Source organism: Ziziphus jujuba, chromosome 8 (assembly GCF_031755915.1).
Source record: "Ziziphus jujuba cultivar Dongzao chromosome 8, ASM3175591v1".
NCBI lineage: Eukaryota > Viridiplantae > Streptophyta > Magnoliopsida > Rosales > Rhamnaceae > Ziziphus > Ziziphus jujuba.
This window is the reverse complement of record NC_083386.1, coordinates 10,050,471-10,191,660: the sequence shown is the minus strand read 5'-3', so window position 1 is coordinate 10,191,660 and position 141,190 is coordinate 10,050,471. Positions and strand designations below refer to the sequence as shown.

The following is a 141,190-nucleotide window of genomic DNA, read 5'->3' as shown; positions in this document are numbered from 1 at the left end:
GGATTATGTGAACTGGATCCTGTGTGAGTAAAAGTAACTAAATTTTACACTTCTGTATTTGGTGCCCATATAGTTGAAATAGCAGTATATGGTTGCATTATTGTTATTCGTCATCATCAATTCATGTCCAAGTGAGGTTTCATTTTACTTCCCCACACACCCCCCCACCCCAAAAAAAAAAAAAAAAAAAGAAAAAAAAAAGTGGGGAAAAAAAAAATTGAGAGAGGTTTCATTTTCAACTTCTCCATTAAGAGCTAGCAAGAACTCCTCAGCGACACATCTCATAGGGAAATAGGCTTTTTATGTTATTTTGGATGACGTAAAATTGTTTGTATTGTAATAAGTTTGCTTTGGGCATGGAGTGACTTGCAATTAATTTAGTGTGAATTTCTATTTTACATAATTTTTAGTTTTCAAATGTAGTTGTCAAAATGTGTTCATCAAATTAAACAAGTAACTGTTTTTATGTCCTAAGATATATATATCCCTAGACAAGCAAATATTCATCTATGTAGTTACTGGTATTTATAATGTTCCATAACAAGTAGTGTATTCCTAGTCCATTGTATGATAGAAATCTTGAATAACATCCGATAAAAAAAATCTAAAACATAATTTATAGAAACATAGATTAATAAAAAATTATATATGAACATCAATCATTATTAAATCATTAATATAGATGTTAAAAAACTTTTTAAACAATCAAATTTTTCTAGTTCAAAAATTGGAGGTTTTTGGGATGAGCTATCAAGCCGGGGAAGGGAAACTTTCATAGGACATTTTATAACTCTATGTCGTTAAAACATATTTGTTTGCTTTGAACTATTCATTTGTACACATTTAGCAAGTAGTGATGGCTTTTTTTAATGTCAACTTGATCATGTAGTCAATAGTTAATTCTATATTTGAAACTTCGATGGGATGTTTCAGAATTTTAGTTCTAATGTGAGTTTTTTTATTTATTGTAAGTTCAATATATCTTGATATTAATAAATCAATGTATATAATTTTAAAATCAAACAAAACAGTTTTATATGCAGTTGAAAACTTGTGTTACTCCTAAATCAACCAACAAAAAAAAAAAACAAAAAAACAAAAAAACAAAACCGGCATATAATTTTTAACATTTAGAAAACTATGAAAATGATTGTTTTTTAAAAAACCTTGGTTAATCCAATTTCTTAAAAAATCGTATCCTCTTTATGGATGTTTGCACACATATGTGTATATTTTATTACAACTTCGGTAAGAGGAGTTTTCACCCATATCAACATTTAAATCTTGGGAAGTGAACTTGGTCTAAACCTACAATTACAAAATCCAGCATATCCAATGCAAAAAGGGCAAAAAAAAAAAAAAAAAAAAAAAAAAGAAAGAAACAACAACAACAACAACAAACGAAAAAAAGTCAGTTTTTTATGATTATTATTTTCTTTTGTGAGAAAAAAGAAAAAAGGAAAAAAAAAAAAAGTTTTGCAATAACCTCGGCTGCTGAAACTAGTCGAACGCTTGGCCCTGTGACCAAGAAACCATGAGGACGACGAGGTGGGTGAGAATTCTATTAGTCTCCCATTACTTCTTTTCCAGTAAATTACACAAATAATCTTTTATTAGTTTTTTTTTTCCCCCCTTTTTGTTTTTTCTTTGGTACATTTACAATTTGATTTTTTTTTTCCTACAATTTTTATTTACAAGATTATTCCCTTCATAACACAATATGATTTTGGATGTTGACCAGAAATTTAAAAAAAAGAAAAAATTTCTAGTAGCACGAACAGATCAATATGTATATATGGAAGTCCATTGAAGCGTATAGTGATTGGTTGCATGGCTGACTCTTTGGGATGAAGAAGGATATTTGTACTTATCGAAGTAGTCAGAGCCCATATGTCTTTACCGAAGGGTATCCTCTTGGCTAATTATGTTTAGTTAGGATTTATCTTCCTTCCTTTTCTCGTTCTTTGATCAACTTCTAAAATTTTCTTTCAAAACTAATAAAAAAAAAAATGCAAGAGAAAGCAGGTTTGCTCCTTTCATATAAAATTTTCATTTTCTTTATCCTCAACCCTCAAGTGGGTTATCATTTTATATATATGCTTTGTTTGCTTGCATATTTTGTTCCTAACTCCTATAATATTGCTAATACATTCCTGGAAAAAGCAGAGGCACCCAAGAAGCTTTGAATACTTGTCAATTAAAGTTTGAACTCTACATCAAACAATACTACTACTACATAAATCCCAATTTCCCTGGAAACTACTATGTTTTGTTACTAATTTCTGTTATCTGTCTAAGTAGATTATCAAAACTACCATTAAGATCAGTTTATGTAAGACATTTAACGAATGTTTCAACTTATTTTCAAACTTGTTTTCTGACCACGTCCTTTACTTTGCAGACTCCAACTGGAATTTCTTTGGATGAAAGATGCAGGATAAATCATATGGCAACAAGTACAACTGCATTGTCTCAGGTTTAACTTTCTGTGTCGGTACATGATGAAATCGCACCTTTCATTTTTCATTTTCTTTTTCTTTCTTTATGTTTTATATTCTTTTTGTGTTTGATCGCAGATGCTGCTCTGTTAGCATTTAAAGTAAATGTTATCCATAGCTATAGGGAGTGTACTGACATAGTAGATGGATTAGCAAATAGAGAAACTCTTATACATGATGGAATATGCTTCTGATGGAGTGTTATTTTATCTATTAGATATCTTTGATTTTGAATAGTCCTTTTGTACTAGCTCTTACATGTAAAATGGAAGAAACCTTTATGTAACCGCACACAAAGTGACGTAGTAGAATATTTTTGTAGCATTGGATTGGAAAAGTTCATCCTTAGGCCAACTAGCCTGTTAAATTATTTTAGCTTATCGATGACTCAAAAAAAGCAAAACCACAAAAAAAAAAAAAAAAAAAACAAGGTAATAGGAAACTTGCATCATTGGATAGACATTGCAGAATATCAAATTCTTATTCCATTTAGTATAAATTTTGTGTTCAAAATTATTTGCTTACCTATGTGTGAGTAAAATAACTTTCTGATTCCAGTAGCGTTCAACTGATTAGTATTGTTTGTGATCATCTTAAATTAGTATACTAATGTATAATTCATTTGTTGATTTTTTTTATATGCAAGTTTGGGTATGTATAATTCATTTGTTGACTTTTTATATGCGCATGTTTGGGTTTGTTGTGACTGTGCATGAGCTCTTGTGTCTGTGTACATGCATACGCACAAAGACACACAGTGAACCGGTATCTAAATAATTTCTGGCTCCATGGAAATAATTTCACTATACGTACACAGACACATACAAGTGTTCTTCAATAGACATGGTAACGAGCATTGAAAATGTGCAAAAAGTAGTTTTCTTCTTGACAGCTACTCACATGTTGTTGCTTTCATCAACCCAAGTCCAAATGAGGGTTTCATTTTTGTACCCTACATTGAGGGCTAAACTCTGCAACTACATCCATAAAGCTAAATAACCCTTTTATTTTTTCAAAAAAAATTTGCTGATGTAAAATTCTCCATCAAAAACAGAAATTTGCATGATATAGGTGACTTTGAGCCTTGTTGCAGTTCTTGAACCAAGAATTTGAGAGAAGACTAAGAAAACTCTAAGAACCCTAAGAGAAAAGAAGAGAAAGTTCGAGAGAAAATGAGAGAATTTGAGAGAAAATTCTTCTGTTGTACTAATTTCTGTAAAATTTCTTACATTACAAGCTTCTTAACTAACTATTTATACAAATCTGTTATAACTGCTTTATACAAGAAAACAAGAAATACGTGTAAGTAATAAAAACAAGAAGCTGTTGAGCTGAGCTGGCAACTTCTTCAGTTAAGCTGAGCTGTCATCTTCTCCATAGCTTCCATGTGAAGTCCAGCCGCACCAACCAACCTCACCAACCACAGCCGCACCAACCTCACCAACCACAGCCACCATTGTTGACAGCCACCATTGTTGACACCATTGCTGCACCGATCAACAATTGTGGGCTAAGATGTTGAAAATTGTGGCCTTGTAAGCCTATAAATAGGCTCCTTAACGTTCCATGATAACCAAGCCAAGAGAGCAATCTCAATCCTCCCAAGTGAGGAGAATTGAGAGAAAACTCCAAGAGAGAGAGTTGTTTAAGTTCCAGAGAGAACTTGAGAGAAGAGTGAGCAATTCCAGAGAGAATTGGAGAGTGCAGAGAGAGGTTCCACGAGAGAATCCTCCATGAGAGAAGTTTTTATTTTTTGTATTCTATTTTTTAAGAGATTAATAGAATTCTTTTATTTTCTTCTCATATTTCTTCTCTAAAGTGGTCAGAGAACCACAACAAGTGGTATCAGAGCTCCAGGTCGAGAGCTTGGGTTCCAAATTTGAAGAAACAGAGCCACTGTTCTTCAAGTTGGTGTTTCGGAAAGTTACTCAAATAATTAATTTGACAATCCCAGGTGAAAGTACCCGACGAGAGGAGAACAACGAAGTTCGCCGGAGAGAAAACGGACGTTCCACGCGCCCGCACGCGCCGACTGAAATTTTTCTGCAACTGTTCACGCGCGCACGCGTCGTCTGGAGGTTGAAGACGACCACGTCAGCAGCCACGTCAGCGAACCCCTGCCACGTCATCTGCCATGCCAGCCGACACGTCATCTGCCATGTGTCGCCACGTCATCTGCCATGTGTCGCCACGTCATCTGACACGTCATCTGCCACGTGGTGCCACGTCAGCACCATATGCCACGTCAGCAATATTTTCTGAAATTACGGAACAGCCCCTGAAGTTTCGGAAATTACGGAACAGCCCCTGAATTATTGGAAATTACAGATTGACCCCTGTAGTTTTCTGAAATTACGGTGCAGCCCCTGAACTATTGGAAATTACAGATTGACCCCTATAGTTTCTGTATTTGCAGGTTGACCCAGAAATTTTGTGAAATTACATTTTTTGCCCCAAAATTTCTGGTAATTATATTTTGACCCCGGAAGAGTCAAGTCCACCATTTTCGGCCGTTCCGGACGCAACGGTTAACTCCGTTTTGCCAAATTCAGCTCCAATTTTGGTCAAGCCATAATGTCAATGGAAGAATCATCTTCGGGAGCTATGGTTAAGCTCACTGCCACAAATTATACACTTTGGAGACCTCGGATGGAAGATCTCCTCAATTGTAAGGATCTGTTTGATCCTATAGAAGCTAAAGGTGAAAACCCCGATCCCAGCAAAGTAGCAGAATGGAAGAAATTAAACAAGAAAACGATCGGTCAGATCAGGCAATGGATCGACCACAGTGTCTTCTATCATGTAGCGAAGGAAACGGATGCATATGCCCTCTGGACAAAATTGGAGGACATGTACCAGGCCAAGACTGCTCGGAACAAAGCCCTGTTGCTTAAGCGATTGGTACATCTAACATTACAGAGTGGAACTTCTGTAGCCGAGCATACCAGTGAGTTCCAGAGCTTGGTAAATCAACTATCTGCTGTGGATTACCAACTAGGGGATGAGGATCAGGCCCTCCTACTTCTAAGCTCTCTTCCAGACAGTTGGGAGACATTGGTAGTCTCTCTCAGCAATTCGGCCCCGAATGGCAAACTTACTATGGCTATGGTTAAGGATGCCCTATTTAATGAAGAGGCCAGGAGAAAGGACATTGGCATGGATCAGTCACATGCCCTCGTCACAGAGAGAGGAAGACAGCAAAGAGGTGGTCGAGATAGGGGGAGAGGCAGGAGCAAGAGCAGAGGCAGATCTACAGACGGTAGAAAATCATCGTATAAGTGCTATCATTGTGGCCTGGAGGGTCACATGAAGAAGAACTGCAGAAAGTTGTTGAGAGAGCAGAGACTCCAAGGTAATCAGCCGAAGAAGGATGGAGAGACACTAGTCACTTGTACAGGAGAAGTGGCGCTCTGCTCCACCGAAGAAGAGACATGCCTTCATATATCAACCCAAGATGTTGAGTGGGTAGTCGATACTGCAGCATCCTACCATGTCACTCCACACAGAGATTTCTTTAAAACGTACAAAGCAGGAGACTTTGGTACGGTAAAGATGGGAAATTCCAGTTTCGCAAAGATTATGGGAACTGGTGATATTCAGATAAAAACGAATGTTGGTTGTACAATCACTTTGAAGGATGTCCGTCATGTTCCAGATCTTCGGCTTAATCTACTTTCGGGAGCAGCCTTAGACAAGCAAGGCTATGACAACTACTTCAGCAAAGGCACATGGAAAATGACGAAAGGTGCCATAGTTGTCGCCCGAGGACATATTTGTGGAACGTTGTACAAGACTCATGTGAAGATATGTGCAGACAGCCTCAATATTGCAGAAGGAGAGGCGTCTCAAAATCTGTGGCACCAGAGACTCGGTCACATGAGTGAAAAAGGATTGTCCACTTTGGCAAGGAAGAAGCTTATCACTGTTTGCAAGGATGCTGCGCTAGATCCTTGTAATCACTGCTTGTTTGGTAAGCAACATAGAGTCTCCTTCAGTTCCTCTGCATCGAGAAGATCAGAGTTGCTTAGTCTGGTGCACTCTGATGTTTGTGGTCCCATGGAGGTGGAATCATTAGGTGGCAACAAGTATTACCTGACCTTCATTGATGATGCTTCTCGGAAGGTGTGGGTATATTTCTTGAAGACAAAGGACCAGGTATTGGATTACTTCAAACTGTTTCATACCATGGTAGAGCGTGAAACAGGAAAGAAGCTGAAATGTCTCCGTTCAGATAATGGAGGCGAGTATACTTCCAAGGAGTTCGATGCCTACTGCAGAAGACACGGCATTCGACATGAGAAGACAGTCCCTCGTACCCCACAACATAATGGAATAGCCGAAAGAATGAACCGAACCATTATGGAAAAGGTCAGAAGTATGCTCAGTATGGCTAAGCTGCCAAAGCCATTCTGGGGAGAAGCTGTTCGTGCCGCCTGCTATTTAATCAACAGATCTCCGTCAGTACCGTTGAATTTTGAAATTCCGGAGAAAGTGTGGTCGGGTAAGATTCCCTCCTACTCTCATTTAAGAGTGTTTGGATGTATAGCTTATGTACATGTATCCAAGGAGCTCAGACAGAAGCTCGATGCAAGATCTACTCCATGCATCTTTATAGGATATGGAGACGAAGAATTCGGATACAGGTTATGGGACCCGAAAACAAAGAAGGTTATTAGAAGCAGGGATGTAGTATTCCATGAAAACCAGAAAATGGAAGACATTGAAAAGCCCAGAATGTCTCCTAATTGTAGTTCTAGTGCCGAGAATTTTTGTCCTAATCCAGCACCAGCACAAATAGCCACAGAAGATAATGAGGTGCATGAAGATATACCAGAAGCAGACCAGGAGGAAGAAGGGGATATTGAGCAGGGGGAGACTCAATCCTCTCAAGCAGCTGCAGGGCCATCACAGCGATCAGATGATGGTACACCTCCTGAAACCAGTAGTTTGCAAGTTCGGAGATCTGAGCGAGGCCGAATTCCATCAAAGAGATTTCCAGAATCTGAGTATATTCTGCTTACTGAAGAGGGGGAGCCAGAGAGTTTCCAGGAAGCTGTTTCTCATCAAGAGAAGGAAAAGTGGCTGCAAGCAATGCAAGATGAGATGGAATCCTTGCAGAAAAATCATACTTATGAGTTGGTTAAGCTTCCAACAGGAAAAAAGGCACTAAAGAATAAATGGGTGTTCAAGCTCAAGAAAGATGGCAGCGGAAGGGTGGTGAAACACAAAGCCCGATTGGTGGTCAAAGGATTTCTTCAGAAGAAAGGAATTGACTTTGATGAGATTTTTTCACCAGTGGTAAAAATGACTTCAATTCGAGTCATTTTTGGTTTAGTAGCAAGTCTAAACCTAGAGCTTGAGCAGATGGATGTGAAGACAGCATTTCTTCACGGTGATTTACATGAAGAAATCTACATGGAGCAGCCAGAAGGATTTGAGGTTTCAGGGAAAGAAAACCTCGTATGCAAGCTAAAGAAGAGCTTGTATGGCCTCAAGCAAGCACCAAGACAATGGTATAAGAAGTTTGACTCGTTTATGGTGAGTCAAGGCTATAAAAGGACTGCAGCAGACCAGTGTGTTTATATTAAAAAATTTTCAGGTGGAAACTTCATTGCACTTTTGCTATATGTGGACGACATGTTGATCGTTGGACAAGATGCAATGAAGATTAGTAAGCTGAAGAAAGAATTGTCTAAGTCTTTTGATATGAAAGACTTAGGACCAGCTCAACAAATTTTGGGAATGCAAATAATCCGAGACAGGAAGAATAGAAGGTTATGGCTATCTCAAGAGAAGTATGTTGAACGGGTGATAAAGAGATTCAACATGGATAAAGCCAAACCGGTCAGCATTCCACTTGCAAATCATTTCAAGTTGAGTAAGAGATTGTGCCCCTCATCCAAAGAAGAGATAGAGGAGATGGCTTCAGTACCATATTCTTCAGCGGTAGGAAGTCTGATGTATGCAATGGTGTGTACCAGACCAGACATTGCTCATGCAGTAGGTGTTGTGAGCAGATTTCTTTCAAATCCTGGAAAGAAATACTGGGAAGCAGTCAAATGGATTCTCAGGTATCTTAAAGGTACATCGAAGCTGTGCTTGTGCTACGGGGGAGGTGATCCAATCTTAGAAGGCTATACAGATGCAGATATGGCCGGAGACCCTGATAATAGAAAGTCTACATCAGGTTATCTCTACACTTTTGCAGGGGGAGCTGTGTCATGGCAGTCAAGATTGCAGAAGTGTGTTGCTTTATCCACTACTGAAGCAGAGTACATTGCCGCAGCGGAAGCGGGTAAGGAAATGTTGTGGTTAAAGCGTTTTCTCACAGAATTGGGCATCAAGCAAGAAGACTACAAGATACATTGTGATAACCAAAGTGCCATGGATTTGAGCAAAAACTCAATGTATCATTCCCGTACAAAGCACATTGACATCCGCTATCATTGGATACGCGAAGTAATAGATCAACAGTTGCTGAAACTGATAAAGATCCACACAAAAGAGAATCCAGCAGATATGCTAACAAAAGTTGTTGCTCAAGAGAAGCTGAAGCTATGCAGAGACATAGCTGGAATAGATGGCAGATGACCATCAGTTTTAAATGCGGCTGGAGGGGGAGAATTGTGAAGTCCAGCCGCACCAACCAACCTCACCAACCACAGCCGCACCAACCTCACCAACCACAGCCACCATTGTTGACAGCCACCATTGTTGACACCATTGCTGCACCGATCAACAATTGTGGGCTAAGATGTTGAAAATTGTGGCCTTGTAAGCCTATAAATAGGCTCCTTACCGTTCCATGATAACCAAGCCAAGAGAGCAATCTCAATCCTCCCAAGTGAGGAGAATTGAGAGAAAACTCCAAGAGAGAGAGTTGTTTAAGTTCCAGAGAGAACTTGAGAGAAGAGTGAGCAATTCCAGAGAGAATTGGAGAGTGCAGAGAGAGGTTCCACGAGAGAATCCTCCATGAGAGAAGTTTTTATTTTTTGTATTCTATTTTTTAAGAGATTAATAGAATTCTTTTATTTTCTTCTCATATTTCTTCTCTAAAGTGGTCAGAGAACCACAACAAGATTCCACACGTGTATGTAATGTATAAACAGCATGTTGTTGAGCTGTGCTGGCAAGCTCTTTAGTTGAGCTGAGCTGTCATCTTCCCCATAGCTTCAACAAGCCTTGCCCGAATAGACATGATTTGGTCTTGGATTCCATTGAGATAATAAGAAATTTGATGCAGCTAGCATGGAGAGGAAGTAACTTTGACAATGAAGGTGTCGATAACATCCTCCACATCATAATTAAGCTACATCTCTTACTTGTCTTCCCAAGTCTCGGAGACGATGCATCCTGTTCTTGCTTGCTCTCTGCATCTTTCAAGAAGCCGGAAATGCGCTGCAGTTCATCTTGCAACAGAACCACATCCTCCTTCACATTTTTCACTGGAGCTGCTTCATGGATGAGAATGTAGGAGAGTCTTTGGATTGCTAGGTATACGATGGACGTGCCATTGTTGTGAAAAGTACTAATTAACTTGGAGATTAGTTAGATGTGCCTGTGGAAGACAATACTGAACACCACATTGTACATATAAATACACATATATATAGAATCACCATTCACCAAACCTTTAGAAATTCATATCCCACATCGTCCAAGAAAATAAAAAATCCTCCATCCCACTACTACGTACTAGGATTAGTATAAGTCAACCCGACATTGCAACGTGCGAGAAATTATTAAGAAAGGCCTCGCAGCAGTTTCGGACATTCTTAGTGGAATAAATGCCCATTAAGTTGGTTCCTTTGAATACCCCAAAAAACAAGAAAAAAAACACCAAAAAAAAATGTTGGTTCTTTTACTGGCAGAGAAATGATTAATGGGAAATTTGAAATTATGCATGCATGGCACGTTTAATTATGAAATATAACGTTTCAAAAAAAAAAAAAAAAAAAGGTATGAAATACGAATACATTGAGAGCACGTTGTAGACTGTTTCTGAGTTAATTTCGATATCTTCTAATTAGGATGTCTTTTTAATTTTTTTTTAATTAAGATTTTATTGTTTTAATGTGAATACGTGTAATTTTTAACCTGTATAATAACTATTATTATTTTTATCAAAATCTTTACATCTGTAAAGTTACTCACATCTTCAGAGAAGGGAATGCTATTTACCTGATTTTTGTGATGCATCGCATTTGGATAATTTGTTGGTGGATTCTTCATTCTGTTTTTGTAATAAATAGTTTATGGAGTTTCTTATTGTCTTTTGTATGTGGATTATTTTTTATGTTTCCTTTTTTGTGGTTTTTTAATCTCGTAGTAGTTGTTGGAAGTTTTCCCTGCTGGAGTTTCTATTCTTTCTGGTTTTAATGAGGCTGAGGAATGTTGTTTCAGGACAAGGGAAGTTTGTATCAGGGTCTTTGTTGCCCCTGTTGAACATTTTTTCTATTTATTTTTCTTATTAACCTTATTTGTGCGTGCGTGCTTGAGGTGGGATCTTCAAGTATGTGCCAACAAAGTTGAAATGTATGTTTTTTTCCTTTTTTTTTCAAAGTAATTTATTCTGATTAAAGTCTTTACCCTATGTTATATAACAGTCAACCTCATCTTTTTTATTATTTTTATATCTTCGAAATAAAACAAAAACCATATCTTTTTATCTATAATTTTTAAAATTTTTAAATGAATTTATTTTTCTTAAACTTGTCAAGGCGAGATTAAATAAAATTTAAAAATTTAAACTGAACTATAATTTTAATTTTGAAATTAAAATATTGCCTATAACATTGAGAGTAAAATTAAAATTGAAAATCTCAAATTGGAAAAAAAAATAATAAAAATTAGATAGTCCAAATTGGGGCTCATTTATTTATTTATTTATTTTTTTGAAGAATGGCTCATTAAAATTGAAAGCAAAACAGATTTTTCATCATTACAAGAATTTATTTATTTATTTTAATTTAGCTAAACCATTGAAAAGAAACTAGCAAGGAAAAAGTGTAAAGAGAGTGCGAGAGTTGAGGGACTCTCAGTTGCCAAACACCCCAATGTGGTGGGCAATGTCTCTTGTCGGTTCCTCTGCACTCCACATTTCATCGTCAAATCGTTCTGCAACCTCCAACCTCCAACGGTCACTTTGCTCCTCCACCACGACTCACTCTCTTATATACTTCTTCTTCTTCTTCTTCTTCTTCTTCACAATGACGACGTTTTATCTCCAAAGTGAAACCCCTTCACTCTCTTGCTTTCCTAACGCATCCCATTCGCTGTTGCTCTCCCTCCTCCATGTCCTCCCACGCATCCCTTTCAATCTCTCAGGTTCTCCCATTCTTTTCTCCAATATCCTGTCTCAAAATTAATTTCCGAATTGATTAGCGTTTTATATGTATCAGTTCCAGGACGCCTAGTTGTATTCAAGAGCGTACTGGGTCTCCGAATCCATTATTGCAATGGAATGTGGATGTTGGAAATGATTGCTGCTATTTATTTGCTGGTAAAGGCGCTGCTTTGTCATTTTTAGATGATGGTATTGAAGGTTTGAACTGTGCCGAGTCTTTTTGTTCTAAACATGGTAGTTGAGCTCATTTAATTAAGTGTGGAATAACTGCTAACAGGTTAGGATGTGAAAGTTAAGCTTGAAGAAGATAATTACGGGCTTCCAGCAAAAGTGACACATGGTTTATTTGTAGGGATAATTTCTAATTTATTGGAGTTATGTCAGTTATGGTTATTATTTACTTGGGTTCTGTTGTACATGATTGACCTATTGATGTGTTTTGAATTAAATTTTTGTCAAGTTTACTCATTGGTTCAAAGTTAATGTTCCTAGGTGATAGAAAAGTTTCCTCATATTAGGGATTACCGAGCTTTCAGATTGCCTCCTGGTTTGGATTTCAAACCTCTGCTCAAGTTCCATTTAGCAGTTGCAATTTTCTGTCGTAAGCATATTTTGCAGCTGTTTCTTTATTATTCGTTTTTGAATAATGCTCTGTTGGAAGATATAAGGTTAATGCTGTGTTGAAATATACAAGGTCGTCTTTTATCACAAGTATGGTTCCTTTTTTCTCATTACAACCTTATAATTTTGAATTCCAGATGTCCTGGATGAACTTTTTGTGTCTTGTCTTTAGCAGGCAATGATTTATTCCTCTTTGCGTTACAGCTGATGGAAAATGCTGTAAAGTTACTGGTCTGCGGTTGCTTGGTATGTTGGATGAATTGTTCTCGTATAGTGGCCCCCTTGGTGCACTTTACTCAAACAAAGCTGCTCACTTTTCCTTTGGGCGCCTACTGCTCAAGTATATCATATCCACTAATAACATTTATTATTTATATATTGTAACCGGATCTTTCTTTTCCTACTTTAACAGTTTATATATCCTTGATATTCCTGTGCATTTGTTTGTCAACTTATTTATGCATTGAACAGGAAGTATGGGCTTGCATTTATAAAGATGGGTCGGCAGATAATCCCCAAGAAAATGTCTGGCTTGAGGAGTATAATGGCGTTTGGAGTACTAAAGGACCAAAAGGTTGGAGTACTAAATTGGCAGATAAGAAACCTGCTTTACTTTCTTTCTCAGACATAAGAATATATGAGTAGCAAATAATGGATTTCAGGTAATAACTCAGGCCTTACTCTGCTTTTAGATTTAATAATGACTTATCTTCAATTTATCAAAATAAATTGAAGAGTTGAGGTTAAAACATCGTAGGGAATTTGACGTAGTTGTTAAAGAGCTCTAGAGCCTTGGACTAGAAAGAGTTCCAGCACACATGTTCTTAGTTATCACTACCAAACCAGCTTAATTACATTTTATTTAAATTTGTTTTATTTTTATTTCTGTTCTTTCTTTTCTTTCTGATTTTGTTTATGTCATACTGCTGCGTTAAGACTCTGATGGAAAGGATTGATGTTAGTATCCAAGGAGATACAAAATGTCTCTTTTATACAAAATTGTCTTAAAATTAATTTCAGCCTATATTCTGAGAAGGGAAAGCAAGTTTCGAGTATTACTATGATTTTCTTGATTTGATTATTTGTTTTGGCTATATGTTGAGTTCTATGTGTTTTTGTTTTCTCTTGTATGCTACATTGCCTCTGCACTGCCGGTCACCACACTGTGGAGCCCAAATCTTGTGGTGGTTATCTGGCCTTCAATTTGCAGGTAATTTTTGTTCTTCTTGATCTGAGTGATGAATTTGTTTGCTATAGAATATGAACTTATTTCCTTCTTCCTATCTTATGAGTCTTCTTTGCATAGTTCTAGATGAATATGGTATTGATAAATACCTTGTCTTTGTTTCTTTCTTCATTGGTTAGCTTATTCTGCATTTTAGTCTGTGTTGTAAATCTTGGTACACAGTACCATGGCAATTTCCTAACTTAGCATCTGGGATAATTTGTAACATGGTATCAAAGCTTAATTATCTGATTGGTATCTTGTCAGATCGGACAAGAAATATGAATCACTAACAAATTAATGCATAATCAAGAAAAGCTTCTTTGATGTTTATGCTTAAGTTTATTATCCATCTTATGAATTATGATTTTATTATCTTGGGGATTTTTATTAGGTTGCACTTATTTATTTATTTATTTATTTTTTATTCTAGTTGGTTTAGCTTCCATATTGGTTTGGATCTGACAGTAATATAAGTGATCCTAATAATTGCATCAAGGAAGACAACTTGATTCGTTTATGACATTAAACAGGTTTTCTGCCTCTAGTTTTCTTTCCATTTCTCCCTCTCTTGTGTCTTTCTTTTCTCATTCTCATTTTCTTCTCTTTCTATTTCCTGCTCCGGCATGGCATGCACTAATAAACATGAGTTCTTCCCCTTGCGAATTGACTCAGATGTTGGCCTTGCATGTGCACTTTTAAACAGAACCAGAAAAATAGATTTCTAAGATTCAAGCACATGATAGCTTTTGACAATCCTGCTCCAATATGAATTCATGCTAACAATCATTCTAAAAGTGTAAGCTGATAGAAAACAAGGGTAACAATGCATATCATGCTTTGGAAGCTAAGACACATCTCAACAAGGTAGATATAGTGGATGCATGTTTGGTAGAGCCAAACCATTCTAATTTGGTTCTTCATGGTTGAATGGTTGTAATTCATGCATGTTTGTTTTGAGTATTATTTGCAAGAACACATGAGTTCTTGACTTGAATGCTTTGATTTGATTAATGTCTCAAATGAATAATATACATGCTATGAGTTAGATTGATAGAATTGCATAATTAAAATTGAACAAGTAATGCTTAATTGTGTTGAACGAGATTGGTAACAATGCAAGAAGCCTATAACCTTTCATGTGTGAGGTTTAAAAGTGGCTTACATGATTAATCACGCCCGGGCATAACTCTTAGGCTGAAGCATTTATTTAAACCACTTGTAAAGCAAAGTTGGATAAAGTATTGTGTACTTAGACCTGTATAATCAAAACCTAGGGAATTCTAATCCTACCAAGAGCCTAACTTATAAAAACCAACATAAGAAGGTTAGCACCGTTAGATATATTGAGGCTAAGGACTGGTGCAAATATTGGGTTAAAATTTTAGCAGGTCCTCTTCACCATGTGCAGGAAATTTTGAAATTATTTTATACTTCATACACAAATGCCATAGATTTTGCAAATTTATTTCCATTCTACTTACTTGAAACATGAATTAAAGGACTAATAATAACTTAGTGCACCGGGCTTCATTTGTGATCGTTTTCATGATTCAGTTGCATGGGGTGTTATAGAATAAATATGCTGAAAATATCCTTTGGAAGTATATATCTAAACAGTAAGCATGCACTGCTTGAAGGATTCAGCTGGTGTATGCCATCCAGAGAAATTAGCAAATGCTAGTATAACGCACATCCATCTGCTGCCAATCTTCCAAATTGGTGGTGTAGATGATAAGAAAAAGAACTGGAAGTGTGTAGATTAGAACATTTTGTTTCTCATGTTTGGTATTTAGTTCTCTCTCCTGATTCCCCCAGTGGCAGAAAAAAGAAAATAAAATAAAATGCTCTGTAGCTTTGAAAAGAGATTTCACCTATTGATATAATTACAAAAATTATTAAGTTGGAAGCTAAATTTGAGGGATGATCAGAAGCTAATTACGATTAACATGGACACTAATTTATCATATACATAAAATCAGGATGAAATGCATGCAGCTGATTTATGGAGAACACTATGCATTATTTCATATACCATTAGTCATATCTTCTTCAAAGAAAAATGCGAATTTTAAGAGCTGCTCTTTTAACTGCATATGCTTATAAATAATTTCGCTCTTAAGGAGAAAAAAGAAGAAGAAAGGAACATATTGAAGCTATTCTTGAGGAATAACTAAATGGATGTATTTTATAACACTGTAAATGTCATGGAATCAGTGTATCAAATAAAACTGGACATTTCACAATATATAAATTTTTTGTGTATATCATCTTAAATCTGGTGTTACACGCCATAGAATCAGCTTGTTAGATGGTGACTTAAAAGTAAAGAAGAGATATCACATATTCTTTTATGTGACTAACAAAGTCTAAAATCAGAAATCCAATCTTTATTGTGCAATTCATCTTCATCCCTGTCATAATTGATATTTCGGAATTAGGTTTTGAATATCCATCTCTGTCCTTGGATTGTGGATATAGCTTAAAAAGTATTTCTAGCTATATTCTATATTTCCCTATAAAATTAGCATTTATTATGTTTGCAAATCTAAATTTTGTTAGAACTTGGGCCTAAAATTTCAAATTAAATTTAGAGGATACTATGGAATTTTTGCTAACAATATTTTATAAGATATATATAGGTAGACACACACACACACCCACACAAATATGTTGATGCAAAGTGAAAAAATTTTCAATCTATTTACTTCTGTTTTTGATAGGTACCTCATGTTGTCTATAAACCAGAGCATCAAGAGGAACTAACCAAAAGAAGTTTATTATTATTATTATTATTTTTGTTACTTGGGTGTGAAATGAAACCACTACAATTATTAGTTGAAATACAAAAATTTGGGGATAGACAGTTGTATAATATAATTTTGTAATTTCTCTTTAATTTTTGTTAAATCATTTTAATTTCTTTGATGACCAGTAACTATGGTACTCATTATTGCTAGCTCTTCTCATGAAAGCATGTATATCATGTTGTGCCAACATTTTTATTTAAGTTCTCCTGTCAGGGTAGTATCAACATCATCAGCAGTGTTCAATATTATGTTAAATAACTATGATACTGGTTGTTTTTCATGTTGTCAAAAAAATAAATTATACATGATTGAAAACTGTGGTTTAATTTGTACTATCGTGGTAGTATTGATATTATGAGCAAGGTTCAAATAGTATATTAAATAACTATAATATTGGGTTGTTCTTCATTTTACATACTTGGTAGAAAATGAAGATAAGAGAACTACATTAACATCTCACCTAACTGGTGGGTTAGGTGATAAGTTTTTCAAATAATGAAATTAGTACTTTTACGAGGAAAAAGAAAAAAGAGTGCGGTGCATCATCTGGACTAACTTGTATTCATTGGTACTTTTCCAAAGATGTTGAGCTTTTTATTGACATTTTGGATCATCATGCTTAATGGAAATGAGGTTTTCTCCTAAAGATATTTATGGGATAAACCTTGGTCTATTCCAAGGTGCATGTCTCATGTCTCAAGAGTCAAGACTCATCTTGTGCACAGGGCATTCTTCTCATGCTCTAATCATAAATCATTTTGACAGAGGTGATCAATTGTCACTTTTTGTCAATAGCATCTAGAGTATATGTAAAGCTCATCTATATTGTTTTTGTTCTTTGTATTTTCATCTCTTAATGTATTCCAATGCCTACAAATTTAACTTTCATAAACATGTAATATGTGTTTGGTGGTAGTCACTAGCCTAGAAGTTTTTCTCCATTTTGTCGTTTTAAAATTGTCTTACTTAAGTCAAGTTTGCTTTTACTGAATTAATGAAAAAAATTAATTTGTTTCATCAATAAGAGCATAAAAATTCAATATCAATCTTAAACTCTGTTGACCAAAAAAAATAAATAAATAAAATAAAAAATAAATAAATCTGAAAATCTTTTATCTTTTCCTGAACTTTGTTTTGCTGTTATTTGTAGCAGAGGTTCAATTTCAATACTCTAGTACCTTTTTATTGAAAAACCAAAAGTGCCTACATTGCTCATATGTAAGATGTGGAAATTGCAGGAATTTGCAGATAGCAAGATGCTTAAACAGTTTCCTCCAGATTCAGCTCAACAATAAGCTCTAATTACAGCTATCCAAAATGATGACGGGGACAGCTGGGGTATGCTAAACCTTTCTGCCATTGGTAGCTATTTCAGTTTAATCTGTCTCTTATGATCTTTTTATCACTCTTATGAAGGTTCAATCCTGTTCTCCTGGGTGTCCCTAAAGGATGCTATGGCGGCATCCCAAATGGTTCCTGCTGTATAATTAGAAAGATGGTCCAGGTTTAATATTTTGTCTTTATTTAGTTATCAATTTTCCTAAAAGGCTTAAACTAATTGGAATGAAGCCCAATTATGCATATGAAGTTAACAATAGTAGTAGTAGTAGTAGTAGTAGACGTGTTAACACTCGATTTGAGTCCCAGCCGGTACTTTTAGATTACAACTTTTCCCATAAGCTTTAAGCTGCTGGGAGGTGGGTCATTTATATATTTATATTCTCTTAAAACTCCCCTTCAATGAGCGAGACAAAAAATGGCTCTTACATGTGCAGAACAATTAATTATTAGAAATGGGGTTAGGAGGACTGATCAAAAGACTAGACAGGTAGACTTTTCTTTGGTCATCAGACAAGAAGATTATGGTACCATTATTTACAAAAGCTTAATCTTTTAGTAAGTGAATCAAACTGTTGACAATTTGATAGCCTTTATTGCAAAGACAGTGCTAAAGAACTTGTGTCTAATCTTACGTTTCTTTCTTATTATTTGTTTAGCTTAGAATGTTAAACATAAAGAAAAATTAGTTTTGCTATGTCTTTTGAGTAGTGCTTCAGATTTTTTTCTTTTAGAGCGTTGCTTTCAATGTTTTACTTTCCTTTAAGAGATAATTTTCCATTTACCCATTTACCCATTTCCTGTTTTCATGTTTAAGGGCCCCTTGTCTATCCCCTGTCCCCCATCTTAGTTGCCTGCTTATAGTTTTATTTAATATAAAGATATATGTATTGGTTTCAGGCACTTAATCATATTGGCCTCCGTGTTGTATTGGATTTTGTCTATAGCCATTTGCATGGAAGTGCGCCCTTTGATGAAAATTCTGTTCTCAACAAGGTTATGATCTGTTATATTATTAATTTTGTGTGTCTACCTATTGTTAACTCATAATTTGTTATTCCTGAAAAGTTTGCCCACTCTTCTCTTGTCCTTGGCAGATTGTTCCAGGCTACTACTTGAGAACAAACACTGATGGTTTTATTGAGAATGGCACATGTGTGAATAACACTGCCACTGAGCATTTTATGGTCGAGCATTTAATTATTGATGATCTTTTGCACTGGACAGTTGACTATAAGGTAATTGTTTAGACTGTAAGATGGTGAAAACAGCTACGGCATACTTTAGCAAAAGCTTCTCTCTGCTTCCCCCCACACACCCCACACACCACACCCGCCCCCCCCCCCCCCCCCCCTCTTTCCTCTACTCAAGTTAGGGTTTACAGAAACCATTTTCAATCAGTTTTATGACTTTTTTATCAGGTTGATGGGTTCCGTTTTGATCTTGTGGGTCACATAATGAAAAGAGCAATGGTAAGAAACTCTGACCAAGTTAGCATGGTGTGATCATAAATACAAAACGGCTAAGCAGCTGATAATAATATGTCTATAGATGAGAGCAAAAGATGTGCTCGGTAGCCTAACAACAGAGTGGGATGGAGTTGATGGTTCAAATGTCTACATTTAAGTTGATGAATTATGCGATTTTCATTTTTATCCAGTAACAGTTTGGGTCTTTAGTTTTCTTTCTTTACATATAATTTTTAAATACATATAATTTTTGGAAGATATGGTGAAGGATGGGATTTTGGTGAAGTTGCAAAGAATGGATGCGGGGTGAATGCATCACAGTTCAGTCTTCCTGACTGGAATTGGGAGGTACTTCATTATTTCCATGACCATGTTAGAAAGCAAGTCTATGCCAATGAAATATAAACTGCATATATTTTATCACATTCAAGGTGTTAGTTGAAAGAACATTATTAATATCTGTTTGGAGTTTGTAATGGAAATTTTAGGCTATCTTTACCCTATAAAATAGATAGAAATAATGATGTACCTTGTATCATCAGTGCCCACAATCACGTCATGGTTATCTTTAAATAAAATCATCTTATCTTTTAAGTTAAATATGCTTCTGTTAAATGTTCTTGCAGAATCTGTTAAATGTTATTTTCCTACGGTTAAATGTTATTTTCCTATGATTAAATCTGTTAATATGTAGCTAACTGCCAACATGTTTTTCCTCTTAACAATTAATATGTAAACATATTATATTTTTTATGATGCTGTAATGAAGCTTATTACTATGGTGCTATTGAGGGAAATATTTTCTTTTCCTTTTTTACAATATCTTTGATCAAACTTAATGTTAGCTGATTGCCGACACCATTATGGGCTTATGAATAATGCATCCATAAATTAAAATTGAAATTGTAATGAGGTTCGTTACTAGAATTGAGCATCATTAGCATAAAATTTTGCTTTCTATGTGCATTTTCTTTTCCTTTTTGCTTTCTCTTCATGTCTTATATTCTTTTCCATTAGCATTTAAAGTAAGTGTAATTCAGAGCTATAGTATAGTGAGTGTAATTACATAGCAGATGAATGTCTTTTAATCTCATTGATTAGTAAGAAGAGAATCCTTATCTCAAGTGCATGATTGGGCAAACTTTGATTAAATATGCTTCTGATAAAACAGAAGAAACCTTAAGCAACTATGCACATAGTGAAGTATTTTGCAGCATCGGAGTAGGAAAATTACCTGGCATTACAAGTTCACCCTTTAAACTCGGCAGTTCAATTATCTTAGTTAATATAAGACCATAAAAAAAGGTAATACAACTAACTAGACTTAAATTATTGAATGAACACTGTAGAATATTTTGTTTCATCCAACTCCATACAAATGTGGTTCGAGACCTCAGGTTACTTCAATATGCATTCTTTGGGACTGCATAATGTCAAACTCTTATTCCATGTAGTATAAACTAGTAATATGTATTCAAAATTATTCGCTTACCTCTGTCCGGATAACATAATTTTCTGAGTCCAGTAACAATCAATTTGTTAGCATTATTTATAATTATCTTAAATTAGTATGGAAATAATTCATTTTTTGATATGTGTGCATGCGTGTTTGGGTTTGTGTGTAACTGTGCATAAGTTATAGGCTGACACAGAGTTAACCAGTATCTAAACAATTCTCGCTCCAGGGAATACTGTTTTTCTATTCCGGTGATGAGATGCTACGCTCAAAATCACTTGAATGTGATTTGTATAACTCTGGTGATTGGTTCAACAGGTAGACTAATATTTTTACTTTCGTTGTACGGCCTTAAATATTTAAGTTAGCTATAGGCTTATCGGTGTTCACTTGACTAAAATGGGTATTTCAATCCTATTTTATCTATTTCTTTTTTGTTTTCTAATTGAGGAATTACGACAACCTGTACATAATCCATCTACCTCGAATTTAATGCTATGTCTGAATTTACAAGGCTTGATCTTACTTACCATTCCAACAATTGGGGATTTGGACTTCCTCCAGGAGAGTGGATGAGAAGAACTGGCCGCTGTAACTGCTCTCTTTTATTTTCATAGTCATTATTTGAAGCTCGTTGGAATCTTTGTTTTGATTTTTCTCTTATAGGAAATTGCTAGTCTGATGTATATCATGTTGATTGATTATCTTGTGCTTTACTTCGTTAGAATTCAACCTAAATTTGCTGATCCATCATTCAAACCTCAGAAAAGTCACATCCTTGCCGCTGTGGAAAATTTCTCAAATTTGTTGCCTATTAGGTACTCTTCACCTCTTTTCAAGATCTTCAATACCAATGTTTCTCGAAGTGATAACAGTGTTTACATAATTATTTTACCATTTTCAAATTGAGTTCAACAAGGAAAGGGGTATTGTAGAAAGGAGCAGATTTTTATTTAATTAATTAGGAAGATTTACATTATTTTAGGATATTTACTTATTTAGTTTATCTCCTAATAAATAGGATCAGTCCATTAACTAATTCATTGGAATTTAATTTCCCTGATTTGCAGGGATTACTTTCCTAGATTTGTGGACTGGAAATTTCCCTGATTTGCAGGGATTACTTTCCTAGATTTGTAGACTGGAAATTTCCCTGATTTGCAAGGATTACTTTCCTAGATTTGTGGACTGGAAATTTCCCTGATTTGCAGGGATTACTTTTCTAGTTTTGTGGACTGGAATGCCAGCCACATCTATGTTAAATAGACTTGTAATTCTTTTTCAGATTAGAATGAGAATTTCTTCCCTCTCATCTCAAAAGTCTACATGGTATCAGAGCCTGGTTTCTTTTGTTGCTAGCTTCTCACTACCATGACTAAATCTGAGCAAATTCCTTCAGCCAACATTCAAGAAAATTCATCCTTTATTATCACAAATCACAGACTTAATGGCCATAATTTTCTTCAATGGTCACAATCCGTTCTCATGTATGTTTGTGGCAAAGGGAAGGATGAATATCTCACAGGCGAGATCTCCATTCCAGAAAAATCAGATCCTAAGTATCGGACCTGGAAAACAGAAAACCACATGGTTATGTCGTGGTTAATCAATTCTATGACCACCGAAGTAGGAGAAAATTTTCTGCTTTACAAGACAGCCAACGAGATCTGGGAAGCAGCCCGTGAAACCTACTCTAGTTCAGAAAATACTTCAGAGTTGTTTGAAATTGAAACCAGACTCCATGACCTTCGGCAAGAGGATTTAAATGTCACTCAATATTTTAATATCCTCACACGATACTGGCAGCATCTTGATATGTTTGAGATGTATTCCTGGAAATGTCCTGATGACGCTGCATTGTACAAGAAAATTGTTGAACAAAAGAGAACATTCAAGTTTCTTCTTGGTCTCAACAAAGACCTTGATGAGGTAAGGGGGAGAATTATGGGAATTAAACCCCTGCCTACACTTCGAGAAGCGTTTTCAGAAGTTCGACGGGAGGAGAGCCGAAGGAAACTAATGATGATAAGTAACAGCACTGCTCCAACCTTGGAAGGCTCAGCCCTCTACACACATACTTCTTCTCAAGATAACAAACTGAAAAAGGGAAGGCCGTGGTGCGAACATTGCAGGAGACCAGGGCACACGAAGGAAACATGTTGGAAAATACATGGAAAACCAGCAGATTGGAAGCCTAATCGCGTACGGAATGATCGTGAGAGCCGCGCTCATGCTGCTACAACATCAGATGATATCAACAATGCCGAAACCAGCCCCTTTACCAAGGAGCAACTTGATGCATTGCAGAAGATATTTGGCCAGATTTCTGATTCCTCTCAATCGACTCCAACAACTTCACAGCAGCATGCTAGTATGTTAGCTCACCAAGGTACTCTCTCCTTTGCCTACACTACAAACGTGACAAAATCAAAGCCTTGGATAGTCGATTCGGGAGCCTCCGATCACATGACAGGTGATATTAGTATTTTTCAGCACTATAAGCCAACTTATGGTGTTTCTACAGTAAGAATAGCAGATGGTTCACTCTCTAAAGTGGCTGGAACAGGAACAATACAATTGACAGAAGATTTGCTTCTCTCTTCTGTTCTTTATGTGCCAAACTTGGAGTGTAATTTGATTTCCATAAGCAAGCTTACTCGTGATTCAAATTGTGTTACTAAATTCAATCCAAATTTGTGTGAATTTCAGGCAGTGGATTCGGGGAAGGTGATTGGCAGTGCTGAGTTGTGTGGTGGACTCTATTTGCTCAAAGAAAGTACTTCACTTCATCAAAAAATTCCTTCTACCAGTTGTGTCTCTCAATCTATTTTTGATTCTGTCACTTTCAGATGAAAATAAAGTTATGCTATGGCATTTTCGCTTTGGTCATCCAAACTTTGTGTATCTTGAAAAGATGTTCCCTCACTTGTTTCGTAATAAAAGTTCAAATTTTTATCATTGTGAAATCTGCCAACTTGCTAAACACACTAGACATGTCTATCCAACCATCCAATATACACCTTCATATCCATTTTCTATGATCCACAGTGACATTTGGGGACCCTCAAGAGTTAAAAACATAAATGGAACTCGTTGGTTTGTGACTTTCATTGATGATCACACTAGAATCACATGGACCTTTCTCATGAAAGAAAAATCAGAAACAGGGGCAATCTTCAGATCTTTTCATTCAATGATTAACACTCAATTCAAAAGCAAAATTCAGATCCTAAAAACTGATAATGCCAGAGAGTACTTCAATTCTATTCTTGGTTCCTATTTCTTAGAACAAGGCATTATACACTTGAGCTCATGTGTAGATACCCCTCAACAAAACGGAGTAGCAGAGAGGAAAAATAGACACCTACTTGAAGTGGCTCGATCAATCATGTTCTCCAACAATGTTCCTAAATATTTTTGGGGGGAAGCTATCTTAACAGCCACCTATCTCATCAACAGAATGCCAAGCCGAGTTCTAAAATTTCAAAATCCTCGTCAGGTTCTTATACAATCCTTTCCTCACTTTAAATCATTTACTTCAGATCTTCCACTTAAAGTCTTTGGGTGTTCAGCTTTTGTTCATATTCATCAACATAACCGAACCAAACTTGATCCAAAATCACTCAAGTGTATCTTTTTAGGTTACTCATCCCATCAAAAAGGATATAAGTGCTACTCACCTTTTACTAGGAAAATATATATCTCCATGGATGTCACTTTCTTTGAGCACCAGTCCTACTTTTCCAAATCTGAAATTCAGGGGGAGCATTATCAGTTTTGGAACATTCTACAAGACACTCACTCTCAATTTTCTCACTTTCATCATCCTCAAAAATCACCAATAACCCCATTCTCATCCTCATCAAAACAATTCGAATCTTCCATGAATTTACCTGAACCTCAAAACACTCAAATAGCCCTACCTGAATCTATCGAACCGGCCCAACCAGACCAGCCCGAACCTGTTCCACAGCTACCAGAGACCAACAATGAGCAGGAACTTCAAGTATATGTTAGAAAGAGGAGGAAACCTATTGAGCATATGGAGCACACTACACAAATTAGGCAAGGTCAAGAACTGGCACCGGTTCCTCTTGCTTCAGAAATTTGCACAGGTATGGATCCATTAAATCATGAGGTCACTAGTCCTATTGTTGATAATTCTGACTTGCCTATTGCTCTAAGGAAAGGTGTTCGATCATGCACAAAACATCCCATTGGAAACTATGTTACTTATGAGAAGCTACTACCTCCCTATAGTGCATTTGTTTCTACTCTTGATCATACACAGGTTCCAAACTCTATTCAAGAAGCTCTAAGAATTCCAGCATGGAAGCAGGCAGTGGAAGAAGAACTAAGGGCATTAGAAAGCAATGGTACTTGGATACTTTCAGAGCTTCCTCATGGGAAGAAACCAGTGGGGTGCAAGTGGATATTCACAGTTAAGTACAAGGCAGATGGCAGCATTGAAAGGTACAAAGCCCGTTTGGTAGCTAAGGGCTTCACGCAGTCTTACGGTATTGATTATCAAGAGACGTTTGCACCTGTTGCCAAGCTTAATACAGTCCGAGTTCTACTCTCCCTTGCAGTGAATCAAGACTGGCCACTACACCAACTTGATGTCAAGAATGCATTCCTAAATGGCAATCTAGAAGAAGAAGTATACATGGAAGTACCACCAGGATTAAAGAATTCCTCCAACAGTCGAATGGTATGTAAACTCAAGAAAGCACTTTACGGTTTAAAGCAGTCACCTCGTGCTTGGTTTGATAGGTTTGCCAAAACAATAGTCTCACAAGGATATAAACAATGTCAAGCTGATCATACATTGTTTGTGAAATTCTCATCTGAGAAGAAGATTGCTATCCTAATTGTGTATGTTGATGATATTATCCTAACTGGAGACTATGAAGAGGAGATTATCAAGTTGAAGAAACTGCTGGCTATTGAGTTTGAAATTAAGGATCTTGGCCCTCTTAGATATTTCCTAGGGATGGAGATTGCTCGATCTAAAGAAGGGATTGTTATCTCTCAAAGGAAGTACATTCTAGATTTACTCAATGAAACGGGCATGCTTGGATGTAAACCAATTGATACCCCTATGGATCCCAATAAGAAGATGAAGACAAGTGAAGAGAGTACTCCAGTGGACAAAGGAAGATATCAAAGATTAGTGGGAAAATTGATATATCTCTCACATACCAGACCAGACATTGCATTCTCAGTTAGTGTGGCAAGTCAACACATGAACAATCCAACAGAAGATCATCTACAAGCTGTGTATCGGATTTTGAGGTACTTGAAGATGACACCAGGACATGGATTGTTATTTAAAAAATGCAAAAACCGAGAAATAGAGATCTACACAGATGCAAGCTGGGCTGGAGAATTAATTGACAGAAGATCTACAACTGGCTACTGTTCATATGTGTGGGGAAATCTAGTGACATGGAGAAGCAAAAAACAATCAGTGGTTTCTAGAAGCAGTGCTGAGTCAGAATATCGTGCACTTGCTCTAGGTATATGTGAGGGAATGTGGCTTCAAAGATTACTTAGCGAACTTGGAGCTATCACTAAAAATACCACAAGAATGCTTTCAGACAGTCAAGCTGCTATCAGTATTGCCAAAAATCCAGTTCATCATGACAGAACGAAACACATTGAGATAGATAGACATTTTATCTCCGAGAAGGTCAACAATGGGATAGTTCAATTGACCTACATTCCTACAAGACTGCAGACAGCAGATATCCTCACCAAAGCACATCCAAGGACCAGTTTTGAAGAATTCAGTTCCAAGCTGGGATTGTATAACATATACAACCCAGCTTGAGGGGGAGTGTAGAAAGGAGCAGATTTTTATTTAATTAATTAGGAAGATTTACATTATTTTAGGATATTTACTTATTTAGTTTATCTCCTAATAAATAGGATCAGTCCATTAACTAATTCATTGGAATTTAATTTCCCTGATTTGCAGGGATTACTTTCCTAGATTTGTGGACTGGAAATTTCCCTGATTTGCAGGGATTACTTTCCTAGATTTGTGGACTGGAAATTTCCCTGATTTGCAGGGATTACTTTCCTAGATTTGTGGACTGGAAATTTCCCTGATTTGCAGGGATTACTTTTCTAGTTTTGTGGACTGGAATGCCAGCCACATCTATGTTAAATAGACTTGTAATTCTTTTTCAGATTAGAATGAGAATTTCTTCCCTCTCATCTCAAAAGTCTACAGGTATCATCATAAGTGATAAGGAAAAACTTCATTGTTACAGTTGACAAGCTTGTTTATATTTATTCTGAACGTGGTATACTCATGGTCAATAATATTTTGGACTACCCAAAGGAGAGAGCTTGATGCCAAGTGTTCATATACAGGGAAAGCTTAGTTTTCAGTCATTAAATTGTTAATTTGGATATATTGTTTTTAGCTGTTATTCCTGCAAATAAGAGTGCAGGGGTTAGGAATGCGTTCCTAATCTAGTAATTGCTATTCTAGTATACAGGTTGAGGAATTATGTCATGTTAAATCAGAATTAGATGTTCTGATTATCGGTAGGAAAGGAGTAGGGGAAACCTTTAATTTCTTGTCATTAAAATGCTGAAGTGGTGTGTCCAAGCATGTTGAGATTCTGAAACATAACGCTTTTTCATGTTTTGGTGTTGAAATGCCCTACATTACATATTTTTATAAATCACCCTAGCTTGTTTGTTAGAATTATCGTGGGCATTTGTAATTTTACCATAAGATTGCTAATTCATTGGCATTGCTAAATCACCATCTAACTTAAAAGCATAAACTAGTAGAAATTAAGGGTTAAATTACCACAAGAATAATCTTGTGTTAGTGCTGAAACCCTTGGTTCTCCCACTCTGTGCTTTCTTATTTATGTTTCTTTCCCGTTTTGTTTTTTAACGTTTTTTCTTTTTCTTCTCTTTCAAGAAACTCTTTTGGACAACTCTACCATTTTTTTTTTATATTTTATTATTGTTTTTGATTCTCTTTTTTCCTCCTTTTATGTTTATTTAAGTTTACTACTATGCTTAAAATATGGTCTAATTTATTCCTAGTTGAATTCAACATCAGAATGGTAATTTAGAAATCATTTTAAAAATAGAAGAGATTAGGGCTTACCTCCAAAGGCAGGGACACGATATATCTTTTGTTGTTAGAAACGGGTACATTTTCTCAATGCTGGTTTTTTGTTGGTCCCTGGAGTCGTAGCAATGAGCATTGAAGATGGCCATGATGGTGTGCCGGGGTTATCCCAACTGGATCCAATGTGAGTAAAACTAAATTCTACGCTTTTGTTTGATGCTGATACAGTACAAACAGTAGTATTGTTAACCCTGTCCGTCACAGATGTTCATACATTGTTGTGATCATCAATTCATGTCCAAGTAAGATTTCTTTTTTGAGTCCTGCATTGAGGGCTAGAACTCTCCAACTGCATCCTATACAGGCAAATCACTTTTTTGGTTTCTTGAGTATTTGGGAGTCTGCTTTTGGGGTGGAGTGTGACTTGGAATTCAATTGTAGTATGAACTTTTAGTTTGCACAATTGTGGTTTTGAATTCTTCTTGTCAAAACATAGGCTTGTTTTATGAACATATTATGCATCCAATATACATAAACACACAAACAGAGACATTTATCTATTTTGTTTTTGGAAACAGAGACATATATATATATATATATATGCTTGTAGTCATAGGTTTTTATAGTATTCCAAAAATATTACATTCCTAGTCTTTCGTGTAGTATAAATCTAAAACATAAAATAAAAGCACCATGCAACCATAAAATAAATTATGATTGGCATTGGGAAATCAATATAAATCTTATATAAAAGTTTCTAACAATCAAAGTTCCTAGATAAAATGCTGATTTGAAAAACTTTCCTAAGACATCTAATCTTTAAACGCTGCTAAAATATTTTTGTCTGCCTGAATTATTCTGTTTCACACAGCTGAGTACCAATAGCTTTTATGATGTGAGATTTGGTGCAGTTGATGTCAACTGATCACGGAATCAAGAGTTCTACAGGTGAAACTTCCATGGGATGTTTCAATGTACCTGCAAGGACAACATCTATGTTTGTGGAGCTTTTCGGAAAATTTGAGTGGGTTGCTGCCTACCATGGTTGGCTGTAAATATGATATTTATTGAATGAATGCCATCGTCGCTTGTTCCATAGTAGGTTCCTATCAAGAGATACTATGGTTGACTCCTCAATATGAATGTAGAGCTATAAATCAATGATTTTGTTAGTATAAATGAGGAATAATTTCACCAAAATGTCGTTGCATTTGTTGTCTTGATGGAACAGAAACATTGTCATGTTCGTACAAACGTGTAATTGTTACTTATAACCCATACAAGAATCTTTCATGTGCATTATTTTTCCGTTGCTGATAAGAAGTAAAAATATGATGTAATTGGATTGAAGAGGAAGCAGGTTATGGTCCAATTAACAGAGTTGGATTGGTTGTTTGTTTTTGTTTTTCATTTGTCTTTTCTAACCAACAATGAATTTTCAGCTAAGAAATCGAAGAAAAGAGGATAATTCTTAAGATATTTTCATGAATTTTCAACATTGATTCAATTTGACGCTAGGCATTTTGAACCATTTTAATTTTATTTTTACCGATGTTTGAGGGAATTGACTTGATATGATCAAATTAATTGTTTTTTTAAAAACATTTATGTCAGTTATATTCTGTGAAGGTTGCCAAAATATTTGGCTTTTTTATTTTTGTTTTTTTTTTTTATTTTTTTTTTTGGGTAGAATGCCAAAATATTTGGTTGATTTCTATCAACAACATGATGTTTAATTTCAATATAATTTTTTAAATTCCAAAGCGGGAGGTTTTAATTTTCAGTTCAAAAGTTGATAACGAGTTCTTTCTAGCTAGAGAAATATATATATATATATATACTGAACTTTAATTTAATATTACAACTTTTCATATTTAATTTTTTGAGCCTTTTTTTTTTTAATTTTTTCTCTCAAGTAAAAAAATAGAAAAAACAATTCAATAGAAAAGGTCAAACTGAATTCAACGAACAAAGAAAATTAGACCGTATAGTAAAAAAGAGAAGTTGATAAAAAAAAAAATATTTTAATTCCAGTTCCATAATGGTTTAATATATGTATGATATAATATAATAATAAAATAAAAAAACTAAGAAAACGTGCTATTTTTGTCCATGAAAACGAGCAGAAATTGAATTCGAATAAGTAAGTTTGTGCAAATGATAGATCAAATTTGACCCCCAAGAAAAAAAAAAAGAATAGAAAAGAAAAGAAAAAGAATAGAAGAGTTCCAAATGAACTAATAAACAAAATAAAATAAAAAAGTTTTGGTAATGATTTTATGAGAATGACCTTAGTGTTTTATATATATATATATTTACAAAAAGCTGAAATTATCAACCAACGAAAAGGTTAATTTCAAGAATCTTTTTTTTTTTTTTTAAATTTTCAGAATGGAAGGTTTTTAATTTTCATATCAAAAGTTGAGGACTTATACTTTATAGCTATAATTTTATTATTATTATTATTATTATTATTATTATTTTATCATTTCAACAATATCTAAACTAAAGGGGAGGGCTTAATTTAGCTTTAAAATTGGATAAGTCTATGATTAAAATCTCCTCTTCTGATTTAATATATGCAAAATACAATATTATATGCTAATAATAATAAATAAATAAATAAACCATTTCAAAAATAATAATAATAAAAACAAAAAACAAAAAACAAAGAAAACTGGCTACCGTGTCAAAACTCAAAAGAAGCCAGCAGAGGTTGTATTCACATAGATGAGTTTCTGCATTACGAAACCGATAAAACTTAAAAAAATAAAAATAAAAAAATCAAATGAACGTTTAAACCAAACCAAAAAAAAAATAAAAATAAAAAATAAAAAAAAGAGAAAAAAGATACATAAAAATTAGTTTATAATATCAGTGAAAAGTGATGAAATTAATACTTAGTTTTGAACATCATATAAACAAAATTTAAAAAAAAAAAGATCGAAATGATCTATTGAAAAAAATATATAAAATTAATTTCTAATATATGTACAATCTTATATAATAACAATAAAAACAAAAAAACAAAAAAAGCAAATAAAACGTTCTATCTAATAAAAAAAAAAAAATGGATGAGATAGATGGGTATGTGTTTGGCTTTGTAGTGATCCTCCCATTCAGTACATAAATTAATCTTCAATATCCTCCTCTTCAATATCCTCTTAAATATCCGTAAAAGAGATGGAGAGTATGTGTCGGACTTTGTAGTAATCCTGCCCTTTAATTTAGTTTTTCACTTGAAGCTTCTCGCAGAAGGAATTCCTCATGTTTTCAATTACCAATTCTTTGAGGGAAGTCACAAATTCCAAGCCTTCTGGAATCATCTCTAAGCTATGAAGACGACCAATGGTTAATTTCTTGAGACTCGGCATCGCACCTTTCTCTACTATCCACTCTCTTAAATTGTCTAACCACACGAGTTGAAGAGTGTCTAAGTTTGGAAATCCATTGGCAGAGCAAACCATTTTAGAACCAACATATGCATTGAAACAAAGCATAAGAAACCTTAAATTTGGTAGCTTATTCTCCAACACTGGCATTGGGTCCTGCTCCATTTCAGAATGCCACAGAGTCAATTTGGTAAGGCTTTGTGGAAGATGTATTAATCCTTGTTGTTGTTGGAATTTCATCTCCCCATACAAAACTAATTTAGAGAGACTATGACATGAAGAAAGTGATTCCAGACTTGGAAATCCAGCTTCGGTGTTGTATATCCATATGTCCAAGGATGTTAGGCGGCCTGATTGAACGATTTGGGACCCCAACACCCTTCTCACATCATCGTCATTATAATTATAATAATCACCATCAAAGTCCATCGATATGCTTCGAAGATTAGTCAACTTGTGTAGTGCATCATATGATCTAATCAACACAGAAGCTGGTATCTTCTTTAGAGTCTCAATGTCTTTTAGTTTATCTATCTGAAAACCATTTTGATCGCTCAAAACAAATGGTAACGACAGATGTCTCAAACGTATCAATTTTGATATCATGCCTACTGATCCTCTGACTCTCCCCTTAATATGTAGAGTGTGCAAATTGCGCAGATTACCTATGGAGGATGATAGCCAGATGTCTCCCCCTGAAATCTCAACGCATAAATATCTCAAGTGAATTAAATCACCCAGTCCTCTAAGAACTATAAATTCACAACATCCAACACTAACACCAACTTCCAACATTCTCAACATTCTGAACTTGCTTGATTTTAATGCTGATGAAGGAAGAAATATCCCATCCAAACACAAAAGAGAACGAAGATTGGGATGTACCTGTTCCACCCAATTAGACTCCACCAAAGAAGACGAACATGGATTAACAAGCTTTCTGAAAAAGGTGTTGCATGCCCAATGTGTTTTGCGATATTGAAGATCAACACCAGGATGGATGACAAGTCTTCGAGAACGACTATCTCCCGAGGGCTTAAATGAAGCTGCAGAACCATCGGTCTTTTCCATAATCTGAGCAAAGCTTTCCTCTCTGGACTTGTTTATACACAAGTCTCGCATAAGATCATGCATGCGACATGTTTTCGCACCTCTTCCTGTATGGTCCCTTTTCTCCACCTGAACCATGCACCTATGGATCAGCTCTTCCATGTATCCTTCAGCTACATCTTCCCATGTTTGTTCCATCTCTCCTCTTGATCCCGTACTCATGGGAATAAATCCTTCTCCTATCCATAATCGGATCAATTTTCTTTTGTGTATTTCATAATCCTCAGGAAAGTTGCCCAGATACAAAAAACAGGGCTTCAAGTAGTAAGGTAGATCGTGGTAGCTCAAGGCTAGTATCTGATTCACCCCTTCATATTGTTGTCTTGGTTGCATTTTGTTCAAGTTTGAATTCACGTCTCTCATCACCTTCTTCCATTCTTCCAACGTAGCTTTTGTACTCAACAAGCCTCCAAGCACAACAACAGCAAGAGGAAGTCCTGCACATTTTTTAGCCATCTCCTTTCCTAAGTTCTCATACTCTGGTGGACAACCATGGGCATCCACAATATCTCTTGGAAATGCTTTCCGTTTAAGAAGCTCCCAACTCTCTTCCAATGTCAACAAAGGTGGTTCAACTTGGCAGCTCCGTGGATCAGCAGCTGAGGCTACCTCCCTATTGCGTGTGGTAAACAGAATTTTGCTTCCCTTCTTTCCTTTCGGAAAAGCACGCTCTAAAAAATACCAAGCCTCAATCTTCCAAATATCATCAAGAACCACAAGAAATCGCTTCTCTTTCAGCTTATCGTTGAGCGAATCAATTAGCTCGTGCTCCGGCAAAGCATTCAAAAACTCCCTCTCTTTTTTCTTTCGTTCTAAAATATCTCTGGCAGAATTAATTCTTTCAAATTTCATGTTTTCATTTGGAGAACCAATTTGGATGAAGATGTCAATCAAAACATCCCTTAGCACATATTGTTGAGATATAAAAACCCAAGCAGAGCAATCAAACTTTTGTTTAACACATTTAAATACTTTCTTGGCAAGAGTGGTCTTACCTAAACCACCCATACCCACTACAGAGACAACGCACAGCCGGTCTTCCTCCTTAGTCAACTCTTCTGTTAAGGCGCTGGTGCTACTCTTCAAGCTTACAACATCATTATCGCCATCATCATCATTTGGAGATGATCTTCTCAAATGCCGCTGCAGATCCACAATGGAACTCGTCCCCTCTCCAACAGCAGATACGAATCCATAAATTGGCATGCTTGTGTTTATTATGTTTTGTATTCTAGCGCGGACAGAGTTGATCTGGGGTCGAATTCTTTTATTATGAAAAGCTTTGATGCAAGAGGAGTCAACTTTGAGGATGTAGGTATCGATAACATCCTCAGCTTCAGAAGCCACATCTTTGACTTGGCGTACCAACTCTTGGAGGTGTTGGTCATGTTCTTGCTTGGAGTCTGCTGCTTTTATGAGGCCCTGAAGGGACTTCAAGTCGTTTTGCAAGACCTCCACATCCTCTCTCACACTGCTCAAGGAAGCGGCTTCATAGATGAGAAGGTCAGTGATTCTTTGGACTGTTTGGGATACAGCGGACTCTGCAAATTTCGATAACAAAAATTCTGCCATCTTCTTCTTCTTCTTGCAGCGAAGATATTGTTAGCAGAAGTGTGTTTGCGGTAAATTGGAAGGGGACTTTGTTTTGTAAGAAGCTAAAAAGAGACCTGATGAGACACGTAGAAGATGTGGTCCACCGAGAAGCCAAATTAAAGTGGAAGATGAAAGCCAAATTACAGCTTGCTTTGCTAGCTGCATGGGACTTTCATGTTTCTTTGTTTATTCCAAAATGTGAAATAAATTTTACTTTCACCCTGCCCGAAAAATAATAATAATTGATAATGAATAATTTAATTACTCGTCAATTATAAACTACTTGTGTAATGTGAACTTGCCAGAGCATTCCCACGAGCAAGCACGTGCTACCAATTTGTAATAATGTTGTTTAATGTCCTGTTTTTTATTTTTTGTCATTTTTTTCGTTGTTTTAGAAAACATTATTTTTTATCATCTTTTCATCAAATTGTGTTCTAAATTTTTTGGAAAATATTTGTATATTTTATGCAATATTTTTTATTTTCATTCACTTTCAGTCATAAATTAATTTCTCGGCTCTACTGACGGACTTTACAATTTAAATAATGCATGTGCGATCCTCTTGATCTTCACCTTTTTTTTTTAATTATTATTAATGATAATCTACAATAATTGTGTATGTTTATAGTTATATAATCGTTAGAGATTAGGGAGCCTCAAAAAAAAAAAAAAAAAAAAAACCTCTAATGTCGGTTTTGAGGAGAAGAGAAGGGTGAGAATTAATGGGTGTAAAATGACCTCACATGCCCTTAAATTACAGTCATGTACTATTTTTGTTATTATTATTTTTTTTTTTTGGATAAAAATGCAAAAGGAATTATAGGTGCAAGATTTTTGTTAATTGAAGGCGTAAAATGACTCAAAAAAATTGCTATAATTTCTCATAAAATTCAACGTAGAAAAGTGTTAATATCCAAAAAATAGGAGAAGAATCGAATTTGTCTCATTGTGGGCTCTTATGGCCCAATAAAAATTTAAGTCTTGCCCATATTATAGGCCAGTAAAGCCCATAAAAAACATAATGATTAATGGGGACAAGAGACTAAGCAACCTCAAATACTTCAAATTAATAAAACTAATATCACTTTTTAGACTCCCAACATCTAAACAAGAAAAAAAAAAAAAAAAGATGTATTCCAATGCCAATGCCAAGAATTTTATTTTTGGAAAAAGAATAAAAAGTATTGGGTGAAAGAACAAAATGTATCGGAGTTAAAAATAAAAAAAAATAAAAAAATAAAAAAAGGGTGTACGAAAAGTAGTTTTAAATGTTGACCTTGGTCTTCACATTCTTTTTTCCAATGTGAGTATTGGCATTTTTTTCTTCTTGGTTAGATACATTTTACCTTATTAAACTATTGCACTTTTTGTACTTTACCATATAAATTTTAAAAAATGTCACATTATTACTTGAATTTTTTTTTTTTGTCACTTTAGTTTGGTTATGCCATTTTGATATATGAATTTTTTGAAATTAATTATACACAATTAATGTAACTTTATTGTAAAACAATTTTATTATGTTTTATTTCATTTTTAACCGATGTTTAAAAAAAAAAAAAAAATGATGAACTGGCCAAGTTTTTAACATATGGCCAAAGTTCTCACCGTATATCACTTTTTCAAATTTTTTTATTATATTTTTAACTTATCTATTTATATTTATTTGACAAATTAATTCATAATTAATTATCAAGGGCATAAATGGTAATTCAAAATTTCATGTAGAATAAAAGTAACAGATTTTAAGCAAAGCATAACAGCAGCGCGTGTGTTTGATTTTTTTTAAAATCACAATAATGAATTTGTAGTTAGATGTAAGAAGGTGTCGATGAAATATATATATATATATATATATATATATATATATAAATGTGTAAACTCGTACAGTATTGTTGTTTTCATCAAGTCATATCCAAATGAGGTTTAATTTTCGAGTCCTGCATTGAGGACCACAACTCTTCAACTGCCATCTATATGTAAATCTTTTTTTTTTTTTTTTTTTTGGGCGTTTGCTTTGGGGATGGAGTGACTTGTAATTATCAATTGGGTGAAAAACAATTAAAAAAAAAATTAAAACCAGCCACATTAACAAAGAACACCTAAAATTCTTAATTTCATTTTTTTCCTTCAATACGGTTAACACTAAATGAAACTTTTGATTAAAATAAATGTTTTATTATAAATCCAAAAATATTATTAACTTAAAATACTGAAAACAAAATAAAAATAAAATAAAATTCTCTACCATAAAAGCTTAAATATGCAATGTTCCAATTGAAACAGAACTAAAACTAAACTTGAAAATTTGAAAACAAAATAAAAAGTTGAGATTCAATTTAAAAAAATAAATAAATAAATAAAAATTTGCAGCACTGGATTAGAATTAGAGGTAAAATAGAGGACGCAAAAGTATAAACCTTAATAACAATAACAATATGTCTATAAACCTAAACAAAAAATGGCTACATTCAAAAGTCAAAAATGAGTTTCGGCTGCAAGTTTAGATTCCAAGATACCAATTTACTACTAAAAATAAATAAATAAAATAAAATAAAGAAGAGAAAAATGTAGATAAAATCAATTTAAACTTATAAAACAGATAGAGGGTATGTGTCACACTTTGTAGTAATTCTTATCTTCATTTCTAGTTTTGACTCGAATCTTATCGCAGAATGACTTGCTATTGCTGTCAATATTCAATTTTTATTTTTTTTTTTAGAGTAGCAACAAATTCTAATCCTTTTGAAATCATCTCTAAATGAGAAATTTTATTAATTCGTAATATTGTGAGACTCGCATAGCACCTTTCTCTACTATCCACTTCCTTAATAACTCCAAGTGAGTGAGTTGAAGGGTCTCTAGCTTTGGAAATTCATTGGCAGAGCAAACCATTGTAGCTAGAACCTACATAAGCATCTTCAGCAATCTCAAGAAACCTTAAATTTGGTAGCTTCGTCAACCCTGGCATCGGATCATGCACAATGTGACTCTTCTATAGCATCAATTTTTTGGCAAGGGGTGGTGGAAGAAATTGTAGACTAGAATGCATTCCTTCTAATATATATCTTCCCATTCAAATGTAGTTTAGAGAGACTATGACACAGGAAAGGGATTTCAAATTGGAAATCCATCATTACCGAACATATACATTTGCAAGGATCTTTGGCGGCCTGATTCGACAATTGGGGACCTCAACACCCTTCTAACGTCATTGTTAACACTATCACCTTAACAATATATCCTTACCTTTTGAAGATTAATCAATTTGATCAGTGCATCATATCTAATCAACACACAAGTCCTGCGGAGACCATGCACCTATCGATCAGCTCTTCCAAGAATCCTTCAGCTACTTCTTCCAGCACCTCCTTCCATTGATCCAACGAATTTTTTGTACTCAATAATCCTCAAAGTGCAACCAACGGCAAGAGGTAGTCCTCTACATTTTTTAGCCATCTCATTTCCCAATTTTGTTAAATTCTTGTGGATAACCATGATAATCACCCACAATATCTCTTGGAAATGCTTTCAGCTGTGGAAGCTCACAACTCTCTTCCAATGTCAAAAAGGGAACTTCAATTGGGAAGCACAAGGGATGAGCAGACGTTGTTACTTGGCTCTTTCGTGTGGTTAAACAGAAGCTTGCTTCCTTTCCTTCCTCTTGGGAAACCACTCTTTATAGAATCCCAAGCCTAAATCCTACAACTATCATCAATAACTGCAAATTATCGCTTCTCTTTTATCTCATGCTTAAGCAAATCAATAAGCTCATGCTCTTTCAAATCATTCAATGTTTCTCTTTCATTTTTCATTTGTTCTGAAACGTCTTTTTTTTGTTTTTGTTTTTTTTTTTTTTTATCTTTCCACAAAATTTGGGTTAGTATTTCAATCAAAACATCCGTTAATACATACTATTAAGAAATAAAAATCCAAGCAGAGCAATCAAACTTTTGTTTTAACACCATTAAACACTTTCTTTGCAAGAGTGGTCTTACCTAAACGCCCCCTGCCCCACCACTGAAACAGTGCAAAGTCGACCTTCCTCCTTAGTCAACTAAGCTGTTAAAGCCCTGGTGCTACCCTCCAAGATTATAACATCGTCATTTTCATCATAGTATGGAGATGACCTTCTCAAACTCTGCTGAAGCTCAGCTGTTGAACTCGTCTCCTCTCCTGCAACATATTTGATTATTCCAAAACTCTGCATACTTCTAAAGATGCCATCCTAGTTCGGATAAAGTTTATCTGAATTCGAATTCTTTTATTATGGAAAGCTTTCATGTAAGAGGAGGCAACTTTGAGGATCAAGATCTCGATAGCATCCTCAAGCTATGTCTTTGATATGTAGTACCAAGTCACGGACGCCTTGATCATGTTTTTGCTTAGTATCTGCATCTTTTAAGAAGCCCACAAGAGACCTCAAATCTTCTTGCAACAGAACCACATTGTCACTCACACTCCTCAAGGAATAGGCTTCATGGATAAAAAGCTCAGAGACCCTTCGAACTATCTTAGATACAATTGACTCTGCCAACTTTGTTAGAACAAATTCCGCCATTATTGTCAAAGCTTTTGCAGTGTAATTAATTATTGGAGACTATGTAGTATGTATGCATCAGTCGCTTTGAGAAGCTCTTGCCATGCTAGCCCCTGTTTCTTTGATTTAATTGTGCAATTTAGTCTACTTTGTCCATTAGAAATAATAATATTAGTTTACTAGTTAATTGATTTGTCGACTATTTGCATGTCAACTTACCAGATCATGCCTTCCGTGGCTCGTGTGCAAGCACGTTTGCACTTTTTGTTCTCATAAAATAGGATTTGATTGGAGTCATAAAACACTTTTGTAAACAATTTTTGAAACTTAAGAACCAATACAATCAACTCTAGTAGCCTATTGACAAAGTTCATGAGCTACTGAATTACAAAAACATGAAATCGAAATCTTATAATATATATCTATATATATATATATATATCACGTCAAAAATAGTCTCTTAAAATTGTCTAAATAATCTTTATCCATGGCCGACCATGTTTATCTTTGAGCATAAAATTCTTTTTTTTTTTTTTTGAAATGTAGGCGTCACCTCTTTTCCGCTTGAAGACAGCAAAAAACATCTCAAACATGATTTATTTTCACACCCATATATTTGCTGAAGTAATAATTGTATCCAAAAAGGAAGTGGATATTTTTCGATCACTTTTAATGATAAATATTTTGGTATTATTTTTAAAATGTAGAATTGATATAAACTCTTCTATAATAAATACAAATACTATTCCCAAATTTAGCATCATTTTTTTTTATAGTAAATATTAAAAAATAACAATATCTAATTTCAAATTATAATTAATTAAATTGTATTTCTTTAATAACGTGATCCACCACCCAAAAAAATGATTCATTGTCAAATTTTTACTTTTACAATATTTTAAGAGTGGTGCTATTTGCACCGTTGAAATTTCTTTTCCCACTGCACTTTTCTATGAAATTACTAAAAACTCCTCTTATTTTTTGTTATTATATTTTAAAAATTTTAAGTTATTTTCTGTTATGATATTCAAAAAAAAAAATTCCATTGGCATGGAACGAGTTTCAAAAACTAAAAGCTCTATAATCAACGATGAACGAGAAAGATATGAGAATCAAGGTTGGGAATTTTGGACTTTTGAGGCTTTTGGTATTTCAAGAAACTTTGTTTACTTCATCTGGGCTTGTTTGCATAGGTCCTCAGGGTACACTGGAATATATAGACCCCAATTATCATCTATTGTTCTTGCAATGACATGTTATCTATACAAGAATTTTGTGGTAATGGTTCAGTAAGAAAAAACGCTACTTTTGATAATGGGATCTTGGTGGAAGAGAAGGCCAAATTTGTGCCACATCCTCAGACATGTCGCTAGAGATCCAATTGTTCGACAAATCAAGAAACTAAAGCTGGGAAGCGTTGAAGAACTATTATGCGAGAGACCCATTAAAGGAAATAGGTCAAGTTTTTGAAGGTGTTCGATCATGCCCAGATTGGGCAGGAATTTGTCAGCGATGCGATGAAGAAGAAGCCAGTATAAAATCTTAAAAAATCAAACTGAAAAAAAAGGGAAAGGACTTCTTTGTAATTTTGAAAAAAGTACAGTGGGAAAGGTAATTCTAATTGTGTAAATAGCAACACTCTATTTCAATTGGTGTCATATTTGGCACCAGATTTGAGATTTCAATTTTGAGCCAAAATGGGGAGAAATGCAAAATTATTGGCGTGGCACTGGGGATCTTTAGCTTTGCCAAAATAAACCTTTTTTTAAAAAAAATTTTTTAATTTTATTTTTTATGAAATCTTTAGCTTCCCGTGTGTTGGAATTCTTTTAGAACAATTATAAAAGCATTTTAAATGACAAATTACATTTTACTATTTCCTTTTCAATGATAAATACCAAATCAATATTAGATTTTGACATTACTTTTTCAATAATATATGCTAAAAAATAACATTAATAAATATATATTTTATTTAATCATATTATTTTACTTTATCTATTAAAAAATGTTTAAGTTAGATCCCACTTCTTTAACTTTAACAATTAAAAAAAATTAAAAAATTAAAAAAAAATTATATTATTTAATAGTGTAAATCGCACAGATTTTGATATTGTAGTATGGTCTACTATTACAAAATGCCAATTGCATTTTTGTGTCAAATTTAGCACAAAAAAAATGCTATTGACCTTTTATGCAGTATGCTATTGAAGCACACAAAGAACACAACTGTGTTATTTTTTAGCATACCAATGAAAAAATGCAATGCCATTGAAGATGCTCTAGATTCCCATAATAATTCTAATTCATTTGCGATTGCTAAATTACCAACTAAAAGCTTATACTATTAGAAGTTAAGGGTTAAATAACTAAGGTACAATCTTGTGTTATAGTGCTCATGTTCTTGCTCCTCCACTTTGTGCATTCTTGTTTATATTTTCTTTTCCTATTTTATTTCTTAACAATTTTTTTCTAACTTTATTTGACAACTCTGCCTTTTTTTTTTTTTTTCCTTCCTACTTTGCAACAATCTACATATGAAAAATAAAGGATAATTTATTTGTACTTAAAATATAACATCAGAATATTAATTGAGAAATTATTTTTAAAAAAATGAAAAAAAGAAAAGATTAAGACTTCCCTTAAAGATGATACATCTTTGTTTTATTTATTTATTTATGTATTTACTTTTTGGTGAAGATATCTTTGTTTTTAGGAAGGTGTAGATTTTCACAATGCTAATTTATCATCGGTCTCTGGAATACTCATAGTAATGAGCATTAAAAATGGTCATGAAACTGTGACAGGATTATGCGAACTGGCAAGAACTCCTCAGCAACACATCCCACAGGGAAATAACTTATTAGCTTTTTATGTTATTTTGGATGATGTAAAATTGTTTGTATTGTAATAAGTGACTTGCAATTAATTTAGTGTGAATTTCTATTTTACATAATTTTTAGTTTTCAAATGTAGTTGTCAAAATGTGTTCATCAAATTAAACAAGTAACCGTCTTTATGTCCTAAGATATATATATACCTAGATAAGCAAATATTCGTGCATGTAGTTGCTGGTATTTATAATGTTCCATAACAAGTAGTGTATTTCTAGTCCATTGTATGATATAAATCTTAAATAACATCCGATAAAAAAAATCGGAAACATAATTTATAGAAACATGGATTAATAAAAAATTATATATGAACATCGATCATTATTAAATCATTAATATAGATGTTAAAAAACTTTTTAAACAATCAAATTTTTCTAGTTCAAAAATTGGAGGTTTTTGGGATGAGCTATCAAGCCGAGAAGAGAAACTTTCACAGGACATTTTATAACTCTACGTCGTTAAAACATATTTGTTTGCTTTGAACTATTCATTTGCACACATTTAGCAAGTAGTGATGGCTTTTTTTAATGTCAACTTGATCATGTAGTCAAGAGGTAGTTCTATATTTGAAACTTCGATGGGATGTTTCAGAATTTTAGCTCTAATGTGAATTTTTTTTTTTTTTTATTGTAAGTTCAATATATCTTGATATTAATAAATCAATGTATATAATTTTAAAATCAAACTAAACAGTTTTATATGCAGTTGAAAATTTGTGTTACTCCTAAATCAACAAAAGGAAAAAAAAAGAAAAAAAAAAAAAAACAAAACCGGCATAAATATATGTCGGCACTTTTTTAACGTGTAAAAAACTATAAAAATGATTGTTTTTTAAAAAACCTTAGTTAATCCAATCTCTTAAAAAATCGTATCCTCTTTATAGATGTTTGCACACATATGTGTATATTTTATTACAACTTCGGTAAAAGGAGTTTTCACCCATATCAACATCTAAATCTTGGGACTACCGGTCTAAACCTACAATTAAAAAATCCAGCATATCCAATGCAAAAAGGGCAAAAAAAAAAAAAAAAAAAAAAAAAAAAAAAAAAAAAGAAAAAACAACAACAACAACAACAAACGAAAAAAAGTCAGTTTTTTATGATTATTATTTTCTTTTGTGAGAAAAAAGAAAAAAGGAAAAAAACAAAAAGTTTTGCGATAACCTCGGCTGCTGAAACTAGTCGAACGCTTGGCCCTGTGACCAAGAAACCATGAGGACGACGAGGTGGGTGAGAATTCTATTAGTCTCCCATTACTTCTTTTCCAGTAAATTACACAAATAATCCTTTATTAGTTTTTTTTTCCCCCCCTTTTTTGTTTTTTCTTTGGTACATTTACACTTTGATTTTTTTTTTTCCTACAATTTTTATTTACAAGATTATTCCCTTCATAACACAATATGATTTTGGTTGTTGACCAGAAATTTAAAAAAAAGAAAAAAAAGAAAAAAAAGAAAAAAAATTCTAGTAGCACAAACAGATCAATATGTATATATGGAAGTCCATTGAAGCGTATAGTGATTGGTTGCAAGGCTGACTCTTTGGGATGAAGAAGGGTATTTGTACTTATCGAAGTAGCAGAGCCCAGATGTCTTTACCGAAGGGTATCCTCTTGGCTAATTATGTTTAGTTATGGATTTATCTTCCTTCCTTTTCTCGTTCTTTGATCAACTTCTAAATTTTCTTTCAAAACTAATAAAAAAAAAATGCAAGAGAAAGCAGGTTTGTTCCTTTCATATAAAATTTTCATTTTCTTTATCCTCAACCCTCAAGTGGGCTATCACTTTATATATGTGCTTTGTTTGCTTGCATATTTTGTTCCTAACTCCTATAATATTGCTAATACATTCCTGGAAAAAGCAGATGCACCCAAGAAGCTTTGAATACTTGTCAATTAAAGTTTGAACTCTACATCAAACAATACTACTACTACATAAATCCCAATTTCCCTGGAAACTACTATGTTTTGTTACTAATTTCTGTTATCTGTCTAAGTAGATTATCAAAACTACCATTAAGATCAGTTTATGTAAGATATTTAACGAATGTTTCAACTTCAACTTGTTGTCTGACCACGTCCTTTACTTTGCAGACTCCAACTGGAATTTCTTTGGATGAAAGATGCAGGATAAATCATATGGCAACAAGTACAACTGCGTTGTCTCAGGTTTAACTTTCTGTTTCAGTATATGATGAAATGGCACCTTTCATTTTTCATTTTCTTCTTCTTTCTCTATGTTTTATATTCTTTTTGTGTTTGATCGCAGATGCTGCTCTGTTAGCATTTAAAGTAAATGTTATCCATAGCTATAGGGAGTGTACTGACATAGTAGATGGATTAGCAAATAGAGAAACTCTTATACATGATGGAATATGCTTCTGATGGAGTGTTATTTTATCTATTAGATATCTTTGATTTTGAATAGTCCTTTTGTACTAGCTCTTACATGTAAAATGGAAGAAACCTTTATGTAACCGCACACAAAGTGACGTAGTAGAATATTTTTGTAGCATTGGATTGGAAAAGTTCATCCTTAGCCCAACTAGCCTGTTAAATTATTTTAGCTTATCGATGACTCAAAAAAAACAAAACCACAAAAAAAAAAAAAAAAAAAAAAAAAGGAACAAGGTAATAGGAAACTTGCATCATTGGATGGACATTGCAGAATATCAAATTCTTATTCAATTTAGTATAAGTTTTGTGTTCAAAATTATTTGCTTACCTCTGTGTGAGTAAAATAACTTTCTGATTCCAGTAGCGTTCAACTGGTTAGTATTGTTTGTGATCATCTTAAATTAGTATACTAATGTATAATACATTTGTTGATTTTTTTTATATGCAAGTTTGGGTATGTATAATTCATTTGTTGACTTTTTATATGCGCATGTTTGGGTTTGTTGTGACTGTGCATGAGCTCTTGCGTCTGTGTACATGCATACGTAGAAAGACACACAGTGAACCGGTGTCTAAATAATTTCTGGCTCCATGGAAATAATTTCACTATACGTACACAGACACATACAAGTGTTCTTCAATAGACATGGTCACGAGCATTGAAAATGTGCAAAAAGTAGTTTTCTTCTTGACAGCTACTCACATGTTGTTGCTTTCATCAACCCAAGTCCAAATGAGGGTTTCATTTTTGTACCCTACATTGAGGGCTAAACTCTGCAACTACATCCATAAAGCTAAATAACCCTTTTATTTTTTCAAAAAAAATTTGCTGATGTAAAATTGTCCGTGTTGGAAGTTTTCTTTGGTGATGGAGTAACTTGCAATTCAATTATATTGATGAACTTTTAGTTTACATAATCTTTCAAATTTAATTGTTAAAACGAAAGGAAAATGCTAGTGCATTGTATCATATTTCTGTTATGTTGGCTAACTATGGTTTTCTATATGGATAAAATTTTCTACATTATAAACTAATAAAAAATGCAAAAGAAACAAACTCTACTCCTTGCATTAAAAATTTTCTTTCGTACAAAATGTTAGATTTAAACGTAGGATTTACTATTGGATTAATGCTCTTTGTATATGCTCGTTTCATTGCACTTTTTGTACCATGCCATATTCCTGGAAAAAGCAGAGCCACTAATGTATCTATGAATACTTGTCAATTTAAAATTTAATATCTACCTGAACCGCCCATACCAACTATGGACATAATGCGTAGTTGATCTACCTCCTTAACTCAATTGCGTCTTCAAAGCCATTGTGCTTGCCCCGGAGCTTATCACATCATCTTTTCGGTTGGTGATGTAGCCATTAATCCCCTCTCCATCAAAAACATAAATTTGCATGATATAGGTGACTTTGAGCCTTGTTGCAGTTCTTGAACCAAGAATTTGAGAGAAGACTACGAAAACTTTAAGAACCTAAGAGAAAAGAAGAGAAAGTTCGAGAGAAAATGAGAGAAATTGAGAGAAAATTCTTCTGTTGTACTAATTTCTGTAAAATTGCTTACATTATAAGCTTCTTAACTAACTATTTATACAAATCTGTTATAACTGCTTTATACAGGAAAACAAGAAATACGTGTAAGTAATAAAAACAAGAAGCTGTTGAGCTGAGCTGGCAACTTCTTCAGTTAAGCTGAGCTGTCATCTTCTCCATAGCTTCCACACGTGTATGTAATGTATAAACAGCATGTTGTTGAGCTGTGCTGGCAAGCTCTTTAGTTGAGCTGAGCTGTCATCTTTAGTTGTTGAGCACGTTGTAGACTGTTTCTGAGTTAATTTCGATATCTTCTAATTAGGATGTCTCTTCCGCTTCCGCATCTTGTCTTCCATACAAGTGAAATTTATTTTATATGCTTTGTTCCACACAAAGAAAAGCAAAAAAAATGATACACATACACACACACACACACACACACACACACACACACACACACACACACACACACACACCCCATGTATTTTAATTTTTTTTTAATTGAGATTTTATTGTTGTAATGTGAATACATGTAATTTTTAACCTGTATAATTATTATTATTATTTTTATCAAAGTCTTTATACCTGTAAAGTTACTCACATTTTCAGAGAAGGGAATGCTATTTACCTGATTTTTGTGATGCATCGCATTTGGGATAATTTATTGGGGGATCCTTCATTCCGTTTTTGTAATAAATAGTTTATGGGGTTTCTTATTGTCTTTTGTATGTGGATTATTTTTTATGTTTCCTTTTTTGTGGTTTTTTAATCTCGTAGTAGTTGTTGGAAGTTTTCCCTGCTGGAGTTTCTATTCTTTCTGGTTTTAATGAGGCCGAGGAATGTTGTTTCAGGACAAGGGAAGTTTGTATCAGGGTCTTTGTTGCCCCTGTTGAACATTTTTTCTATTTATTTTTCTTATTAACCTTATTTGTGCGTGCGTGCTTGAGGTGGGATCTTCAAGTATGTGCCAACAAAGTTGAAATGTATGTTTTTTTCCTTTTTTTTTCAAAGTAATTTATTCTGATTAAAGTCTCTACGCTATGCTATATAACAGTCAACCTCATCTTTTTTATTATTTTTATATCTTCCAAATAAAACAAAAACCATATCTTTTTATCTATAATTTTTAAAATTTTTAAGTTAATTTATTTTTCTTAAACTTGTCAAGGCGAGATTAAATAAAATTTAAAAATTTAAACTGAGCTATAATTTCAATTTTGGAATTAAAATATTGCCTATAACGTTGAGAGTCAAATTAAAATTGAAAATCTTAAATTGGAAAAAAAATAATAAAAATTAGATGGTCCAAATTAGGGCTCATTATTATTATTATTATTATTATTATTTTTTGGTTGAAGAATGGCTCATTAAAATTGAAAGCAAAACAGATTTTTCATTATTACAAGAATTTATTTATTTATTTTAATTTAGCTAAACCATTGGAAAGAAACTAGCAAGGAAAAGTGTAAAGAGAGTGCGAGAGTTGAGGGATTCTCAGTTGCCAAACACCCCAATGTGGTGGGCAATGTCTCTTGTCGGTTCCTCTGCACTCCACATTTCATCGTCAAATCCTTCTACAACCTCCAACCTCCAACGGTCACTTTGGTCCTCCACCACGACCCACTCTCTTATATCCTTCTTCTTCTTCTTCTTCTCCTTCACAACGACGTCGTTTTATCTCCAAAGTGAAACGCCTTCACTCTCTTGCTTTCCCAACACATCCCATTCGCTGTTGCTCTCCCTTCTCCATGTCCTCCCGGGCATCCCTTTCAATCTCTCAGGTTCCCCCGTTCTCTTCTCTAATATCCTGCTCAAAATTAATTTCTGAATTACAGAGTTTTGTGGTATTTTAATTGATATATGTATTGGTAATTGATTAGCGTCTTATATGTATCGGTTCCGGGACGGCTTGTTGTATTCAAGAGCATACTGGGTCATTGAATCCGTTATTTCATGGAATGTGGATGTTGGAAATGATTGCTGCTATTTATTTGCTAGTAAAGGCGCTGCTTTGTCATTTTTAGATTATGGTATTGAAGGTTTGAACTTTGCCGAGAGTTTTTGTTCTAAACATGGTGGTTAAGTTCATTTAATTAAATGTGGAATAACTGCTAACAGGTCAGGATGTGAAAGTTAAGCTTGAAGAGGATAATTACGGGCTTCCAGCAAAAGTGACACCTATGGTTTATTTGTAGGGATAATTTTTAATTTATTGGAGTTATGTCAGTTATGGTTATTATTTACTTTGGGTTCTGTTGTACATGATTGACCTATTGATGTGTTTAAATTAAATTTTGTTCAAGTTTACTCATTGGTTGAAAGTTAATGTTCCTAGGTGATAGAAAAGTTTCCTCATATTAGGGATTACCGAGCTTTCAGATTGCCTCCTGGTTTGGATTTCAAACCTCTACTCAAGTGCCAATTAGCAGTTGCAATTTTCTGTCGTAAGCATATTTTGCAGCTGTTTCTTTATTATTGATTTTCGAATAATGCTCTTTTGGAAGATATACGGTTAATGCTCTGTTGAAATATATAAGGTCGTCTTTTATCACAAGTATGGTTCCCTTTTTCTCATGACAACCTTATAATTTTGAATTCCAGATGTCCTGGATGAACTTTTTGTGTCTTGTCTTTAGCAGGCAATGATTTATTCCTCTTTGTGTTACAGCTGATGGAAAATGCTGTAAAGTTACTGGTCTGCAGTTGCTTGGTATGTTGGATTAATTGTTCTCGTATAGTGGCCCCCTTGGTGCACTTTACTCAAACAAAGCTGCTCACTTTTCCTTTGGGCACCTACTGCTCAAGTATATCATATCCACTAATAACATTTATTATTTATATATTGTAACTTGATCTTTCTTTTCTTACTTTAACAGTTTATATATCCTTGATATTCCTGTGCATTTGGTTGTCAACTAATTTCTGCATTGAACAGGAAGTATGGGCTTGTCTTTATAAAGATGGGTCGCAGATAATCCCCCAGAAAATGTCTGGCTTGAGTATAATGGTGTTTGGAGTACTGAAGGACCAAAAGGTTGGGAAAGCTGCTATTATGTGTATGAGGTTTCTGTCTACCATCTTAGCACCCAGAAAATTGAAAAATGCTATGCAAATGATCCATATGCTAGTGGCCCCACAGTTATCCAAACATAGCTAAGGTGTTTCTATCGTCAACAATTATTTATGCTTCTGATACTTTAAAGCCTGAAGGCTGGGATAAATTGGCAGATAAGAAACCTGCTTTACTTTCTTTCTCGGACATAAGTATATATGAGTAGCAAATAATGGATTTCAGGTAATAACTCAGGCCTTACTCTGCTTTTAGATTTAATAATGACTTATCTTCAATTTATCAAAATAAATTGAAGAGTTGAGGTTAAAACATCGTAGGGAATTTGACGTAGTTGTTAAAGAGCTCTAGAGCCTTGGACTAGAAAGAGTTCCAGCACACATGTTCTTAGTTATCACTACCAAACCAGCTTAATTACATTTTATTTAAATTTGTTTTATTTTTATTTCTGTTCTTTCTTTTCTTTCTGATTTTATTTATGTTCTACTGCTGCGTTAAGACTCTGGTGTAAAGGATTGATGTTAGTATCCAACGAGATACAAAATGTCTCTTTTATACAAAATTGTCTTGAAATTAATTTCAGCCTATATTCTGAGAAGGGAAAGCAAGTTTCGAGTATTACTGTGATTTTCTTGATTTGATTATTTGTTTTGGCTATATGTTGAGTTCTATGTGTTTTTGTTTTCTCTTGTATGCTACATTGCCTCTGCAGTGCCGGTCACCACACTGTGGAGGCCAAATCTTGTGGTGGTTATCTGGCCTTCACTTTGCAGGTAATTTTTGTTCTTCTTGATCTGAGTGATAAATTTGTTTGCTATAGAATATGAACTTATTTCCTTCTTCCTATCTTATGAGTCTTCTTTGCATAATTCTAGATGAATATGGTATTGATAAATACCTTGTCTTTGTTTCTTTCTTCATTGGTTAGCTTATTCTGCATTTTAGTCTGTGTTCTATATCTTGGTACACAGTACCATGGCAATTTTCTAAACTTAGCATCTGGGATAATTTGTAACATGGTATCAAAGCTTAATTATCTGATTGGTATCTTGTCAGATCGGACAGAATCACTAACAAATTAATGCATAATCAAGAAAAGCTTCTTTGATGTTTATGCTTAAGTTTATTATCCATCTTATGAATTATGATTTTATTATCTTGGGGATTTTTATTAGGTTGCACTTATTTATTTATTTATTTTTTATTCTAGTTGGTTTAGCTTCCATATTGGTTTGGAACTGACAATAATATAAGTGATCCGAATAATTGCATCAAGGAAGACAACTTGATTCGTTTATGACATTAAACAGGTTTTCTGCCCCTAGTTTTCTTTCCATTTCTCCCTCTCTGGTGTCTTTCTTTTCTCATTCTCATTTTCTTCTCTTTCTATTTCCTGCTCCGGCATTGCATGCACTAATAAACATGAGTTCTTCCCCTTGCGTATTGATTCAGATGTTGGCCTTGCATGTGCACTTTTAAACAGAAAAATAGATTTCTAAGATTCAAGCACATGATAACTTTTGACAATCCTGCTCCAATATGAATTCATGCTAACAATCATTCTAAGAGTGTAAGCTGATAGAAAACAATGGTAACAATGCATATCAAGCTTTGGAAGTTAAGACACATCTCAACAAGGTAGATATAGTGGATGCATGTTTGGTAGAGCCAAACCATTCTAATTTGGTTCTTCATGGTTGAATGGTTGTAATTCATGCATGTTTGTTTTGAGTATTATTTGCAAGAACACATGAGTTCTTGACTTGAATGCTTTGATTTGATTAATGTCTCAAATGAATAATATACATGCTATGAGTTAGATTGATAGAATTGCATAATTAAAATTGAACAAGTAATGCTTAATTGTGTTGAACGAGATTGGTAAAAATGCAAGAAGCCTATAACCTTTCATGTGTGAGGTTTAAAAGTGGCTTACATGATTAATCACGCCCAGGCATAACTCTTAGGCTGAAGCATTTATTTAAACCACTTGTAAAGCAAAGTTGGATAAAGTATTGTGTACTTAGACCTGTATAATCAAAACCTAGGGAATTCTAATCCTACCAAGAGCCTAACTTATAAAAACCAACATAAGAAGGTTAGCACCGTTAGATATACTGAGGCTAAGGACTGGTGCAAATATTGGGTTAAAATTTTAGCAGGTCCTCTTCACCATGTGCAGGAAATTTTGAAATTATTTTATACTTCATACACAAATGCCATAGATTTTGCAAATTTATTTCCATTCTACTTACTTGAAACATGAATTAAGGGACTAATAATAACTTAGTGCACCGGGCTTCATTTGTGATCGTTTTCATGATTCAGTTGCATGGGGTGTTATAGAATAAATATGCTGAAAAAATCCTTTGGAACTATATATCTAAACAGTAAGCATGCACTGCTTGAAGGATTCAGCTGGTGTATGCCATCCAGAGAAATTAGCAAATGCTAGCATAACGCACATCCATCTGCTGCCAATCTTCCAAATTGGTGGTGTAGATGATAAGAAAAAGAACTGGAAGTGTGTAGGTTAGAACATTTTGTTTCTCATGTTTGGTTTTTAGTTCTCTCTCCTGATTCCCCCAGTGGCAGAAAAAAGAAAATAAAATAAAATGCTCTGAAGCTTTGAAAAGAGATTTCACCTATTGATATAATTACAAAAATTATTAAGTTGGAAGCTAAATTTGAGGGATGATCAGAAGCTAATTACGATTAATATGGACACACTAATTTATCATATACATTAAATCAGGATGAAATGCATGCAGCTGATTTATGGAGAACACTATGCATTATTTCATATACCATTAGTCATATCTTCTTCAAATAAAAATGCGAATTTTAAGAGCTGCTCTTTTAACTGCATATGCTTATAAATAATTTCACTCTTAAGGAGAAAAAAGAAGAAGAAAGGAACTTATCGAAGCTATTCTTGAGGAATAACTAAATGGATGTATTTTATAACACTGTCAATGTCATGGAATCAGTGTATTAAATAAAACTGGACATTTCACAATATATAAATTTTTTGTGTATATCATCTTAAATCTGGTATTACATGCCATAGAATCAGCTTGTTAGATGGTGACTTAAAAGTAAAGAAGAGATATCACATATTCTTTTATGTGACTAACAAAGTCTAAAATCAGAAATCCGATCTTTATCGTGCAATTCATCTTCATCCCTGTCATAATTGATATTTCAGAATTAGGTTTTGAATATCAATCTCTGTCCTTGGATTGTGGATATAGCTTAAAAAGTATTTCTAGCTATATTCTATATTTCCCTATAAAATTAGCATTTATTATGTTCGCAAATCTAAATTTTGTTAGAACTTGGGCCTAAAATTTCAAATTAAATTTAGAGGATACTATGGAATTTTTGCTAACAATATTTTATAAGATATATATATAGGTAGATACACACACACACACACAAATATGTTGATGCAAAGTGAAATTTTTTTCAATCTATTTACTTCTGTTTTTGATAGTACCTCATGTTGTCTATAAACCAGAGCATCAAGAGGAACTAACCAAAAGAAGTTTATTATTATTATTATTTTTGTTACTTGGGTGTGAAATGAAACCACTACAATTATTAGTTGAAATACAAAAATTCGGGGATACACAGTTGTATAATATAATTTTGTAATTTCTCTTTAATTTTTGTTAAATCATTTTAATTTCTTTGATGACCAGTAACTATGGTACTCATTATTGCTAGCTCTTCTCATGAAAGCATGTAAATCATGTTGTGCCAACATTTTTATTTAAGTTCTCCTGTCAGGGTAGTATCAACATCATCAGCAGTGTTCAATATTATGTTAAATAACTATAATACTGGTTGTTTCTCATCTTGTCAAAAAAATAAATTATACATGATTGAAAACTGTGGTTTAATTTGTACTATCATGGTAGTATTGATATTATGAGCAAAGTTCAAATAGTATATTAAATAACTATAATATTGGGTTGTTCTTCATTTGACATACTTGGTAGAAAATGAAGATAAGAGAACTACATTAACATCTCACCTAACTTGTTGGTTAGGTGATAAGTTTTTCAAATATTGAAATTAGTACTTTTACCAGGAAAAAGAAAAAAGAATGCGGTGCATCATCTGGACTAACTTGTATTCATTGGTACTTTTCCAAAGATGTTGAGCTTTTTATTGACATTTTGGATCATCATGCTTAATGGAAATGAGGTTTTCTCCTAAAGATATTTATGGGATAAACCTTGGTGTATTCCAAGGTGCATGTCTCATGTCTCAAGAGTCAAGACTCATATTGTGCACAGGGCATTCTTCTCATGCTCTAAGCATAAATCATTTTGACAGAGGTGATCAATTGTCACTTTTTGTCAATAGCATCTAGAGTATATGTAAAGCTCATCTATATTGTTTTTGTTCTTTGTATTTTCATCTCTTAATAACTTTCATAAACATATAAAATGTGTTTGGTAGTAGCCACTAGCCTAGAAGTTTTTCTCCATTTTGTCGTTTTAAAATTGTCTTACTTAAGTCAAGTTTGCTTTTTCTGAATTAATGAAAAAAATTAATTTGTTTCATCAATAAGAGCATAAAAATTCAATATCAATCTTAAACTCCGTTGACCAAAAAAAATAAATAAATAAAATAAAAAATAAATAAATCTGAAAATCTTTTATCTTTCCCTGAACTTTGTTTTGCTGTTATTTGTAGTAGAGGTTCAATTTCAATACTCTAGTACCTTTTTATTGAGAAACCAAAAGTGCCTACATTGCTCATATGTAAGATGTGGAAATTGTAGAGCAGATAGCAAGATGCTTAAACAATTTCCTCCAGATTCAGCTCAACAATAAGCTCTAATTACAGCTATCCAAAATAATGACGGGGACAGCCGGGGTATGCTAAACCTTTCTGCCATTGGTAGCTATTTCAGTTTAATCTGTCTCTTATGATCTTTTTATCACTCTTATGAAGGTTCAATCCTGTTCTCCTGGGTGTCCCTAAAGGATGCTATGGCGGTATCCCAAATGGTTCCTGCAGTATAATTAGAAAGCTGGTCCAGGTTTGATATTTTGTCTTTATTTAGTTATCAATTTTCCTAAAAGGCTTAAACTAATTGGAATGAAGCCAATTATGCGAATGAAGCCCAATTATGCATATGAAGTTAACAATAGTAGTAGTAGTAGCAGTAGACATGTTAACACTCGATTTGAGTCCCAGCCGGTAACTTTAAATTACAACTTTTCCCAAAAGCTTTAAGCTGCTGGGAGGTGGGTCATTTATATATTTATATTCTCTTAAAACTCCCCTTCAATGAGCGAGACGAAAAATGTCTCTTACATGTGCAGAACAATTAATTATTAGAAATGGGGTTAGGAGGACTGATCAAAAGACTAGACAGGTAGACTTTTCTTTGGTCATCAGACAAGAAGATTATGGTACCATTATTTACAAAAGCTTAATCTTTTAGTAAGTGAATCAAACTGTTGACAATTTGATAGCCTTTATTGCAAAGACAGTGCTAAAGAACTTGTGTCTAATCTTACATTTCTTTCTTATTATTTGTTTAGCTTAGAATGTTAAACATAAAGAAAAATTAGTTTTGGTATGTCTTTTGAGTGGTGCTTCAGATTTTTTTTCTTTTAAAGCACTGCTTTCAATGTTTTACTGTCCTTTAAGAGATAATTTTCCATTTACCCATTTACCCATTTCCTGTTTTCATGTTTAAGGGCCCCTTGTCTATCCCCTGGTCCCCCATCTTAGTTGCCTGCTTATAGTTTTATTTAATATAAAGATATATGTATTGGTTCAGGCACTTCATCATATTGGCCTCCGTGTTGTATTGGATTTTGTCTATAGGCATTTGCATGGAAGTGCGCCCTTCGATAAAAATTCTGTTCTCAACAAGGTTATGATCTGTTATATTATTAATTTTGTGTATCTACCTATTGTTAACTCATAATTTGTTATTCCTGAAAAGTTTGCCCACTCTTCTCTTGTCCCAGGCAGATTGTTCCAGGCTACTACTTGAGAACAAACACTGATGGTTTTATTGAGAATGGCACATGTGTGAATAACACTGCCACTGGGCATTTTATGGTCGAGCATTTAATTATTGATGATCTTTTGCACTGGACAGTTGACTATAAGGTTGTTGTTTAGACTGTAAGATGGTGAAAACAGCTACGGCATACTTTAGCAAAAGCTTCTCTCTGCTCTCCCCCCCCCCCCCCCCCCCCCCCCCTCTACTCAAGTTAGGGTTTCCAGAAACCATTTTCAATCAGTTTTATGACTTTTTTGTCAGGTTGATGGGTTCCGTTTTGATCTTATGGGTCACATAATGAAAAGAGCAATGATAAGAAACTCTGACCAAGTTAGCATGGTGTGATCGTAAATACAAAACAGCTAAGCAGTTGATAATAATATGTCTATAGATGAGAGCAAAAGATGTGCTCAGTAGCCTAACAACAGAGTGGGATGGTGTTGATGGTTCAAATGTCTACATTTAAGTTGATGATTTATGCGATTTTCATTTTTATCCAGTAACAGTTTGGGACTTTAGTTTTCTTTCTCTACATATAATTTTTAAATACATATAATTTTTGGAAGATATGTTGAAGGATGGGATTTTGGTGAAGTTGCAAAGAATGGACGCGGGGTGAATGCATCACAGTTCAGTCTTCCTGGGACTGGAATTGGGAGGTACTTCATTATTTCCATGACCATGTTAGAAAGCAAGTCTATGCCAATGAAATATAAAATGCATATATTTTATCACATTCAAGGTGTTAGTTGAAAGAACCTTATTAATATCTGTTTGGAGTTTGTAATGAAAATGTAAGGCTATCTTTACCCTATAAAATAAATAGAAATAATGATGTACCTTGTAATTTGATTCTTTTAATTGTATAGCTTTCTTTTCAGAGCCTGTTAATTTCGTTTGTTGTTTTATAATTTTCTTTTATAAGAAAGTTCAGTTTTTAAAATAAAATCAGGATAAAATCAAGTAAATACAGCTCTTCGAATGGAATGTTTAATCCTCTATCTAGGGAAAAAAAAAAAAAAAAAGAAGAAGAAGAAGAAGAGAGGATCAAAGAGCAAGTATAATTTTAGAAAACATTTACTATGTTGACCAATTGAAATTAAATGTAAATCCCTAAACTCTTTTGAAGTTGAAGCCCGTAAGATGTAAAGGACCAGAGATGATCCCAAAATTGTCTGCATCTTGTTTATAAATGTATCATCAGTGCCCACAATCATGTCGTGGTTATCTTTAAATAAAATCATCTTATCTTTTAAGTTAAATATGCTTCTGTTAAATGTTCTTGCAGAATCTGTTAAATGTTATTTTCCTATGATTAAATCTGTTAATATGTAGCTAACTGCCAACATCTTTTTTCTCTTAACAATTAATATGTAAACATATTATATTTTTTATGATGAAGCTGTAATGAAGCTTATTACTATGGTGCTATTGAGGGAAATATTTTCTTTTCCTTTTTTACAATATCTTTGATCAAACTGAATGTTAGCTGATTGCCAACACCATTATGGGCTAATGAATAATGCATCCATAAATTAAAATTGAAGTTGTAATGAGGTTCGTTACTACAATTGAGCATCATTAGCATAAAATTTGGCTTTCTATGTGCATTTTCTTTTCCTTTTTGCTTTCTCTTCATGTCTTATATTCTTTTCCATTAGCATTTAAAGTAAATGTAATTGGGAGCTATAGTATAGTGAGTGTAATTACATAGCAGATGAATGTCTTTTAATCTCATTGATTAGTAAGAAGAGAATCCTTATCTCAAGTGCATGATTGGGCAAACTTTGATAAAATATGCTTCTGATAAAACAGAAGAAACCTTAAGCAACTATGCGCATAGTGAAGTATTTTGCAGCATCGGACTAGGAAAATTACCTGGCATTACAAGTTCACCCTTTAAACTCGGCAGTTCAATTATCTTAGTTAATATAAGACCATAAAAAAGGTAACACAACTAACTAGACTTAAATTATTGAATGGACACTGTAGAATATTTTGTTTCATCCAACTCCATACAAATGTGGTTCGAGACCTCAGGTTACTTCAATATGCATTCTTTGGGACTGCATAATGTCAAACTCTTATTCCATGTAGTATAAATTAGTAATATGTATTCAAAATTATTCGCTTACCTCTGTCCGGATAACATAATTTTCTGAGTCCAGTAACAATCAATTTGTTAGCATTATTTATAATTATCTTAAATTAGTATGGAAATAATTCATTTTTTGATATGTGTGCATGCGTGTTTGGGTTTGTGTGTAACTGTGCATAAGTTATAGGCTGACACAGAGTTAACCAGTATCTAAACAATTCTCGCTCCAGGGAATACTGTTTTTCTATTCTGGTGATGAGATGCTACGCTCAAAATCACTTGATTGTGATTTGTATAACTCTGGTGATTGGTTCAACAGGTAGACTAATATTTTTACTTTCGTTGTACGGCCTTAAACATTTAAGTTGGCTATAGGCTTATCGGTGTTCACTTGACTAAAATGGGTATTTCAATCCTATTTTATCTATTTCTTTTTTGTTTTCTAATTGAGGAATTACGACAACCTGTACATAATCCATCTACCGAGAATTTAATGCTATGTCTGAATTTACAAGGCTTGATCTTACTTACCATTCCAACAATTGGGGATTTGGACTTCCTCCAGGAGAGTGGATGAGAAGAACTGGCCGCTGTAACTGCTCTCCTTTATTTTCATAGTCATTATTTGAAGCTCGTTGGAATCTTTATTTTGATTTTTCTCTTATAGGAAATTGCTAGTCTGATGTATATCATGTTGATTGATTATCTTGTGCTTTACTTCGTTAGAATTCAACCTAAATTTGCTGATCCATCATTCAAACCTCAGAAAAGTCACATCCTTGCCGCTGTGGAAAATTTCTCAAATTTGTTGCCTATTGAGTACTCTTCACCTCTTTTCCTCTTGAAGACGGCGAATGCCATCCAGGCGAGGAACATAATTTAATTTTCAAGATCTTCAATACCAATGTTTCTCGAAGTGATAACAGTGTTTACATAATTATTTTACCATTTTCAAATTGAGTTCAACAAGGAAAGGGGTATCATCATAAGTGATAAGGAAAAACTTCATTGTTACAGTTGACAAGCTTGTTTATATTTATTCTGAACGTGGTATACTCATGGTCAATAATATTTTGGACTACCCAAGGGAGAGAGCTTGATGCCAAGTGTTCATATACAGGGAAATCTTAGTTTTCAGTCATTAAATTGTCAATTTGGATATATTGTTTTTAGCTGTTATTCCTGCAAATAAGAGTGCAGGGGTTAGGAATGCGTTCCAAATCTAGTAATAGCTATTCTAGTATACAGGTTGAGGAATTATGTCATGTTAAATCAGAATTAGATGTTCTGATTACTGGTAGAAAAGGAGTAGGGGGAAACCTTTAATTTCTTGTCATTAAAATGCTGAAGTGGTGTGTCCAAGCATGTTGAGATTCTGAAACATAACGCTTGTTCATGTTTTGGTGTTGAAATGCCCTACATTACATATTTTTATAAATCTCCCTAGCTTGTTTGTTAGAATTATCGTGGGCATTTGTAATTTTACCATAAGATTGCTAATTCATTGGCATTGCTAAATCACCATCTAACTTAAAAGCATAAACTAGTAGAAATTAAGGGTTAAATTACCAAAAGAATAATCTTGTGTTAGTGCTGAAACCCTTGGTTCTCCCACTCTGTGCTTTCTTATTTATGTTTCTTTCCCGTTTTGTTTTTTAATGTTTTTTCTTTTTCTTCTCTTTCAAGAAACTTTTTTGGACAACTCTACCATTTTTTTTTTATATTTTATTATTGTTTTTGATTCTCTTTTTTCCTCCTTTTATGTTTATTTAAATTTACTACTATGCTTAAAATATGGTCTAATTTATTCCTAATTGAATTCAACATCAGAATGGTAATTGAGAAATCATTTTAAAAATAGAAGAGATTAGGGCTTACCTCCAAAGGCAGGGACACGATATATCTTTTATTGTTAGAAATGGGTACATTTTCTCAATGCTGGTTCTTTGTTGGTCCCTGGAGTCATAGCAATGAGCATTGAAGATGGCCATGATGGTGTGCTGGGGTTATCCCAACTGGATCCAATGTGAGTAAAACTAAATTCTACGCTTTTGTTTGATGCTGATACAGTACAAACAGTAGTATTGTTAACCCTGTCCGTCACAGATGTTCATACATTGTTGTGATCATCAATTCATGTCCAAGTGAGATTTCTTTTTTGAGTCCTGCATTGAGGGCTAGAACTCTCCAACTGCATCCTATACAGGCAAATCACTTTTTTGGTTTCTTGAGTATTTGGGAGTCTGCTTTTGGGGTGGAGTGTGACTTGGAATTCAATTGTAGTATGAACTTTTAGTTTGCAGAATTGTGGTTTTAAATTCTTCTTGTCAAAACATAGGCTTGTTTTATGAACATATTATGCATCCAACATACATAAACACACAAATAGAGACATATATCTATTTTGTTTTTGGAAACAGAGACATATATATATATATATGCTTGTAGTCATAGGTTTTTATAGTATTCCAAAAATATTACATTCCTAGTCTTTCGTATAATATAAATCTAAAACATAAATAAACAGCACCATGCAACCATAAAATAAATTATGAATGTCATTGTGAAATCAATATAAATCTTATATAAAAGTTTCTAACAATCAAAGTTCCTAGATAACATGCTGATTTGAAAAACTTTCCTAAGATATCTAATCTTTAAACGCTGCTAAAATATTTTGTCTGCCTGAATTATTCTGTTTCACACAGCTGAGTACCAATAGCTTTTATGATGTGAGATTTGGTGCAGTTGATGTCACCTGATCACGTAGTCAAGAGTTCTACAGGTGAAACTTCCATGGGATGTTTCAATGTACCTGCAAGGACAACATCTATGTTTGTGGAGCTTTTCGGAAAATTTGAGTGGGTTGCTGCCTACCATGATTGGCTGTAAATATGATATTTAATGAATGAATGCCATCGTTGCTTGTTGCATGGTAGGTTCCTATCAAGAGATACTATGGTTGACATCTCAATATGAATGTAGAGCTATAAATCAATGATTTTGTTAGTATAAATGAGGAATAATTTCACCAAAATGTGGTTGCATTTGTTGTCTTGATTGAACAGAAACATTGTCATGTTCGTACAAACGTGTAATTGTTACTTATAACCCATACAAGAATCTTTCATGTGCATTATTTTTCCGTTGCTGATAAGAAGTAAAAATATGATGTAATTGGATTGAAGAGGAAGCAGGTTATGGTCCAATTAACAGAGTTGGATTGGTTGTTTGTTTTTGTTTTTCATTTGTCTTTTCTAACCAACAATGAATTTTCAGCTAAGAAATCGAAGAAAAGAGGATAATTCTTAAGATATTTCCATGAATTTTCAACATTGATTCAATTTGACGCTAGGCATTTTGAGCCATTTTAATGTTATTTTTACCGATGTTTGAGGGAATTGACCTGATATGATCAAATTAATTGTTTTTTTTAAAACATTTATGTCAGTTATATTCTGTGAAGGTTGCCAAAATATTTGGCTTTTTTTTTTGTTTTTTTCTTTTGGGGTAGAATGCCAAAATATTTGTTTGATTTCCATAAACAACATGATGTTTAATTTCAATATAATTTTTTAAATTCCAAAGCGGGAGGTTTTAATTTTTAGTTCAAAAGTTGATAACGAGTTCTTTCTAGCTAGAGAAATATATATATATACTGAACTTTAATTTAATATTACAACTTTTCATATTTAATTTTTTTAGCCTTTTTTTTTTTTAATTTTTTCTCTCAAGTAAAAAAATAGAAAAAACAATTCAATAGAAAAGGTCAAACTGAATTCAACGAACAAAGAATTTACTCGATCGCAGACATTTTTGGAACACTTCTAGCAGAGGGACAAATAGTCAATTTTGAAAGAACTTATTGTCAATCTCTTTCAGATATGAATCTATTTGATTCAGAAGGGAAGAACTTGCATCAGTATCTCAATTTCAATTCAAACATGGGCGCTGGGGGCTTGCTATGCCAAAAGCGGAGGAACCCCATCCCTCTCTTTCATTTTTTACGCTCCCACGTCGCCACATGGGAGGGACATGGGGATCATTGAGTTACGTACTTACTTAAAAACGAATAAACCTCAGTTCCAAGAAATCATAGCTTCTACCAAGACATTTACCGAGAAAGCAGAAGCCCTTTTGAAAGAAGCTATTTAGGAATAGCTGGAACGTTTCCTACTTCAGGAACAAGTATAAAGAAAAGAAATTGATCACTTTTAATTTTTATCAATCTTAATTCAATATTAATTAAATCTTAATTTAATACTAATTTTAAAATTTAATACTCATTTTAATAATAATAATTAAATCATATACTTTTTATATTATATAATTAATAATTATATAATTATTTAAATTTTTTAAATTAAAATATTAAATTATTTTAAAATAAAATATAAAAAAAATAATTATAAAATATAAAAGTTTTTGTTGTATAGAAAAAAAGAGAAGTTGATAAAAAAATAATATTTTAATTCCAGTTCCATAATGGTTTAATATATGTACGATATAATATAATAATAAAATAATAATAATAAATAAAAAAACTAAGAAAACGTGCTATCTTTGTCCATAAAAACGAGCAGAGATTGAATTCGAATAAGTAAGTTTGTGCAAATGATAGATCAAATTTGACCCAAAAAAAAAATAGAAAAGAAAAGAAAAAGAATAGAAGAGTTCCAAATGAACTAATAAACAAAATAAAATAAAAAAGTTCTGGTAATGATTTTATGAGAATGACCTTAGTTTTTTATATATATATATTTACAAAAAGCTGAAATTATCAACCAACGAAAAGGTTAATTTCAAGAATCTTTTTTTTTTTTTTTTAAATTTTCAGAACGGAAGGTTTTTAATTTTCATATAAAAAATTGAGGACTTATACTTTATAGCTATAATTTTATTATTATTATTATTATTATTATTATTTTATCATTTCAACAATATCTAAACTAAAGGGGAGGGCTTAATTTAGCTCTAAAATTGGATAAGTTTATGATTAAAATCTCCTCTTCTGATTTAATATATGCACAATACAATATTATATACTAATAATAATAATAAAAAAAACCATTTCAAAAATAATAATAATAAAAACAAAAAACAAAAAACAAAGAAAACTGGCTACCGTGTCAAAACTCAAAAGAAACCAGCAGAGGCTGTATTCACATAGATGAGTTTCTGCATTACGAGACCGATAAAACTTAAAAAAAAAAAAAAAAAAAAAATCAAATGAACGTTTAAACCAAACCAAAAAAATTAAAAAAAGAGAAAAAAGATACATAAAAATTAGTTTATAATATCAGTGAAAAGAGATGAAATTAATATTTAGTTTTGAACATCACATAAACAAAACTTAAAAAAAAAAATGATCGAAATGATCTATTGAAAAAAATATATAAAAATAATTTCTAATATATGTACAATCTTATATAATAACAATAAAAAACAAAAAAACCAAATAAAACGTTCTACCTAATAAAAATAAAATAAAAATGGATGAGATAGATGGGTATGTGTTTGGCTTTGTGGTGATCCTCCCATTCAGTACATAAATTAATCTTTAATATCCTCTTAAATATAGTTAATATACTTAAAAGAGATGGAGGGTATGTGTCGGACTTTGAAGTAATCCTCCCCTTCAATTCCGTTTTTCACTTGAAGCTTCTCGCAGAAGGAATTCGTCATGTCTTCAATTTCCAATTCTTTGAGGGAAGTCACAAATTCCAAGCCTTCTGGAATCATCATTAAGCTCTGAAGACGATCAATGGTTAATTTCTTGAGACTCGGCATCGCACCTTTCTCTACTATCCACTCTCTTAAATAGGTTAATGAAGAGAGTTGAAGAGTGTCTAAGTTTGGAAATCCATGGGCAGAGCAAACCATTTAGAACCAAAATATGCCATCCAACCAAGCCAGAGAAACCTTAAATTTGGTAGCTTATTCTCCAACACTGGCATTGGGTCCTGCTCCATCTTAGACCACCAGAGAGTCAATTTGGTAAGGCTTTGTGGAAGATGTATTAATCCTTGTTGTTGTTGGAATGTCATCTCCCCATCCAAAAATAATTTAGAGAGACTATGACATGAGGAAAGTGATTCCAGACTTGGAAATTTAGCTTCGGTGCCGTATGATATTTCGATTCGCAAGGATGTTAGGCGGCCTGATTGAACGATTTGGGACCCCAACACCCTTCTCACATCATCGTCATTATAATTATAATGATCACGATCAAAGGATATCGATATGCTTCGAAGATTAGTCAACTTGTGTAGTGCATCATATGATCTAATCAACACATAAGCTGGTATATACTTTAGAGTCTCAATGTCTTTTAGTTTATCTATCCGAAAACCATTTTGAACACTCAAAACAAATCGTAACGACAGATGTCTCAAACGTATCAATTTTGATATCATGCCTACTGATCCTCTGACTCTCCCCTTAATATGTAGAGTGTGCAAATTGCGCAGATTACCTATGGAGGATGATAGCCAGAAGTCTCCCCCTGAAATCTCAACGCATAAATATCTCAAGTGAATTAAATCACCCATTCCTCTAAGAACTATAAATTCACAACATCCAACACTAACACCAACTTCCAACATTCTCAACATTCTGAACTTGCTTGATTTTAATGCTGACGAAGGAAGAAATATCCGATCCAAAGACAAAAGAGAACGAAGATTGGGATGTACCTGTTCCACCCAATTAGACTCCACCAAAGAAGAAGAACATGGATTAACAAGCTTTCTGAAAAAGGTGTTGCATGCCCAATGTGTTTTGCGATATTGAAGATCAACACCAGGATGGATGACAAGTCTTCGAGAACGACTATCTCCCGAGGGCTTAAATGAAGCTGCAGAACCATCGGTCTTTTCCATAATCTGAGCAAAGCTTTCCTCCCTGGACTTGTTTATACACAAGTCTCGCATAAGATCATGCATGCGACATGTTTTCACACCTCTTCCTGTATGGTCCCTTTGCTCCACGTGAACCATGCACCTATGGATCAGCTCTTCCATGTATCCTTCAGCTACATCTTCCCATGTTTGTTCCATCTCTCCTCTTGATCCCGTACTCATGGGAATAAATCCTTCTCCTATCCATAATCGGATCAATTTTCTTTTGTGTATTTCATAATCCTCAGGAAAGTTGCCTAGATACAGAAAACAGGGCTTCAAGTAGTAAGGTAGATCGTGGTAGCTCAAGGCTAGTATCTGATTCACCCCTTCATATTGTTGTCTTGATTGCATTTTGTTCAAGTTTGAATTCACGTCTCTCATCACCTTCTTCCATTCTTCCAACGTAGCTTTTCTACTCAACAAGCCTCCAAGCACAACAACAGCAAGAGGAAGTCCTGCACATTTTTTAGCAGGAAATGTTGTGGTTAAAGCGTTTTCTCACAGAATTGGGCATCAAGCAAGAAGACTACAAGATACATTGTGATAACCAAAGTGCCATGGATTTGAGCAAAACCTCAATGTATCATTCCCGTACAAAGCACATTGACATCCGCTATCATTGGATACGCGAAGTAATAGATCAACAGTTGCTGAAACTGATGAAGATCCACACAAAAGAGAATCCAGCAGATATGCTAACAAAAGTTGTTGCTCAAGAGAAGCTGAAGCTATGCAGAGACATAGCTGGAATAGATGGCAGATGACCATCAGTTTTAAATGCGGCTGGAGGGGGAGAATTGTGAAGTCCAGCCGCACCAACCACACAACCTCACCAACCACAGCCTCACCAACCACAGCCACCATTGTTGACAGCCACCATTGTTGACACCATTGTGGGCTAAGATGTTGAAAATTGTGGCCTTGTAAGCCTATAAATAGGCTCCTTACCGTTGCATGAAAACAAAGCCAAGAGAGCAATCTCAATCCTCCCAAGTGAGGAGAATTGAGAGAAAACTCCAAGAGAGAGAGTTGTTTAAGTTCCAGAGAGAACTTGAGAGAAGAGTGAGCAATTCCAGAGAGAATTGGAGAGTGCAGAGAGAGGTTCCACGAGAGAATCCTCCATGAGAGAAGTTTTTATTTTTGTATTCTATTTTTAAGAGATTAATAGAATTCTTTTATTTTCTTCTCATATTTCTTCTCTAAAGTGGTCAGAGAACCACAACAAGTGGTATCAGAGCTCCAGGTCGAGAGCTTGGGTCCAAAATTTGAAGAAACAAAGCTACTGTTCTTCAAGTTGGTGTTTCGGAAAGTTGCTCAAATAATTAATTTGACAATCCCAGGTGAAAGTACCCGACGAGAGGAGAACAACGAAGTTCGCCGGAGAGAAAACGGACGTTCCACGCGCCCGCACGCGCCGACTGAAATTTTTCTGCAACTGTTCACGCGCCCACGCGCCGTCTGGAGGTTGAAGACGACCACGTCAGCAGCCACGTCAGCGAACCCCTGCCACGTCATCTGCCACGTGGTGCCACGTCAGCACCATCTGCCACGTCAACAATATTTTCTGAAATTACGGAACGGCCCCTGAAGTTTCGGAAATTACGGAACAGCCCCTGAATTATTGGAAATTACAGATTGACCCCTGTAGTTTTCTAAAATTACGGTGCAGCCCCTGAACTATTGGAAATTACAGATTGACCCCTATAGTTTCTGTATTTGCAGGTTGACCCAGAAATTTTGTGAAATTACATTTTTTGCCCCAAAATTTCTGGTAATTATATTTTGACCCCGGAAGAGTCAAGTCCACCATTTTCGGCCGTTCCGGACGCAACGGTTAACTCCGTTTTGCCAAATTCAGCTCCAATTTTGGTCAAGCCATAATGTCAATGGAAGAATCATCTTCGGGAGCTATGGTTAAGCTCACTGCCACAAATTATACACTTTGGAGACCTCGGATGGAAGATCTCCTCAATTGTAAGGATCTGTTTGATCCTATAGAAGCTAAAGGTGAAAACCCCGATCCCAGCAAAGTAGCAGAATGGAAGAAATTAAACAAGAAAACGATCGATCAGATCAGGCAATGGATCGACCACAGTGTCTTCCATCATGTAGCGAAGGAAACGGATGCATATGCCCTCTGGACAAAATTGGAGGACATGTACCAGGCCAAGACTGCTCGGAACAAAGCCCTGTTGCTTAAGCGATTGGTACATCTAACATTACAGAGTGGAACTTCTGTAGCCGAGCATACCAGTGAGTTCCAGAGCTTGGTAAATCAACTATCTGCTGTGGATTACCAACTAGGGGATGAGGATCAGGCCCTCCTACTTCTAAGCTCTCTTCCAGACAGTTGGGAGACATTGGTAGTCTCTCTCAGCAATTCGGCCCCGAATGGCAAACTTACTATGGCTATGGTTAAGGATGCCCTATTTAATGAAGAGGCCAGGAGAAAGGACATTGGCATGGATCAGTCACATGCCCTCGTCACAGAGAGAGGAAGACAGCAAAGAGGTGGTCGAGATAGGGGGAGAGGCAGGAGCAAGAGCAGAGGCAGATCTACAGACGGTAGAAAATCATCGTATAAGTGCTATCATTGTGGCCTGGAGGGTCACATGAAGAAGAATTGCAGAAAATTGTTGAGAGAGCAGAGACTCCAAGGTAATCAGCCGAAGAAGGATGGAGAGACACTAGTCACTTGTACAGGAGAAGTGGCGCTCTGCTCCACCGAAGAAGAGACATGCCTTCATATATCAACCCAAGATGTTGAGTGGGTAGTCGATACTGCAGCATCCTACCATGTCACTCCACACAGAGATTTCTTTAAAACGTACAAAGCAGGAGACTTTGGTACGATAAAGATGGGAAATTCCAGTTTCGCAAAGATTATGGGAACTGGTGATATTCAGATAAAAACGAATATTGGTTGTACAATCACTTTGAAGGATGTCCGTCATGTTCCAGACCTTCGGCTTAATCTACTTTCGGGAGCAGCCTTAGACAAGCAAGGCTATGACAACTACTTCAGCAAAGGCACATGGAAAATGACGAAAGGTGCCATAGTTGTCGCCCGAGGACATATTTGTGGAACGTTGTACAAGACTCATGTGAAGATATGTGCAGACAGCCTCAATATTGCAGAAGGAGAGGCGTCTCAAAATCTGTGGCACCAGAGACTCGGTCACATGAGTGAAAAAGGATTGTCCACTTTGGCAAGGAAGAAGCTTATCACTGTTTGCAAGGATGCTGTGCTAGATCCTTGTAATCACTGCTTGTTTGGTAAGCAACATAGAGTCTCCTTCAGTTCCTCTGCATTGAGAAGATCAGAGTTGCTTAGTCTGGTGCACTCTGATGTTTGTGGTCCCATGGAGATGGAATCATTAGGTGGCAACAAGTATTTCCTGACCTTCATTGATGATGCTTCACGGAAGGTGTGGGTATATTTCTTGAAGACAAAGGACCAGGTACTGGATTACTTCAAACTGTTTCATACCATGGTAGAGCGTGAAACAGGAAAGAAGCTGAAAAGTCTCCGCTCAGATAATGGAGGCGAATATACTTCCAAGGAGTTCGATGCCTACTGCAGAAGACACGGCATTCGACATGAGAAGACGGTCCCTCGCACCCCACAACATAATGGAATAGCCGAAAGAATGAACCGAACCATTATGGAAAAGGTCAGAAGTATGCTCAGTATGGCTAAGCTGCCAAAGCCATTCTGGGGAGAAGCTGTTCGTGCCGCCTGCTATTTAATCAACAGATCACCGTCAGTACCGTTGAATTTTGAAATTCCGGAGAAAGTGTGGTCGTGTAAGATTCCCTCCTACTCTCATTTAAGAGTATTTGGTTGTTTAGCTTATGTACATGTATCCAAGGAGCTCAGACAAAAGCTCGATGCAAGATCTACTCCATGCATCTTTATAGGATATGGAGATGAAAAATTCGGATACAGGTTATGGGACCCGAAAACAAAGAAGGTTATTAGAAGCAGGGATGTAGTATTCCATGAAAACCAGAAAATGGAAGACATTGAAAAGCCCAGAATGTCTCCTAATTGTAGTTCTAGTGCCGAGAATTTTTGTCCTAATCCAGCACCAGCACAAATAGCCACAGAAGATAATGAGGTGCATGAAGATATACCAGAAGTAGACCAGGAGGAAGAAGGGGATATTGAGCAAGGGGAGACTCAATCCTCTCAAACAGCTGCAGGGCCATCACAGCGGTCAGATGATGGTACACCTCCTGAAACCAGTGGTTTACAAGTTCGGAGATCTGAGCGAGGCCGAATTCCATCAAAGAGATTTCCAGAATCTGAGTATATTCTGCTTACTGAAGAGGGGGAGCCAGAGAGTTTCCAGGAAGCTGTTTCTCATTAAGAGAAGGAAAAGTGGCTACAAGCAATGCAAGATGAGATGGAATCCTTGCAGAAAAATCATACTTATGAGTTGGTTGAGCTTCCAACAGGAAAGAAGGCACTAAAGAATAAATGGGTGTTCAAGCTCAAGAAAGATGGCAGCGGAAGGGTGGAGAAACACAAAGCCCGATTGGTGGTCAAAGGATTTCTTCAGAAGAAAGGAATTGACTTTGATGAGATTTTTTCACCAGTGGTAAAAATGACTTCAATTCGAGTCATTTTTGGTTTAGTAGCAAGTCTAAACCTAGAGCTTGAACAGATGGATGTGAAGACAGCATTTCTTCACGGTGATTTATATGAAGAAATCTACATGGAGCAGCCAGAAGGATTTGAGGTTTCAGGGAAAGAAAACCTCGTATGCAAGCTAAAGAAGAGCTTGTATGGCCTCAAACAAGCACCAAGACAATGGTACAAGAAGTTTGACTCGTTTATGGTGAGTCAAGACTATAAAAGGACTGCAGCAAACCAGTGTGTTTATATTCAAAAATTTTCAGGTGGAAACTTCATTGCACTTTTGCTATATGTGGACGACATGTTGATCGTTGGACAAGATGCAATGAAGATTAGTAAGCTGAAGAAAGAATTGTCTAAGTCTTTTGATATGAAAGACTTAGGACCAGCTCAACAAATTTTGGGAATGCAAATAATCCGAGACAGGAAGAATAGAAGGTTATGGCTATCTCAAGAGAAGTATGTTGAACGGGTGATAAAGAGATTCAACATGGATAAAGCCAAACCGGTCAGCATTCCACTTGCAAATCATTTCAAGTTGAGTAAGAAGTTGTGCCCCTCATCCAAAGAAGAGATAGAGGAGATGGCTTCAGTACCATATTCTTCAGCGGTAGGAAGTCTGATGTATGCAATGGTGTGTACCAGACCAGACATTGCTCACGCAGTAGGTGTTGTGAGCAGATTTCTTTCAAATCCTGGAAAGAAACACTGGGAAGCAGTCAAATGGATTCTCAGGTATCTTAAAGGTACATCGAAGCTGTGCTTGTGCTACGGGGGAGGTGATCCAATCTTAGAAGGCTATACAGATGCAGATATGGCCGGAGACCCTGATAATAGAAAGTCTACATCAGGTTATCTCTACACTTTTGCAGGGGGAGCTGTGTCATGGCAGTCAAGATTGCAGAAATGTGTTGCTTTATCCACTACTGAAGCAGAGTACATTGCCGCAGCAGAAGCGGGTAAGGAAATGTTGTGGTTAAAGCGTTTTCTCACAGAATTGGGCATCAAGCAAGAAGACTACAAGATACATTGTGATAACCAAAGTGCCATGAATTTGAGCAAAAACTCAATGTATCATTCCCGTACAAAGCACATTGACATCCGCTATCATTGGATACGCGAAGTAATAGATCAACAGTTGCTGAAACTGATGAAGATCCACACAAAAGAGAATCCAGCAGATATGCTAACAAAAGTTGTTGCTCAAGAGAAGCTGAAGCTATGCAGAGACATAGCTGGAATAAATGGCAGATGACCATCAGTTTTAAATGCGGCTGGAGGGGGAGAATTGTGAAGTCCAGCCGCACCAACCACACAACCTCACCAACCACAGCCTCACCAACCACAGCCACCATTGTTGACAGCCACCATTGTTGACACCATTGTGGGCTAAGATGTTGAAAATTATGGCCTTGTAAGCCTATAAATAGGCTCCTTACCGTTGCATGAAAACAAAGCCAAGAGAGCAATCTCAATCCTCCCAAGTGAGGAGAATTGAGAGAAAACTCCAAGAGAAAGTTGTTTAAGTTCCAGAGAGAACTTGAGAGAAGAGTGAGCAATTCCAGAGAGAATTGGAGAGTGCAGAGAGAGGTTCCACGAGAGAATCCTCCATGAGAGAAGTTTTTATTTTTGTATTCTATTTTTAAGAGATTAATAGAATTCTTTTATTTTCTTCTCATATTTCTTCTCTAAAGTGGTCAGAGAACCACAACATGATTCACCCCTTCATATTGTTGTCTTGATTGCATTTTGTTCAAGTTTGAATTCACGTCTCTCATCACCTTCTTCCATTCTTCCAACGTAGCTTTTCTACTCAACAAGCCTCCAAGCACAACAACAGCAAGAGGAAGTCCTGCACATTTTTTAGCCATCTCCTTTCCTAAGTTCTCATACTCTGGTGGACAACCATGGGCATCCACAATATCTCTTGGAAATGCTTTCCGTTTAAGAAGCTCCCAACTCTCTTCAAATGTCAACAAAGGTGGTTCAACTTGGCAGCTCCGTGGATCAGCAGCTGAGGCTACGTCCCTATTGCGTGTGGTAAACAGAATTTTGCTTCCCTTCTTTCCTTTCGGAAAAGCACGCTTTAAAAAATCCCAAGCCTCAATCTTCCAAATATCATCAAGAACCACAAGAAATCGCTTCTCTTTCAGCTTATCGTTGAGCGAATCAATTAGCTCATGATCTGGCAAAGCATTCAAAAACTCCCTCTCTTTTTTCTTTCGTTCTGAAATATCTCTGGCAGAATTAATTCTTTCAAATTTCATGTTTTCATTTGGAGAACCAATTTGGATGAAGATGTCAATCAAAACATCCCTTAGCACATATTGTTGAGATATAAAAACCCAAGCAGAGCAATCAAACTTTTGTTTAACACATTTAAATACTTTCTTGGCAAGAGTGGTCTTACCTAAACCACCCATACCCACTACAGAGACAACGCACAGCCGGTCTTCCTCCTTAGTCAACTCTTCTGTTAAGGCGCTGGTGCTACTCTTCAAGCTTACAACATCATTATCGCCATCATCATCATTTGGAGATGATCTTCTCAAATGCCGCTGCAGATCCACAATGGAACTCGTCCCCTCTCCAACAGCAGATACGAATCCATAAATTGGCATGCTTGTGTTTATTATGTTTTGTATTCTAGCGCGGACAGAGTTGATCTGGGGTCGAATTCTTTTATTATGAAAAGCTTTGATGCAAGAGGAGTCAACTTTGAGGATGTAGGTATCGATAACATCCTCAGCTTCAGAAGCCACATGTTTGACTTGGCGTACCAACTCTTCGAGGTGTTGGTCATGTTCTTGCTTGGAGTCTGCTGCTTTTATGAGGCCCTGAAGGGACTTCAAGTCGTTTTGCAAGACCTCCACATCCTCTCTCACACTGCTCAAGGAAGCGGCTTCATAGATGAGAAGGTCAGTGATTCTTTGGACTGTTTGGGATACAGCGGACTCTGCAAATTTCGATAACAAAAATTCTGCCATCTTCTTCTTCTTCTTCTTGCAGAGAAGATATTGTTAGCAGAAGTGTGTTTGCGGTAAATTGGAAGGGGAATTTGTTTTGTAAGAAGCTAAAAAGAGACCTGATGAGACACGTAGAAGATGTGGTCCACCGAGAAGCCAAATTAAAGTGGAAGATGAAAGCCAAATTACAGCTTGCTTTGCTAGCTGCATGGGACTTTCATGTTTCTTTGTTTATTCCAAAATGTGAAATAAATTTTACTTTCACCCTGCCCCAAAAATAATAATAATTAATAATTAATAATTTAATTACTCGTCAATTATAAACTATTTGTGTAATGTGAACTTGCCAGAGCATTCCCACGAGCAAGCACGTGCTACCAATTTGTAATAATGTTGTTTAATGTGCTGTTTTTTATTTTTTGTCATTTTTGATAGTTGTTTTAGAAAACATTATTTTTTATCATCTTTTCATCAAATTTTGTTCTAAATTGTTTGGAAAATATTTGTATAGACATATATTAGAAAGTGATAAAGCAGACCAAAAAGCAACAAAAAGGAACCCAAGGGTGCAGATGATGGATGTACGTGGAAAAAGAAAGATGAATAGCTGTTCAGTTCAGATAACATATTTAATGTTATTATTATATTTGAAGCATTGTTTCCTAGAAATAGTTAGCTGGGTCCACCACTAATGTTGAATTTACATGAAATTTCCCTCAGCTAGGCCTACCACAATCTTTGTTCATCATTTCAAAATCGCCGAGAGGAAAAAATATATATAATAAATAAATAAATAAATAAAAAGAAATAAAAATCTTTCTTCCGTTCATAGAACTATGACCTCTGGCTACTTAGTTTTTGCTTTGTGTAAGATCATACCATTGAGTCCAAATATAATCTGAGAACATTACCAATTAGATTATTACTAAATATCCATTACCCAAAAAAAAGAAATAATAATAATAGGAAATCGTTAGTCTGGTAGAATATTCTTATTGGTTGACTATCTTGGGGTTTACTTCTTTTGTCGGAATTCAATCTGGATTGGCTGATCCATTTGGAAATTCCTCAAATCGGTTACATACAGTTAGGTAGTCGTCTCCTATTTTTTTTTTTGAAATGTAGTCGTCACCTCTTTTCTGCTTGAAGACAGCAAAAAACATCTCAAATATGATTTATTTTCACACCCATATATTTGCTGAAGTATCCAAAAAGGAAGTGGATATTTTTCGATCACTTTTAATGATAAATATTTTGGTATTATTTTTAAAATGTAGAATTGATATAAACTCTTCGATAATAAATACAAATACTATTCCCAAATTTAGCATCACTTTTTTTTTAATAGTAAATATGAAAAAATAACAATATCCAATTTCAAATTATAATTAATTAAATTGTATTTCTTTAATAACGTGATCCACCACCCAAAAAAATGATTCATTGTCAAATTTTTACTTTTACAATATTTTAAGAGTGGTGCTATTTCCACCGTTGAAATTTCTTTTCCCACTGCTCTTTTCTATGAAATTACTAAAAACTCCTCTTATTTTTTGTTATTATATTTTAAAAAATTTAAGTTATTTTCTGTTATGATATTCAAAAAAAAAAAAAAAAAATTCCATTGGCATGGAACGAGTTTCAAAAACTAAAAGCTCTATAATCAACGATGAACGAGAAAGATATGAGAATCAAGGTTGGGAATTTTGGATTTTTGAGGCTTTTGGTATTTCAAGAAACTTTGTTTACTTCATCTGGGCTTGTTTGGATAGGTCCTCAGGGTACACTGGAATATATGGACCCCATTTATCATCTATTGTTCTTGCAATGACATGTTATCTATACAAGAATTTTGTGGTAATGGTTCAGTAAGAAAAAAAAGCTACTTTTGATAATGGGATCTTGGTGGAAGAGAAGGCCAAATTAGTGCCACATGTCGCCAGAGGTCCAATTGTTCGACAAATCAAGAAACTAAAGCTGGGAAGTGTTGAAGAACTATTATGCGAGAGACCCATTAAAGGAAATAGGTCAAGTTTTTGAAGGTGTTCGATCATGCCCAGATTGGGCAGGAATTTGTCAGCGATGCGATGAAGAAGAAGCCAGTATAAAATCTTAAAAAATCAAACTGAAAAAAAAAAAAACAAAAAAAAAAAGGGAAAGGACTTATTTGTAATTTTGAAAAAATTACAGGGGGAAAGGTAATTCTAATTGTGTAAATAGCAACACTCTATTTTAATTGGTGTCATATTTGGCACCAGATTTGAGATTTCAATTTTGAGCCAAAATGGGGAGAAATGCAAAATTATTGGAGTGGCACTGGGGATCTTTAGCTTTGCCAAAATAAACTTTTTTTTTTAATTTTTTAATTTTATTTTTTATGAAATCTTTAGCTTCCCGTGTGTTGGAATTCTTTTAGAACAATTATAAAAGCATTTTAAATGACAAATTACATTTTACTATTTCCTTTTCAATGATAAATACCAAATCAATATTAGATTTTGACATTACTTTTTCAATAATATATGCTAAAAAATAACATTAATAAATATATATTTTATTTAATCATATTATTTTACTTTATCTATTAAAAAATGTTTAAGTTAGATCCCACTTCTTTAACTTTAACAATTAAAAAAATTAAAAAATAAAAAATAAAAATTATATTATTTAATAGTGTAAATCTCACAGATTTTGATTTTATTGTAGTATGGTCTACTATTACAAAATGCCAATTGCATTTTTGTGTCAAATTTAGCACCAAAAAAATGCTATTGACATTTTATGCAATATGCTATTGAAGCACACAAAGAACACAACTGTATTATTTTTTAGCATATCAATGAAAAAATGCAATGCCATTGAAGATGCTCTAGATTCCCATAATAATGCTAATTCATTTGCAATTGCTAAATTACCAACTAAAAGTTTATACTATTAGAAGTTAAGGGCTAAATAACTAAGGTACAATCTTGTGTTATAGTGCTCGTGTTCTTGCTCCTCCACTTTGTGCATTCTTGTTTATATTTTCTTTTCCTATTTTATTTCTTAACATTTTTTTTTCTAACTTTATTGGACAACTTTGCCTTTTTTGGTTTTTTTTTTTTTTTCTTCCTACTTTGCAACAATCTACATATGAAAAACAAAGGATAATTTATTTGTACTTAAAATTTAACATCAGAATATTAATTGAGAAATTATTTTTAAAAAAATGAAAAAAGAAAAGATTAAGGCTTCCCTTAAAGATGATACATCTTTGTTTTATTTATTTATTTATTTATTTTTGGGTGAAGATATCTTTGTTTTTAAGAAGGTGTAGATTTTCGCAATGCTAGTTCATCATCGGTCCCTGGAGTACTCGTAGTAATGAGCATTGAAGATGGTCATGAAACTGTGACAGGATTATGCGAATTGGATCCTGTATGAGTAAAACTAACTAAATTTTACACTTCTGTATTTGGTGCCCATATAGTAGAAATAGCACTATATGGTTACATTATTGTTATTCGTCATCATCAATTCATGTCCAAGTGAGGTTTCAAGAGCTAGCAAGAACTCCTCAGCGACACATCCCATAGGGAAATAACTTTTTAGCTTTTTATGTTATTTTGGATGGCGTAAAATTGTTTGTATTGTAATAAGTTTGCTTCGGGCATGGAGTGACTTGCAATTAATTTAGTGTGAATTTCTATTTTACATAATTTTTAGTTTTCAAATGTAATTGTCAAAATGTGTTCATCAAATTAAACAAGTAACTGTCTTTATGTTCTAAGATATAATGTCCTAAGATATATATATACCTAGACAAGCATATATTCATCTATGTAGTTACTGGTATTTATAATGTTCCATAACAAGTAATGTATTCCTAATCTATTGTATGATATAAATTTTGAATAATATTCGATAAAAAAAATCTAAAATATAATTTATAAAAACATGGATTAATAAAAAATTATATATGAAAAATCGATCATTATTAAATCATTAATATAGATGTTAAAAAACTTTTTAAACAATCAAATTTTTCTAGTTCAAAAATTGGAGGTTTTTGGGATGAGCTATCAAGCCGGGAAGAGAAACTTTCATAGGACATTTTATAACTCTATGTCGTTAAAACATATTTGTTTGCTTTGAACTATTCATTTGCACACATTTAGCAAGTAGTGATGGCTTTTTTTATTGTCAACTTGATCATGTAGTCAAGAGTTAGTTCTATATTTGAAATTTCGATGGGATGTTTCAGAATTTTAGTTCTAATGTGATTTTTTTTTTTTTTATTGTAAGTTCAATATATCTTGATATTAATAAATCAATGTATATAATTTTAAAATCAAACTAAACAGTTTTATATGCAGTTGAAAACTTGTGTTACTCCTAAATCAACCAAAAAAAAAAAAAAAGAAAAAAAAAGGGCATATATATAAATATATGTCGGCACTTTTTTAACGTGTAAAAAACTATGAAAATGATTATTTCTTAAAAAACCTTGGTTAATCCAATTTCTTAAAAAATCGTATCCCCTTTATAGATGTTTGCACACATATGTGTATATTTTATTACAACTTTGGTAAAAGGAGTTTTCACCCATATCAACATTTAAATCTTGGGAAGTGAACTACCGGTCTAAACCTACAATTACAAAATCCAGCATATCCAATGCAAAAAGGGCAAAAAAAGAAAAAAAAAACAACAACAACAAACGAAAAAAAGTCAGTTTTTTATGATTATTATTTTCTTTTGTGAGAAAAAAGAAAAAAGGAAAAAAAAAAAAAAAAAAAAAAGGTTTTGCAATAACCTCGGCTGCTGAAACTAGTCGAACGCTTGGCCCTGTGACCAAGAAACCATGAGGACGACGAGGTGGGTGAGAATTCTATTAGTCTTCCATTACTTCTTTTCCAGTAAATTACACAAATAATCCTTTATTAGTTTTTTTTTTTCCCCTTTTTTGTTTTTTCTTTGGTACATTTACAATTTGATTTTTTTTTTTTTCCTACAATTTTTACTTACAAGATTATTCCCTTCATAACACAATATGATTTTGGTTGTTGACCAGAAATTTTAAAAAAGAAAAAAATTTCTAGTAGCACAAACAGATCAATATGTATATATGGAAGTCCATTGAAGTGTATAGTGATTGGTTGCAAGGCTGATTCTTTGGGATGAAGAAGGATATTTGTACTTATCGAAGTAGTCAGAGCCCAGATGTCTTTACCAAAGGGTATCCTCTTGGCTAATTATGTTTAGTTATGGATTTATCTTCCTTCCTTTTCTCGTTCTTTGATCAACTTCTAAAATTTTCTTTCAAAACTAATAAAAAAAAAAATGCAAGAGAAAGCAGGTTTGTTCCTTTCATATAAATTTTTCATTTTCTTTATCCTCAACCCTCAAGTGGGTTATCACTTTATATATATGCTTTGTTTGCTTGCATATTTTGTTCCTAACTCCTATAATATTGCTAATACATTCCTGGAAAAAGCAGATGCACCCAAGAAGCTTTGAATACTTGTCAATTAAAGTTTGAACTCTACATCAAACAATACTACTACTACATAAATCCCAATTTCCCTGGAAACTACTATGTTTTGTTACTAATTTCTGTTATCTGTCTAAGTAGATTATCAAAACTACCATTAAGATCAGTTTATGTAAGACATTTAACGAATGTTTCAACTTATTTTCAAACTTGTTTTCTGACCACGTCCTTTACTTTGCAGAATCCAACTGGAATTTCTTTGTAAGAAAGATGCAGGATAAATCATATGGCAACAAGTACAACTGCGTTGTCTCAGGTTTAACTTTCTGTGTCAGTATATGATGAAATCGCACCTTTCATTTTTCATTTTCTTTTTCTTTCTTTATGTTTTATATTCTTTTTGTGTTTGATCGCAGATGCTGCTCTGTTAGCATTTAAAGTAAATGCTATCCATAGCTATAGGGAGTGTACTGACATAGTAGATGGATTAGCAAATAGAGAAACTCTTATACATGATGGAATATGCTTCTGATGGAGCGTTATTTTATCTATTAGATATCTTTGATTTTGAATAGTCCTTTTGTACTAGCTCTTACTTGTAAAATGGAAGAAACCTTTATGTAACCGCACACAAAGTGACGTAGTAGAATATTTTTGTAGCATTGGATTGGAAAAGTTCATCCTTAGGCCAACTAGCCTGTTAAATTATTTTAGCTTATCGATGACTCAAAAAAAGCAAAACCACAAAAAAAGAAAAAGAAAAGAACAAGGTAATGGGAAACTTGCATCATTGGATGGACATTGCAGAATATCAAATTCTTATTCCATTTAGTATAAATTTTGTGTTCAAAATTATTTGCTTACCTCTGTGTGAGTAAAATAACTTTCTGATTCCAGTAGCGTTCAACTGATTAGTATTGTTTGTGATCATCTTAAATTAGTATACTAATGTATAATACATTTGTTGATTTTTTTTATATGCAAGTTTGGGTATGTATAATTCATTTGTTGACTTTTTATATGCGCATGTTTGGGTTTGTTGTGACTGTGCATTAGCTCTTGTGTCTGTGTACATGCATACGTAGAAAGACACACAGTGAACCGGTATCTAAATAATTTCTGGCTCCATGGAAATAATTTCACTATACGTACACAGACACATACAAGTGTTCTTCAATAGACATAGTAACGAGCATTGAAAATGTGCAAAAAGTAGTTTTCTTCTTGACAGCTACTCACACGTTGTTGCTTTCATCAACCCAAGTCCAAATGAGGGTTTCATTTTTGTACCCTACATTGAGGGCTAAACTCTGCAACTACATCCATAAAGCTAAATAACCTTTTTATTTTTTTAAAAAAAATTTGCTGATGAAAAATTGTCCGTGTTGGAAGTTTTCTTTGGTGATGGAGTAACTTGCAATTCAATTATATTGATGAACTTTTAGTTTACATAATCTTTCAAATTTAATTGTTAAAACGAAAGGAAAATGCTTGTGCATTGTATCATATTTCTGTTATGTTGGCTAACTATGGTTTTCTATATGGATACAATTTTCTTCAATATAAACTAATAAAAAATGCAAAAGAAACAAACTCTACTCCTTGCATTAAAAATTTTCTTTCGTACAAAATGTTTAGATTTAAACGTAGGATTTACTATTTGATTAATGCTCTTTGTATATGCTTGTTTCATTGCTCTTTTTGTACCATGCCATATTCCTGGAAATAGCAGAGCCACTAATGCATCTCTGAATACTTGTCAATTTAAAATTTAATATCTACCTGAACCGCCCATACCAACTATGGACATAATGCGTAGTTGATCTACCTTCTTAACTCAATTGCGTCTTCAAAGCCATTGTGCTTGCCTCGGAGCTTATCACATCATCTTTTCGGTTGGTGATGTAGCCATTAATCCCCTTTCCATCAAAAACATAAATTTGCATGATATAGGTGACTTTGAGCGTTGTTGCAGTTCTTGAACCAAGAATTTGAGAGAAGACTAAGAAAACTCTAAGAATCCTAAGAGAAAAAAAGAGAAACTTTGAGAGAAAATGAGAGAATTTGAGAGAAAATTCTTCTGTTGTACTAATTTCTGTAAAATTGCTTACATTACAAGCTTCTTAACTAACTATTTATACAAATCTGTTATAACTGCTTTATACAAGAAAACAAGAAATACGTGTAAGTAATATAAACAACAAGCTGTTGAGCTGAGCTGGCAACTTCTTCAGTTAAGCTGAGCTGTCATCTTCTCCATAGCTTCCACACGTGTATGTAATGTATAAACAGCATGTTGTTGAGCTGTGCTGGCAAGCTCTTTAGTTGAGCTGAGCTGTCATCATCTCCATAGCTTCAACAAGCCTTGCCCGAATAGACATGATTTGGTCTTGGATTCCATTGAGATAATAAGAAATTTGATGCATCTAGCATGGAGAGGAAGTAACTTTGACAATGAAGGTGTCGATAACATCCTCCACATCAGAATTAAGCTACATCTCTGACTTGTCTTCCCAAGTCTCGGAGACGATGCATCCTGTTCTTGCTTGCTCTCTGCATCTTTCAAGAAGCCGGAAATGCGCTGCAGTTCATCTTGCAACAGAACCACATCCTCCTCCACATTTTTCAACGGAGCTGCTTCATGGATGAGAATGTAGGAGAGTCTTTGGATTGCTAGGTATACGATGGACGTGCCATTGTTGTGAAAAGTACTAATTAACTTGGAGTTCAGTTAGATGTGCCTGTGGAAGACAATACTGAACACCACATTGTACATATAAATACACATACATATAGAATCACCATTCACCAAACCATTAGAAATTCATATCCCACATCGTCCAAGAAAATAAAAAATCCTCCATCCCACTACTATGTACAAGGATTTGTATAAGTCAACCCGACATTGCAACGTGCGAGAAATTATTAAGAAAGGCCTCGCAGCAGTTTCGGACATTCTTAGTGGAATAAATGCCCATTAAGCTGGTTCCTTCGAATACCCCAAAAAACAAGAAAAAAAACACAAAAAAAAAATGTTGGTTCTTTTACTGGCAGAGAAATGATTAATGGGAAATTTGAAATTATGCATGCATGGCACGTTTAATTATGAAATATAACGTTTCAAAAAAAAAAAAAAAAAAAAAAAGGTATGAAGTACGAATACATTGAAAGCACGTTGTAGACTGTTTCTGAGTTAATTTCGATATCTTCTAATTAGGATGTCTTTTTAATTTTTTTTAATTAAGATTTTATTGTTTTAATGTGAATACATGTAATTTTTAACCTGTATAACAATTATTATTATTTTTATCAAAGTCTTTATATCTGTAAAGTTACTCACATTTTCAGAGAAGAGAATGCTATTTACCTGATTTTTGTGATGCATCGCATTTGGGATAATTTGTTGGTGGATCCTTCATTCTGTTTTTGTAATAAATAGTTTATGGGGTTTCTTATTGTCTTTTGTATGTGGATTATTTTTTTTGTTTCCTTTTTTGTGGTTTTTTAATCTCGTAGTAGTTGTTGGAAGTTTTCCCTGCTGGAGTTTCTATTCTTTCTGGTTTTAATGAGGCCGAGGAATGTTGTTTCAGGACAAGGGAAGTTTGTATCAGGGTCTTTGTTGCCCCTGTTGAACATTTTTTCTATTTATTTTTCTTATTAACCTTATTTGTGCGTGCGTGCTTGAGGTGGGATCTTCAAGTATGTGCCAACAAAGTTGAAATGTATGTTTTTTTTCCTTTCTTTTTCAAAGTAATTTATTCTGATTAAAGTCTTTGCCCTATGTTATATAACAGTCAACCTCATCTTTTTTATTATTTTTATATCTTCAAAATAAAACAAAAACCATATCTTTTTATCTATAATTTTTCAAATTTTTAAATGAATTTATTTTTCTTAAACTTGTCAAGGCGAGATTAAATAAAATTTAAAAATTTAAACTGAGCTATAATTTCAATTTTGGAATTAAAATATTGCCTATAACATTGAGAGTAAAATTAAAATTGAAAATCTCAAATTCGAAAAAAAATAATAATAAAAATTAGATAGTCCTTATTTATTTATTTATTTTGAAGAATGGCTCATTAAAATTGAAAGCAAAACAGATTTTTCATTATTACAAGAATTTATTTATTTATTATAATTTAGCTAAACCATTGGAAAGAAACTAGCAAGGAAAAAGTGTCAAGAGAGTGCGAGAGTTGAGGGATTCTCAGTTGCCAAACACCCCAATGTGGTGGGCAATGTCTCTTGTCGGTTCCTCTGCACTCCACATTTCATCGTCAAATCCTTCTGCAACCTCCAACCTCCAACGGTCACTTTGCTCCTCCACCACGACCCACTCTCTTATATACTTCTTCTTCTTCTTCTTCAAAACGACGACGTTTTATCTCCAAAGTGAAACCCCTTCACTCTCTTGCTTTCGTAACGCATCCCATTCGCTGTTGCTCTCCCTCCTCCATGTCCTCCCACGCATCCCTTTCAATATCTCAGGTTCTCCCATTCTTTTCTCCCATATCCTGTCTCAAAATTAATTTCTGAATTGATTAGCGTCTTATATGTATCAGTTCCAGGACGGCTAGTTGTATTCAAGAGCGTACTGGGTCTCCGAATCCATTATTGCATGGAATATGGATGTTGGAAATGATTGCTGCTATTTATTTGCTAGTAAAGGCGCTGCTTTGTCATTTTTAGATGATGATATTGAAGGTTTGAACTTTGCCGAGACTTTTTGTTCTAAACATGGTAGTTGAGCTCATTTAATTAAGTGTGGAATAACTGCTAACAGGTTAGGATGTGAAAGTTAAGCTTGAAGAAGATAATTACGGGCTTCCAGCAAAAGTGACACATCGTTTATTTGTAGGGATAATTTCTAATTTATTGGAGTTATGTCAGTTATGGTTATTATTTACTTGGGTTCTGTTGTACATGATTGACCTATTGATGGGTTTTGAATTAAATTTTTGTCAAGTTTACTCATTGGTTCAAAGTTAATGTTCCTAGGTGATAGAAAAGTTTCCTCATATTAGGGATTACCGAGCTTTCAGATTGCCTCCTGGTTTAGATTTCAAACCTCTGCTCAAGTGCCATTTAGCAGTTGCAATTTTCTGTCGTAAGCATATTTGCAGCTGTTTCTTTATTATTCGTTTTTGAATAATGCTCTGTTGGAAGATATAAGGTTAATGCTCTGTTGAAATATATAAGGTCGTCTTTTATCACAAGTATGGTTCCTTTTTTCTCATGACAACCTTATAATTTTGAATTCCAGATGTCCTGGATGAACTTTTTGTGTCTTGTCTTTAGCAGGCAATGATTTATTCCTCTTTGTGTTACAGCTGATGGAAAATGCTGTAAAGTTACTGGTCCGCAGTTGCTTGGTATGTTGGATGAATTGTTCTCGTACAGTGGCCCCCTTGGTGCACTTTACTCAAACAAAGCTGCTCACTTTTCCTTTGGGCGCCTACTGCTCAAGTATATCATATCCACTAATAACATTTATTATTTATATATTGTAACTTGATCTTTCTTTTCCTACTTTAACAGTTTATATATCGTTGATATTCCTGTGCATTTGTTTGTCAACTTATTTCTGCATTGAACAGGAAGTATGGGCTTGCATTTATAAAGATGGGTCGGCAGATAATCCCCAAGAAAATGTCTGGCTTGAGGAGTATAATGGCGTTTGGAGTATTAAAGGACCAAAAGGTTGGGAAAGCTGCTATTATGTGTATGAAGTTTCTGTTTACCATCTTAGCACCCAGAAAATTGAAAAATGCTATGCAAATGATCCATATGCTAGAGGGTATGCTGGTTGTATCCTGTATCCCCACAGTTATCCAAACATAGCTAAGGTGTTTCTATAGTCAAAAATTATTTATGCTTCTGATACTTTAAAGCCTGAAGGCTGGGATAAATTGGCAGATAAGAAACCTGCTTTACTTTCTTTCTCAGACATAAGTATATATGAGTTGCAAATAATGGATTTCAGGTAATAACTCAGGCCTTACTCTGCTTGTAGATTTAATAATGACTTATCTTCAATTTATCAAAATAAATTGAAGAGTTGAGGTTAAAACATCGTAGGGAATTTGACGTAGTTGTTAAAGAGCTCTAGAGCCTTGGACTAGAAAGAGTTCCAGCACACATGTTCTTAGTTATCACTACCAAACCAGCTTAATTACATTTTATTTAAATTTGTTTTATTTTTATTTCTGTTCTTTCTTTTCTTTCTGATTTTATTTATGTTCTACTGCTGCGTTAAGACTCTGGTGTAAAGGATTGATGTTAGTATCCAACGAGATACAAAATGTCTCTTTTATACAAAATTGTCTTGAAATTAATTTCAGCCTATATTCTGAGAAGGGAAAGCAAGTTTCGAGTATTACTATGATTTTCTTGATTTGATTATTTGTTTTGGCTATATGTTGAGTTCTATGTGTTTTTGTTTTCTCTTGTATGCTACATTGCCTCTGCAGTGCCGGTCACCACACTGTGGTGGTTATCTGGCCTTCACTTTGCAGGTAATTTTTGTTCTTCTTGATCTGAGTGATTAATTTGTTTGCTATAGAATATGAACTTATTTCCTTCTTCCTATCTTATGAGTCTTCTTTGCATAATTCTAGATGAATATGGTATTGATAAATACCTTGTCTTTGTTTTTTTCTTCATTGGTTAGCTTCTTCTGCATTTTAGTCTGTGTTCTAAATCTTGGTATACAGTACCATGTCAATTTCCTAACTTAGCATCTGGGATAATTTGTAACATGGTATCAAAGCTTAATTATCTGATTGGTATCTTGTCAGATCGGACAATAAATATGAATCATGAACAAATTAATGCATAATCAAGAAAAGCTTCTTTGATGTTTATGCTTAAGTTTATTATCCATCTTATGAATTATGACTTTATTATCTTGGGGATTTTTATTAGGTTGCACGTATTTATTTATTTATTACTTATTCTAGTTGGTTTAGCTTCCATATTGGTTTGGAACTGACAATAATATAAGTGATCCTAATAATTGCATCAAGGAAGACAACTTGATTCGTTTATGACATTAAACAGGTTTTCTGCCTCTAGTTTTCTTTCCATTTCTCCCTCTCTTGTGTCTTTCTTTTCTCATTCTCATTTTCTTCTCTTTCTATTTCCTGCTCCGGAATCGCATGCACTAATAAACATGAGTTCTTCCCCTTGCGTATTGACTCAGATGTTGGCCTTGCATGTGCACTTTTAAACAGAACCAGAAAAATAGATTTCTAAGATTCAAGCACATGATAACTTTTGACAATCCTGCTCCAATATGAATTCATGCTAACAATCACTCTAAAAGTGTAAGCTGATAGAAAACAAGGGTAACAATGCATATCAAGCTTTGGAAGTTAAGACACATCTCAACAAGGTAGATATAGTGGATGCATGTTTGGTAGAGCCAAACCATTCCAATTTGGTTCTTCATGGCTGAATGGTTGTAATTCATGCATGTTTGTTTTGAGTAATATTTGCAAGAACACATGAGTTCTTGACTTGAATGCTTTGATTTGATTAATGTCTCAAATGAATAATATACATGCTATGAGTTAGATTGATAGAATTGCATAATTAAAATTGAACAAGTAATGCTTAATTGTGTTGAACGAGATTGATAAAAATGCAAGAAGCCTATAACCTTTCATGTGTGAGGTTTAAAAGTGGCTTACATGATTAATCACGCACAGGCATAACTCTGAGGCTGAAGCATTTATTTAAACCACTTGTAAAGCAAAGTTGGATAAAGTATTGTGTACTTAGACCTGTATAATCAAAACCTAGGGAATTCTAATCCTACCAAGAGCCTAACTTATAAAAACCAACATAAGAAGGTTAGCACCGTTAGATATATTGAGGCTAAGGACTGGTGCAAATATTGGGTTAAAATTTTAGCAGGTCCTCTTCACCATGTGCAGGAAATTTTGAAATTATTTTATACTTATACACACAAATGCCATAGATTTTGCAAATTTGTTTCCATTCTACTTACTTGAAACATGAATTAAAGGACTAATAATAACTTAGTGCACCGGGCTTCATTTGTGATCGTTTTCATGATTCAGTTGCATGGGGTGTTATAGAATAAATATGCTGAAAAAATCCTTTGGAAGTATATATCTAAACAGTAAGCATGCAGTGCTTGAAGGATTCAGCTGGTGTATGCCATCCAGAGAAATTAGCAAATGCTAGTATAACGCACGTCCATCTGCTGCCAATCTTCCAAATTGGTGGTGTAGATGATAAGAAAAAGAACTGGAAGTGTGTAGGTTAGAACATTTTGTTTCTCATGTTTGGTTTTTAGTTCTCTCTCCTGATTCCCCCAGTGGCAGAAAAAAGAAAATAAAATAAAATGCTCTGTAGCTTTGAAAAGAGATTTCACCTATTGATATAATTACAAAAATTATTAAGTTGGAAGCTAAATTTGAGGGATGATCAGAAGCTAATTACGATTAATATGGACACACTAATTTATCATATACATAAAATCAGGATGAAATGCATGCAGCTGATTTATGGAGAACACTATGCATTATTTCATATACCATTAGTCATATCTTCTTCAAAGAAAAATGCGAATTTTAAGAGCTGCTCTTTTAACTGCATATGCTTATAAATAATTTCGCTCTTAAGGAGAAAAAAGAAGAAGAAAGGAACTTATTGAAGCTATTCTTGAGGAATAACTAAATGGATGTATTTTATAACAGTGTAAATGTCATGGAATCAGTGTATCAAATAAAACTGGACATTTCACAATATATAAATTTTTTGTGTATATCATCTTAAATCTGGTATTACATGCCATAGAGTCAGCTTGTTAGATGGTGACTTAAAAGTAAAGAAGAGATATCACATATTCTTTTATGTGACTAACAAAGTCTAAAATCAGAAATCCGATCTTTATTGTGCAATTCATCTTCATCCCTGTCATAATTGATATTTCGGAATTAGGTTTTGAATATCCATCTCTGTCCTTGGATTGTGGATATAGCTTAAAAAGTATTTCTAGCTATATTCTATATTTCCCTATAAAATTAGCATTTATTATGTATGCAAATCTAAATTTTGTTAGAACTTGGGCCTAAAATTTCAAATTAAATTTAGAGGATACTATGGAATTTTTGCTAACAATATTTTATAAGATATATATAGGTAGAGACACACACACACACCCACACAAATTTGTTGATGCAAAGTGAAATTTTTTTCAATCTATTTACTTCTGTTTTTGATAGGTACCTCATGTTATCTACAAACCAGAGCATCAAGAGGAACTAACCAAAAGAAGTTTATTATTATTATTATTATTTTGGTTACTTGGGTGTGAAATGAAACCACTACAATTATTAGTTGAAATACAAAAATTCGGGGATACACAGTTGTATAATATAATTTTGTAATTTCTCTTTAATTTTTGTTAAATCATTTTAATTTCTTTGATGACCAGTAACTATGGTACTCATTATTGCTAGCTCTTCTCATGAAAGCATGTATATCATGTTGTGCCAACATTTTTATTTAAGTTCTCCTGTCAGGGTAGTATCAACATCATCAGCAGTGTTCGATATTATGTTAAATAACTATAATACTGGTTGTTTTTCATCTTTTCAAAAAACTAAATTATACATGATTGAAAACTGTGGTTTAATTTGTACTATCGTGGTAGTATTGATATTATGAGCAAGGTTCAAATAGTATATTAAATAACTATAATATTGGGTTGTTCTTCATTTTACATACTTGGTAGAAAATGAAGATAAGAGAACTACGTTAACATCTCACCTAACTTGTTGGTTAGGTGGTAAGTTTTTCAAATATTGAAATTAGTACTTTTACGAGGAAAAAGAAAAAAGAGTGCGGTGCATCATCTGGACTAACTTGTATTTATTGGTACTTTTCCAAAGATGTTGAGCTTTTTATTGACATTTTGGATCATCATGCTTAATGGAAATGAGGTTTTCTCCTAAATATATTTATGGGATAAACCTTGGTCTATTCCAAGGTGCATGTCTCATGTCTCAAGAGTCAAGACTCATCTTGTGCACAGGGCATTCTTCTCATGCTCTAAGCATAAATCATTTTGATAGAGGTGATCAATTGTCACTTTTTGTCAATAGCATCTAGAGTATATGTAAAGCTCATCTATATTGTTTTTCTTCTTTGTATTTTCATCTCTTAATGTATTCCAATGCCTACAAATTTAACTTTCATAAACATGTAATATGTGTTTGGTAGTAGTCACTAGCCTAGAAGTTTTTCTCCATTTTGTCGTTTTAAAATTGTCTTACTTAAGTCAAGTTTGCTTTTTCTGAATTAATGAAAAAAATTAATTTGTTTCATCAATAAGAGCATAAAAATTCAATATCAATCTTAAACTCTGTTGACCAAAATAAATAAATAAATAAAATAAAAAATAAATAAATCTGAAAATCTTTTATCTTTTCCTGAACTTTGTTTTGCTGTTATTTATAGCAGAGGTTCAATTTCAATACTCTAGTACCTTTTTATTGAAAAACCAAAAGTGCCTACATTGCTCATATGTAAGATGTGGAAATTGTAGGAATTTGCAGATAGCAAGATGCTTAAACAGTTTCCTCCAGATTCAGCTCAACAATAAGCTCTAATTACAGCTATCCAAAATGATGATGGGGACAGCTGGGGTATGCTAAACCTTTCTGCCGTTGGTAGCTATTTCAGTTTAATCTGTCTCTTATGATCTTTTTATCACTCTTATGAAGGTTCAATCCTGTTCTCCTGGGTGTCCCTAAAGGATGCTACGGCGGTATCCCAAATGGTTCCTGCTGTATAATTAGAAAGATGGTCCAGGTTTGATATTCTGTCTTATCAATTTTCCTAAAAGGCTTAAACTAATTGGAATGAAGCCCAATTAGGCATATGAAGTTAACAATAGTAGTAGTAGTAGTAGTAGTAGACATTTGAACACTCGATTTGAGTCCCAGCCGGTACTTTTAAATTACAACTTTTCCCAAAAGCTTTAAGCTTCTGGGAGGTGGGTCATTTATATATTTATATTCTCTTAAAACTCCCCTTCAATGAGCGAGACAAAAAATGGCTCTTACATGTGCAGAACAATTAATTATTAGAAATGGGGTTAGGAGGACTGATCAAAAGACTAGACAGGTAGACTTTTCTTTGGTCATCAGACAAGGAGATTATGGTACCATTATTTACAAAAGCTTAATCTTTTAGTAAGTGAATCAAACTGTTGACAATTTGATAGCCTTTATTGCAAAGACAGTGCTAAAGAACTTGCGTCTAATCTTACGTTTCTTTCTTATTATTTGTTTAGCTTAGAATGTTAAACATAAAGAAAAATTAGTTTTGGTATGTCTTTTGAGTGGTGCTTCAGATTTTTTTCTTTTAAAGCGCTGCTTTCAATGTTTTACTGTCCTTTAAGAGATATTTTTCCATTTACCCATGTACCCATCTCCTGTTTTCATGTTTAAGGGCCCCTTGTCTATCCCCTGGTCCTCCATCTTAGTTGCCTGCTTATAAGTTTATTTAATATAAGGAGATATGTATTGGTTCAGGCACTTCATCATATTGGCCTCCTTGTTGTATTGGATTTTGTCTATAGCCATTTGCATGGAAGTGCGCCCTTTGATGAAAATTCTGTTCTCAACAAGGTTATGATCTGTTATATTATTAATTTTGTGTGTCTGCCTATTGTTAACTCATAATTTGTTATTCCTGAAAAGTTTGCCCACTCTTCTCTTGTCCTAGGCAGATTGTTCCAGGCTACTACTTGAGAACAGGCACTGATGGTTTTATTGAGAATGGCACATGTGTGAATAACACTGCCACTGAGCATTTTATGGTCGAGCAATTAATTATTGATGATCTTTTGCACCGGACAGTTGACTATAAGGTAATTGTTTAGACTGTAAGATGGTGAAAACAGCTACGGCATACTTTAGCAAAAGCTTCTCTCTGCTTCCCCCTCCCTCTACTCAAGTTAGGGTTTCCAGAAACCATTTTCAATCAGTTTTATGACTTTTTTGTCAGGTTGATGGGTTCTGTTTTGATCTTATGGGTCACATAATGAAAAGAACAATGGTAAGAAACTCTGACCAAGTTAGCATGGTGTGATCATAAATACAAAACAGCTAAGCAGCTGATAATAATATGTCTATAGATGAGAGCAAAAGATGTGCTCCGTAGCCTAACAACAGAGTGGGATGGAGTTGATGGTTCAAATGTCTACATTTAAGTTGATGAATTATGCGATTTTCATTTTTATCCAGTAACAGTTTGGGTCTTTAGTTTTCTTCATTTAAGTTGATGAATTATGCGATTTTCATTTTTATCCAGTAACAGTTTGGGTCTTTAGTTTTCTTTCTCTACATATAATTTTTAAATACATATAATTTTTGGAAGATATGGTGAAGGATGGGATTTTGGTGAAGTTGCAAAGAATGGACGCGGGGTGAATGCATCACAGTTCAGTCTTCCTGGGACTGGAATTGGGAGGTACTTCATTATTTCCATGACCATGTTAGAAGGCAAGTCTACGCCAATGAAATATAAAATGCATATATTTTATCACATTCAAGGTGTTAGTTGAAAGAACATTACTAATATCTGTTTGGAGTTTGTAATGAAAATGTTAGGCTATCTTTACCCTATTAAATAACTAGAAATAATGATGTACCTTGTAATTTGATTCTTTTAATTGTATAAAATCAGGATAAAATCAAGTAAATACAGCTCTTCGAATGGAATGTTTAATCCTCTATCTAGGGAGGGGGGGAGGAGAAGAAGAGAGTATCAAAGAGCAAGTATAATTTTAGAAAACATTTACTATGTTGACCAATTGAAATTAAATGTAAATCCCTAAACTCTTTTGAAGTTGAAGCCCGTAAGATGTAAAGGACCGGAGATGATCCCAAAATTGTCTGCATCTTGTTATAAATGTATCATCAGTGCCCACAATCACGTCGTGGTTATCTTTAAATAAAATCATCTTATCTTTTAAGTTAAATATGCTTCTGTTAAATGTTCTTGCAGAATCTGTTAAATGTTATTTTCCTATGATTAAATCTGTTAATATGTAGCTAACTGCCAACATCTTTTTCCTCTTAACAATTAATATGTAAACATATTATATTTTTTATGATGAAGCTGTAATGAAGCTTATTACTATGGTGCTATTGAGGGAAATATTTTCTTTTCCTTTTTTACAATATCTTTGATCAAACTTAATGTTAGCTGATTGCCGACACCATTATGGGCTAATGAATAATGCATCCATAAATTAAAATTGAAGTTGTAATGAGGTTCGTTACTAGAATTGAGCATCATTAGCATAAAATTTTGCTTTCTATGTGCATTTTCTTTTCCTTTTTGCTTTCTCTTCATGTCTTATATTCTTTTCCATTAGCATTTAAAGTAAATGTAATTTGGAGCTATAGTATAGTGAGTGTAATTACATAGCAGATGAATGTCTTTTAATCTCATTGATTAGTAAGAAGAGAATCCTTATCTCAAGTGCATGATTGGGCAAACTTTGATAAAATATGCTTCTCATAAAACAGAAGAAACCTTAAGCAACTATGCACATAGTGAAGTATTTTGCAGCATCGGAGTAGGAAAATTACCTGGCATTACAAGTTAACCCTTTAAACTCGGCAGTTCAATTATCTTAGTTAATTTAAGACCATAAAAAAAGGTAATACAACTAACTAGACTTAAATTATTGAATGGACACTGTAGAATATTTTGTTTCATCCAACTCCATACAAATGTGATTCGAGACCTCAGGTTACTTCAATATGCATTCTTTGGGACAGCATAATGTCAAACTCTTATTCCATGTAGTATAAATTAGTAATATGTATTCAAATTATTCGCTTACCCCTGTCCGGATAACATAATTTTCTGAGTCCAGTAACAATCAATTTGTTAGCATTATCTATAATTATCTTAAATTAGTATGGAAATAATTCATTTTTTGATATGTGTGCATGCGTGTTTGGGTTTGTGTATAACTGTGCATAAGTGCTTGTGTCTATGCGTATGTATATAGGCTGACACAGAGTTAACCAGTATCTAAACAATTTCTCGCTCCAGGGAATACTGTTTTTCTATTCTGGTGATGAGATGCTACGCTCAAAATCACTTGATTGTGATTTGTATAACTCTGGTGATTGGTTCAACAGGTAGACTAATATTTTTACTCTCGTTGTACGGCCTTAAATGTTTAAGTTGGCTATAGGCTTATCGGTGTTCACTTGACTAAAATGGGTATTTCAATCCTATTTTATCTATTTCTTTTTTGTTTTCTAATTGAGGAATTACGACAACCTGTACATAATCCATCTACCGAGAATTTAATGCTATGTCTGAATTTACAAGGCTTGATCTTACTTACCATTCCAACAATTGGGGATTTGGACTTCCTCCAGGAGAGTGGAATGAGAAGAACTGGCCGCTGTAACTGCTCTCCTTTATTTTCATAGTCATTATTTGAAGCTCGTTGGAATCTTTATTTTGATTTTTCTCTTATAGGAAATTGCTAGTCTGATGTATATCATGTTGATTGATTATCTTGTGCTTTACTTCGTTAGAATTCAACCTAAATTTGCTGATCCATCATTCAAACATCAGAAAAGTCACATCCTTGCTGCTGTGGAAAATTTCTCAAATTTGTTGCCTATTAGGTACTCTTCACCTCTTTTCCTCTTGAAGACGGCGAATGCCATCCAGGCGAGGAACATAATTTAATTTTCAAGATCTTCAATACCAATGTTTCTCGAATTGATAACAGTGTTTACATAATTATTTTACCATTTTCAAATTGAGTTCAACAAGGAAAGGGGTATCATCATAAGTGATAAGGAAAAACTTCATTGTTACAGTTGACAAGCTTGTTTATATTTATTCTGAACGTGGTATACTCATGGTCAATAATATTTTGGACTACCCAAGGGAGAGAGCTTGATGCCAAGTGTTAATATACAGGGAAAGCTTATTTTTCAGTCATTAAATTGTTAATTTGGATATATTGTTTTTAGCTGTTATTCCTGCAAATAAGAGTGCAGGGGTTAGGAATGCGTTCCAAATCTAGTAATAGCTATTCTAGTATACAGGTTGAGGAATTATGTCATGTTAAATCAGAATTAGATGTTCTGATTACCGGTAGAAAAGGAGTGGGGGGAAACCTTTAATTTCTTGTCATTAAAATGCTGACGTGGTGTGTCCAAGCATGTTGAGATTCTGAAACATAACGCTTTTTCATGTTTTGGTGTTGAAATGCCCTACATTACATATTTTTATAAATCACCCTAGCTTGTTTGTTAGAATTATCGTGGGCATTTGTAATTTTACCATAAGATTTGCTAATTCATTGGCATTGCTAAATCACGATCTAACTTAAAAGCATAAACTAGTAGAAATTAAGGGTTAAATTACCACAAAAATAATTTTCTGTTAGTGCTGAAAGCCTTGGTTCTCCCACTCTGTGCTTTCTTATTTATGTGTCTTTCTCGTTTTGTTTTTTAACGTTTTTTCTTTTTCTTCTCTTTCAAGAAACTTTTCTGGACAACTCTACCATTTTTTTTATATTTTATTATTGTCTTTGATTCTCTTTTTTCCTCCTTTTATGTTTATTTAAATTTACTGCTATGCTTAAAATATGGTCTAATTTATTCCTAGTTGAATTCAACATCAGAATGGTAATTGAGAAATCATTTTAAAAATAGAAGAGATTAGGGCTTACCTCCAAAGGCAGGGACACGATATATCTTTTGTTGTTAGAAACGGGTACATTTTCTCAATGCTGGTTCTTTGTTGGTCCCTGGAGTTATAGCAATGAGCATTGAAGATGGCCATGATGGTGTGCCGGGGTTATCCCAACTGGATCCAATGTGAGTAAAACTAAATTCTACGCTTTTGTTTGATGCTGATACAGTACAAACAGTAGTATTGTTAACCCTGTCCGTCACAGATGTTCATACTTTGTTGTGATCATCAATTCATGTCCAAGTGAGATTTCTTTTTCGAGTCCTGCATTGAGGGCTAGAACTCTCCAACTGCATCCTATACAGGCAAATCACTTTTTTGGTTTCTTGAGTATTTGGGAGTCTGCTTTTGGGGTGGAGTGTGACTTGGAATTCAATTGTAGTATGAACTTTTAGTTTGCACAATTGTGGTTTTAAATTCTTCTTGTCAAAACATAGGCTTGTTTTATGAACATATTATGCATCCAATATACATAAACACACAAATAGAGACATTTATCTATTTTGTTTTTGGAAACACAGACATATATATATATATATGCTTGTAGTCATAGGTTTTTATAGTATTCCAAAAATATTACTTTCCTAGTCTTTCGTGTAATATAAATCTAGAACATAAATAAAAAGCACCATGCAACCATAAAATAAATTATGAATGTCATTGTGAAATCAATATAAATCTTATATAAAAGTTTCTAACAATCAAAGTTCCTAGATAAAATGCTGATTTGAAAAACTTTCCTAAGACATCTAATCTTTAAACGCTGCTAAAATATTTTTGTCTGCCTAAATTATTCTGTTTCACACAGCTGAGTACCAATAGCTTTTATGATGTGAGATTTGGTGCAGTTGATGTCAACTGATCACGTAGTCAAGAGTTCTACAAGTGAAACTTCCATGGGATGTTTCAATGTACCTGCAAGGACAACATCTATGTTTGTGGAGCTTTTCGGAAAATTTGAGTGGGTTGCTGCCTACCATGGTTGGCTGTAAATATGATATTTAATGAATGAAGGCCATTGTCGCTTGTTGCATAGTAGGTTCCTATCGAGAGATACTATGGTTGACACCTCAATATGAATGTAAAGCTATAAATCAATGATTTTGTTGGTACAAATGAGGAATAATTTCACCAAAATGTGGTTGCATTTGTTGTCTTGACGGAACAGAAACATTGTCATGTTCGTACAAACGTGTAATTGTTACTTATAACCCATACAAGAATCTTTCATGTGCATTATTTTTCCGTTGCTGATAAGAAGTAAAAATATGATGTAATTGGATTGAAGAGGAAGCAGGTTATGGTCCAATTAACAGAGTTGGATTGGTTGTTTGTTTTTGTTTTTCCTTTTGTAACCAACAATGAATTTTCAGCTAAGAAATCGAAGAAAAGAGGATAATTCTTAAGATATTTCCATGAATTTTCAACATTGATTCAATTTGACGCTAGGCATTTTGAACCATTTTAATTTTATTTTTGCCGATGTTTGAGGGAATTGACTTGATATGATCAAATTAATTGTTTTTTTAAAACATTTATGTCAGTTATATTCTGTGAAGGTTGCCAAAATGTTTGGCTTTTTTTTTTTTTTTTTTTTTTTTTGGGGTAGAATGCCAAAATATTTGGTTGATTTCCATAAACAACATGATGTTTAATTTCAATATAATTTTTTAAATTCCAGAGCGGGAGGTTTTACTTTTCAGTTCAAAAGTTGATAACGAGTTCTTTCTAGCTAGAGAAATATATATATATATATATATATACTGAACTTTAATTTAATATTACAACTTTTCAGATTTATTTTTTTGAGCCTTTTTTTTTAATTTTTTTTTTCTCTCAAGTAAAAAAGTAGAAAAAACAATTCAATAGAAAAGGTCAAATTGAATTCAACGAACAAAGAAAAATAGACGATAACTGTATAGAAAAGAAAAAAAGTTGATAAAAAAAATAATATTTTAATTCCAATGCCATAATGGTTTAATATATGTACGATATAATATAATAATAAAATAAAAAAACTAAGAAAACGTGCTATCTTTGTCCATGAAAACGAGCAGAGATTGAATTCGAATAAGTAAGTTTGTGCAAATGATAGATAAAAAATTTGACCCAAAAAAAAAAAAAAAAGAAAAGAAAAGACCAGAAAAAGAATAGAAGAGATCCAAATGAACTAATAAACAAAATAAAATAAAAAAGTTCTGGTAATGATTTTATGAGAATGACCTTAGTGTTTTATATATATATTTACAAAAAGCTGAAAATATCAACCAACGAAAAGGTTAATTTCAAGAATCTTTTTTTTATTTTTATTTTTTTAAATTTTCAGAACGGAAAGTTTTTAATTTTCATATCAAAAGTTGAGGACTTATACTTTATAGCTATAATTTATTATTATTATTATTATTATTATTATTTTATCATTTCAACAATATCTAAACTAAAAGGGAGGGCTTAATTTAGCTCTAAAATTGGATAAGTCTATGATTAAAATCTCCTCTTCTGATTTAATATATGCACAATACAATATTATATACTAATAATAATAACAAAAAAAAAAAAACCATTTCAAAAATAATAATAATAAAAACAAAAAAAAAAAACAAAGAAAACTGGCTACCGTGTCAAAACTCAAAAGAAACCAGCAGAAGCTGTATTCATATAAATGAGTTTGTGCATCACGAGACCGATAAAATTTAAAATAAAAAAATAAAAAATAAAAAAAGAAAAGAGAAAAAAGGATACATAAAAATTAGTTTATAATATCAGTGAAAAGAGATGAAATTAATCATTCAGACTATCAGCGAATAAGAGATAGAGGGTATGTGTCGGACTTTGTAGTAATCCTGCCCTTCAATTTCGTTTTTCACTTGAAGCTTCTCGCAGAAGGAATTCCTCATCCTAACAATTTCCAATTCTTTGAGGGAAGTCACAAATTCCAAACCTTCTGGAATCATCTCTAATTTGGGAAGCCAATCAATTTTTAATTTCTTGAGACTCGGCATCGCACCTTTCTCTACTATCCACTCTCTTACATTGTTCAATTCAGTGAGATGAAGAGTGTCTAAGTTTGGAAATCCATGGGCAGAGCAAACCATTTCAGAACCAACATATGCATCCCAACCAAGCATAAGAAACCTTAAATTTGGTAGCTTATTCTCCAACACTGGCATTGGGTCCTGCTCCATTGCAGACCACTTTAGAGTCAATTTGGTAAGGCTTTGTGGAAGATGTATTAATCCTTGTTGTTGTTGGAATTTCATCTTCCCTTCCAAACCTAATTTAGAGAGACTATGACATGAGGAAAGCGATTCCAGACTTGGAAATCCAGCTTCGCTGCTGTCTATCCATATTCGCAAGGATGTTAGACGGCCTGATTGAACGATTTGGGACCCCAACACCCTTCTCACATCATCTTCAACATGACTATCCTTACTATCAAAGAGTATCGATATGTCTCGAAGATTAGTCAACTTGTGTAGTGCATCATATGATCTAATCAACACAGAAGCTGGTATATTCTTTAGCGTCTCAATGTCTTTTAGTTTATCTATTCGAAAATCATTCTGATTATACCTCATGGAATCAGGAAGTAACAGATGTCGCAAACGTATCAATTTTGATATCATGCCTACTGATCCTCTGAGAAACGCATAACCCTTAATATGTAGAGTGTGCAAATTGCGCAGATTACCAATGGAGGATGATAGCCAGAAGAATCCCCCTGAAATCTCAACGCATAAATATCTCAAGTGAATTAAATCACCCATTCCTCTAAGAACTATAAATTCACAACGTCCAACACTAACACCAACTTCCAACATTCTCAACATTCTGAACTTGCTTGATTTTAATGCTGATGAAGGAAGAAATATCCCATCCAAACACAAAAGAGAACGAAGATTGGGATGTACCTGTTCCACCCAATTAGACTCCACCAAAGAAGAAGAACATGGATTAACAAGCTTTCTGAAAAAGGTGTTGCATGCCCAATGTGTTTTGCGATATTGAAGATCAACACCAGGATGGATGACAAGTCTTCGAGAACGACTACCTCCCGAGGGCTTAAATGAAGCTGCAGAACCATCGGTCTTTTCCATAATCTGAGCAAAGCTTTCCTCTCTGGACTTGTTTATACACAAGTCTCGCATAAGATCATGCATGCGACATGTTTTCACACCTCTTCCTGTATGGTCCCTTTTCTCCACCTGAACCATGCACCTATGGATCAGCTCTTCCATGTATCCTTCAGCTACATCTTCCCATGTTTGTTCCATCTCTCCTCTTGATCCCGTACTCATGGGAATAAATCCTTCTCCTATCCATAATCGGATCAATTTTCTTTTGTGTATTTCATAATCCTCAGGAAAGTTGCCCAGATACAGAAAACAGGGCTTCAAGTAGTAAGGTAGATCGTGGTAGCTCAAGGCTAGTATCTGATTCACCCCTTCATATTGTTGTCTTGGTTGCATTTTGTTCAAGTTTGAATTCACGTCTCTCATCACCTTCTTCCATTCTTCCAACGTAGCTTTTGTACTCAACAAGCCTCCAAGCACAACAACAGCAAGAGGAAGTCCTGCACATTTTTTAGCCATCTCCTTTCCTAAGTTCTCATACTCTGGTGGACAACCATGGGCATCCACAATATCTCTTGGAAATGCTTTCCGTTTAAGAAGCTCCCAACTCTCTTCCAATGTCAACAAAGGTGGTTCAACTTGGCAGCTCCGTGGATCAGCAGCTGAGGCTACCTCCCTATTGCGTGTGGTAAACAGAATTTTGCTTCCCTTCTTTCCTTTCGGAAAAGCACGCTCTAAAAAATACCAAGCCTCAATCTTCCAAATATCATCAAGAACCACAAGAAATCGCTTCTCTTTCAGCTTATCATTGAGCGAATCTATTAGCTCGTGCTCTGGCAAAGCATTCAAAAACTCCCTCTCTTTTTTCTTTTGTTCTAAAATATCTCTGGCAGAATTAATTCTTTCAAATTTCATGTTTTCATTTGGAGAACCAATTTGGAGGAAGATGTCAATCAAAACATCCCTTAGCACATATTGTTGAGATATAAAAACCCAAGCAGAGCAATCAAACTTTTGTTTAACACATTTAAATACTTTCTTGGCAAGAGTGGTCTTACCTAAACCACCCATACCCACTACAGAGACAATGCACAGCCGGTCTTCCTCCTTAGTCAACTCTTCTGTTAAGGCGCTGGTGCTACTCTTCAAGCTTACAACATCATTATCGCCATCATCAACATTTGGAGATGATCTTCTCAAAAGCCGCTGCAGACCTACATTGGAACTCGTCCCCTCTCTAACAGCAGATACGAATCCATAAATTGGCATGGCTGTATTTATTATGTTTTGTATTCTAGCGCGGACGGAGTTGATCTGGGGTCGAATTCTTTTATTATGAAAAGCTTTGATGCAAGAGGAGTCAACTTTGAGGATGTAGGTATCGATAACATCGTCAGCTTCAGAAGCCACATCTTTGACTTGGCGTACCAACTCTTGGAGGTGTTGGTCATGTTCTTGCTTGGAGTCTGCTGCTTTTATAAGGCCCTGAAGGGACTTCAAGTCGTTTTGCAAGACCTCCACATCCTCTCTCACACTGCTTAAGGAAGCGGCTTCATAGATGAGAAGGTCAGTGATTCTTTGGACTGTTTGGGATACAGCGGACTCTGCAAATTTCGATAACAAAAATTCTGCCATCTTCTTCTTCTTCTTGCAGCGAAGATATTGTTAGCAGAAGTGTGTTTGCGGTAAATTGGAAGGGGACTTTGTTTTGTAAGAAGCTAAAAAGAGACCTGATGAGACACGTAGAAGATGTGGTCCACCGAGAAGCCAAATTAAAGTGGAAGATGAAAGCCAAATTACAGCTTGCTTTGCTAGCTGCATGGGACTTTCATGTTTCTTTGTTTATTCCAAAATGTGAAATAAATTTTACTTTCACCCTGCCCGAAAAATAATAATAATTGATAATGAATAATTTAATTACTCGTCAATTATAAACTACTTGTGTAATGTGAACTTGCCAGAGCATTCCCACGAGCAAGCACGTGCTACCAATTTGTAATAATGTTGTTTAATGTCCTGTTTTTTATTTTTTGTCATTTTTTTCGTTGTTTTAGAAAACATTATTTTTTATCATCTTTTCATCAAATTGTGTTCTAAATTTTTTGGAAAATATTTGTATATTTTATGCAATATTTTTTATTTTCATTCACTTTCAGTCATAAATTAATTTCTCGGCTCTACTGACGGACTTTACAATTTAAATAATGCATGTGCGATCCTCTTGATCTTCACCTTTTTTTTTTAATTATTATTAATGATAATCTACAATAATTGTGTATGTTTATAGTTATATAATCGTTAGAGATTAGGGAGCCTCAAAAAAAAAAAAAAAAAAAAAAACCTCTAATGTCGGTTTTGAGGAGAAGAGAAGGGTGAGAATTAATGGGTGTAAAATGACCTCACATGCCCTTAAATTACAGTCATGTACTATTTTTGTTATTATTATTTTTTTTTTTTGGATAAAAATGCAAAAGGAATTATAGGTGCAAGATTTTTGTTAATTGAAGGCGTAAAATGACTCAAAAAAATTGCTATAATTTCTCATAAAATTCAACGTAGAAAAGTGTTAATATCCAAAAAATAGGAGAAGAATCGAATTTGTCTCATTGTGGGCTCTTATGGCCCAATAAAAATTTAAGTCTTGCCCATATTATAGGCCAGTAAAGCCCATAAAAAACATAATGATTAATGGGGACAAGAGACTAAGCAACCTCAAATACTTCAAATTAATAAAACTAATATCACTTTTTAGACTCCCAACATCTAAACAAGAAAAAAAAAAAAAAAGATGTATTCCAATGCCAATGCCAAGAATTTTATTTTTGGAAAAAGAATAAAAAGTATTGGGTGAAAGAACAAAATGTATCGGAGTTAAAAATAAAAAAAAATAAAAAAATAAAAAAAGGGTGTACGAAAAGTAGTTTTAAATGTTGACCTTGGTCTTCACATTCTTTTTTCCAATGTGAGTATTGGCATTTTTTTCTTCTTGGTTAGATACATTTTACCTTATTAAACTATTGCACTTTTTGTACTTTACCATATAAATTTTAAAAAATGTCACATTATTACTTGAATTTTTTTTTTTTGTCACTTTAGTTTGGTTATGCCATTTTGATATATGAATTTTTTGAAATTAATTATACACAATTAATGTAACTTTATTGTAAAACAATTTTATTATGTTTTATTTCATTTTTAACCGATGTTTAAAAAAAAAAAAAAAAAATGATGAACTGGCCAAGTTTTTAACATATGGCCAAAGTTCTCACCGTATATCACTTTTTCAAATTTTTTTATTATATTTTTAACTTATCTATTTATATTTATTTGATAAATTAATTCATAATTAATTATCAAGGGCATAAATGGTAATTCAAAATTTCATGTAGAATAAAAGTAACAGATTTTAAGCAAAGCATAACAGCAGCGCGTGTGTTTGATTTTTTTTAAAATCACAATAATGAATTTGTAGTTAGATGTAAGAAGGTGTCGATGAAATATATATATATATATATATATATATAAATATAAATGTGTAAACTCGTACAGTATTGTTGTTTTCATCAAGTCATATCCAAATGAGGTTTAATTTTCGAGTCCTGCATTGAGGACCACAACTCTTCAACTGCCATCTATATGTAAATCTTTTTTTTTTTTTTTTTGTTTTTGGTGGCGGGGGCGGGTGGGGGGGATGGGGTGTGGTTTGCTTTGGGGATGGAGTGACTTGTAATTATCAATTGGGTGAAAAACAATTAAAAACAAAAATTAAAACCAGCCACATTAACAAAGAACACCTAAAATTCTTAATTTCATTTTTTTCCTTCAATATGGTTAACACTAAATGAATGTTTTATTATAAATCCAAAAATATTATTAACTTAAAATACTGAAAACAAAATAAAAATAAAATAAAATTCTCTACCATGAAAGCTTAAATATGCAATGTCCCAATCGAAACAGAACTAAAACTAACCTTGAAAAATTGAAAACAAAATAAAAAATTGAGACTCACTTGAAAAAAATATATAAATAAATAAAAATTTGCAGAACTGAATTAGAATTAGAGGTAAAGTAGAGGACGCAAAAGTATAAACCTTAATAAAAATAACAATATGTCTATAAACCTAAACAAAAAATGGCTACATTCAAAAGTCAAAAATGAGTTTGGGCTGCAAGTAGATTCCAAGGTATCAATTTACTACTAAAACTAAATAAATAAAATAAAATAAAGAAGAGAAAAATGTAGATAAAATCAATTTAAACTTACAAAACAGATAGAGAGTATGTGTCGCACTTTGTAGTAATTCTCATCTTCATTTCTAGTTTTGACTCGAATCTTCTCGCAGAATGACTTGCTCATGCTTTCAATATTCAATTTTTTTTTTTTTTTAGAATAGCGACAAATTCTAATCCTTTTGGAATCATCTCTAAACAGAAAATTTTATTAATTCGTAATATTGTGAGACTCGCATAGCACCTTTCTCTACCATCCACTTCCTTAATAACTCCAAGTGAGTGAGTTGAAGGGTCTCTAGCTTTGGAAATTCATTGGCAGAGCAAGCCATTGTAGCTAGAACCTACATAAGCATCTTCAGCAATCTCAAGAAACCTTAAATTTGGCAGCTTCGCCAACCCTGGCATCGGATCATGCACAATGTGACTCTTCTATAGCATCAATTTGGCAAGGGGTGGTGGAAGAAATTGTAGACTAGAATGCATTCCTTCTAATATATATCTTCCCATTCAAATGTAGTTTAGAGAGACTATTACACAGGAAAGGGATTTCAAATTGGAAATCCATCATTACCGAACATATACATTTGCAAGGATCTTTGGCGGCCTGATTCGACAACTGGTGACCTCAACACCTTCTAACGTCATTGTTAACGCTATCACCTTAACAATATATCCTTACCTTTTGAACATTAATCAATTTGATCAGTGCATCATATCTAATCAACACACAAGTCCTGCAGGAGACCATGCACCTATCGATCAGCTCTTCCAAGTAGCTGTTTTTCCCGTCTCTCCTCTCGTCGGTTTTGATATAAAGCCTTCTCCTATCCATAAGCTTACCAATTTTCATATGGGTATTTCATAATCCTCTAGGAAGTTGCCCAAATACAGAAAACATGGTGCAGTGATGTAGATCATTGTAGCTCAAGGCTAATGTCTAGTTTACTCCTTCGTATTGTTGTCGTGATTGCATTTTGTTCAAATGGGAATTCACATCTCTCGGCACCTGCTTCCATTGATCCAACGAATTTTTTGTACTCAATAATCCTCAAAGTACAACCAACGGCAAGAGGTAGTCGTCTACATTTTTTAGCCATCTCATTTCCCAATTTTGTTAAATTCTTGTGGATAACCATGATAATCACCCACAATATCTCTTGGAAATGCTTTCAGCTGTGGAAGCTCACAACTCTCTTCCAATGTCAAAAAGGAAACTTCAATTGGGAAGCACAAGGGATGAGCAGATGTTGTTACTTGGCTCTTTCGTGTGGTTCCTTTCCTTCCTCTTGGGAAAGCACTCTTTATAGAATCCCAAGCCTAAATCCTACAACTATCATCAATAACTGCAAATTATCGCTTCTCTTTTATCTCATGCTTACGCAAATCAATAAGCTCATGCTCTTTCAAAGCAATCAATGTTTCTCTTTCATTTTTCATTTGTTCCGAAACGTCTTTTTTTTTTTTTTTTTTTTTTTTTTTAATCTTTCCACAAAATTTGGGTTAGTATTTCAATCAAAACATCCGTTAATACGTACTATTAAGAAATAAAAATCCAAGCAGAGCAATCAAACTTTTGTTTTAACAGCATTAAACACTTTCTTGGCAAGAGTGGTCTTACCTAAACGCCCCCTGCCCCACCACTGAAACAGTGCAAAGTCGACCTTCCTCCTTAGTCAACGAAGCTGTTAAAGCCCTGGTGCTACCCTCCAAGATTATAACATCGTCATTTTATCATAGTATGGAGATGACCTTCTCAAACTCTGCTGAAGCTTAGCTGTTGAACTCGTCTCCTCTCCTGCAACATATTTGATTATTCCAAAACTCTGCATACTTCTAAAGATGCCATCCTAGTTCGGATAAAGTTTATCTGAATTCGAATTCTTTTATTATGGAAAGCTTTCATGTAAGAGGAGGCAACTTTGAGGATGAAGATCTCGATAGCATCCTCAAGCTATGTCTTTGATATGTAGTACCAAGTCACGGACGCCTTGATAATGTTCTTGCTCAGTATCTGCATCTTTTAAGAAGCCCACAAGAGACCTCAAATCTTCTTGCAACAGAACCACATTGTCCCTCACACTCCTCAAGGAATAGGCTTCATGGATAAGAAGCTCAGAGACCCTTCGAACTGTCTTAGATACAATTGACTCTGCCAACTTCGTTAGAACAAATTCCGCCATTATTGTCAAAGCTTTTGCAGTGTAATTAATTATTGGAGACTATGTAGTATGTATGCATCAGTCGCTTTGAGTAGCTCTTGCCATGCTAGCCCCTGTTTCTTTGATTTAATTGTGCAATTTAGTCTACTTTGTCCATTAGAAATAATAGTAATAATTTACTAGTTAATTGATTTGTAGACTATTTGCATGCAACTTACCAGATCATGCCTTCCGTGGCTCGTGTGCAAGCACGTTTGCACTTTTTGTTCTCATAAAATAGGATTTGATTGGAGTCATAAAACACTTTTGTAAACTATTTTTAAAACTTAAGAACCAATACAATCAACTCTAGTAGCCTATTGACAAAGTTCATGAGCTACTGAATTACAAAAACATGAAACCCAAATCTTATAATATATATCTATATATATATATATATATATCTATATATATATATATATATACCACGCCAAAAATAATATCTTAAAATTGTCTGAATAATTTTTGTCCACGGCCGGCCATATTTATCTTTGAGCATAAAATTCATATGTGTGTGTATATATATATATATATATGTTCTTTTAAACTATTGTAAAACTAACAATTCTTTTACAAGTCTTCTTCCTTGTTCTTTCTTGTTCTTCTTCTTTTTCACAATTTTCCTCCACACCAATTTGCAACTTCTCTCTTCAAAAAATAAAAATTAAGCAAAGGAAATCACAACGCATGAAGAGAAGTGTATAAGGCCTTGATGGGTCTTTACATGTCCCTCACCACCCCATCTTATTTTTCTCTCTCAGCCAAATTCATCCAGTATTGGAATGAATTGAGCTAATTTCATCAAGTTTAATTAATTAGTTAATAAAATTAAACCAATTTCTAATTACTCACAGGTTTTATCAATTGGCAAAAAATAGTCTCCTTTCTGGTATCCTAAATGTAGATAGCTCAGATAGGATTTGAAACCATCACCATCTCTACTTTGAGATAGACATGCAAACATTGATGGTGTCTGCTGAGAGTCCAATACATACCCATTCGAAATTTTTTATTCCGTAGAAACCTACACATCTAACGCACATTGTGTAATTGTCGAGGCATGTGGCCCAATACATATATAAGTCAAGCCCATATTCTTGGGTCAGTTTAGCCCATAAAAACATAATGGTCCTGGATAGGGAAATTAGGCCCTGGAGCGTGTCGAATCTGCAATCACTTTTATAAACATTAATCAAGAGACCTTTGAAACTAACCTCAAACACTTCGAATTAATAAAACTAATATCACTTTTTATACTTCCAACATCTAAACAAGAAAAAAAAAATTTCAATGTCAACAATTTAATTTTTGGAAAAATGTTATTTGTGTAATACTATTCGTGTGTATAAAAACTGAAAGTACGTTGACAATTTGAACAAGTTTTGCAATATTCATTTTGGTAATCATATTCCAAGTGATTTTATGGCATGCCATGTGGGGCTGCAGATACGTTACAACCACGTAAAAGTTACAAAAACATACTTACAGTTTCAAAAGCACATAGCTTGCTCATTTAGATAATTTTTCTTCAAACATATATATTAATGTTTTCCCTTAATAATAATTTTATGAGGTATCATATTTTTAATTTTGTTAATATTTACGGATTATTTATGCTGAATAAATAAAATCCTTGCAAAGCAAGAAGAAACTTCAGAGGGCTGAATCTATAAAGAGAAACTACAATTAACCTTATTGGTGGATTTGGCACAAGGTCGTTGTTCCTTGAGACCACAAACACACACCAAATTCTCGAATAATTTTAAAATAATCATAAGCACCTTTCAATTTCATGCATTACATAAAACCACTCTATCTCAGAAAAAGTTCTCAACTAGCAGCCTACTGACCATATTATAGCCGCGCGAGAGAGAGAGAGAGAGAGAGTAGAAAACAATAATAAAAGATTTCATAATCAACACTAATTTCATGTCTAGCCAATTTCCCAATTTAGAGAAGGACATGGTGGGAATGTTATTTTCCTCCACTCAAAGGTCTAATTCCATATTGAACACTAATTTCATATTTGATATAACATAACTTTGGATAATGACTCAGGGCTTGGTCGGCAAAAAGGAATGTATTTTTTTTTGCCCACCTTAATTCAATGTCAAGCTGAATCAAATGTTATAAAACAAAAGAACAATTAGTATACATTTTTATCAAATATTTGTATGACTGCTTAATTAGGTCCCCACCGATGATGTAATCATGGCGTTTTCAAACATGCATCTTCCTTTTATATCTCTTCTTTTTTTTTTTTTGGTGGAATAATTTTCCTTTCATACTCTTATTATGGATAATTAACAATTCATTTATCGACTAGCTTGCACCTTTTTTAATATTTTTTTATAAGTCAAATATATATGTGTGTATATATATATTTTGAAATATTTTTTTAGAAGGATTACAATTTGAATTAATATTTCATCTAAAAGTAAAAATTAATGGAAAGTAAGCTATTATTTATTTTATAATTTTTGCACATCTATTTTATATTTTATTTCACATCTGTTTAGAAAATTTTTGGAATTACTAACTTCAATATTAAATTGAATTACCATTTCTTCTACTGTGCTATTATTTCTTTTTTATATATAATTTTTAGCAACGTGCTAGTCAGTTGGCCCATTAGATTACATCTCTATGAGAAACCACGTACACGTTAATGGCTAGCTGATGGATGGTCTTTTGGCGGTCCATAAACTTCTTCGGACCTTTTTTTTTTTCCTTTTTTTTTTTTTTCTTAATAACTTATTGGGACCTAGTTATGGTTTTAATATTATTGAGTCTTAATCCCGTATATATATATATATATATGGATTGTTAAATAAAATGTAGCAAAGTGTAGTAAATAAATAAAAAGTATTTGTTTTTCTCTCTCTATTCCTTAAAATTGAAATAGCTTTTATTTTATCAAAAATCTAAAACAGATATTAACATATATCTGGCAAATAAATAAATATATATATATAGATATTAATCTGTTATTCTCTTCTTCTTTTTTTAATGATTTACTTTCTATGTAAAAAAAATTATATTTTATGTAACTCCCCTAAGACGAACAAATTGCTTTATGCTTTGTCTAACCATACTCAATTATAATACCAATTTGATAAAGAACTACTTGCAGCTAATTAACCTCTGGTTGGGTCGGATAATCCATGGGTGGTACTAATGCTCATCACAGGTAATTTAAAAAATTCAGTGCTACCTATGAATACTAAAGTTACATAAATATTAATAGCACATGAATTTGTCCATTCATTGCCTATGCACTCTCAAAAAGAACAGGAAAACTAAAAGAATAAAGTAAGACTGACTCTTACTCAATTCCACCCTGTTAATTTATTCTTTTAGAGGACAAAGAAAGAATAAAATCATAAAGAGTAAGAGGAAAAAAAAAAAAAAAAAAAAAAAAAAAACAAAAAAACAGAAAACCTCTATGGGTCAATTAGCTAACAATGAGCACAAGGATCCATTTCAATTCCACCTTGGCTTTTTTTTTTTTTTTTGGCACTTAACATGGCTTAATTTATAAATAATATATAAGAGTAATGTCATATTCTTCTATATATATATATATATATATATATATATATTTCATATTGAATAGAGCTCTTGGAATTACGTAATGAGTATTATACTAAGTAAATATAAATAAATAAATATATAGTTAACAACCCTAGTAAGTTATAGCACAAATATTAATGATGACAACTAATCATGCAAGAGAGAGAGAGAGTATTGACGATGAGATAGTTGGAACAATTGATTCAACATCTTGAAATTAGAAATATGAAATATAAAATGCATATTGAAAAAGATGTGTAGCTAGAATCATATTGTAGAAAATAAAGCCAGCTCTCTAACTGGCATTTCTTAGTTACTTAGATGGCAGTTTAAACTTTAATTAATTAACTAATAAATTTAAATAAGCCAGACAAATCCATGGTGCATCAGTTTTTGTAGGAAATTGAGTTTTTCTACATATAGATTGATCTAAAAACTTAAGAGAGAAAGAGAGAGAGAGAGAGAGTATGTCTTTTCTGCAATTAGTATGGGAATAGACAGATGTAGAAGTCCCATTATGCAAAGGTACAATGTTAATTATGAGAGTGTTAACCTCACTCAAAGTTGGACATCTTGGATCTACCTTGGCCGGCTCTTGGCTGTATACAGATCAGTAATTAATAAGAAGCTTGATCATCCAATATTATCAGTTATTTTCTTTTTTCAATGGAGACTGTTAATTTATTTCATTCAAAACTATATTAGGTCGAATATTTCAAAGTGACAAAATTATTGTTTTTTCCGGTCATAATTTCAAATTCCGAGTTCCCCAATTTCCATTATTAAAATTATATTAGATTGATTAGCTTTAGCCCTTTTTTTTTTTTTTTCTTCTTTTTTCCTTTTCCTTTTTCCTTTTTCTACTATACTACACACATTCTCACCTTGAATCAAACTGGAATTTAGAAGGAAAAAAAATTAATAATAAATAAAAATTGGCCATTGCTTGGACATGTATTCAAAAATTGTTGTCAAAACTATTGAATAGTATTTTAATCCTAGGTTATTTACTAACTCATTAGTCTTTATAAGTTCATATATAATTTATTTATCTTCATGTTTTTGATTGCTTGGGTGCTACAAACATGCTGCAATGAGTGGCTGATAAGCTACAAAAAGATCTCTCTCTTTCTTTCTTTCTAACTTCAGAAGTATAAATTAATTAATAGTATCTAATTAAGTCATAAAAATGTTTTTTTTTTTTGGTAAGAAGTCATAAAAATGTTGAAAACAGAAAAGTTGGTAATATTCACTGGCATATACATAAATACTTTATAGTTAGCTCAATAACTGTTCGGAAACAATTCCTTCCAAGCTAGCTTTAGCTTCCTCATGTTCCTAGCTCCTTTCCATTGATTTAATTATAAGAATATCAATTAGTTTAAATTTGTGGTTGTCTTGTTGCTAATATACGAATATAGGGTGACCTAAAAGAAAGAGGAACTCCATTATCACACAGAAAGAAGATCCTTTGCTTCTCCATAGCCTACATATAATTTCTTATGGAGTGGTTTTGGGTCATTACGTGCTTCACACATCCCGCCCACAAACATACCCTAAATAATTCTTCAACCACAATAACTTGGCCCCAATATCCATTGACTTAGAAATTCCCACCCTCAAATTATTTACAACCAATATCCTACCGCTTAATGCATGCATCATGCTATGGTCAATCAATGAAGATCAAGTATTTAAGTATATTAGTCCAAAAAAATTTAAATTTATTGTCATTTTATTTTTCAGGAAGTGACATTTAATTAATGTTGTATATAATACATATGCTTACGTGTGTGATGATAAGAGTTCACTAGATATTTTTACTGTAATCAGAAATTGAGAGGCTAATGATGTAAGAGTCAGTTTGCAAATGTATCTGAGATAAATATAAATACAATACAAAAAAATATATTTACCTGATCAAATCAATTGATAATTACAATTGTTTGGATTGATAATTAATAAAGTATATGTGCCATAAATTTTTTGCTCAAGTTACATACGACGCAACGTAAAATACAGCATACTTTTTTTTTTCAAAAAATAAAAACAAAAATACAACATACTTAACAAATTAATCATTGATTTTGAATTAATTAAGTTTTATGACCAAAATTAAATTAATGAATTTTTTTTCTTCCCAAATTTGGACTCATTATTTTATTTTGTGTATTCAAGTGTGTTGTACTTTATATTGTAACGTTTTATAGAACAGGTACTAAGAGATTTAAATTTTATATAGGGGTATTGTTATAAGGGTTTTTGACATTTTAGACAATCTCTGAGTTCAAAGAAAAATTATGTAGAATTGTGTTCATGGAACTTTTTTTTTTCCTTTTTTTTTTTAAATTAGGAATCAAAATCAACTTAGAACTTAAATGGTATCACTAGTAACCATTACCATTTATTGTTGTCCCAAAGTGACATTATTTACATAACATTGTTTAAAAGGTTCGATGATAATGTGATAGTCTCCTATCTCAAAAGGGTTTTTTTGCAACATTATAGAACATAGCTCATAAAATATTGGTGCGAAGTCTTCATTTTATAACTTACCCTTAAATTCTCACCCAACATAAAATTAATATAACTTACCTATTTATTAAATTGAACTGTCAAGTATGTATATCTACCTTGAATTAAAAAAAAAAAAAAAAATTAGTATGTATATCTATCTAACCAATAGCGAATTAGTAGATCACTACTAAGAAGCATGATAGTTCATCCAAAAAAGACAGTAAGATATTTTATATATATATATATATATATATAAAATTAAAACAAAATTGTCTAACTATATAATCATTTTTTAAGGGGAAAAAAAGAAATAGAAAACAAAATGACAAATTTTGATCGTGACATTTCTCCCCGATGCAAAGTCTCCAAGCAATTGTAATTTGTAGACCTCAATGATAGAGTAGAGCATAAATTATACACTTGATATAAATATAAATACTATATATATGTATATTTTTAATATAACAAAAAAGAGACAAGAAAGTAAATTAATGGAATTAGATACATGGCTGGGGTCAACACCACATGAACTGATTGATTAGAGGCAAATGCCTCCCCTTAATAACGCGCATTTATATAACATTCGCAAAGATACTTATCCATTTTTCTCTGTTTTTAAAACTTCCAGCAGCCAATAGCAGCATCATCATCATCATTATTATTATTATTATTAATTTTATAAAGTTCACTGTAAGAAGCAAATAGCGATGTACTATTTTATGTTGACCCATGAATTCATGGAGATTCTGTGGAACTCAATTTGGTTAATGCCACCTGTATAGAAACAGATGGGCACCGTAAGGAATGAACATATATGATATATAATATCTTTAAAAATGAGGTAAAATAAATTAATGGATATTTTCTTAGTAGTTTGTTTGGATGCACTAAATCAGAAAAATGAAACAGAATTTTCATAATTAATTACCCTCCCAACTTTGCATATATAGAGGATCTTGGAAGGATTTTATGTAAAAATTTGCATTAAAAGATAATGACATCTAATTTGCTGGCAAGCTTTTGATGAAAAATGACTTTGATTTTGTCTGTAATTTGGATTTCAGAAAGCACTTGCTGCTAGGAAGTGAAGGCACTCCATTTATGGTCAGATTTAGTTAGCCAGTTATGCTCCTTTCTTTTCCGTTTAAGATAACAAAATTGAAAGTCAAAATATATGGCGTCCTAATCTATTTAACGTTTGGTAGAAAAGAACTGAACGTAATGAGTCTTACAAAGTAACTTATTTAATTATGAATAGAAGAAGAAAGACACAAAAAAAGAAAAAAAAAAGAAAAAAAAAAGGGTTGTCTAGAAAGTAGAAGATTAATGTGTACATTTGTTACTATATCATTTATAAATTTGTTACTAAATCTCATTATGTTATTCAAATTCACAGTTAGAAAACTCATTTACATTATAAAATGTATTCATTTAGAACTTTCAATCTTTAATTATAAATATAAAATGGACAATGTTAATATACTATGAAACACAACAAATTTGTTTTACTAATTTAAGTGATTATTAAACCCATTATTACAATCTCTGAATTTGGTCATGAAATGAAAAGTTTCATACACACACAAACAATTTCTCTGTCCATTTTCAGCAACTTAAATTATTTTGGTATAGAAATTAGAAAAATAAGATACCCTATTTTCAGCCTAGATGAAAACACAAATTCGTTAAAAAAAATAATAAAAAAAATCCATAGTATGTAATTAGAAAATATCACTAGTTTAGCCCAAAGTATCTGAATTTAGCACTTTGGAGTTGTATCACTCATGTAGGTAGGGGATCTCTAAATTAATGGATATGCATGAATTTAGAGGGATTCACTAAAAAAGAAAACCAAATTAGAAAAAAAGAAAAAGCAAAAAAGTCATTCAAGTTGGTGGAGGTTAGATTTTCTTACCAAGTTTAGGCATTGAAAGTAAATAAATAAATAAAAAATAAAAAAAATAAAAAATAAAAAATGAGAGGACTAGCGAACAGCAGTACAAGAATTCCATGTAATGGGTGGTCATGCAAGCATGACAACATTCACACACACCCCCCACACACACACAAATAAATAAATGAATTTAATTATTAAAAAATAAAAAAAAGAATAAAGAAGAAGTAGGAGTGGGGGGAGCAGCGCAGATTCCGTGGGGTTCCAGGCTTGCACTCCAATCATAAACCATCTCAAAAAATACATAAAAACACACACAAATCGTTGAGGCAAAGTAATGGGTTGAGAGGCTTTTGCTTAGCTCTTTGCTTTGCTTGCTTGCCTTCACATCCTCTCTCTCTCTCTCTCTCTCTCTCTCTCTCTCTCTCTCTCTCTCTAACCCGCATCTTCTTTTTTTCTTTTTTCTTTTTTTTGTTTAAATTTAATTATATTCTATGTGTGTCTCTCTAAAATTAGTATATATGTATGTACAGAATACATGTGTATGTATCTGCCTGTATTTTTGAAGTATCTTTTTCTTCATCTAGACGTGTCTGAGAGAGAAAGAGTGTGTGAGAAGTGTTTACTGACACGCGCCACTACATATTAGTTTATTTAATTAAGTTCTTCGAAAAAAATAACAAAACATCACAAGGGAACATGTATGTTTTCCCCTGTTGTATGGTTTTCAGAACCATCATGGATTGTTTTGATCCTAATAATTTTAATTTTTTTTTCAAGGTGAAGGAATAAATGAAAATATAAAATATAGAAGAGGTCAATGTAAATTTGTTCAAAACCATGTTTAGGTAGGTAAGTTGATCTAATTGATTTCATAAGGAACTAGATTTATAGGATTAAATTTTTCTAGTTAGACAAAATCCAACATTCAATATTTTGGATACTTGCTCAAAAAGAGAAAAAAAAAATATAGAAAAAAGAACTAGTTGCTAAATTGTAGATATAAATTTATAAATCTAGTTTATCAATTATACTCTCATTTGATTATTTAAAAAAAAAAAAAATCTAGTTATAGAATGCATCACATTCAACTGCTAAAGTAGTGCACTTTTTACCGAGTAAACATTAATGTCTCAAAGTCAAGTCAACCATATATTTTTGTACTGAATTTTTTACATTATTTGGTGTGATACAATTCTCTTTTTCCATTTTTCCATTTATTATAGAAAGAATGTATTGGTATCTATGGATATAAACATTATTAAATATCATAGAAAGAAAAATTAAGTAGTACACAATTTCCACTTACAAATTACCGATCTATATCCTTATATAATATGGATAAATTATCCTTGTATAATTTCTAATATATCGATAACATAGTTGACATCCCAAACTATTACTAAAAAAATCACCCACTCACTTTCTAAAATCAGCAACTCATAAGTAAAATATTAATTTCAAACTTCTATATCAAATTACTATTTGTTATCCGCGAGGTAACATTATATGACATTACTGGTTTATTTTATTTTTTTTTAAATTAAATAATCTATAGATAAAAATGAAAATATTCTGCTAATTAAATTGTTATATAAATAATAATTACCAAATTCACTGATAATAATCACGATCAGTATTAGCGGTCATCTTTTGTATGCATTGGAGGGTGATGATGACGCTCCGAAGGCAATGTGAGAGAATATATATATACAAAAATAGGCAAAGTGAAGCAAAAAGAAGCATGCTGATATCGTGCAACAAAGAACCTTTGGACGATGGAGGCAGAGAAGGCTCAGAGAGAGAGAAAGAGATAGAAAAAGGCTGTTTTCAATATTTTTTGTTTTCAATTTTTCGTGAAGTGCGTTGGCAAAGTGTGAGAAAGAGAGTGTGAAACGGACCTTACGTTTTTCACAGCCCTCTTCTAAAAACTCTCATTTTTTATTTTTTATTTTTTTTTTCTTTTCCTATTCTAATTTTATATATTTTCCGTTACATCTTTTTTTTTCCTGTTTGTTTTTAGATCTTTCTTTTTGCTCTTTTCTCTCTAAATCTCATTTACTAAAACTCCCTTTTCTTTTTTTTTCTTAAATCCCTCAAATTCCAACTAGATTTTACACCCCCCACAAACACATAAATTCATAAATCTATATAGAGAAGAGCTTCCAACCCTTTGGAAGCTCAAGGAAAAAAAAAAAAAAATTAAAAAAAGGAATATTTCACAGTTACTGTTGTATTGGGTGGCCCTTTGACTCCAACAAAAAAAATTCTATGTAAAATTTTCCTTCCTTCTCACTATATATAAATATATTATAATCAAAGCCTACTCTTCCACCCCCTCTTGCTTCCTCCCTACCCCTTCCCCAAAATATTTTCTTTCTTATTTTCTCTTTCTTTTTCTTTCTGTTTTTTTCTTTCTTTATTTGTGGTGGTGGAGGAAACAATATACTTACAATCATGGAAGCAGCAGCAGCAGCAGCAGCAATTGCAGCAGCTCAAGAGGAGGTGATTCTAATGGGGTCTAAAGAGCACACCCATCTTATTGCCAAAGGCAAAAGAACTAAACGCCAAAGGCCACAATCTCCTATTCCTTTTCCTACCACCACCAATTCCTCCACCGGCGACGGCGGAGGAAGCGTCGGCGATCCTGAAAATACTAATAATATCCTGACCAACACAAAAAACTCCAACATCAACAATTTTTCTCCTTCATCATCTTCTCCGGAGCCCGAACTATTCCAAGATAGCACTGAAGAAGAGGAAGACATGGCTAATTGCTTGATCCTTCTTGCTCAAGGACAATCCCGAGGTGCTACGACGATGACGATGTCGTCGTCGCCACCGAAACAACAACAACAACAACAAATTATTGCAAACATGGCTGATCATGAAGGGAACAATTACAAGTATAACAGTCGGCGGTTCTTGGAAACCGGAAAAGGCGCTTCTTCTGGATATTATGTTTATGAATGCAAGACTTGTAACCGAACTTTCCCTTCTTTTCAAGCTCTCGGTGGTCATAGAGCCAGTCATAAGAAACCTAGAGCTGCTGCCATGGCTGAGGAGAAGAAGCTTTTCGGGTTGGTTTCCGATGACGAAGAAATGACATCGTTCAAGAATAACAACAACAATAATAATAATGTTTCGTCAGTGCTTTCTCTGCAACTGAGTCATCATAATCATCATCATCGGAGTTTGTATGGAAATCATAACAATAACAATAACAACAGTAACAAGAACAAGGTTCATGAGTGTTCGATTTGTGGCACGGAGTTTACGTCCGGTCAAGCTCTGGGAGGCCATATGAGGCGGCACCGAGCTCCGGTGGGGACTAATACAACCTTGTCTTTGACTCCAATGGCGGTGGAACATGTTGATCATCATCACCATCACAATCATCAACAACAGCAACAACAGCAACAACAACAACAACAACAACAACAACAACAGCAGCAACAACAACCCAAAAAGCCCAGAACCGTGCTGTCTTTGGATTTGGATCTTAATCTTCCGGCGCCGGAAGATGATCACCGGGAACACAAATTCTCATTTGTCACCCAACAACAGCAACAGCAACAAAAGCAACAACAGCAGCAGCAACAACAGCAATCGTCTATGGTGTTCTCGGCTCCGGCTCTGGTGGATTGCCATTACTAAAAAATAAAAAAGGTCAAGGATTTTTTTTTATAGTTAATTATGCAGGATCGTCGATTTATGATCTCCCCACGATTGATCACCAAAAAAACAACCCAAAAAAAAAAAAAAAAAAAGCTCATTACTTTGATGTGAATTATCATATCTTTTTGTTTTTTTCTTTTTTTTTTCTTTTTTATATACTTTTTACGCTGCAAAGTTTAAAAAGATTCTTTTTATTCTTTTATTGATCTTCTTCAGCAAAATTATTGTTACTATTAAAAAAATATTCTTTGATAAAGAAATTTGTGTTTATGAAAAAGTCTGATAATTCATTGAAACTTGCATGATGGCTTTTTTTTTTCCTCCCCTACTTCTCTGTTGATTTTAATTTGTTGTTTTTCAGTGAAAGGAAATGTGAAACTGGGCTGAAGGGCTTTTGGCCGTTTTGCTTTCAGATTGTATATAGAATTTCTTTGTTATATTTTATCTAATTTTAAGGGGAAAAAAAAATTAAATTTTGTATAATTTCCTTTGTTTCAATTACAAGAAAGCCTGCTTCTCTATCTCTCTGTCTATGTTTCTCTTTCTTATTCACAGTGACAAAGAATACAAATAAAAGTATGGAAAGCCAGTGAGTCTACTGCAATTCCCACATGAATCCATCTTCTTGTCCTTTTTTTAGGTTTTATTTTTAATATCAAAATTTCCACTAAAATACATACCTAATTGGCTATTTTTGTCATTTTCTTTGATTGGTCCACCTCTGTTTCTTTACTAGCCCACTCAGTACACCTAAGCCAAATCTGTAATTATCCAATGCCTCGTGGCCCACAAAACCTTAAAAATGCATCTTACCATTCAATACCGTCTTGATCACCATTCAACTTTATATTTCCTTGGAATTAAAAACTTGAACTTTTACTGACTTTATTTATATCGCTGAGTTATTACATGTTTAAGTATAAATTAACTTCCAAAATATATTAATTAGGGCCGGTTAAATTGCAAATAAGTTCCAACAAAATATATGATTTTTTTTCTTTATTTATTATTATTATTATTTTTTTTTTGGGGGGGAATTTGATTTGGTTGAGTGGTATACCAAATCAGAAATTGCAATGAAGCAGGACCTAATAAAAGATGTAGTATGATGAGGAAGTGTGTGAGAGCACACATAGTTGGGCGATAATAACCATCAAACAGAGGATTAAAAGAAGACAAATTGCCTTGTACCAAAATCCTATTATGGCATTTTAAGCCTCATTAGCTGTTCTTGAGTAAGAGTTTGGTGTCTTTCGACCTCAAACATTGAGAGAGAGGGGGAGAGAGAGAGAGAGAGAGAGAGAGAGAGAGAGAAGAGAATAAATTTGTGAGGTTGGTGATGAATACCAAGTTGAGGGAAATGATGCTAATTATGGGAGGTTTGGTCAAGTTCTTAGAGCTTAAATAAGAGATGCAATTTGTGAGGTTACGGATAAATGTACCAATTTGAGCAAGTTGTATGTCTGTGTTATCTCAGGTTGGTCGACTTCTTGAGATTGCTATAAGTAAAATTGGGAATTGAAGAGATGTTTGGTTCTGTAAATCAAGCACAATATTAAATTAGATTAGATAGTTTGACTAAATGTGGAAAAACCATATTTAATTCAATTCAATCCAATTATGCCTTGTATACAACTTTTAAAATCCAACCAAAAAAGAAAGAAAAGTAGGGAAAAAAAAAAAAAGATACATATATATATACATGCTACAGTAAAATCTATAAATATTTAACGGGCTATAAAAATTGATTTATTTAAAGATTTTATTTATTTATCAATAAATGAGTAATTTAGTAATTTATCGACAAATAAATATTTATAAATTTAAAAAATTATACTAGTTTTAAAAAATAATTTTATTAACTATAAAATGTATAGTTATGTATTAACTATATATTAATAATACATCTTATACAATTAATTAACTATTATTTCAATTTTTTTTTCTTATAAATCTTAATAAAAAGCAAAAACTTTAGGTGTAAATTAAAAAAAAAAAACTATATTTTTTTAAAAACTAAATTTTTTTTAAAAAATTAAAGCTATTAGATAAATTTTTTTTTATTATGTATGGTAAATATTTATATATATTATTTATTTATTCACAAGTTGAATCAAATATTAATTTATATATTCAATGGTTCCTCAGGGATTCATTTTAAAAAATATTCTCTAATACATTCAGTAAATTTATTCATTTAGTATACCGATCCAAATTAAAACTGAACAATTTTATTTATTTAACAATAATATTCATTTATCGAACATTTATTTATTAATGTTTTACTATATATTACGGAATACAAATGATATGCACAATTGCCTCTTGCATATATGTCCCATAAGCATCCAAAGAAATTGGATTGAATATGTGGAGGTTTTGAGATTTGACTGGCCTAGTGACAAATTCGAAGATTAATGATACCTTCATGAGGGAAATGCATTGTAAAGCTCACAGCAAAGCCTCTTATTGAAATTAAATATTTTAATTCTATTTTCAATTCAGGCTTCTTTTTTTTTCCCCTTTTTCTAGTAATTTTTTTAGTTTTGTATTTTTGGATTAATTGAGTGGGTTTTTTGCCTATTCATAGTGGATGTTAAATTTTAATGCAAACAACTTTTGTTTAATAATATTTTTGAATTTATCGCAAATTTCTCTTTAATTTTTAGTACTGGGTGTGAATTACAAACTTCGATTGTTATTGTTTGTTTTTGTGTTAACTAAGTTTCAGAAAAGTACACTTTAGACGCTCTGAATTATAACTTTGCATACTTCTTCCTTTCGCCAATTTAACTAGTATACAAAAATTAGTTCTTTTTAACTTCATTATGTACTTTTAGCAACCTCTTCTATTTCTTTTTAATAAAGTTTTAACTTTCTTTTTTCAAAAAAAAAAATAAAATAAAAAAAAAAGAAGCAATTTCCCAATAGATAAGATATAAAAACGTCAATGAGAAGAATCATGGAAATGAAAAGACACGAACTAAAAAACATCAACTGGTATGAAAAATGTTGGAAAAACAGCAATCAAGAAAACCATATGCATGTTAGCGACTTCAAACATATCCCTATTAGACTCATAAATTTCCATGCTATCTAATAAATTGAGGGGGGGCCTCAAAAAACAGTGTTTTTAATCTACTAGTTAAATTATAATCAAACAACACTCTCATCTATTCTGTTGCCTGCTCTAAAATCCATGTGCTTTTAAGTATGAACTTTGTAAATAAAAATCATTTTCCCTCTTTTTTTAATTACAATTGGAGAATGGAGAGGAGAATTTTTTATCCAGATTAAAATTTGAATATGAATATTCTGAAAATATATTTTTAATAATTTTATTATTAGATAGATTAAACCTAGAAAGTAAATTGCTGATATAGACGGTTTCATCAACTGACAACAGCTCATGAAACAGTGGGACATTGGCTATGTGCTAGGCTTAAACACATGAAAGCGTAGTTGTTAAAACCCAATAGTTTCCTTATAAATAGTAAGATAAAAGGTTGACAAATGAACACTAATACCTAGAAAATTTACTATCTCTTACTAGCTGGATTGACAACTGATGTAACAATTTAATTATTATAACGTTATAAGTTTCAATTTTTCTAAATGTAATTTTAGTTTTAGAAAGACAAAACAAATTTAAATTAAGTCATATCATAATTGATATTTCTGTCGTTGCTTGTTCTGTAATAATGATAATTGATAACAAATAGTAATACTCTATTATGATTTTTCATAGAAATGGAATATATTTTATTTTATTCTATTTTATTTTGTTATATGTATAACCAATTTTTATTTCTGCTAGATCATTAGAAAAAAAATTGTTTCAATGGGTTGCTATGAGAAAAATATAATAATTTAGGGGAAAATGTGAAAATTTTTTAATTTGAGGAGAAAATATAAGATGCTTTATATTTTTTTTACTGTAATATATAATATTTTTAATAGTTGAAACTGAAAAGAGTGTGTAAAGTTCATAGATGGTGTATTTAGAACCCAATGAATTCAGGGTAGACAATAAAGCTAAAATCTCTTCCCAACAAAATGGGCTGGGCTACAAGCTCTTAGGGCTTACTGATCATCGACATAAAAAGTGGAGGATATTAAGGTCCAACGTATCAAATCCATTTAATGTTCACCAAGAAACGAAAGCTGCCAAACCCATTTAAAATTGAGAAAGAATAAAATTACAATAATATATTTTTTTGTTTTACTAATTCCTTAAAATTTCATCTGTCATATCTTTTAAAATTATAGAAGTATTTTTTTAAAAATTTATTTTTCTCAAAAATATATATATCTTCCACATAAATTTTGTATGAGTAAAAATGTGTAGGGTTTGTATATGAAATTTATAATAAAAATAAACGTGAAAAATTATTTCTGTAATTTTCTTTTTAAAAAAATAAAAAAAAAATATTTCATCAAATATGTTAAAGAGGAAACAAAACAACACCGGTTAAAATTCAAACCAGCTCTTGAAAAAACATATATATATATATATATATATATATATATATAATAAAATAAAATAATAAAAAAGGGAAAAAAAAAATGAAAACCCTCAAATAGCACAGAGAGCAGAGACACTGAGCGACATTGCGAAGGCACGAGACCTGAAGAAGCCTATTACGACGTCGCATCGGTTTCCGGTGAGTTCTCTACCTCTCGGTTCCGGCTTATTCTTCTTAGCTGAGCGTTCCAACGGCTTTGTCACACCAGTAACCATAGCTTTTCACCATGAGCATGAAATATACCCGACTTCAATTTTAATTTTATTTTTCTTTAATTATTCTATAAATGTTTTTTTGGGGGAACTTGGTCCTAAGTTTAAATATTTTTTTTGCTCTTAAGGTTTTCCTTTCTATGCTTTCCATGGCTATTCAATTTGTCTCCTACTGACAATGAAAACCCAGTGACGAAGCCAGCTCTAGCTACTTGTAAATCTGTTCGTCAATGCCCAAAAATTTGAATTTTTTATTTTTTTAACTATTTTTCGGTTGTTTTTTATGGGTATTCGTCTTGATGCCAAAAAGACTGATTATTTTTGTTGATTTTATGGTAGGGGTAATTTGTTTATTTTTGTTTTGATTTTTGTTGGACAATGGAATATTTTTATTAATTCATTCATTATCATGAGGAACGCTCTAAGTACAGTTAATTTGTTTAAGCTTGGAATTCAAGTTGTGAAATTTGCACCTTTTTTTTTTTTTTTTTTTTTTTTTGGGGGGGCGCAGAGAAAAGATCCCAACCATGTCTTGGTGCACAATAGAGTCCGATCCAGGTATGTTGTTATAGCATGGCTCTCTTTCTGTTTTCTTTTCTGTGAGGGATTTTCTATGACATCTCCTTTATTAGGCCATGTTTTGGTGAATTTTATTAGCTTATTAGTATAGTTAATATATATCACACTTAAGAAATTTTATTATTTTCCATTCTTCTTTTGTTTTATGCGAAAAAATTAATTCATCTTTAAGTTGGATGCTGAAGATTTTGAGAGTTTAAGGTTTGCTGGGTTGCTTGGGATGGATGCGGATCTCAATATTGACTTATTGACATGTATATTATTCAAGATTAATTTCTATATGGCATGTTATGCCAGAAGCTGTATTTGCTGCAATGCTTCTTTCAAATAGTATTCGTACCTTCTAATAATATATATATATATATATATATATATATATATATATATATATATATTTATGTTTATATAGTTAAAATTGATGTTCTTATTTAATCTTTTGTTTGAGCCTCTTAGGATAAGGGCTGAAGATTGAAAATTTACAACTTTTCTTTCTTGTTGGAAGGCAGTAAGGGCTATGAAGAATCTACTACTTCTGTAATGCTTGGTTTTTTAGAATCATTATATCAACTGCTAAATGTCCAGTTCTATTCAAAGCTTAATCTAGAGAATGGAAAGTATTTCATCATACTTTCACTTCCCATATGCCAAAACCTACCCATCTCATTCTGTCGTAGTGTCCTCCGGTTTTATTTACATGGATGTGATAGTTTTCTTGGAAACGGTTTAAAATTGGAAACGATTATTTTAGGTGTGTGTTTATTCTTCATCTTCTTAGGACTCTTGTATGCCATTTGCTTCCAATTGCTGAACTTTGGAAGCCACCAAACTTAATGTGGTTAAACTTAGTTCTATGACTTTTAGGTCATTCTTTGTGTGATGTCCTGTGAATTGTTTTTCCTGTGCTTCAAGAGTAGATTTTTCTGATTGTTTGAGCTTGCAGAGGTAGCTTTATTTTTCTTGGGTGTTATAATTTTTGCTAGGCGGGCATATTATTTCAGTGTCATTTTCGTGATGATATTGAAAAACTAATAATTTAAAATGAACAGCCACTCTCAACGTTGAAATCTTACTTTGCTTAAATGTGCAACACTCTTACATTTTACAACAAGCAATAATCCCCATGCAGAGCCTAATAATCTAAAATTTTATCCACACACACACACACACACACACAGATAAACATATAGAACCAGCAAAAGGATTTCACAGTGTAATTATCCTTGCATGCGCTCAAATTTGAGGACGCATGAAAAAGTTTAAATACACATATAAGATGTATCACAGAAAACATGAATTAAATAAATAAAAAAAATATTATAGTGTATATTTTTAAATTACTTGAAACTTTAGATGGTATGTTTTTTTTTTTTTTTCTTTTTCCCTCTCTTTCTCTCTCTCTCTCTTACTATACCTCTCTTATTGGCTAGTGATTGTGCTGTACTTTTGAAAGTTGACCTGCTGTCGCAGTCATGAAGGATCCATTTTTCTGCCTCTGCTTTGATTCAGTGATTAAAAAGTTTACATTGTCTTTAGTTGGTAGTTAATAGCAGGAATATGCAATGTGTTGAATGAGTGTTATTGAGCAGGTTCATAAATATAATTTTACTAAAAATATTATCGCCTTGTATCCAGGGGTGTTTACAGAACTTATCCAGCAAATGCAAGTAAAAGGCGTGCAGGTAAGCCTTCATAAATTTATATATGTGACATTGTTTGGTTTTTCAACTTATTATGGGATTATCATATCTTATAGTTGATATCTTTTCTTGTTGTTGTTGTGTAAATGCTTCCGATTCTCGTCATTGCTTTAATTATTCAAATGCTGTTTTGTCCTGATCAACCTTATTTATGGGGTGTCAAGGTTTCTAGTTATTGCAGAATAAAATGGAAGGGACAATAACTCAAAAGAAATACATTTTCAATTGAATTAGATTGTACTATTAGAAAAAGATTCATTTACTTGCAGGCATGCGCTTAGGATTTAGGAGTAGGTACACAGGTGGTACTTTATAATTTTGTTTTACATTATAAATTGCAGAAATCATTGCTGAACTGTGAAACTTTCCAAGTTCATGATTTGTTAGTTTCTTGATATTATGATTGACGAAGCGGTGCCGTAAATTGGAAATTTATTTGAATACTAAAGATAGAAGTTTATATAAAATTTGATATATTTGTTCCTTTTAGTGACAATTTTGCTGGAAAATTTCCCTTCCATTGTGATTGTGTTATATGGCCTTCTTATTGAAACTATTTAGCATTTTTATGTATTTTGTTAATGATGTTATGTATTTTGTCAGGTTGAAGAATTGTATTCATTGGACCTTGATTCTTTGAACAATCTTAGGTGAGTTAGCAGAAATAGTTTTATGTTTTGGGCAGATATCCACACTTCCATGATAACAAGTTCTTCACAATTTCTACTATAACTTTCCCACAACATTTCTTTCTGTCTCCCCCACCCCCGTTCCAATTTACAGGCCTGTATATGGGTTGATTTTCCTATTCAAATGGCGTCCAGGGGAAAAGGATGACCGCCTTGTAATTAAGGACCCAAACCCTAACTTGTTTTTTGCAAGCCAGGTTAGTTTCATTAAAAGTTAATATGCTGGTCTAAAATCACAGTTGCTAGCTTACAGTTTTTGTTTGTGCGCCATCTTTTAGGTCATTAACAATGCTTGTGCAACCCAAGCAATCTTATCCATACTGATGAACTGTCCGGATATTGACATTGGCCCTGAACTGTCAAAACTCAAGGAATTTACAAAGAATTTTCCCCCTGAACTCAAGGGGCTGGCAATAAATAACAGTGAGGCAATACGTATTGCCCATAACAGTTTTGCAAGACCAGAGCCTTTTGTTCCTGAGGAGCAGAAGGCTGCTGGAAAAGATGATGATGTTTATCATTTCATAAGCTATTTGCCTGTTGATGGTGTGCTGTATGAGCTTGATGGATTAAAGGAGGGACCCATAAGCCTTGGGCAGTGCCCTGGAGGGCCGGGTGAGATGGATTGGCTGCAGATGGTGCAACCGGTAATCCAGGAACGAATTGAAAGGTATGCTAAAAGTGAAATTCGATTCAATCTGATGGCGATTATCAAGAACAGGAAAGAGATGTATACTGCCGAACTCAAGGAGCTCCAAAAGAGGAGGGAGCGTATCTTGCAACAGCTTGCTGCCGTGCAGTCAGAGAGACCGATTGATAGTGGTAAATTCGAGTCACTAAACAAATCTCTTTCAGAAGTAAATGCTGGGATCGAGGGTGCCACCGAGAAGATCTTGATGGAGGAGGAAAAATTCAAGAAGTGGAGAACAGAAAATATTCGTAGGAAACACAACTATATACCGTTCTTGTTTAATTTTCTCAAGATTCTTGCTGAAAAGAAGCAGTTGAAGCCCCTTATTGAGAAGGCAAAACAGCAATCAGCTGGCCCAAGGTGAATGGTGTTTGGTTATTCTCACTGAATGTACCATATAGAATGGGTTTTGTTGTTTTAACTTCATTTATTTCTCTCTCTCTCACTCTCTCAGATGTTTTGTTTTGACCTATAATAACTTATTTTTACCTAGCTCCTCAATACTGTGTTTCCAGGAATTTCGTTAAATCCCAATACCCAAAGTTACTTGCATTTCTGTTTGGGATTAATGGAACACATTTCTTGCTGGTATATGAATGTGCCGTGTTGAAAGGACTATATATATATATATATATATATATTTATTTTGTTTATGTCAAATGTTTTTCACCCGAATACAACACGTTGAGATATATAAATCCGCACATGTCCACTAAATTATCATCTACCCTAACAACACAACCTGTTAAGTATAGTCTCGAGTTTGATGCAGTTTGATAATGTATTCAAATGAATTTGTTTGATTGATTTATTTATTTTAAAAAATAAAATAGAAAATCATCTCCATACTGTCTGGGACGAAAATACAAATTTAAAATAAACTAAGAAACCAAAACATCTGTCCCTAAAAAAAAAAAAAAAAAAAAAAAAAAAATCCGCATCACGAAGTTGAGAAGAACTTAGGTACGATGGCCGTGCCAAGTCATTTTGTACAAATGTCAATAATCACATGCAAAAATAAAAAAAAAAAAAAAAATCAACTATTTGATACTTATTATTTTTTTTAATTTTTTTTTCCTGTTGGCTGAAAAACAATTTGATATTGTCATGTGCATCATAAAAAAGATGAAGCTTACCAAATATTTAAGATAAATATCACTGTAACACCTCTTCATTTATTATTTTTTCAATACTTTATTTTTATTGTAAAAATATTTGTATAACATTTTCACATTTCATTATTTTTAAGATATAATACAATTTTTTACAACTCTTACTAATGGGGTTATAGTTTGACCCAATTACTTTTCCCTTAAGTATTTTTTTTTTTTTCACTTCTATAGTCTCCCCCCCCCCCCCCCCCCCCCCCCCCCCCACAAAAAAATTCTAAGACAGTAAAAAAATAAATAAGAACATACAAACACAAACACACGTACACACTTCCAAAATAGCGATGCTAAAATCTCCTTTCTCCAATTTATCAAAAACAACAAGAAAAAAAGAAAAAAAAAACGAAAAATAACAAGTTATATATAATAACCATAATTATCCTAAACATAACATCAAAAATTAAACTTATTCACATTAAATACATTTGAAATTAATTTTTTTATTAAAAAAATTAACCATGAGTTAGATCATATTACTTTCATTTATTAATTTTTATTACTCTTTAAAAGAATTTCATTAAATAAATATATATGCATCAATTTTTTTTAATTTATTAAGAATTTTAAAAAGCAATTATATTGATATTTTTTAATATAAATATAACATTTAAAAAATAGTAAAACAGGGATTACAGTGATAACGTGAATGCGGTATTGAAATGTGAGAGATTATTGAGTCTTGCATCATGTTATCTGTTTTCTTCCCATGAAATTAGGAAAACCAACATCAATTTCTTAATAAATATCCTGTCAAACTTTAACCAACTGCACTAACCATGGTCGATACATCTTTTGCTTTGATTTAATCGCAAATTCGCAATTGACAAAAGGCTAGTCTCGTCATTTTACAAAAAGTAAAAAAAATTAAAAAAAAAAAAACATTATCCTTGTGAACCTTCTGGACTTTGTAATTTACGCCAAAAACGTACAAAATGAATGATTCTTTTTTAATGAATACTAAAATAAACGATAATAATTGAACAAACATAAATATAAATAAAATAAAACAATAGAATCAATATATAGAGGTGGCGTGGTATATCAACGATAATGAAGGGGAAAGAAAGTCAACTGGGCCATCACCATTCTGATCGAGTCAACTACCTATTTCATAAATAATAATAATAATTAAAAAAAAAATGATTGGAACATTTGTTTATGCTAACAAAATCATAATATGGCCTACAGAAATCTTAGTCATTTTCTAACTTTGCCTTACTGAAAAATTGATCATTCCTAAAATTTCTAGACATTAGTCTTTGTATGGGGCCAGAAGCAAAAATCAATGTCTTTCCCTCATATTTCCATGACATCTCTGCAACATAGTTAGGATGGCATGAGAAAAAATTTTGGCCAAAAAATAAATAATAGGGAAGTTTCTAAATTCGGTAATATATATAATAAAGGTTTAAGTATTTATTAATATTAGTTAATTTTTAACATATATGATTAGAATATAATTTCTGGTAAAATAATAATAATTTAATATATTAAAAAAATAGACAAATAGTACATAATTGAAAAAAGTAAATGAATAAAATAAAATAATCTTTTGGTACACATTTTTTTATATTGTTGTAAAAGAGAAAAAATAATAGAAATTATTTATTTTTTAAAATTATATATTTTTCACTTATATAATACAAAAATACATTTAATATGTATATTTAATTTTTCCTTAAAGATTATCTTTTCCGTAAAAATACAAATTTATTTTAAAACTACATACATGTAATATTTGTGAATTTAATAACTAAGCTTCAATTCTTTTTTTGTTTTTTTAATTTTAATAATTTTTTGGATTCTTATTCCAAGTTGGTTTCTCCTTCGAAGATGTTGGATTTTAGGTGCTTACGTATGTTTTATTATTATTAGTAAATTTTAAAAGTTTTTAAATATAGATATAATTAAACCTACATCACTTGATATGATTAAGTATGTTAATCAAGAGTTTCATTTACAAGAAAAAAATATATATTAAAAAAGTTAAATCTAGAGTTTCGCTGAAAAAACATAGATAGATGACAAAATCTGGCGTTGAATAGCACCAAATCCAAATCCAAAAGCTTTCTTTTTTTCTAAATAAGTAATTAGTATTATATATTTCCAAGTAAAATGCGTGATAATAAACTAGTTCGACATTCAACATGAAAAACCCCACCACTTCCATTAAAGTAATTTCCATAAAGCTAAGCATTTACTCTCACCGCATGTAAACAATTAAAAAATTTTAATGCTAAATAATATGTGAATAATTAATAATGTCACTAATCAGCACATTTTATATATAACCTAATGTCGGTTGTTGGAAAACGATTTTTAATAAAAATATTCATTGGAAACTGGTGAGGTATCGTAGCCATGTATAAATCCTTTTGTTTTCTTCCATATTGGCTAGCTGGCCACCATTTTTGGCAAAGCTTTTGAATGGGACACACATGACATAAGATCCTAAAAATGCCACACACATGATGGGAAAAATTTCAAGTACCCCCGGCGTATGGAGTGATCATTACTACTGCCTATCAATTTTTGACACATGTACAATTATTTTCCCATTTGGAAACCGTTTGAACGTTTTCTCTGGATGTTTACTTTTATTATTATTATTATTTTTTTTTGGGTCGAATATCCGGTTCATTTACTGGTTTGTGAGTTTCTTCATCAAAACATTACTCTATACTTCCTTAAAAAAAATAAATAAATAATAATAATAATGAAACGGAAACCCTATCAAAAAATCATTTGTGTACCTAGCAAAATGAGCAAAATAAAATAAAGGCTTCCAAAAGCTTGGCATAAGTGCTAACAGAAAGATACCAAGTAATTTCTCTTAGTATAGTAATCTCATACTCAATCATTTGCTTTGATAAATCTCTACATAGCTGACGTGAGGTGCTGGATATTTAACTATTTTTCAGGTGATCTGATATTTTATGCGTCATCTGTCCTCATATATGAATATCATTACTGTTTTAGACCAGAAATGATGAAGTCCTCAAATTCCTCTTTTCAACACAGTATTCTCTCCGTGCTTTCAATCTTAAAAATGGAAATCTCTTCTATTCAAGCGATATTTGGAACTTTCATTGCCTTTCTTCTTCTCCACAAAGCGTGGATAAACATTGTCAAACACCATCACAACAACAAGAACAAAGGTAAGAAACTGCCAGAGCCACCAGGTGCATGGCCTTTAATCAGTCACCTTAACCTTCTCCGGCAACGAACTCCGGTTTACCGAATACTAGGAGGCATCGCCGACAACCACGGACCGATCTTCTCTATCCGGCTAGGCACGAAAAGGACCATGGTGGTGAGTAGCTGGGAAACAATAAAGGAATGCATTAGTACAAACGACCAAGCTTTCCTCACTCGTCCAGCTTCTGCCGCTTCAAAATACATGGGTTACGGAAATGCTCTTTTAGGCTTAACCACAAACATACAATACTGGCGACATGTTCGGAAAATCGCAATCACCGAGGTTCTTTCCAACCGCCAGCTGGAGCTCCTCAAGAATGTAAGAGCTTCTGAAGTACACACCAGCGTCAAGGAACTGTACTTGCTATGTTCCGAAAACAGAGGAAGTAGTTGTTCATCCATGGTGGACATGAGCAGGTGGTTTTCGAGCGTGATTCTCAACATACTCGTCGGGATGATATCCGGAAAACGGTATAGCAGCAAGGACGACGATGAAGATGGGGAATCTCGGAGATTCATAAAAGCTATCCATGAGTTCATGTATTTGGTTGGGATGAATGTTGTTTCGGATGTTATTCCGGGAACGGAGTGGTTGGATTTGCAGGGGCACATAAAGGCCATGAAGGCTAATGCTAAGAGGTTGGACTACTTCATGAGTACTTGGCTGGATGAGCATCTTCAGAAGAGGAAAGATGGTAAGATGAAAGAAGAGCGTGACTTCATTGATGCGTTGATATCATATATGGCTGATGATGAAGATGCAGATGGTTCAATTTTTGGATTCAAGACCCAAAATGTCATCAAGGCTACTGCAGTGGTATGTTTGTTATTCGTTTCACAACTGTATTTGAAGAAATTTCCACTTTATTCTACGAAACGAGAAATTTCATATCCAGGTTTATTAAATATAATTTCGTTTTACCTTTCTAATCTTCCCCCCAAATTATTATGAATTTTGTAATTTTACCTTCTAAACTTCAAAAATCATCACATTACCCCTAATAAAAGTGCAAAATATGCTATAAGTTAGGATCAAAATGTGTTTTTTTTTTTTTTTTTAATCATAAAAATATATATAATCTCTATGCCTATCTTTCTAAAGTTTTTTTTTTTCAATAAATAAAAATAAAAAAAAAAAAAAAAAGAACCTTTCTAAGGGTAAAATATTCTAGCCCCTAAATTGCAAAGCGCGTCAAATTGCCCCTTGAACAGTCGTTTTTTGTCACTCTAGTGTAGTTCCTATGGACTTTGCTTTTAGCTAACACTTTCAACTAATTAGAATCATGATCTAAATTTGTTGTAAATCTAAAAATTTTGTTGATTATGCAGAATCTTATAATAGGCGGTACAGATACCACATCTTTGACCTTAATTTGGGCACTTTCATTGCTACTAAACCATCATGAAGTGCTAAAAAGAGCACAAGAAGAGCTAGACATTCATGTTGGAAAAGAAAGGTGGGTGGAAGAAGCAGATATTAAGAATTTGGTATACTTCCAAGCCATTGTCAAGGAAGTACTACGCCTATACCCTGCAGGTCCCCTCGGAGTACCACGTGAAGCCATGGAAGATTGCAATATTTCAGGTTATCACATCCCTAAAGGGACAAGATTGCTCCTCAACATATGGAAATTACACCGCGATTCGCGAATTTGGACTGACCCTGATGAGTTCAAACCTGAAAGATTCCTCACCGGCCATGCACACTTGGATGTTAGAGGTCAAAACTTTGAGTACATTCCCTTTGGCTCTGGTAGAAGAGCATGCCCTGGAATTTCTTCTGGCTTGCAAATGGTTAACTTGGTTCTGGCTCGTCTTCTCCAGGGCTTCACCATGACTACACCGAGGAATGAGCCTGTGGATATGGAAGAAGGTTTAGGCATAACCATTGCTAAAGCAAAACCATTAAATGTAATGCTTAGCCCTAGGCTTTCACATGCTTTGTATCAGCCATGAATCATAGGAAAAAAAAAGTTTGGAGTACTATTTGGCATGTTATTGATGAGGAGCAAATCAAATGTAGCAAGCTAGCTTTGGTTTGCATCCTTTTTAGTTGGTTTGTATGGCTTATCTCTACTTGGACTATGTTGAATTTATTGTCACGTTCGCTCTGAACGATTTCAATTTAGTTTCAGCATTCCAATTGATCATCTTTGTCATAGCTAGTCAAAGCTATTTATGACACATCTTTTGGCTCCAAAGCTTGGTGAATCTAATCCATTTATTTATTGTCACATAATTGAAAGGCTCAAATGTACCAAGTTTTGAAGCATATGAGAAAACTCTAGTTGAAAAAAAAAAAAAAAAAAACTGTCAGAACTAAATTTTTTCTTCTAGTTCCTTCATCTTCTAACAAATTTTTATTTCATTATTTTCTGAAAAAGATTGATATATTTTTTAATTTAAAAATTACTCATGTGTATGAGAAAATTATTGATCAATAAATCTGCTAAGGTGGGTATTCTTTATTTTTCTCTACCTCAAATTTTTGGATCTCAAATTGAACATAGTGTTCATACTTTTATGTGTTGGAGTAATCTATTATTCGATGCTTTGAAATTTTTTTATTTTTGTGATAATATTATATATTTAAATGTATAAATTATCAGCTCTTTTATATATTTGATGATGAGCAGAAACACAACGAGCCTCCTATATACAAGGATTCAAAGTGTGCGACCAAATTTTAGGATTTAATGGAGTCTCCACAAACAGTCTCTATTCCTTATTATTTTCATGCATGACTATTTATATATATAGGACAGGACCCTCTGCTTTTAGGTGACGAAAACTCCGCAAAGCTCTACAATTTCAGCTCCTTAATACATACACTACATAATTTCAATTTCTCTGCTTTCCTATATAAAAGAAAACCCCTTCAAACTAACTAATTTCCAAGTCTTCAATCCCCGAAACACATACATTATAAATCATCTTAATCAGAATATTTCTTCATAGCTTAAGACCCAAAACTATGGCTTCAAGGGCAATTGTAAGTTCCTGGAGGAAATGAAATTGTTCAAAAATATGAGACTGAATGTCATATATTGGCAATGGAATGTTGAAATGGCATATGGCATTAGAGACGCTCTAAAATGACCAGGCATTTATATATAATAGGCTTATTTACGCTATACTATAAGATGACAAGACAATTATATGTAACATTTACTATAAAATGATAAGACATTTATATATATATATATATATATAATATCAATTTAATTAATCGAGTATTTTTATTTTTTTTTAACTAATTTAGTAGTGATGTAGTTGCCATGCATCCATATGTTTCTCGTTTCAAAATAGATATGCAGAGCAGCACTCCACTTCTATTTGCATAAGTGTTGGTCCAAGGGCCACAGGATTATTTTCCCACTTCTACGTACATGCAATTTCCCACTTTCCCTGTTTTCTATTGGTGTTACAATTTTTCAAAATGTGTATTATGAATCTTTTCAATTTGCGTATAAATAATAGCTCATCAACTCATTCAGAAAAACCATAAGAAACAAAGTAAGGTGAAAGATTTTATCACCAAATTAAAGCAGGAATGGGAATGAAGAAAATGGGTTTGATCATTGGGTTCCTCATGGGGCTTTTATTCCTGGATGGATTGGTTCTTCATGCCTGCTAATATCCATCACTATGTTTCGTTGCAAGTTTAATTATTTACCCTCCCCTAATTATTGGTTGGCTAGCGTTAATGCTGAATCAGGTGGTATCTTTTTTTTTTTTTTTTTTTGATTAATTATGTAATGATAATTAGTTTGGTGCATTCTCTAATTTGGTCCTCAGATTATATTTGAGAAGATTATATATATATATATATATATATATATATATATATATATATATATATATATATATAACTAGGATCGAATAAGATCATTCATATTAAGTTCTATTTTTTTGACTTTTAAATTACATCACAAATTAAAATTTAAAATTATATTTATTAATCACTAGATACCGATAAAGTTTATTTTCTTTAAATAGGGTTTTAATATGTTATTAAACACATATTTGTTCATTTTTTAAAATTTTAAATCCTAATATTTGATGTAATCTAATAATTATCAAAGGTAAAACTTATTTTATTAAAATAAAGTAGACTTTATTTGAATCCCACTGTGTGTGTGTATATATATATATATATATATATATAGAGAGAGAGAGAGATAGCGATTTTCAGTTTTCGATTGCAATCTTAAAATGCACAAATATGATTTTATAGTCTTTGGATTCATTCCATGGTAGTGATTAAAAGATACTGAGGCTCAAAATTGAACAAAATTTATTTTTTATTTTTTATTTTTGAATCTAACCCATTTTGATGACCTACAATTTAGTCTATGTATAATAATTATAAAATGTGAGTATCCGCAACTTAAAAAGACCAAGGGGAGTGTATTTAATTTAGAATTTAAAGAATTTTAAAAATATTTAAAAATTTAAATGTATTCGATTTAAATTTTAAAAAAGTTCATATAAGTCCAAATATATTCAATTCAAATTTTAATAAATTTTATAAAAAGTCTATTAAAATACAAGAGTATTTAATTAGGACTGTAATTTTTTTTTTAATTTACAAGTTTTTAAAAAGTTATTGATTTTATAAAATTTTAAAAAATGATGAATTTTAATAAATTTGAAATGATTTTAGAGATAAAATTGTGAAGAAAATTATCAATATGAAATTCAATCTTAACTTCAAAGATTTCATTAAATTCTTATAAATTATTTATGGAGTTTATGGAATTCCATAACAATCCATCAAATTCCTTTAAAGTATATAACTCATTTTAAATACATTAAGTTCTAAATTAAATATACATTTTTAAATATATAATTACATATAATGAATCTCCTCTCTATAAAATTTTTGTTCAAGATTTATCCTAACTTATTTCCAGATGTTAAATGATTTATTACTAGAAATAAAATGATCCTAGAAAAAGGGGATAGAGAATTTCTATACATGCATATATTATATATATGCTTTTATATTTTTTCTACACAAAAATTATCTAATTAATAGACTCCATCAAATAACTTATATTTTATTCCATATATATACATATTACTGAGCGACAATCTATGACAATAGGATGCTATGCATAGAATATAAATTGTTTGCTCAAGCTTAATTGATGATTTCTATATATATATATACACATATTAATATATATATATATATATATATAGTTTTGCCATAGAAAGCGTTTGTTCCCCTCTATGGTATATATATATATATATATATACAGAAATATTACAGTGTGAATTGTCCGTATGCAAACTCATAGTATTAACAATAATTTTTAAAAAAATCATTGTCAATATTATTTCTGTATAATAATATTGACAACGATTGTTTTTAATGCGAACCATTTCCATCATAAACGGCTTACATATATATATATATATATATATATGTTGGTTATTATGTAGTGACTTAGGTGGGCATATCCACTGTGATTGGTGCAGCTTAAGGAGGAGAATTTTACAAGAATATGTGCCACAAAAAGCATGCTTACTGTCAATGGAGGCTTCACAGATCCCACCGTTTATGTCCGGAAAGGAGAACATTTGTTAATGTCCACAATGACGGCAGTTATGCTCAATCATTAAGAACTATTAAGAACCATTGAATCATCAAGAACGATTGAATTACATGATCAAATACATATAACATATAATTCAACGGTTTTGAATTATTAAATTAAAGTATATTTAACTATTAAAGAACAATTGAATTATATGATCAAATTCTTATAATCCAACATATTAAAATAATTAAGTATATTTATCTTCAAATTAAAAAATTAAAGATATTTTCACATAAGCATCATATATATATATATATATATATAATTAATATAAAATAAAGTTTATTTTACATTATTAAACTAAAATCTATTATTGATGACTATTAAATTATTTCAAAGATGAAGATTTAAAATTTAAAAAAATATACAAATATAAATTTAATAACATATTAAAATTTTATTTTAAAAAAATATATTTTTTTCTAATTTAATAATAAATAAATATAATTTTAAATCTTATATATCATATCAAAAAATTAAAAAAATAAAAATATTATATTAATTTTTACGTTAAAGATTTTATTTGAATTGATAATGTAATATTATATATATATATATATATATATATATGGGTGTGATATTTGTGTGGTCTATATGGCTTTCATTACTGTTTAAGATCAAAAATGATGAAGTCCTCCAATTCCTCTTTTCAACTCAGCATTCTTTCCGTGCTTTGAATCTTTGAAATGAAATTCTCTTCCCTTCAAGCAATATTTGGAACTTTCATTGCCTTTATTCTTCTCCACAGAGCGTTGAAAGACATTGTCAAACACCACCACAACAACAAGAACAAAGGTAAGAAACTGCCAGAGCCACCAGGTGCGTGGCCATTAATCGGTCACCTTAACCTTCTCCTGGAACAAACTCCGCTTTACCGCGTACTAGGAGGCATCGCCGACAACCACGGACCGATCTTCTCTATCCGGCTAGGCACGAAAAGGACCATGGTGGTGAGTAGCCGGGAAACAATAAAGGAATGCATCAGTACAAACAATAAATAATACAGGTCTAAATATTATCAATATTAGTTAATTTTTAACACATATGATTAGAATATAATTACTGGTAAAATAATAATAATTTAATATATTAAAAAAATAAACAAATAGTAAATAATTGAAAAAATAAATGAATAAAATAAAAAAATCTTTTGGTACACATATTTTTATATTATTGTAAAAGAGAAAAAATAACAGAAATTTAAAAAAAAAAACTATGTATTTTTTCACTTATATAGTACAAAAATAAATTTAATATGTGTATTTAATTTTTCCTTAAAGAATATCTTTTTTCAGTAAAAATTAAAATTTATTTAAAAATACATATATATATATATATATGTGTGTGTGTGTGTGTGTGTGTGTGTGTGTAATATTTGTGAATTTAATAACTAGGCTTCAATTCTTTTTTTGTTTTTTTAATTTTAATAATTTATTGGATTCTTATTCCAAGTTGGTTTCTCCTTGGAACATGTTATGGATTTTAGGTGCTTACGTATGTTATATTATTATTATTATTATAATTATTATTGTTTTATTTATAAGAACTTTTCTTCCTTGAATTTTAAAAGTTTTTAAATATAGATGTAATTAAACCTACATCACTTGGTATGATTATGTATCTTAATCAAGAGTTTCATTTACAAGAAAAAAATATATATATAAAAAAATTAAGCCTAGAGTTTCGCTGAAAAAATTAGATAGATGACAAAATCTGGCGTTGAATAGCACCGAATCCAAATCCAAAAGCTTTCCTTTTTTTCTAAATAAATAATTAGTATTATATATTTCCAAGTAAAATGCGTGATAATAAACTAGTTCGACATTCAACATGAAAAACCCCACCACTTCCATTAAAGTAATTTCCATAAAGCTCAGCATTTACTCTCACCGCATGTAAACAATTAAAAAATTTTAATGCTAAATAATATGTGAATAATTAATAATGTCACTAATCAGCACATTTTATATATACTCTAATGTCGGCTGTTGGAAAACGATTTTTAATAAAAATATTCATTGGAAACTCGTGAGGTATCGTAGCCATGTACATATCCTTTTGTTTTCTTCCATGTTGGCTTGCCGGCCACCATTTTTGGCAAAACTCTTGAATGGGACGCACGTGACGTAAGATCCAAAAATGCAACACACATGGTGGGAAAATTTTCAAGTACCCCCAGCGCATGGAGTGATCAGTACTACTGCCTCTCAATTTGTGACACGTGTAAAATTGGGGGGGGTGTTTGGGAACCGTTTGAAACGGCAACGTTATCTCTGGATGTTTACTGTTTCTTTCCTTTTTGGGTCGAATCTCCTGTTGATTTACTGGCTTGTGAGTTTCTCGGTCAAAACATTACACTATACTCTCTAAAATTATAAAAGAAAAAATTAAAAAAATAATAATAATAAAACGGAAACTCCATCAAAAAATCATTCATGTTCCTAACAAAATGAGCAAAATAAAATGAAGTCTTCCAAAGCTTGGCTAACAGAAAGATACCAATTAATTTCTTTTATTATAATAACCTCATACTTTAACATTTGCTTTGAAAAATCTTTAGATGGCTGACTTGGATGGCTGGACGTGGATGGCTGGGTATTTAACTATTTTTCAGATAATAGTTTTGATTCCTATGTAAATTGTATCTTCATCAATTTAAGTGTATCTCTATAGAATAATTCTATGGTCAAAACCATTTCATATGAATTAAAAAAAAAAACAATAGTTTTGAAAAAACTATCGTTTTTTTCAAAAACCATCATCTTTTTTCTTGGTCTACATGCTAATGGTCCTGATCTTAGAAGAACTCTATATATATATATATATTTGAAAATTATAAATAATTTATATTCTTTTATCTTTTATGATTCGAATTCATATTTTCATTAGTATAAATAGAAATGCTTAACCATTGAAGCTATCCACTTTATCGTGTATACATATATATAATTGCTTTTTTTTCACTGCAAACCTGTGATATTCTTTTTAAAATATTTTTATTTTTATAAAATTTAATTATGCTTGATATTTTTAAGATAAGATTTAGAATAGATAGTTTTGTTTCTTTTCTAGCATATTTAACCATGTTTGATTTCATAAAAATTTAAATAAAAACTATTGTGGTGCAATTTCAATTAGATGGTGGAGTCTATACTTGTGAAAGGAAGAAAACTGGGATTTAGTTTAGCTTTTATTTGGTGCTCTGGTTCAATTGGAGAAAAAAAGGGTTGTCACAAAAATAGAGATTGAGAACCCTCTAAACGGAAGGAATGGGGAAATACAACGTTTATTTGTGCCGTTTTCAAGCGGTTTACAAGGTGGGAAAAAATTTCACACGTGTCAAACCTTGAAAGGCAGTAGTACTGAGCACTCCAGACGCCTGGAGTATTTTGAATTTCTCCCATATGATGAAAGATCCAAAATTGCTGTAATTTTATTTTTTTTGGCGAAGAATGCCTTTTTTTTCTTTTTTCTTTTTTTGTTGTTGCTGAAATGCTAAGAATGCTATTTGTTTGTGAGATGATGGTTGATACTCTGCATATGATATTTAAGAATACAATTAGTTAATATGATTGTTTCATTTTGCTATTAAGGTTAGTAAACTTTAAAAAGTCAAAAATAAAATTTAATGATCCACTTATAAATGATCATGTCAGCAACTGATTATATTGGTACTTATCATTAGAAAAAATAAATAGATTTTATATAAAACCGAACACTTAAAAAAAATATTTAATTTGGCCATATATTTGATTTTGAAATTGCATGATATAATAGGTTCTTCGTTCACATATTTAAAATTATTTAGATAACATGATTTAATGATTAATATATACGGAATGATGATTTATTAGGGGACATGTTTCCAGCCTAATATGGAAGCATTTGTTATTTACCAAAAAAAAAAATATATATATATATATATATAGAAGCATTTGTTTAGTGTGTCATATCAATTGTATTTAAAACAAACATTTTAGTTGAATAATCTTCATCAAATGCCACAAACACCCAACATAAAATAGAAACTAAGCAAAATTATATATATATATATATATATATATATATATATATATATAGGGTAAGATTATGGGACAGATTATTTGTATGAAAATCATATTAAAATTAAAATTATTTTTAAAAAAAATATTAATTTTATTATCACATACACATAACAAAACCTATATTTTTTTTTTTTAATTCACCTACTATGTTTATATATGTTTATATATGTATATATATATATATATATATATTTAATAAATGTTATTATGGGTGATATTTCCAACAAAAAGTTGGTGAGAAGTACTTATTACTGTTCAATTCATACGATTATCAGTAATATGCATGATTGGACGATTGTAATAAAGCCGAGTATATAAAAAAGTTGTCTATATATATACACACACACACACACACACACACACGTCTATATATACACACACACACACGCGCGTACGAGTTTAATATAATAAATGATTTGTAAAGATGCACTCTCTACCCTTCACAAATTTTTTATTATATCAAAATTGTAAAGTATATGTATATTTTTTTTATGTAGATATTCATAAATTTTTTAACTTATAGATGCCTATTACTAATATGTTAAATGAAAAAAATATCATAAAACATATTGTTTGATGTCTATTTGTAAATTAAAATTTTATAAATATTTATACTGTAAAAAAATTTTATATATATATATATATATATAGAGAGAGAGAGAGAGAGAGAGAGAGAGAGAGAGAGAGAGAGAGAGAATTATTGGATTACATGGATTTGATGTAACATATAACATATAATCGAACGGCTCTAAATAATTAAATTAAATTATGCTTAATCATTAAGAAGTAAGAACCATTGAATTGCAAGATCAAACACATATAATCCAGCATATTAAAATAATTGGCATATTTATTCTTAAAATAAAAAATTGAGGATATCCTCATTTAAACATCATTATATATATACAAAATAAGTTTCAATTTACTTTATTAAATTAAAATTTACAATTGATGACTATTTAATCACATTAAAAATAAAATTTAAAATTCAAAAATTGTTCAAATATGATTTTTAACCACATATTAAAATTTTATTTAGAAAAAAATAAACTTTATGATAATCAGATGATTAATAAATATTAAAGGATTAAAAAAATAAAGATCTTATATTAATTTTGATATTAAAAATCTTATTTGATACCGATTATATGAATATATATATATATATATATATATATTATTTTATCCGTCACCCGTGGTGGTATATGGCCGTCGTTACTCTTTAAGATCAGAAGTGATGAAGTCCTTCAATTCATCTTTTCAGCTCAGTATTCTCTCCATGCTTTCAATCTTAAAAATGGAAATCTCTTCCCTTCAAGCAATATTTGGAACTTTCATTGCCTTTCTTCTGCTCCATAAAGCGTGGAAAAACAATGTCAAACACCACCACAACAAGAACAAAGGTAAGGAACTGCCAGAGCCACCAGGTGCATGGCCATTAATCGGTCACCTTAACCTTCTCCAGGAACAAACTCCGGTTTACCGAATACTAGGAGCTATATCCGAAAACCATGGACCGATATTTTCGATCCGGCTAGGCACAAAAAGGACCATGGTGGTGAGTAGCTGGGAAACAATAAAGGAATGCATTAGTATAAACGACCAAGCTTTCCTCACTCGTCCAGCTTGTACAGCTTTAAAATACATGGGTTATGGAAATGCTTTTTTAGGCTTAACCACAAACATACAATACTGGCGACATGTTCGGAAAATCGCAATCACCGAGGTTCTTTCCAACCGCCAGCTGGAGCTCCTCAAGAATGTAAGAGCTTCTGAAGTACACACCAGCGTCAAGGAACTGTACTTGCTCTGTTCCGAAAACAGAGGAAGTAGTTGTTCATCGATGGTGGACATGAGCAGGTGGTTTTCGAGCGTGATTCTCAACATACTTGTCGGGATGATATCCGGAAAACGGTATAGCAGCAAGGACGACGATGAAGATGGGGAATCTCGGAGATTCATAAAAGCTATCCATGAGTTCATGTATTTGGTTGGGATGAATTTTGTTTCGGATGTTATTCCGGGAACAGAGTGGTTAGATTTGCAGGGTTACATAAAGGCCATGAAGGTTAATGCTAAGGAGTTGGACTATTTCATGAGTAGTTGGCTGGATGAGCATCTTCAGAAGAGGAAAGATGGTAAGATGAAAGAAGAGCGTGACTTCATTGATGCGTTGATATCACATATGGCTGATGATGAAGATGCAGATGGTTCAATTTTTGGATTCAAGATCCAAAAGGTCATCAAGGCTACTGCGGCGGTATGTTTGTTATTCGTTTCACAAGTTGACTTTAAGAGATTTCCACTTTATTCTAGGAAAGGAGAAATATCCTATCCAGTTTATTAAATATAATTTCGTTTTACCTTTCTCATCTTCCCCCCAAATTATTATGAATTTTGTAATTTTCCCTTCTAAACTTCAAAAATCATCACATTACCCCTAATAAAAGTGCAAAATACGCTATAATTTGGGATCAAAATGTTTTGTTTTTTTATCATAAAAATATATATAATCTCTATGCCTATCTTTCTAGAGTTTTTTTTCCCAAAAAATAAATAAATGAATAAAAAATCTTTCTAAGGGTAAAATATTCTAGCCCTTAAACTGCAAAATGTGCCATTGCCCCTTGAACAGTCGTCCTTTGTCACTCTAATGTAGTTCCTATGGACTCTGCTTTTAGCTAACACTTTCAACTAATTAGAATCATGATCTAATTTTATTGTAATTCTAAAAATTTTGTTGATTATGCAGAATCTTATAATAGGCGGTACAGATACCACATCTTTGACCTTAATTTGGGCACTTTCATTGCTGCTAAACCATCCTGAAGTGCTAAAAAGAGCACAAGAAGAGCTAGACATTCATGTTGGAAAAGAAAGGTGGGTGGAAGAAGCAGATATTAAGAATTTGGTATACTTCCAAGCCATTGTCAAGGAAGTCCTACGCCTATACCCTGCAGGTCCCCTCGGAGTACCGCGTGAAGCCATGGAAGATTGTAATGTTTCAGGTTATCACATCCCTAAAGGAACAAGATTGCTCCTCAACATATGGAAATTACACCGTGATTCGAGAATTTGGACCGACCCTGATGAGTTCAAACCTGAAAGGTTCCTCACCGGCCATGCACACTTGGATGTTAGAGGTCAAAACTTTGAGTACATTCCCTTTGGCTCTGGTAGAAGAGCATGCCCTGGAATTTCTTCTGGCATGCAAATGGTTAACTTGGTTCTGGCTCGTCTTCTCCAGAGCTTCACCATGACTACACCGAAGAATGAGCCTGTCGATATGGAAGAAGGTTTAAGCATAACCATTGCTAAGGCAAAACCATTATATGTAATGCTTAGCCCTAGGCTTTCACATGCTTTGTATCAGCCGTGAATCATAAGAAAAAAAAAGAAAAGAAAGAAAGTTTGGAGTACTATTTGGCATGTTGTTGATGAGGAGCAAATCAAAGGTAGCAAGCTAGCTTTGTTTGGTATCCTTTTTAGTTGGTTTGTATGGCTTATCTCTAGTTGGACTATGATGAATCTATTGTAACGTTCTCTCTGAACGATTTCAATTTATTTTCAGCATTCCAAATGATCATCTTTGTCATAGCTACTCAAACTATTTATGAAACATCTTTTGGCTCCAGAGCTTGGTGAATCTAATCCATTTATTCATTTTCACATAATTGAAAGGCTCAAATGTGCCAAGTTTCGAAGCATATGAGAAAACTATAGTTGAAAAAAAAAAATTTAATTAAAAAAACTGTCAGAACTAAATTTTTTCTTCTAGTTCCTTCATCTTCTAACAAATTTTTATTTTATTATTTTCTTAAAAAAAATTATGAAATATTTTTAAATTAAAAAATTACTCATGTGTATAAGAAAATTATTGATCAACAACTCTCCTAAGGTGGGTATTTTTCTCTGCATCTAATTTTTGGATCTCAAATTGAACATAGTTTTCATATTTTTATGTGCTGGAGTAATCTATTTTGACTTCCTACACCAAGAGTACTAATTGATTTGGTTGAGCTCCATTCGATGCTTTGTTTTTTTTTTATTTTTTTTATAATATTATATATTTAAATGTATAAATTATAAGCTCTTTTATATATTTGATGATGAGCAGAAATATAACGAGCCTCCTATATAAAAGGATTCAAAGTGTGCGACCAAATTTTAGGATTTAATGGAGTCTCCACAAACAGTTTCTATTCCTTATTATTTTCATGCATGACTATTTATATATATAGGACAGGACCATCTGCTTTTAGGTGACGAAAACTCCGCAA

At 32.9% G+C, this 141,190-nt stretch overlaps 8 protein-coding genes, 1 long non-coding RNA gene and 2 pseudogenes across 14 annotated transcripts; 7 read left to right on the top strand and 4 right to left on the bottom strand.

The window, feature by feature from the left end:
• Window positions 1-30,946: 30,946 nt before the first annotated feature.
• LOC125421655 (putative disease resistance protein At1g50180) lies at window positions 30,947-34,102 on the bottom strand. 2 transcript variants are annotated; one of them, XM_048470955.2, is made up of 2 exons: window positions 32,143-34,080; window positions 31,785-31,952 (listed from the first exon to the last, which is right to left on the bottom strand). In XM_048470955.2, exons 1-2 carry the CDS (start codon window positions 33,937-33,939, stop codon window positions 31,923-31,925), a joined length of 1,827 nt encoding a protein of 608 aa, XP_048326912.2. In that variant the 5' UTR covers window positions 33,940-34,080; the 3' UTR covers window positions 31,785-31,922. The 2 variants fall into 2 exon arrangements, with proteins under 2 accessions (XP_060675273.1, XP_048326912.2); XM_060819290.1 differs by having other exon boundaries at window positions 30,947-34,102.
• Window positions 34,103-42,989: 8,887 nt separating this feature from the next.
• On the top strand, window positions 42,990-59,728 carry LOC112491059 (pullulanase 1, chloroplastic-like; annotated as a pseudogene).
• A 2,188-nt stretch (window positions 59,729-61,916) lies between these two features.
• LOC132804927 (probable disease resistance RPP8-like protein 2) lies at window positions 61,917-63,908 on the bottom strand. Its single transcript, XM_060819335.1, has 2 exons — window positions 63,237-63,908; window positions 61,917-63,046 (listed from the first exon to the last, which is right to left on the bottom strand). The coding sequence occupies exons 1-2, from the start codon at window positions 63,822-63,824 to the stop codon at window positions 63,017-63,019; spliced, it is 618 nt and encodes a 205-aa protein (XP_060675318.1). The 5' UTR covers window positions 63,825-63,908; the 3' UTR covers window positions 61,917-63,016.
• A 5,859-nt stretch (window positions 63,909-69,767) lies between these two features.
• LOC132804926 (putative disease resistance protein At1g50180) lies at window positions 69,768-71,361 on the bottom strand. The gene has a single exon (XM_060819334.1). It carries the CDS (start codon window positions 71,070-71,072, stop codon window positions 69,783-69,785), a length of 1,290 nt encoding a protein of 429 aa, XP_060675317.1. The 5' UTR covers window positions 71,073-71,361; the 3' UTR covers window positions 69,768-69,782.
• Window positions 71,362-75,699: 4,338 nt separating this feature from the next.
• On the top strand, window positions 75,700-79,520 carry LOC107413300 (uncharacterized). Of its 3 annotated transcripts, XR_007239973.2 has the most exons (4): window positions 75,700-75,908; window positions 76,105-76,269; window positions 76,766-76,840; window positions 76,941-79,520. It is a non-coding gene; the product is annotated as an uncharacterized LOC107413300 (long non-coding RNA). The 3 variants fall into 3 exon arrangements; XR_009640284.1 differs by having other exon boundaries at window positions 76,766-79,520; XR_009640285.1 differs by having other exon boundaries at window positions 75,700-75,912; window positions 76,766-79,520.
• A 1,112-nt stretch (window positions 79,521-80,632) lies between these two features.
• On the top strand, window positions 80,633-93,713 carry LOC125421668 (pullulanase 1, chloroplastic-like; annotated as a pseudogene).
• Window positions 93,714-95,081: 1,368 nt separating this feature from the next.
• Window positions 95,082-98,089, bottom strand: LOC132804924 (putative disease resistance protein At1g50180). Its single transcript, XM_060819326.1, has one exon. The coding sequence runs from the start codon at window positions 98,013-98,015 to the stop codon at window positions 95,097-95,099; it is 2,919 nt and encodes a 972-aa protein (XP_060675309.1). The 5' UTR covers window positions 98,016-98,089; the 3' UTR covers window positions 95,082-95,096.
• A 14,747-nt stretch (window positions 98,090-112,836) lies between these two features.
• Window positions 112,837-115,037, top strand: LOC107413275 (zinc finger protein ZAT5). The gene has a single exon (XM_016021185.4). The coding sequence runs from the start codon at window positions 113,256-113,258 to the stop codon at window positions 114,453-114,455; it is 1,200 nt and encodes a 399-aa protein (XP_015876671.3). The 5' UTR covers window positions 112,837-113,255; the 3' UTR covers window positions 114,456-115,037.
• Window positions 115,038-118,993: 3,956 nt separating this feature from the next.
• Window positions 118,994-123,523, top strand: LOC107413282 (ubiquitin carboxyl-terminal hydrolase 2). 2 transcript variants are annotated; one of them, XM_016021197.4, is made up of 6 exons: window positions 118,994-119,140; window positions 119,726-119,772; window positions 121,426-121,472; window positions 122,094-122,140; window positions 122,274-122,376; window positions 122,458-123,523. In XM_016021197.4, exons 2-6 carry the CDS (start codon window positions 119,742-119,744, stop codon window positions 123,232-123,234), a joined length of 1,005 nt encoding a protein of 334 aa, XP_015876683.1. In that variant the 5' UTR covers window positions 118,994-119,140; window positions 119,726-119,741; the 3' UTR covers window positions 123,235-123,523. The 2 variants fall into 2 exon arrangements, with proteins under 2 accessions (XP_015876683.1, XP_060675732.1); XM_060819749.1 differs by lacking the exon at window positions 119,726-119,772 and having other exon boundaries at window positions 119,037-119,140.
• A 3,270-nt stretch (window positions 123,524-126,793) lies between these two features.
• Window positions 126,794-129,348, top strand: LOC107413254 (cytochrome P450 CYP82D47). Of its 2 annotated transcripts, XM_060819918.1 has the most exons (3): window positions 126,794-126,862; window positions 126,961-128,054; window positions 128,567-129,348. In XM_060819918.1, the coding sequence occupies exons 2-3, from the start codon at window positions 127,026-127,028 to the stop codon at window positions 129,191-129,193; spliced, it is 1,656 nt and encodes a 551-aa protein (XP_060675901.1). In that variant the 5' UTR covers window positions 126,794-126,862; window positions 126,961-127,025; the 3' UTR covers window positions 129,194-129,348. The 2 variants fall into 2 exon arrangements, with proteins under 2 accessions (XP_060675901.1, XP_015876648.3); XM_016021162.4 differs by having other exon boundaries at window positions 126,801-128,054.
• An 8,771-nt stretch (window positions 129,349-138,119) lies between these two features.
• Window positions 138,120-140,289, top strand: LOC125421526 (cytochrome P450 CYP82D47). Its single transcript, XM_048470724.2, has 2 exons — window positions 138,120-139,170; window positions 139,663-140,289. The coding sequence occupies exons 1-2, from the start codon at window positions 138,148-138,150 to the stop codon at window positions 140,287-140,289; spliced, it is 1,650 nt and encodes a 549-aa protein (XP_048326681.2). The 5' UTR covers window positions 138,120-138,147.
• The last annotated feature ends 901 nt before the right edge of the window (window positions 140,290-141,190 follow it).

Coding starts and splice junctions, on each gene's coding strand:
- LOC125421655 (XM_060819290.1), bottom strand. CDS start 33,939: ATGGCAGAATTTTTGTTATCGAAATTTGCAGAGTCCGCTGTATCCCAA.
- LOC132804927 (XM_060819335.1), bottom strand. CDS start 63,824: ATGAGAGACGTGAATTCAAACTTGAACAAAATGCAATCAAGACAACAA. Junction 63,047..63,236: donor AGTCTAATTGGGTGGAACAG/GTACATCCCAAT, acceptor TTGAGATTTCAG/GGGGAGACTTCTGGCTATCA.
- LOC132804926 (XM_060819334.1), bottom strand. CDS start 71,072: ATGGCAGAATTTTTGTTATCGAAATTTGCAGAGTCCGCTGTATCCCAA.
- LOC132804924 (XM_060819326.1), bottom strand. CDS start 98,015: ATGGCAGAATTTTTGTTATCGAAATTTGCAGAGTCCGCTGTATCCCAA.
- LOC107413275 (XM_016021185.4), top strand. CDS start 113,256: ATGGAAGCAGCAGCAGCAGCAGCAGCAATTGCAGCAGCTCAAGAGGAG.
- LOC107413282 (XM_016021197.4), top strand. CDS start 119,742: ATGTCTTGGTGCACAATAGAGTCCGATCCAG. Junction 119,773..121,425: donor CACAATAGAGTCCGATCCAG/GTATGTTGTTAT, acceptor CCTTGTATCCAG/GGGTGTTTACAGAACTTATC. Junction 121,473..122,093: donor TGCAAGTAAAAGGCGTGCAG/GTAAGCCTTCAT, acceptor GTATTTTGTCAG/GTTGAAGAATTGTATTCATT.
- LOC107413254 (XM_060819918.1), top strand. CDS start 127,026: ATGATGAAGTCCTCAAATTCCTCTTTTCAACACAGTATTCTCTCCGTG. Junction 128,055..128,566: donor TCATCAAGGCTACTGCAGTG/GTATGTTTGTTA, acceptor TTGATTATGCAG/AATCTTATAATAGGCGGTAC.
- LOC125421526 (XM_048470724.2), top strand. CDS start 138,148: ATGAAGTCCTTCAATTCATCTTTTCAGCTCAGTATTCTCTCCATGCTT. Junction 139,171..139,662: donor TCATCAAGGCTACTGCGGCG/GTATGTTTGTTA, acceptor TTGATTATGCAG/AATCTTATAATAGGCGGTAC.